Here is a 144179-nt window from a genome sequence, read left to right on the forward strand (position 1 = left end):
CTAAAGGAAGCTTTATGTCAAGCACCTGTTTTAGCAACACCATGTTATAGCAAACCTTTTACACTCTTTGTTACAGAACGCGAAGGTACTGCCTTGTCAGTACTCACTCAGGATCAAGCAGGATCACGCAAGCCATGTGCTTATTTTTCCAGTACATTAGATCCCGTAGCTCAGGCTTTGCCTGCATGCCTGAAATCAGTGGCAGCGACAGCTTTAGCAATCAGACAAAGCGATGCCATAGTATTAGGACACCCATTGACAGTACAAGTACCACATGCAGTAGAGGTTCTTGTGAACCGAACACAAACACAACACTTGACCATAGCAAGACTTACCGGTTATGAACTGACATTGTTTCAACCACACATAGAGATCCGACGGTGTAATACATTGAATCCTGCTACACTATTACCTGTAATTGGAACAGACCCACTAGCTCATGACTGTGTTGAAATCATTGAAATAAAGACGAAACCTAGACAAGACTTGACAGACGTTCCATTGTTAGATCCAGACCTGACGTTGTATGTAGACGGATCATGCATGAGAACAAGTAAAGGAGATTTAGTGGCCGCGTATGCAGTCACAACAGACACTGAAGTTATTGAGACACATTGTATAGATATTCTGTCAGCCCAAGCAGCAGAACTTATTGCTCTAACGCAAGCCTGTATTCAAGCCACAAATAAGAAAGTTAATATATACACTGACTCACGTTATGCATTCGGAGTTGTACACGACTTCGGCGTGCTGTGGCGAGAGAGAGGTTATCTAACGTCCCATGGTGCCCACATTCAGCACGGACCCCTCATTCATGCCTTGTTAGACGCAATACATCTACCCACTGCTATATCGATTATGAAATGTAAAGCACACACGAAGGTTACTGATACCATTTCTCAAGGCAATGATTTAGCTGACAGAACAGCTAAACAGACTGCTCAGAATCGCACATTAGACATGACAAAGCCAATAGTTCAGACACCAACACAGTGTATGACAATTAAGGATCCCACACTTGACGTAATTGACATACAGACACATGCCACAGCAGAAGAAATAAAGAAGTGGACTGAACTAGGAGGGATCCAGACAGATCAAGGATGGATGAGGAAGGAGAAATCTGTATGGTTTCTCCCTGATTCCATGGTTCAAGCCATTATAGCTACAGTTCACAGTCCAGCACATTTAGGAGAGAAGGCTATGCTAGACAGCATTCAGCACATTTGGTTCAACAAACATTTACGAGCAGCAGCTAAACAAAAAGTTCGTACCTGTATGATATGTTGTCAGTTTAATCCAGGAAAGAGTGTTCCCGTAGAGCAGGGTGGATTTCAGCCTCCTGACCATCCTTTTGAAGTCCTCCAGATGGATTATATTCAGATGGAACGTTGTCGAGGATTCAAATATGTCCTCGTAGTTGTCTGCGCTCTCTCCCGTTGGACAGAGGCGTATCCCGTATCAGATTACACTGCCCCGACTACTGCCAAGCAGCTAGTTCGAGAATTCTTCCCACGGTACGGTTTACCACGTGTTGTATATTCAGATAACGGTCAGCCTTTTTCATCCGAATTAATGAAACATGTCTCACTCTTGTTGGGATATCAGTGGAAATTCCACTGTGTCCGACACCCCGAGGCAGCAGGTCTCGTAGAAAGACATAACCAGACACTGAAAATCAGACTGTCCAAAATATGTAGAGAGAAAGGTGTCGACTGGATAGTAGCATTACCAGTTGCACTCTTTTACATGAGAATGGTAGCACACTCTAGAACAGGGCTATCCCCGTATGAGGTGATCTTTGGTAGACCACCGAATATGTGGGGGACGCCTATACCACGTAAAATAACTGATGTTGACTGTAATATGCTGACAGATTACCTGGCTTCCTTGATGTCTGCACTACAATCTTCTCGTTCACAGGTAGCTGCAGCTTTTCCCGACAACACTGAGGCGAAACCCCATGACGTTGTTCCGGGTAATCTTGTCTTTGTGAGAAATTTCGACAGGAAGAGTCAATTGGAGCCCAGGTGGAAAGCACCCAAGTTGGTCCTGTTGACCACAAGAACAGCCGTGAAGATCGAGGGACGAAAAGGGTGGATTCATTCCAGTCACGTAAAAAAATTTCATGGACTACCTTCAGATATAGACACTGTGCCCTGCACTCCCTCACAGACTGATTCAAAACTTCCTTTTGTTGAACAGAATGACTCTCAGTGCTATAAACAGAAACTCAGGTCCAGATCTAAACTGTCGGACGATTTGATTGTTTAAGTCCTCTCCAAGGTGAAGCGGTTGAATCTGTCCCGACATGTATCCCTTAGGTCTGAATCATGTAGAGTCCAGAATCATAATGAAACGACATGCTTATTGTAAATTACTGCGTAACCACTGTATTGTGACTTTATTAATTTTGTTTTCCTTGAGTTTTTTAATAGTTACTGCAAGTATATTGTTGCATATGTATTATCCTGTTTCTAAACGTGTTTTCAATATAACTGATGAACATTCTTTTAGTGACCTACCGCCACATGAATTATCCTATAGACTTGCGCTGCGCAATAACACATTCATTAGTATGTTACATCATTCTCATCAGACTAGTAATGCGACCAATTGTTGGGTGTGTGGCCGACTCCCTCCCTATCAGAATAACAAAGGAGTTCTGCCTTTCTTTCCACATCCATTCACACACAATGGCTCCTGTGGAGCATGGTTTAGTTTATTAAATTCCATAGACCCAGACACAGCAGTTTATCAACAACATTGGATATGGGGAAATCTGAATCTAGTTTTATTCAAAGTCTGTCACCCTAATAAGGAGGGTCACCCCAGTAGAACAGGAACTGATTTAGAAAATGAAGTGTATAAATTAGGTAATTTTACGCCTAATCTTATGATTTTGAATGTCAAATCCGAAGTTGAACTAATTCTGCCCACTATGTCAGTATTTCCAGTTAAGGGTGAATTATGTGTAAGAAAAGTTGGTTCCATACATATGGGCCATAGCCAATGCGTTACTACAGTAGAATATAGTGATCAAGGTAAATCTTCATTTAGAGCTTCTCGCCATTCCTACTTTATATGTGGTCAGACGGCATATATGCGTCTACCTCTAGATTGGGATGGTACCTGTTACATCGCATTCCTTTTGCCACCTGTTTTCCTAGCTCCCCCTGATTATTATCGAAATGTTCATTTAGTACACAATAGAGAGCAAAGAGATCTCCCAGTTGTCGATTATACTGAGACATCATGGGACAAGTATGTAGATTTCAATAAAGGTATTTTTCCCTATATAGGTACAATATCAAATAGTAAGCTGATACGCAGACTCACCAAGACTCTTGAAGCTGTAGTAAACGAGACTATAGCCGCCCTAGGCAATCTGACAGAGGAACAATCAGTGATGAGAATTGTTGTTCTCCAGAATCGTCTTGTCCTTGACGTCATCCTGGCCGATAGGGGCGGAGCTTGCAGGGTCATCGGATCCAGCTGCTGCATATTCATACCAGAAAATTCGCCATCTGTATATAAAGCTATAACACGCCTTCATAAGATTGTAAGCCAGATACACGAGAATCCAGGCACTTGGACGTGGTCCGGGTGGTTTTGGAGTGTGATATCAGCCTGGGGATGGAGAGTTCTATCCTTCCTAGGTATTGGCCTTCTTATGCTCTTCAGTTGTTGTTTATGCCTACAATGTGGACCAGCGATTTGTGGTCTGTGTGCCACATCATGCATTCCACATCACAGTTCTCGTTCAAAATGCCGGAAGGAAGAAGAAATGATGCTCCATGAGCAAATCGATGGAATAATGAAGATTGATGTCTCGTGAAGGGCAAGAAGGGGACAAGGAGGGAATGTGGAAATGTGGATTTTCCTGATCAGTTATGTCCCCTATCTTGGACCCCAACGGTTCTATATGCATGTTACAAGTACATGTATGTTCCCTCCAGTTCCAGTTTCTAAGACGCAAACATATGTGTGTCTACCGTCAACATGTTCTCTGTCAGATCCGCCATCAATGGGCTGGATATTCGATTCCTAAGTATGAAAGGCCACCGACTTTATATGGCTAAGTTACTCCATTTTTACAGTTCAGGCGAGTAGGCCCGATTCTGTCCTCAAAGCCTTTCCCTGCTCTCTGTCTCTGACAGCTTCAGCTTGAGCTCGCATCTGTATCCATGAACTTTGTCCTACTCCCTGTGCAGCTAACGGTGCCTGCCTCGGCCAGTTTTCGCCTGTCTGCCAAGAAGTTGTATTTCACCTTCGAATTATCTATTCTGCTCTCCAGCCGATGCATTCCTGTCCAGTGATTTAGGTAAACATTTCCTTTAGCTCACAAGCAAAGGACTCAGCCTTTCCGTCCTCCTGCAAGTGATTCATAGCCCTGTTGCCATGGAAAGTTTTCTGCCCCTCGCATCTCATATAGACACTTAGACGCTTGTGCACGCACACAGTCAGTATAGAATAGATTCTGTCCGAGAGTCTCTTCCTTGAGGATAACATAGTTCTTTAAACATAGGATGTTAGATATGATTTGGGATTAGGTTGACTTGACCCCAGACTTCTCGTCTCCCCATGTAGAGCTAAATGTCAAGTCCCCTTCACCCCCTAGTTGCACGTCAATTACACGTCATGCTGCCGCGCGCGCATCTATGCCAAGTATTATCTTATAGATCCACCTATGTCTGATAATTCTAACCAATCATGTTTCTTTTATTCCTTATTACGCCTAGTTTCGATTATGTCACTGATTACGTCATTTTTCTTATCAAATGTTACGCCTTCTACATTCGTTTCATTGTAATGAACTTATTATAAAAATACATGTCTGTTAATAAATTATTGTACTTCACTTCCTGAACCTTCGTGGTGACGGAACCTGAGGGCCGCGACTCGAGTCGGCCATTTTGAATGGAATAAAGCCCATTAGAAACCTCTTATACCACGGATTCTGCCTCTTGTTATTTTGAGCTATTTACTTTAATTTAAGATTCCGCATGAAATTCAGTCCGGTAATATTTATTTTATTTACCACATTACTGCAAAAAATGTATCAAGAGCAGAACCATATGCAAGAAAATCCCATGGAATAAATTCCAGAACTTTGGTAAACAATTTCATAAGTATAAAAATCTAGAAAACAACAACAACAACAAAGTCTTGTCATTTATCATGAAAAACCAATTTCTTAAAAACCATATGGACAAGACACAATAACTGAAAAGAAACCAACAACAACAACAAAATTCAACCAATAACAATCAATTTTGTCATAAGGATGGATTAAGTAATTTGACACCATGATTTAAATCAATTTACCACTAGCTAAACGATCACCCAATCCCCAACACCCCATCTCTACCGAGAATAAAACTGGTAAAACCAAAGAGTAAAACCAGCTAAAAACGATAAAGAAAAAGGCATAAAAAGATCAGGATAAAAGTTCAAACCAGTAGAAAAAAGAGATCTAAAATCAAATAAATACTGGTATAAAAGAATGGCCGTAGGAATTTAAAAAGCGTTAGATTCATAAAAGTTGAAGACAACAACTGAGGAAAGAACAATGCAATACACATTATAAGAAATTATGAAGGTCTTCCCCAGTAGTTAATCCATTAGTAATCTTAGTGTCCAGAAGTAAAATATAATGACTTTCCAACTGTCTGAGTCTTCTCTCTCTGTCTCCTCCTTTCTTGGAAGATGGGACAGCGTCAATAACAAAATAGCTAAGATCTTTAAGGGTATTTTGATGGACTAATTTAAAATGACGCGCCACAGGATAACTCGAATCAGAGTTAACAATAGCTCTAAGGTGTTGCAGAATTCGATTAAAAACTTGAAGCTTAGTACTTCCAAAGTAACAGAGATGGCAAGTGCACTGAAGCACATAAACAGCATGATCTGTTTTGCATGTAAAAAAACCATCAATCTTATTTACATTTTGAGTAAAGGCATCACTATATTCACTTGTGTTAACACCGAATTTGCAGGCCCTACAAGAACTACATTTAAAAAAACCTTTACGGTTGGAAAGCCAATTAGTAGATTTGATTAATTCTGGACTAGCTTTAACTAGGGCATCCCTCATGGAAGGAGCCCTTCCAAAGGTTATGCCAGGAATTTCAGTGATTAAGGGAGCAAGAGTAATGTCAGTTTTCAAAATAGGCCAATTGGATTTAAGAATGTTTCTGACTTTCTTCTCATAACAACTATAAGTAGTGATTAATCTTATGGCCAAGTCTTCATTACAAGGTAATCTGTCATCAACTGAAATAACAGCACTGGTGTTTGGGACCTGAGAAAATTCTTTGGTAGTAATTCTCAATTTATTCATAGCACTTTGAAGAACTCCTCTTTTATAACCACGAGCTAGAAATCTCTGAAAAGATTCATCTAGACACTTTTTAAGATCAGATTTGTTTCTACAAATTCTGTAAATCATTAAAAACTCCCCATACGGGATGCTTTGATGAGATGTTGAGGGCGGGAACTAGAAGCATGAAGAGTTGAATTGCCTGCTGTACATTTTCTATGTAATCTGGTATGTATTTCATTATTGATGACATAGATTTCAACATCTAGGAATTCAACTCTCTCCTTACTTATGGTAGCAGTGAATTCCAAGTTCAGATCATAAGTATTAATGTCAGTAGCTAATTTTTCGGCAGTTTCTCTAGATCCATGCCATATTAAAAACACGTCATCTTTGAAACGCCACATGTGAACAATGCCATTACCTTGGATATCAGAATCTCTTACACATCTCAATTTTAGCTGAACAAATCACTTTTATCACACATTTTTGTGTGGGAAAGTGTGGCAACACCAAGCTCACACAAATTTCCTACCACCCAGCGTTCCACTAGGTCTCTCAATAAAAATGGTGCCTCACTTGTGTGGGATTTACAACAAACAAATGATGTACGGAATGCTGACAATGCATACATTCTCCCCCAGTCAAGAGATCTGGGTTAAATCCATCGTTCTTTTGCCCACTACACCACCCCAGTTTAGACATGGCCATATGCAAATCAGTCTTGACCCTGTGCCTCATGGGAACAGTCCAGCCCGAACTGCCAAGCCATGTCTTCCCTGGACCGGAATCAAGCATCCTAGGACCGGTTTCTGGCTATCAGCCGTCATCAGCCAGGATAGCTTGACTCCAGTGGCGTAGTGAGCACGGGTCCCACGTCTGGGAATACCCATCCCACTTAGGGCGAAAAGCGTTACAACAAACAAATGATGGACGGAATGCTGACAATGCATACATTCTCCCCCAGTCAAGAGATCTGGGTTAAATCCATCGTTCTTTTGCCCACTACACCACCCCAGTTTAGACATGGCCATATGCAAATCAGTCTTGACCCTGTGCCTCATGGGAACAGTCCAGCCCGAACTGCCAAGCCATGTCTTCCCTGGACCGGAATCAAGCATCCTAGGACCGGTTTCTGGCTATCAGCCGTCATCAGCCAGGATAGCTTGACTCCAGTGGCATAGTGAGCACGGGTCCCATGTCTGGGAATACCCATCCCACTTAGGGCGAAAAGCGTTACAACAAACAAATGATGGACGGAATGCTGACAATGCATACATTCTCCCCCAGTCAAGAGATCTGGGTTAAATCCATCGTTCTTTTGCCCATTACACCACCCCAGTTTAGACATGGCCATATGCAAATCAGTCTTGACCCTGTGCCTCATGGGAACAGTCCAGCCCGAACTGCCAAGCCATTTCTTCCCTGGACCGGAATCAAGCATCCTAGGTCCGGTTTCTGGCTATCAGCCATCATCAGCCAGGATAGCTTGACTCCAGTGACGTAGTGAGCACGGGTCCCACGTCTGGGAATACCCATCCCACTTAGGGCGAAAAGCGTTACAACAAACAAATGATGGACGGAATGCTGACAATGCATACATTCTCCCCCAGTCAAGAGATCTGGGTTAAATCCATCGTTCTTTTGCCCACTACACCACCCCAGTTTAGACATGGCCATATGCAAATCAGTCTTGACCCTGTGCCTCATGGGAACAGTCCAGCCCGAACTGCCAAGCCATGTCTTCCCTGGACCGGAATCAAGCATCCTAGGACCGGTTTCTGGCTATCAGCCGTCATCAGCCAGGATAGCTTGACTCCAGTGGCGTAGTGAGCACGGGTCCCACGTCTGGCAATACTCATCCCACTTAGGGCGAAAAGCGTTACAACAAACAAATGATGGACAGAATGCTGACAATGCATACATTCTCCGCCAGTCAAGAGATCTGGGTTAAATCCATCGTTCTTTTGCCCACTACACCACCCCAGTTTAAACATGGCCATATGCAAATCAGTCTTGACCCTGTGCCTCATGGGAACAGTCCAGCCCGAACTGCCAAGCCATGTCTTCCCTGGACCGGAATCAAGCATCCTAGAACCGGTTTCTGGGTATCAGCCGTCATCAGACAGGATAGCTTGACTCCAGTGGCGTAGTGAGCACGGGTCTCACGTCTGGGAATACCCATCCCACTTAGGGCGAAAAGCGTTACAACAAACAAATGATGGACGGAATGCTGACAATGCATACATTCTCCCCCAGTCAAGAGATCTGGGTTAAATCCATCGTTCTTTTGCCCACTACACCACCCCAGTTTAGACATGGCCATATGCAAATCAGTCTTGACCCTGTGCCTCATGGGAACAGTCCAGCCCGAACTTCCAAGCCATGTCTTCCCTGGACCGGAATCAAGCATCCTAGGACCGGTTTCTGGCTATCAGCCGTCATCAGCCAGGATAGCTTGACTCCAGTGGCGTAGTGAGCACGGGTCCCACGTCTGGGAATACCCATCCCACTTAGGGCGAAAAGCGTTACAACAAACAAAAGATGGACGGAATGCTGACAATGCATACATTCTACCCCAGTCAAGAGATCTGGGTTAAATCCATCGTTCTTTTGCCCACTACACCACCCCAGTTTAGACATGGCCATATGCAAATCAGTCTTGACCCTGTGCCTCATGGGAACAGTCCAGCCCGAACTGCTAAGCCATGTCTTCCCTGGACCGGAATCAAGCATCCTAGGACCGGTTTCTGGCTATCAGCCGTCATCAGCCAGGATAGCTTGACTCCAGTGGCGTAGTGAGCACGGGTCCCACGTCTGGGAATACCCATCCCACTTAGGGCGAAAAGCGTTACCACAAACAAATGATGGACGGAATGCTGACAATGCATACATTCTCCCCCAGTCAAGAGATCTGGGTTACATCCATCGTTCTTTTGCCCACTACACCACCCCAGTTTAGACATGGCAATATGCAAATCAGTCTTGACCCTGTGCCTCATGGGAACAGTCCAGCCCGAACTGCCAAGCCATGTCTTTCCTGGACCGGAATCACGCATCCTAGGACCATTTTCTGGCTATCAGCCGTCATCAGCCAGGATAGCTTGACTCCAGTGGCGTAGTGAGCACGGGTCCCACGTCTGGGAATACCCATCCCACTTAGGGCGAAAAGCGTTACAACAAACAAATGATGGACGGAATGCTGACAATGCATACATTCTCCCCCAGTCAAGAGATCTGGGTTAAATCCATTGTTCTTTTGCCCACTACACCACCCCAGTTTAGAAATGGCCATATGCAAATCAGTCTTGACCCTGTGCCTCATGGGAACAGTCCAGCCCGAACTGCCAAGCCATGTCTTCCCTGGACCGGAATCAAGCATCCTAGGACCGGTTTCTGGCTATCAGCCGTCATCAGCCAGGATAGCTTGACTCCAGTGGCGTAGTGAGCACGGGTCCCACGTCAGGGAATACCCATCCCACTTAGGGCGAAAAGCGTTACAACAAACAAATGATGGACGGAATGCTGACAATGCATACAATCTCCCCCAGTTAAGAGATCTGGGTTAAATCCATCGTTCTTTTGCCCACTACACCACCCCAGTTTAGACGTGGGACCCGTGCTCACTACGCCACTGGAGTCAAGCTATCCTGGCTGATGACGGCTGATAGACAGGAACCGGTCCTAGGATGCTTGATTCCGGTCCAGGGAAGACATGGCTTGGCAGTTCGGGCTGGACTGTTCCCATGAGGCACAGGGTCAAGACTGATTTGCATATGGCCATGTCTGAACTGGGGTGGTGTAGTGGGCAAAAGAACGATGGATTTAACCCAGATCTCTTGACTGGGGGAGAATGTATGCATTGTCAGCATTCCGTCCATCATTTGTTTGTTGTAACGCTTTTCGCTCTAAGTGGGATGGGTATTCCCAGACGTGGGACCCGTGCTCACTACGCCACTGGAGTCAAGCTATCCTGGCTGATGACGGCTGATAGCCAGAAAGCGGTCCTAAGATGCTTGATTCCGGTCCAGGGAAGACATGGCTTGGCAGTTCGGGCTGGACTGTTCCCATGAGGCACAGGGTCAAGACTGATTTGCATATGCCCATGTCTGAACTGGGGTGGTGTAGTGGGCAAAAGAACAATGGATTTAACCCAGATCTCTTGACTGGGGGAGAATGTATGCGTTGTCAGCATTCCGTCCATCATTTGTTTGTTGTAACGCTTTTCGCCCTAAGTGGGATGGGTATTCCCAGACGTGGGACCCGTGCTCACTACGCCACTGGAGTCAAGCTATCCTGGCTGATGACGGCTGATAGCCAGAAACCGGTCCTAGGATGCTTGATTCCGGTCCAGGGAAGACATGGCTTGGCAGTTCGGGCTGGACTGTTCCCATGAGGCACAGGGTCAAGACTGATTTGCATATGGCCATGTCTGAACTGGGGTGGTGTAGTGGGCAAAAGAACGATGGATTTAACCCAGATCTCTTGACTGGGGGAGAATGTATGCATTGTCAGCATTCCGTCCATCATTTGTTTGTTGTAACGCTTTTCGCCCTAAGTGGGATGGGTATTCCCAGACGTGGGACCCGTGCTCACTACGCCACTGGAGTCAAGCTATCCTGGCTAATGACGGCTGATAGCCAGAAACCGGTCCTAGGATGCTTGATTCCGGTCCAGGGAAGACATGGCTTGGCAGTTCGGGCTGGACTGTTCCCATGAGGCACAGGGTCAAGACTGATTTGCATATGGCCATGTCTGAACTGGGGTGGTGTAGTGGGCAAAAGAACGATGGATTTAACCCAGATCTCTTGACTGGGGGAGAATGTATGCATTGTCAGCATTCCGTCCATCATTTGTTTGTTGTAACGCTTTTCGCGCTAAGTGGGATGGGTATTCCCAGACGTGGGACCCGTGCTCACTACGCCACTGGAGTCAAGCTATCCTGGCTGATGACGGCTGATAGCCAGAAACCGGTCCTAGGATGCTTGATTCCGGTCCAGGGAAGACATGGCTTGGCAGTTCGGGCTGGACTGTTCCCATGAGGCACAGGGTCAAGACTGATTTGCATATGGCCATGTCTGAACTGGGGTGGTGTAGTGGGCAAAAGAACGATGGATTTAACCCAGATCTCTTGACTGGGGGAGAATGTATGCATTGTCAGCATTCCGTCCATCATTTGTTTGTTGTAACGCTTTTCGCGCTAAGTGGGATGGGTATTCCCAGACGTGGGACCCGTGCTCACTACGCCACTGGAGTCAAGCTATCCTGGCTGATGACGGCTGATAGCCAGAAACCGGTCCTAGGATGCTTGATTCCGGTCCAGGGAAGACATGGCTTGGCAGTTCGGGCTGGACTGTTCCCATGTGGCACAGGGTCAAGACTGATTTGCAAATAGCCATGTCTGAACTGGGGTGGTGTAGCGGGCAAAAGAACGATGGATTTAACCCAGATCTCTTGACTGGGGGAGAATGTATGCATTGTCAGCATTCCGTCCATCATTTGTTTGTTGTAACGCTTTTCGCCCTAAGTGGGATGGGTATTCCCAGACGTGGGACCCGTGCTCACTACGCCACTGGAGTCAAGCTATCCTGGCTGATGGCGGCTGATAGCCAGAAACCGGTCCTAGGATGCTTGATTCCGGTCCAGGGAAGACATGGCTTGGCAGTTCGGGCTGGACTGTTCCCATGAGGCCCAGGGTCAAGACTGATTTGCATATGGCCATGTCTGAACTGGGGTGGTGTAGTGGGCAAAAGAACGATGGATTTAACCCAGATCTCTTGACTGGGGGAGAATGTATGCATTGTCAGCATTCCGTCCATCATTTGTTTGTTGTAACGCTTTTCGCGCTAAGTGGGATGGGTATTCCCAGACGTGGGACCCGTGCTCACTACGCCACTGGAGTCAAGCTATCCTGGCTGATGACGGCTGATAGCCAGAAACCGGTCCTAGGATGCTTGATTCCGGTCCAGGGAAGACATGGCTTGGCAGTTCGGGCTGGACTGTTCCCATGAGGCACAGGGTCAAGACTGATTTGCAAATGGCCATGTCTGAACTGGGGTGGTGTAGTGGGCAAAAGAACGATGGATTTAACCCAGATCTCTTGACTGGGGGAGAATGTATGCATTGTCAGCATTCCGTCCATCATTTGTTTGTTGTAATGCTTTTCGCCCTAAGTGGGATGGGTATTCCCAGACGTGGGACCCGTGCTCACTACGCCACTGGAGTCAAGCTATCCTGGCTGATGGCGGCTGATAGCCAGAAACCGGTCCTAGGATGCTTGATTCCGGTCCAGGGAAGACATGGCTTGGCAGTTCGGGCTGGACTGTTCCCGTGAGGCCCAGGGTCAAGACTGATTTGCATATGGCCATGTCTGAACTGGGGTGGTGTAGTGGGCAAAAGAACGATGGATTTAACCCAGATCTCTTGACTGGGGGAGAATGTATGCATTGTCAGCATTCCGTCCATCATTTGTTTGTTGTAACGCTTTTCGCCCTAAGTGGGATGGGTATTCCCAGACGTGGGACCTGTGCTCACAACGCCACTGGAGTCAAGCTATCCTGGCTGATGATGGCTGATAGCCAGAAACCGGTCCTAGGATGCTTGATTCCGGTCCAGGGAAGACATGGCTTGGCAGTTCGGGCTGGACTGTTCCCATGAGGCACAGGGTCAAGACTGATTTGCAAATGGCCATGTCTGAACTGGGGTGGTGTAGTGGGCAAAAGAACGATGGATTTAACCCAGATCTCTTGACTGGGGGAGAATGTATGCATTGTCAGCATTCCGTCCATCATTTGTTTGTTGTAACGCTTTTCGCCCTAAGTGGGATGGGTATTCCCAGACGTGGGACCCGTGCTCACTACGCCACTGGAGTCAAGCTATCCTGGCTGATGACGGCTGATAGCCAGAAACCGGTCCTAGGATGCTTGATTCCGGTCCAGGGAAGACATGGCTTGGCAGTTCGGGCTGGACTGTTCCCATGAGGCACAGGGTCAAGACTGATTTGCATATGGCCATGTCTGAACTGGGGTGGTGTAGTGGGCAAAAGAACGATGGATTTAACCCAGATCTCTTGACTGGGGGAGAATGTATGCATTGTCAGCATTCCGTCCATCATTTGTTTGTTGTAACGCTTTTCGCCCTAAGTGGGATGGGTATTCTCAGACGTGGGACCCGTGCTCACTACCCCACTGGAGTCAAGCTATCCTGGCTGATGACGGCTGATAGCCAGAAACCGGTCCTAGGATGCTTGATTCCGGTCCAGGGAAGACATGGCTTGGCAGTTCGGGCTGGACTGTTCCCATGAGGCACAGGGTCAAGACTGATTTGCATATGGCCATGTCTGAACTGGGGTGGTGTAGTGGGCAAAAGAACGATGGATTTAACCCAGATCTCTTGACTGGGGGAGAATGTATGCATTGTCAGCATTCCGTCCATCATTTGTTTGTTGTAACGCTTTTCGCCCTAAGTGGGATGGGTATTCCCAGACGTGGGACCCGTGCTCACTACGCCACTGGAGTCAAGCTATCCTGGCTGATGACGGCTGATAGCCAGAAACCGGTCCTAGGATGCTTGATTCCGGTCCAGGGAAGACATGGCTTGGCAGTTCGGGCTGGACTGTTCCCATGAGGCACAGGGTCAAGACTGATTTGCATATGGCCATGTCTGAACTGGGGTAGTGTAGTGGGCAAAAGAACGATGGATTTAACCCAGATCTCTTGACTGGGGGAGAATGTATGCATTGTCAGCATTCCGTCCATCATTTGTTTGTTGTAATGCTTTTCGCCCTAAGTGGGATGGGTATTCCCAGACGTGGGACCCGTGCTCACTACGCCACTGGAATCAAGCTATCCTGGCTGATGACGGCTGATAGCCAGAAACCGGTCCTAGGATGCTTGATTCCGGTCCAGGGAAGACATGGCTTGGCAGTTCGGGCTGGACTGTTCCCATGAGGCACAGGGTCAAGACTGATTTGCATATGGCCATGTCTGAACTGGGGTGGTGTAGTGGGCAAAAGAACGATGGATTTAACCCAGATCTCTTGACTGGGGGAGAATGTATGCATTGTCAGCATTCCGTCCATCATTTGTTTGTTGTAACGCTTTTCGCCCTAAGTGGGATGGGTATTCTCAGACGTGGGACCCGTGCTCACTACCCCACTGGAGTCAAGCTATCCTGGCTGATGACGGCTGATAGCCAGAAACCGGTCCTAGGATGCTTGATTCCGGTCCAGGGAAGACATGGCTTGGCAGTTCGGGCTGGACTGTTCCCATGAGGCACAGGGTCAAGACTGATTTGCATATGGCCATGTCTGAACTGGGGTGGTGTAGTGGGCAAAAGAACGATGGATTTAACCCAGATCTCTTGACTGGGGGAGAATGTATGCATTGTCAGCATTCCGTCCATCATTTGTTTGTTGTAACGCTTTTCGCCCTAAGTGGGATGGGTATTCCCAGACGTGGGACCCGTGCTCACTACGCCACTGGAGTCAAGCTATCCTGGCTGATGACGGCTGATAGCCAGAAACCGGTCCTAGGATGCTTGATTCCGGTCCAGGGAAGACATGGCTTGGCAGTTCGGGCTGGACTGTTCCCATGAGGCACAGGGTCAAGACTGATTTGCATATGGCCATGTCTGAACTGGGGTAGTGTAGTGGGCAAAAGAACGATGGATTTAACCCAGATCTCTTGACTGGGGGAGAATGTATGCATTGTCAGCATTCCGTCCATCATTTGTTTGTTGTAATGCTTTTCGCCCTAAGTGGGATGGGTATTCCCAGACGTGGGACCCGTGCTCACTACGCCACTGGAATCAAGCTATTCTGGCTGATGACGGCTGATAGCCAGAAACCGGTCCTAGGATGCTTGATTCCGGTCCAGGGAAGACATGGCTTGGCAGTTCGGGCTGGACTGTTCCCATGAGGCACAGGGTCAAGACTGATTTGCATATGGCCATGTCTGAACTGGGGTGGTGTAGTGGGCAAAAGAACGATGGATTTAACCCATATCTCTTGACTGGGGGAGAATGTATGCATTGTCAGCATTCCGTCCATCATTTGTTTGTTGTAACGCTTTTCGCTCTAAGTGGGATGGGTATTCCCAGACGTGGGACCCGTGCTCACTACGCCACTGGAGTCAAGCTATCCTGGCTGATGACGGCTGATAGCCATAAACCGGTCCTAGGATGCTTGATTCCGGTCCAGGGAAGACATGGCTTGGCAGTTCGGGCTGGACTGTTCCCATGAGGCACAGGGTCAAGACTGATTTGCATATGCCCATGTCTGAACTGGGGTGGTGTAGTGGGCAAAAGAACGATGGATTTAACCCAGATCTCTTGACTGGGGGAGAATGTATGCATTGTCAGCATTCCGTCCATCATTTGTTTGTTGTAACGCTTTTCGCCCTAAGTGGGATGGGTATTCCCAGATGTGGGACCCGTGCTCACTACGCCACTGGAGTCAAGCTATCCTGGCTGATGACAGCTGATAGCCAGAAACCGGTCCTAGGATGCTTGATTCCGGTCCAGGGAAGACATGGCTTGGCAGTTCGGGCTGGACTGTTCCCATGAGGCACAGGGTCAAGACTGATTTGCATATGGCCATGTCTGAACTGGGGTGGTGTAGTGGGCAAAGGAAAGATGGATTTAACCCAGATCTCTTGACTGGGGGAGAATGTATGCATTGTCAGCATTCCGTCCATCATTTGTTTGTTGTAACGCTTTTCGCCCTAAGTGGGATGGGTATTCCCAGACGTGGGACCCGTGCTCACTACGCCACTGGAGTCAAGCTATCCTGGCTGATGACGGCTGATAGCCAGAAACCTGTCCTAGGATGCTTGATTCCAGTCCAGGGAAGACATGGCTTGGCAGTTCGGGCTGGACTGTTCCCATGAGGCACAGGGTCAAGACTGATTTGCATATGGCCATGTCTGAACTGGGGTGGTGTAGTGGGCAAAAGAACGATGGATTTAACCCAGATCTCTTGACTGGGGGAGAATGTATGCATTGTCAGCATTCCGTCCATCATTTGTTTGTTGTATCACTTGTGTGGGAGGTCCAAGTACCCGTGACAGGCAAGGACACAAAACGTTTTGAGGCAACATCAACATTGCCTATCAAAAAATGTTTTGGGCCCTTGCCTGTCGCGGGTACTTGGGCCCATCCATGAAGTTACATCAGTGATGTCATTTGAGATGTCATCAGTGATGTCATCAGTGATGTCACTGACCATTTCATGAGTGATGTAATATGTGACGTCATCAGCAGTGTATTGTGGGGGGAGTTATAGTTAGCTGAACTAACTAACTGTATAGGTGACTAAATGGCAGTGTGATTAATTATTTGCATGACTGACTAGGTGTGTGAGTACCTCTATGGATGAGTGGTGGTGTGTGAGTGTCTATATAGGTGTATGAGTGCATATGATAGTCCTGTACTGAGTGACCATAAGTATGAGTGACTGTACGGGTGAGTGAGTGGATGTGTGTGTAGACCTAAGAATCAGTGAGTGGGTATGTAGTTATTGGTGTTGGAGTGTCTATGGTTTGAGAATGGCAGTCTGTAATTTAGAGTGGGTGTATCTAAAGTTATGTTAGGGTGTGAGAAGATGCATGAAATTATCACATGGATGATGTCATCAGGGATGTCATTTGAGATGTCATCAGTGATGTCACTGACCATGTCATGAGTGATGTAATATGTGACGTCAGCAGCAGTGAATTGCGGGGGCGCAAGTTATAGTTAGCTGAACTAACTATAACGGGGGAATTTCTCTGGTTTTGTACGAGTGAAATGTCTAACTAACTATAACTTTCCCTAAAACCTATGATTTACTAAAACCTATGGTTTTTTCAGTGAATATATATATTACCTACTGGCAGTCGCCAGTAGGTAGTTATAGTTAGGACCACGTTTCCATAGGAAATCCGCAACATTCTATTTTGAATAACTTTGGCGCCGGTCGACGAATCCTCGCAAATGTTTCAAAATAGGTGGGGCGCTACGCTCCGCTCCTACCCTGAAAGTCTCGGGGGGATTCGTCAAGCGGGGGCTGAGATAAAAGGGGGGTCCCAAAACGCGTTTTTCCCATGCATTTTTCCATAGGACCTTTAGACAGGGCTACAGCCCGAACGGCTGAACAGAATTACTAGAAATTTGGCAGAGAGGTAGTCCTCAGGTCAAGGAAGTGCCTTTTGTAGGTTTGGTGTAAATCTGTTCAGTAGATTCTGAGAAAATAGCCTTTAAATCAATATATATATCTGAGCCAGCTTACGGTGCGCTTACAGTACGCTTACCGTACGCGTACGGTGGCGTGCGCGAGCGCGATTCTGATTGGCTCTTAGATCTTAGTAAACATTCGAATCGGCCGAAACCAGGAAGCGGCGGCCGCCATTTTCTCTCTCGCACTGAGAGTGATTTCTAAAATATAAAGCCCAAAAACATGTAAAGAGGCTGTTTAGACAGCTTCCACACACATAGCCATGTTGAGGGAGTCCCCAAAGATCCCCCAAGGCCAAAAACTGAATTTTTATTTTTTCGGTAATTTCGCCGATTACGCTTGCGTACGGTAAAAAATTAAAAAAAAAAAAAATTATCCACACTCTCTCCATCCCGTGTGCAATTGGTGCCCGCAGGGCACCATTTGTGCATGGCTTATAAAATATACGAAAAATTTAAATATTACCTTTCAAAACGAAGTGCATCATATGTCCTCCATGTGCGCACGGTGCGCGAAGCTCATCGTGCGTACATGGCCCATCTAGCTTAACGTGGGCACGCGGTGCGCGTAGCGCACCGCGTGCCCACCGTGCGTGCACGGCACTAACTGCGTAAAGTGGGCGCGCGGTGCGCGAAGCGCACCACGTGCTCACTGTGAGCGCACGGTGCGCGAAGCGCACCGTGCGTGTACGGAACGAACTGCGTTAAGTGGGCGCGCACGCCACGAATGGCGTAAAGTAACTTAGCATTTAAAAAACCGTACAAATTCACTGAAAAAACCATAGGTTTCACACACGTTATAGTTAGGAATTAGCATTTAAAAAACCTTGCAAATTCACTGAAAAAACCATAGGTTTCACACATGTTATAGTTAGCGGAAATTTTACTGATAAAAAACCAATGAAATTCCCCCGTTATAGTTAGTGCAGGCAACTATAACTCACGCGACCGCAATCTTCTGCTGATGACATATGTGTCTTTATGAAAAAAAAATATTTGTAATATATGTATAGCTAAAAATGTATGGAAGAAGACATGGGCAAATAAGTGTCTAAATACAGTATTAGCATCAGCAGAAGATTGCGGTCGCGTGAGTTATAGTTGCCTGCACTAACTATATCGGGGGAATTTCATTGGTTTTTTATCAGTAAAATTTCCGCTAACTATAACATGTGTGAAACCTATGGTTTTTTCAGTGAATATATATATATATATATATATATATATATGTATAATATATATATATATATATATATATCTTATCTACTGGCGGTCGCCAGTAGATAGTTATAGTTAGGACCGAGTTCCCATAGGAAATCTGAAAATTCTATTTTGAATAACTTTGGCGCCGGTTGACTTATCTTTGTGAAATTTTCAAAACTAATGGGGCACTCCGCTCAGCTCCTACCCTGAAAGTCTCGGGGTGATTCGTCAAGCTGGAGCTGAGAAAAAAGGGGGGTCCCAAAATGCATTCCCCATGCATTTTCCCATAGGACCTTTAGTCGAAGGTACAGCCCGAACGGCTGAACAGAATTACTTGAAATTTGGTAAAGAGGTAGTCCTCAGGTCAGGCATGTGCCTTTTGCATGGTGTCAATCTGTTCAGTAGTTCCTGAGAAAATTGCAGTTAAAAGTACATAAATATCTATATGCACGCACGGTGCGTGCACGGTGCACGCACCAAATGTCCGCGAGCGTAATTCTGATTGGTGGTTAGATGTCAGTCAACATTCCAATCGGTCGAAATCAGGAAGTGTCGGACGCCATTTTGTGTGTGACAGTGAAAAAGAAAGGTGGAGAACGTGAAAAGGGGGCAGGGTAGAGAGTTCCTGACCCCTAGCCTTTGTCAGGGGGTCCCTGAAGGACCCCGAAGGGTGAAAAAAACATTTTATTTTTTTTCAAAAAATTGCGGGGTGCGCGCACGGTGTGCGCACCCCCAGCCGCCATTTTGAGTTTTAGAGGCAGAAGAGAGCTAAAAACAAAAGTGGAGAACGTGAAAAGGGGGCAGGGTAGAGAGTCCCTGACCCCCTAGACCTTCTCAGGGGGTCCCTAAAGGACCTCGTAAATCAAAAAAACCCATTTTGTTTAATAAAAAAAATTGTCAGTGCGCACACGGTGCGAGCACGGTGCGCACACCGTTAAAAACCCTTAAAAAAAAAAAATACATTTTAACCTGTTTATAAGTTTATAGAAGATATTAACTATGCTGCTCAACTTTATCCAAATAAAAAAAAAAGAGCTGAGCCATTCCATATTACAGGATACAGTCAATCTATAACTATATACATAGGTAGTTTATTGTAAAATAAATATATAAAAAATATAATAATACATACATAAATTAGCATTTAAAAAACCTTACAAATTCACTAAAAAAACATAGGTTTCACACACGTTATAGTTAGGAATTAGCATTTAAAAAACCTTGCAAATTCACTGAAAAAACCATAGGTTTCACACATGTTATAGTTAGCTGGACATTTCACTCGTAAAAAACCATTGAAATTCCCCCGTTATAGTTAGTTCAGCTAACTATAACTCGCACGACTGCAATCCACTGCTGATGACGTCACATATTACATCACTCATGACATGGTCAGTGACATCACTCATGACATCACTAATGACATCTCAAATGACTCACTTATAGAGTCAGTTACGCACCTAGAAAATCATCCATTCACACACTTGTACAGCCACTCATTCTTCCACAGGACTTTCCCTATATATATTATACATATTTAAACTTTATAGAAACACACACTCACTGGATGACGTCATCAGTGATGTAATATGTGACGTCATCAGCAGTGGATTGCGGTCGCGCGAGTTATAGTTAGCTGAACTAACTATAACGGGGGAATTTCAATGGTTTTTTACGAGTGAAATGTCCAGCTAACTATAACATGTGTGAAACCTATGGTATTTCAGTGAATATATATATATATATATATATATATATATATATATATATATATATATATATATATATATATATATATATATATATATATATATATATATATATATATATATATATATATATATATATATATATATATCCGGTAGCCAGGCATTTTCAAAGCATTCACAATAGCAATCCTAAACAATTAACCTACTATGCTATTGAAGCCATTCCGATCTCCAAATGAGGGGGTGATAGGGAAGCTAAATTAAGAAGCCTGGAAACAAGCTATATACTTGAAATTGATTCTAAATATCCAAGAGATCTTAATACTACTGAGGACCTGCACACGTTTCTATAAATTATACTTTTTACAGATAATGTTTTTTAGGAAATATTTATGCTTAATAGTATACTGTGGATCTGCACACACATTTTTACAAATATATACTTTTTACAGACAATGATTTTTAGGAAATATTTATGTTTAATAGTATATATTTTTAGGAAGTCTACTTTTTCTATCTGATTTAGGATAGTCATATTACATCTGCTTCCAATAAGAGATATTTCAAAGATGGTCACATCTTGTAGAGTGACACCCTGCTCTGGTATACTTTTATATGGTGTTTGATTAGTATAGTATACATAGGCCTTTGATATTAAGTCTTCAGGTATTCTATATTTATATTAATATTTATATCTCTTACCAAGAATTCAGCTATATATATATGTTTATATATATATGTTAATGTATGGATACTATGTTCTTTTTTATGATACACCATATTTAGCTGCTATGTTACTACATCTGACTTGCACCTTAGTCTTGCATTTTTGCACATCTGAAGCAACTTTGCACATTTCTGTTAATGTAATTTAATATCACAATACAGGCTAACCCCAGATATGTACTGTTCAGTTTTCAAAAAACTAGCTCTGTGCTATTGAATATTTTCTGGCGTTACATAAGAAGGTACTGTAGCACTTTGTCACTTTATATATTGAAAATATAAGGGATAAACATGTCTATTGGCCAAGTATGCATTGACCAATCGTTCAAGATAGGAGGATAGTAATATGGTTAGCATTTACTTCTCAATACCCCTATCAGAGTGATTGTTTGAAAATCCCTATATAAAAATATTGAGAGCAACAACTGCTACTAGTACATTTAAACATCTTATTTTCCAAATTTTCGTTTTTTTTCATTTCCTCTCCCTTATAGGGGAAGGCACTATTTCAATGTCACTTTTGGGTTTATTTTTTAACCGTGGGTCAAATAGAGTTTATCCTATTTTAGCATTTATGCAGTGATTTATAATGAATTTTATTTGACATTGCTGCCAAAAGACAATTATGTTGATGATACTATGTTTCTTTGAAATATACCAATGTGTTTCACAGTTATAATATGTCATGTCAAAAGGTCTATTATGACAATTTTTATTTTGCATATATGCTAAAAAATCGTTCTTCTATTTCCACGGTCAATTTGCAGCACTAGCACTTTAAAAACAGATGTCAATTTCTGAGCTATGTCATGTGACCAAGGCCGCTCGGTCAGCTGAAACGCGTTATGGCAGACTTTGGCAAATAAAAATGTATTTGCACCTACTTGGTTCCAAGCTCGTTTGTCCTGTATGGAGGTCCTATCCTGTACTGTGGTTGGAGCTACAGCGCGCAGCGCGGTGTTTGGATATATATATATATATATATATATATATGAAACAACCAACACGTGAAAACGTGTAAATCGAAGAGCACTCTAGCAAAATCCAGGGACGATGTTCTTCAAAGCATGAATGCTTTATTTGGCAAGTTCCCCCCCGTTATACCCCCGAAACGCTGACAAAAATAAAAATAAAAATAAAAAAAAAAAATATATATATATATATATATATATATATATATCAATTCCGCTTTTCCCTAGTGCATCATCGCACCGAAGATAGGAACACGAACACTTTGCTCTGCTGTTGCCAGGATTTTCTTTATTTCATGTATACAAAAAGGTGCTGCCTCAGACGCGTTTCGGACACTGGGCTGTGTCCTTGTTCACTTAAAAAACGGGGAGGCTTAAACTAAATTTAAAGGCACAGTGTGGGCACAAATGCGTGACGTGCATCGTCATAGTCACAAACATAGAAACAGTACTGACAAAGCATTATATTCTTTCTACATTTTCCACATTTCCTCGTCAGAAACGCGGAGGTGCATTTATCCATCACGATTATGTATCATTAAACTGTATCAATTCATATTATTAAAAGTGCCGATACACGCTCGTTTCACAGTGTTTCTCAGCCAAAGAGCACAAATACTAATGCGTCCAAATTTTTTGTTTTTTACAATGCATCAATGTTGTGCAGGACATGAAGCTTTACAAATGTGATGTAATAACAATTCCTACTATATATATATTTATACCGAGGTGTATTGAAGAATGAGTGGGTGTATACGTGTCTGAATGGATGATTTAGTAGGTGCGTGACTGACTGTATAAGTGAGTGATTAAATGTGTCTTACTAAATGCATGGGTTAGTGACTAAACTGTGTGAATGTCTGTATCAGTCTGTCAGTTGGTGTGTAAGCAGCTGCATGGGTTGGTGAGTAGCTACATGAGTGTCTATATGGGTTATTGATTGGTTGTCTGAGTATCTGTATGGGTGCCTGAGTGTCTGTGTGAGTGGGTGGGGGGTATGTGACTCTGTGCATAGATGTGTGAGTGGGTGATTCACTGGGTGTATGGGTTCAAGAGTGAATCTCTGAAGGGCAGTATGGCTGGGTGAGCTTGTGTATGTGTGTGTTGGTGAGTGATGGGATGTCTCAGTGGTACATGTGCGAGTAACTACATATGTGAAAGGCAGTATATGTGAGTGTTGAAGTATATAAATGACTGTATGTGAGAGTGAGTGATTGTGAGAGTGCCTGTATGGATGAGTGTGTGCTTGTATCAGTGATTGTATAAGAGAGTATGTGTTAATATCTGTATGAATAAGTGAGGTAGTGTGTTTTTTAAATGCTAATTTTTAACTACACTGTCCCAAAAATACTTTTCTTAGTTTTCTAATTGTTATAAAAATATTGTAATGTTTTCTTTTTTCTAAAATATAAGTATACATTTATGTTTTTTAAAGTGGATTCGTGTACCGATCGTGTACCTGTCTCGGTGGGTGCGCGAATCCAAGAATTTTGCCCCCATATTGGAAAAGTCGTGAAGGATGCGCATTCGGTATACGAAGGGACCGCGGATCTCGGCTCCTTATAACGTCATGTACATATTTCTGGGGGTCGTGTTTGGTTCCCAAATCCACTGTAACATTTTTATGTTCTATAAGTATATGTATATAAGTTTAATATGTATATTATAGCAAGAGATTTTCACGTCAGGTGCGTGCTGGGTGCGCGCCGGGTGCGCAAATCCCATGTGACTTTGAAAGAATCAATTTCATTGGTTAAGAACCTTTTCATTCTAGAACTTGAAGGATCCCACCTGTTTTTTTCATTACTTGAAGAGCATCACAGCAGACACACCTATTGTCTTCTGCTCCTCTTTTTTGCCTTTTTTTGGTGGTTGTATTAAGTCATCTAAAAATGGCTGCTAGCAATCAACCTCAGCAAGTTCTACCTGAAGAGGAAGAAGACCTGGAGGAACCCGTGATGAAAAGATACGAAATGTCATGCTGGCATTTTTCTCCATTCCAACTGGGGAGAAAAAGGTGAATGCCCGAAAAGTGACCTGGTCTATTTGTGAGAATGTGCTCTCACGAGGTTCAGAAAATAAATATTTGTGCAGGACGTCATTGATGTTGAAATATCTTCAGACAATGCATCCTCAACGTCTTGCTAGGAAACAGCTTCAAAGGGAAAAACAGAGGCAGGCAACTGACAACAACGTTGCTGGCCTTAGCACGTCATCTGCTTCAACATCATCTGGCACAACCAACATCATCCCTGACTTCACTAGAGTGGAGCAGCATTGTGTCAAATTTAAGAAATGTCTTTGTTATGGTGAGCAATCACTGGATGCCATCCTGGTTGCTATTAGGAACCACCTGTGTTAATTATTTTTTCTATTTTTTTCTATGCATTCATAATTTTTTTGAACATGTTCACTGTTGGGTCTGTTTTTTCTTAAAAAAAAAAAAAAGAAAACATCCCAAAAATTCAAAAAAGAGTTATAAAATACAAAAAAAAAAAGAAGAAGAAAAAAATGTGTACTTTTTAGAACCGCCTAATTGGTTAAACATAGACAAACTTATATGTGTTCTATGAATGACTGCAAGGGTAATGTCTGAGTCACTGTATGAGTGAATACGTACTGTCTAAGTGAATGAATGAGTGCGGCAGTATTGCCTGACTTATTGGATGAGTGCATGCATAGTGTTTGAGGGAGTGCATGAGTGTAGCAGAAGTCCCTGAGTGATTGAAGGAGTGCATGGATAATGCCTGGGTGCATGGAAGAATGCATTGGTAGTGCCTGGGTGCATGTAGAACTGCTTGGGTAATTCCTAGGTGATTGGAGGAGTACATGATTAGTGCTTGAGTGATTGCATTAGTGCTGTAGAAGTGCCTCAGTGCATGTATGACTGTATGGGTAGTGTGTGAGTGATTGTATGAGTGATGGGTAGTGCCTGGCTGATAGCATGAATGCAGGGGTAATGTCTGGATGAATGGAGGAGTGAATGTGTAGTGCCTGAGTGATTAGACAAGTGCATAGGTGGTGCCTAGATGATTTTATAAGAGCATGGGTAGTGCATGGGTGATTGGAGGAGTGCATGGATCTTGCCTGGATGACTGAGTACAAGGGTAGTGCTGGTTTATTCCATGAGTGCATTGGTAGTGCCAGGGTGATTGCATGACTGCAGGGGTAGTGCCTGAGTGATTGAAGGAGTGCATGGGTAATGCCTGTGTGATTGCATGAATGCAGGAGTAATGTTTGGACGATTGAAGGAGTGCATGGGTACTGCCTGAATGATTGAAGGAGTGGATGGGTACTGCCTGAGTGATTGAATGAGTGCATGTGTAATGCCTGCGTGCTTGCACAAGTGCAGGTGTAATGTCTGGGTGATTGGAGGAGTTCTTGGATACTGCATGAATGATTAAAGGAGTGGATAGGTAATGCCTGGGTGATTGCATGAGAGCATGCATAGTGCCTGGGTGATTTGAAGAGTGCAGGAGTAATGTCTGGGTGATTGGAGTAGTGCATGGGTACTATCTGAGTGATTGAAAGAGTGCTTAGGTAATAACTGGGTGATTGCATAAGTGCATGGGTAGTGCCTGGGTGATTGAAGGAGTGCATGGGAGCTGCCTGAGTGATTGAAGAAGTGCATGTGTAATACCTGGGTGATTGCATGAGTGCAAGTGAAATGTCTGGATGATTGGAGGAGTGCATGGGTACTGACTGAATGATTGAAAGAGTGGATAGATAATGACTGGGTGATTGCATGGGTGGTGCCTGGGTGGTTAGAGGAGTGCATGGGCACTGCCTGAGTTATTGAAAAAGTGCATGGGTAATTGCATAAAAGCAGGACTAATGTCTTGGTGATTGGAGGAGTGCATGGGTACTGCCTCAGTGATTGAAGGAGTGCACTGGTAATGCCTGATTGATTGAAGAACTGCATGGGTAATGCCTGGGTGATTGCAACACTGCATGGGTAGTGCCTGGGTAATTGGAGGAGTGTATGGGTACTACCCGGGTGATTGCATGAGTGCAGGAGTAGTGCCTGGATGATTGGAAGACTACATGGGTAGTGCTTGGGTGATTGCATGAGTGCTACAGAAGTGCCTAAGTGCATGTATGACTGCATGGTACTGCCTGGGTGATTGCATGAATGCAGGGATAATGTCTGGAGGAATGGAGGAGTGCATGGGTAGTGCCTGAATTATTAAACAAGTGCATAGATAGTGTCTCGGTGATTCTATAAGTGCATGGGTAGTGGCTGGGTGATTGGAGGAGGGCAAGGGTAGTGTCTGGATGACTGAAAGAGTGCAAAGGCAGTCCTGGGTTATTCCATGAATGCATAGGTAATGCCTGGGTGATTGCATGACTGCAGGTGTAGTGCCTGAGTGATCGAAGGAGTGCATGGGTAATGCCTGTGTGATTGCATGAGTGCAGGGGTAATGTCTGGGTGATTAAAGGAGTGCATGGGTAATGCCTGGGTACATGCAAGAGTGCATGGGTAGTGCATGGGTGCATGTAGAACTACATGGGTAGTTCCTGGGTGATTGGAGGAGTGCATGAGTATTACCTGTGTGATTGCATGAGTGCAGGAGTTGTGCCTGTTTGATTGGAAGACTGTATGGGTAGTGCTTGGATGATTGCATGAGTGCTTAAGAAGTGCCTGAGTGCATGTATGACTACATGGGTAGTGCTTGAGTGATTGTATAAGTGCATGGGTAGTACCTTGCATGATTGCATGAATGCAGTGGTAATGTCTGGGTGAATGGAAGAATGCATCGGTAGTGCCTGAGTGATTAGAGGAGTGCATAGGTAGTGTCTGGGTGATTTTATAAGAGCATGGGTAGTGGCTTGGTGATTGGAGGAGCACATGGGTAGTGCCTGGGTTATTTCATGAGTACATGGGTACTTTCTGAAGACATGCATGAGTAATGACTGAGTGATTGCATGAGTGCAAGTGAAATCTCTGGATGATTGGAGGAGTACATGAGTACTGCCTGAATGACTGAAGGAGTGAATGGGTAATGCATGGGTGATTGCATGAGTGCTTGGGTAGTGCCTGGGTGATAGGAGGAGTGCATGGATACTGCCCGAGTGATTGAAAAAGTGCATGAGTAATGCCTGGGTAATTGCAAAAGTGCAGGGTAATTGTCTGGGTGATTGTGTGGTAAATATTTAAATTACCTGTACTATTTTTTATGCGGTAAAGTCTAGTAAGAATAACTCAGTCAAAATAAGAGGCAGAATCCGTGGTATTAGAGGTTCTGAAAAGGACTTTATTCCTTACAAAGGAATTATGGTTCGAACCAGGCAATCATATTCCATCACCACGAAGGTGCAGGAAGGGATAGGCAATACATTATTGACAAGTAACAATATATATATGAAAAGTATTGCATTAAGACAGATGCAGGAGGCGTAACAGCTGATAATAAAGATAAGAATACACATACGTAATGAAAATAGGCGTATAAATAGGCGTATACTAGAAACGTCATTTAAAATGATGTCACAAGTGGGTGGATCCATAAGAGAATCCTGCAGTGCCAGCAGAAATATTTGGCAGAGATGCGCGCGCAGCCGCATGACGTGTGATTGACGTGCAACTAGAGGGTGAAGGGAACTTGACATTTAGCCCTACATGTGGAGACAGAAGTCGGGGTGTCAGGACAACCTAGTCCTAAATCATATCTAATATCTTGTGTTTAAGGAACTATATTATCTGGAAGAAAAGGTCTTCGCGGACAAATCCTATTCTATACTGACTGTTAGTGCGTGTACAAGCGTCTAGGTGTCTACATGAGATGCGAGGGGGCAGGAATCTTCCATGGTAACAGGGGCTATGAATTACTTGCACGGAGACAGTAAGGCCGGGCCCTTTGCTCTGCAGCTAGAGGGATGTTTACCTAAGCTATTTAGACAGGAATGCATTGGATGAGGAACGGAGCAGATAACTTGAAGGCTGAATACAGTTTTTTGGCAGGCAACAGGCCGCGTCAGGCACCGTTAGTCACGCAGGGAGTAAGACAAAGTTCATGGATACAGATGCAGGTCCAGGCTGGAGCATTTCAGAGGCAGAAGCAGGAAAAGGCTTGATGGCAGAATTCAGGGCCTACTCGCCTGAACTGTAAAACGTGAAAAAGTGTACCATATAAAGTCGGTGGCCAATCATACTTAGGAATGGAATATCCGGCCCATTCATGGCAGATACGAAAGAGGACATGTTAACGTTGGACGCACATGTATTTGCGTCTTCATAGCTGGAACTGGAGGGAACATACATGTACTTGTAGCATGTACATGGAGCCGTTGGGGTCTAAGATAGGGGACACAATTGACCATAAAAATTCATATTTCCTCATTCCCTCCTTGTCCCCTACGGACCCTCAGGAAATATCGATCTTCAGGAATCCATCAATCTGTTCATGTAACATCATTTGTTCTTCTTTCTTCTTCCGGGATCTTGAATGAAAACTTGAACGTGGAATACACGATGTGGCACACAGGCCACAAATCGCTGGTCCACATTGTAAACATAGGCAGCAACTGAATACTATGAGAAGGCCAATACCTAGGAAGGATAGGACTTTCCATCCCCAGGCTGACAACACGCTCCGGAACCAACCGGACCATGTCCAGGTGCCTGCATTCTGATGTATCTGGTTTGCAATCTTGTGAAGACGAGTTATGGCTTTATATACGGATGGCGCGTTTTCTGGGATGAAAACACAGCAACTTGATCCGATGACCCTACAAGCTCCGCCCCTATCTGCTAGGATGACGTCAAGGACAAGACGATTTTGGAGAACAACAATCCGCATCGCAGACTGCTCCTCTGTTAAGTTGCCTAGGGCAGAGGTAGTTTCATTCACTACTGCTTCAAGGGTTCTAGTTAATCTGCGTATCAGTTTACTATTTGAGACAACACCTATGTAAGGAAAGAGACCTTTATTGAAGTCTGTATATTGTTCCCATGCTGTTTCGGTGTAGTCAACAATCGGGATATCTCTCTGGGGTCTATGGTGTACTAGATTGGTATTTCTATGATAATCAGGAGGTGCTAGGAAAACAGGTGGCAGAAGGAATGCAATGTAACAGGTGCCATCCCAATCTAGGGGTAGGCGTATGTATGCGGTGTGACCACAGATGAAGTAGGAGTGACGAGAAGCTCTAAATGTAGACTTGCCTTTATCACTGAATTCTATTACAGTGGTACATTTACTATGGCCCATGTGTATTGAACCATTCTTTCTTACACATAATTCGCCTCTAACTGGAAATACTGACATAGCGGGCAAGATTGGTGTAGCTTCGGATTCAACATTCAGGATCATGAGGTTAAGTGTAAAGTTACCTAATCCATATACTTCATTTTCTAGATCAGTCCCTGTTCTTTTGGGAAGTTCCTCCTTGTTAGGGTAGCAGACTTTAAGTAAAACTAGGTTCAGGTTTCCCCATACCCAGTTGTCTTGATAAACTACTGAATTTGAATCTAGGGAATTAATCAAACTAAACCATGCTCCACAGGAGCCATTGTGTGTGAATGGATACGGAAAGAGGGGCAGAACTCCCCTGTATTTCTGATAGGGAGGGAGTCGGCCACATATCCAACAATTCGTAGCATTGCTGGTCTGATGAGAATGATGTAACATACTAATGAATGTGTTGTTGCGCAGCGCAAATCTATAGGACAACTCATGCGGAGGTAATTCGCTAAAAGAATGTTCGGCAGTAGCGTTGTAAGCACGCTTGAAAATAGGATAGTACATATGTAACAGCATACTTACAGTAATAATAATAAGACTTAGAAAAAACATAATGAACAATGTCACTATACAGTGACTATGAAGTGATTTACAGTATGCATGTTTCTTGAGCTGTTTCTGTCTATTTTTCTCTCTCATTTGGTCTAGAGGATGCATGTCAAAGACTTAATTCAACCGATTCACCTTGGAGAGGACTTAAACAATCGAATTGTCTGACTTGCTAGACCTTAGTTTCAGTTTATAGTTCTCTTTTTCTGTCTCTTCAACCAAGGGAAGTTTTGAGTCAGTCGGTGAGGGAATGCAGGGCTGGACGTTTAAATCCGATGGTAGTCCATGAAATTTCTTGATATGACTCGAGTGCAACCACCCTTTGCGGCCCTCTATCTTCACGGCTGTCCTCGTGGTCAGTAAAACGAGTTTCGGTTGTTGCCAGCGAGGCTCCAACGGACTCCTCCTGTCGAAGTTCCTCACCAGTACCAGGTCACCTGGAACCACTTCATGAGGCTTCACCTCAGTGTTATCGGGAAAAGCTGCAGCTACCTGTGAACGACAAGATTGTAGTGCAGACATCAAGGAAGCCAGGTAATCTGTCAGCATATTACAATCAACATCAGTGATCTTACGAGGTATAGGCGTCCCCCACATATTTGGTGGCCTACCGAAGATCACCTCATACGGGGATAGCCCTGTTCGAGAATGTGCTACCATTCTCATGTAAAAGAGTGCAACTGGTAAGGCTACTATCCAGTCGACACCTTTTTCTCTACAGATTTTTGCAAGTCGTATTTTCAGGGTCTGATTATGACGTTCCACGAGACCTGCTGCCTCGGGATGTCGGACACAGTGGAATTTCCATTGATAGCCTAACAAGAGTGAAATGTGCTTCATTAACTCGGATGAGAACGGCTGGCCATTATCTGAGTACACGATACGGGGCAAACCATACCGTGGGAAGAATTCTCGAACTAACTGTTTAGCAGTAGTCGGGTCAGTGTAATCTGAGACGGGATACGCCTCTGTCCACCGGGAAAGAGCGCATACAACTACGAGGACATATTTGAATCCTCGACATCGTTCCATCTGGATATAATCCATCTGGAGGACTTCAAAAGGGTGATCGGGGGGTTGAAATCCACCCTGTTCTACAGGTACGCCTTTTCCTGGATTGAACTGACAACAAATCATGCAGGTACGTACTTTCTGTTTAGCTGCTGCTCGCAAGTGTTTATTGAACCAAATGTGTTGAATACTGTCTAGCATAGCTTTCTCTCCTAGATGCGCTGGACTATGTATTGTGTTAATGATGACTTGAACCATTGAGTCGGGGAGAAACCATATAGATTTTCCCTTCGTCATCCATCCTTGATCCGTTTGGATCCCTCCTAATTCAGTCCATCTCTTTATTTCTTCTGATGTAGCATGTGTCTGTATGTCAATTACATCAAGGGCGGGATCCTTAACTGTCATGCAGTGTGTTGGTGTCGGAACTATTGTCTTTGTCGTGTCAGTTATATGAGTCTGATTCTGAGCAGTCTGTTTAGCTGTTCTGTCAGCTAGGTCGTTACCCTGAGAAATAATGTCAGTCACTTTTGTATGGGCTTTACACTTCATAATCGATATTGCAGTCGGCAGATGTATTGCATCTAACAGAGCTTGAATAAGGGGACCGTGCTGGATGTGGGCACCGTGAGAAGTTAAGTAACCTCTCTCTCGCCAAAGCACACCGAAGTCATGGACGACTCCGAATGCATAACGTGAATCTGTGTATATGTTGACTTTCTTATTTTTGGCTTGAATACAGGCTTGTGTCAGAGCGATGAGCTCTGCTGCTTGAGCTGACAAGGTATCGATACAATTTGTTTCAATAACTTCAGTGTCTGTTGTGACTGCATAAGCGGCCACTAACTCTCCTGTATTTGTTCTCATGCATGAACCATCTACATATAATGTCAGGTCTGGATCTGATAGTGGAATATCTGTCAAGTCTTGTCTGGGTTTCGTTGTAATAGTAATAACTTCAATACAATCATGTGCCAATGGGTCTGTTCCACTTAATGGCAAAAGTGTGGCAGGGTTTAATGTACTACAACGTCTGATTTCTATGTGTGGCTGGAACAATGTCAATTCATAACCCGTCAGTCTTGCTATAGTCAAGTGTTGTGTTTGGGTCCGGTTCAAGAGAACCTCTACTGCGTGTGGTACTTGTACTGTCAATTGATGTCCTAACACTATGGCATCGCTTTGTCTGATTGCTAAAGCTGTTGCTGCGACTGATTTCAGGCACGCAGGAAGAGCCTGAGCTACGGGATCTAATGTACTAGAAAAATAAGCGCATGGCTTGTGTGATCCTGCTTGTTCCTGCGTGAGTACTGACAAAGCAGTACCTTCACGTTCTGTAACAAAGAGTGTAAAAGGCTTACTGTAACATGGTGTCGCTAAAACAGGTGCTTGACATAAAGCTTTCTTTAAGTCTTCAAAAGCTTGTGTATGTTCTGGAGTCCAAGGGAGGACAGTCGATGTCGCTGCCTCCTGTGTTGTCAACTGAATGAGTGGTTTAGCTAAAAATGCATATTGGGGGATCCACTGCCTGCAATACGAAGTGAGGCCTATGAAGGCCCGTACCTCCTTTTGTGTCTTGGGTGGTGGCATGTTTACAATTAACTGGATGCGGTCAGGTGTGAGCTGTCTCCCCCATTTGGACAGCAAGTGCCCTAGGTACACAACTTGCTGGGCACAAAATTGCAGCTTTGAAGGGGACACCTTGTGCCCCTTGTCGGCTAAGAAATGTAAAACCGTCAGTGATGCTTTTTCACATTCGGGTTCGCTTCGGGCGGTGATCAGCAGATCATCGACATACTGAAGCAGTGCAGTGTTAGCAGGCATGTGGATACTGTCGAGTTGTCTTTTCAGTGCTTGGCTGTAGATGCTAGGACTTTCTGTAAATCCTTGAGGTGCGCGTGCGAATTTAAAACTTCGTCCATTTAAACTGAATCCGAACAAATATTGGCTTTCCGGATCGATTGGGACGCTAAAGAAGGCGTTCTTGAGGTCAATTACAGTAAAGAACGTTGCTTCTGAATTTATGGCTGTTAATAATGAAGAGATATCTGGGACCACGGGGTATTGTGGTACAATGCATTTATTTAATTCGCGTAGATCAATAACTAATCGATATACTGGCGGTGCTTTTGGATCAGTTCGTTTAAGAATCGGAATTATCGGGGAATTACATACATTGGAGTCGGTTTCCACTACCACTCCTTGTGCAATGAGCTCGTCAATGATTTGCAGCAAAGCCACTACAGCATCGGGTGGTAATTTGTATTGTCGCATTCGTGGTAGTACTACTCCTGTTTTGAGTGTGACTCGATATGGTGTAATGTGCATACAACCTACATCAGTGGGGCCTTGCGCCCATAAATGTGCAGGTAGATTCTGTAACCGGTGATCCATGTCTCTAGACACGTAGTGACCTTTAAAGTCACGCAAAAATAGTCGTACTCCGTCCGGAGAACAGCATATTATAGCTCCTAGAGCTTTCAATGTTTTTATACCTAACAAGTTTTCTGGACATGATTTCGTAAGCAATAGATCTGTAGTCCGTGTCAATGGACCAACTGTGAATGTAAGTGGTTGCGATACTTCGTTAATAGTGGGCTTTCCTGAAAAACCAAGGGAAATATTTTGTGAGCCTGAGAGGGGTGCCCCTGGGACTTCGCTGTGACTGATAGTGGTTCTGCTTGCCCCTGTATCGAGTAGAAACTTTCGGTCTTTCCCTAATACTTGACTCTGTACATAAGGACCCTCTTGATCTACGGGAACCTCGATAAGGGGTAGGCCAACTTCCCTCTCTAGGCTATTTCATGTGTAGCGCTGATACTCTGGGTAGTCATTTTGTGCATACTGGTACATCTGTTGTGTCGTGTTTTGTGTTGCAGCAATAGGCTGTGGCTGTTGTTGTGGTTGTTGTTGTTGTTGTGGTGCGGTCTGTTGTACAGCTGGCATAGGCTGTATATTCTGAGGTACTTGTTGCTGGATCTGATCCTGTCTAGGCGGACGTGGTCTCTCCTTCGTTATACCCGTAGAGATATTATGTTTTAGAACTGCGCAATCGTGTATATAATGACCTGGCTGTTTACAATAGTTGCATGTCCCTCTAACAGGACCCGCTGAATCATTGGACTGTGTCATACCCTTTTTATGACCGTCAGCTGGAACTGACTGGGCAACCAGAATTTTCATTTTCGTGTCTTTCATACGTCTTTGTTCATGTTCTTGTTCTTCCCTAATTCTGTTGTGATGATATTGTAACATTTGTAACATCTGAGACGGGGTGTTACCTTGCCAAGTACTCTCGAATTTCAGTACTCTACTCTTAACTTGGGGCAAGGAATTTTCAACTAATTTTGTCACAAACAGATGTGGATACGACTCACTACTTGCTTTTATGCCACTATTAATACCAAAACATTTTTCAAATCGGGAATAGAAATCACTAGTGTCTTCATCTTGTTTTTGCTTACAGGCTGAAATTGCACCCCAGTCTTCCTTTTTCGTAGTCAATAAACGTGGTAGTACCTGCACTAATAATCCTGGTAATGCTGTAGTCTTTTCCCCAAGCCCTGAACCTGCAGCTCGGGCCTTTTCTTCGTTTTCTAATGCTGTCCAATCTATCTTTTGGTCTCCCACCTCCCATTCCTTTTCTTTGAGTTTCTCGTAAATACCGGCAGGTAATAAGACTTTTAATATTTTCATAATGTCAGGGTATGTATACTCTCCCATGAGTAACATGTCTTTTATCTCACGGTGGAAACCTGCTGGGTCCTTGTCATGGCTAGGTACTACTTTCTTCATTTCTAATAGTTCAATTTTAGTTATGGGCGTGTATACAAACACGCGTTTAAAAGTATTGTCATCACCTCTGACTGGGTGCACTTCGCGTAAGGGATTCTGTCTGTCTATGTGATACGTTTTTCTTTCCTTGGGGGGAACTGAAACATGTTCTGGGCATACGAAGACAATGTACTGGTGTCGATACTCTAGAATTTCTTTAATTAAATCAGTACCTGAACCTCTCCATTTGTTCGTGAGTAATTCTATCAGTATATCAGGTAGGGCACCAGGATCGGAGTGTTGGCTTCTATATAATATAAGGAGGTGTTGTATCATGTATATACCAGCTAAACGCTGTTCGTCTGGGGTAAGATTCAAAAACGTGTGTGCTAGCGCATCATCACTGTATTTTTCAGAACTGTCAGCCCATTGTACTGCTGACCTGGCTAATTCTTGTTCATCCATAGAATCGAGCATGTGATACCCCCTTCGGTCTCGGAGTAATTTATCAGCAGCCTGGAATAAGTGTTCAGGGGACTTCGTATTTAGCATAGGGGCTTGAAAATGTCTGTTACATTCTGGACGTATCGGACGTATCGGATCAGTAAAGTATCTGGTATTGTTACAAGGTCTTCCCCTACCTACATAAGCTATCGTTTCTAATTGTCCTGTGGGCATTTCTGATTCTTCCTCCTCCTCTCCCTCTGATTCAGTTTTGTCTGCCTCCATTCTGGCTTTATGTATTCGTTCTATTTCTTTGCGGATCTTTCGGCACATAGCTACTATACATGTCTGTTTATCATGTTTTCCCTCTGATATATTCTGACCCCATCTGGTAAGTACTTGCATTTCATCCTGATCTACCCCAGGCCTGTCTTTGTCTCTGATCAAGCAGTTTATAAAGAAGCGTAACAGTAATCTCTGTATATCCACTTTTTGGTAATCCATGGCTTCGTCAATACTTTCAGGGCCTTGCCCTGTTTGGACAAAGCGATATATATTGTCTAGATGATTAATCATTCCTGGTAGTGTCGTTAAATATAGTGAAGCTCGTCGTATACGTAGTGATGATAGCAGCATTCTGTCATTTTTACCGGGCACTGGATCATATCTACAATCCACAAGATGTTCCTTAAACATGTCGGACGTTGCTATTTGGGGTGTACGTTGGTTTGCTAAATCTCTAAGAGACGATTTACTTTGTGACGGTGGCGTGGCAAAAATTGCTGTCGCACCTCCTGTCGCACCTTCTGAGGTGCTAGGCACGAAAGGATTTGTGGGATGTAAGGTAGAAACTGTGGATGCAGGAAACGCGGTGGAAACAGATGGACCTGTTGGATTGTGCGGAGGAGTTTGTTGTTGCGGAGGTGGGGGCGGATGATCTCGGAGTTGAGCACCATCGACAGGTGGCGTGTGTGGTGGATCATTAACATATTCGGGAGCTACATCGTCTAAATAGGAGGAAAGGAAAATATCTTTTGCGGTCTTGGGATGTGCTTTAATCGGAAGTAATGGGGGTGTCAAATCTTTTGGTATTTCCGGGGTGGCCTTAGGTAAACCTTCGGCCAAAAGAGGATACATACCATTCATAAGAGTGTTCCGTTGTCTGTCTACTTGTTCTGTTTTTACTCGGATACCTTCCTCAACTAATACGTTTTCTCGGGCTTTATTAGAGTTCTCCCTACTTTTCTCTTCCTGTCTGAGCGCTTTCTCTGTGCGCCTATGCGATTCTTTACGCCATAGTTCAATGGCATCTTTCTGTGACTGTCTGGCTTTCTTTTTCCATAATTCTTCTTCTACTCTCATGATGCAATCTGCATCCCATGTCCCAGCTGCGGGCCACCTCTGACTTTCTGCTAGATCCTTGGTGTAGTCCACCCATAAGTCAAGATATAATACGGCATCTAGGCCATGTTTATGATACATAAAGTACCCTGGAGTGTCCCTAGGTGGAATGGGAACAGCTTCTTCGAGTACTCCTTTTCTAGTTTTGATCTGTCTTAATTTTGAAAAGAACGGCATCTTTAAACCTTGCTACTTGATTCTTACTCAAACTGGACTTGAACACACTTAATACAATAAACACAATAATGAACACTCATTCATACCACAATTTTTAAACACGGTAAAACATTTAACATTTAACATTTAATATTTAACGAACAATGATAATTAGAAGAAAACTAGTCACCGACATAATACTACTACTAGATAATACTGAATTATATACATGAACATACTAGATATACTGCTAAACAGTACAGATACACTGCTAAAACAGTGCAGACCGGATTTGTGTACCCAAACCCGTCATGACCGGCACAAATTAATGTGCACGTCTAAACGCCTCCCCAGCAACGGTACTCACCGGGTAGCACGGAACGGAAGGCCTCGGAACTGAACTGAACTGAACCGGACTGGACTCGACTGGACTCGGAACTTCGGAACCTGGTGGGCCTCTGTATACCTCGGATCTTGCTCTCTCAGCTAGGCTCTGGTCGGGATACTTCGCACTTCTCACCGCCTCGTCTGGGTGTTGATCGCAGCCTCAGTCACCCCCGCTTGGCTGGAGGGAGATACAGGAAATCCTGCGGGTACGCGTTTTTGTCCGTTCAGCTGTGGCAGGGGACCGGGCCTGCAACGCACCTCCGGCGCGTGAGATGAGAAAGTGTCCCTATTCGGGCGCCAATTTATGTGGTAAATATTTAAATTACCTGTACTATTTTTTATGCGGTAAAGTCTAGTAGGAATAACTCAGTCAAAATAAGAGGCAGAATCCGTGGTATTAGAGGTTCTGAAAAGGACTTTATTCCTTACAAAGGAATTATGGTTCGAACCATGCAATCATATTCCATCACCACGAAGGTTCAGGAAGGGATAGCAATACATTATTGACAAGTAACAATATATATATGAAAAGTATTGCATTAAGACAGATGCAGGAGGCGTAACAGCTGATAATAAAGATAAGAATACACATACGTAATGAAAATAGGCGTATAAATAGGCGTATACTAGAAACGTCATTTAAAATGATGTCACAAGTGGGTGGATCCATAAGAGAATCCTGCAGTGCCAGCAGAAATATTTGGCAGAGATGCGCGCGCAGCCGCATGACGTGTGATTGACGTGCAACTAGAGGGTGAAGGGAACTTGACATTTAGCCCTACATGTGGAGACAGAAGTCTGGGGTGTCAGGACAACCTAGTCCTAAATCATATCTAATATCTTGTGTTTAAGGAACTATATTATCTGGAAGAAAAGGTCTTCGCGGACAAATCCTATTCTATACTGACTGTTAGTGCGTGTACAAGCGTCTAGGTGTCTACATGAGATGCGAGGGGGCAGGAATCTTCCATGGTAACAGGGGCTATGAATTACTTGCACGGAGACAGTAAGGCCGGGCCCTTTGCTCTGCAGCTAGAGGGATGTTTACCTAAGCTATTTAGACAGGAATGCATTGGATGAGGAACGGAGCAGATAACTTGAAGGCTGAATACAGTTTTTTGGCAGGCAACAGGCCGCGTCAGGCACCGTTAGCCACGCAGGGAGTAAGACAAAGTTCATGGATACAGATGCAGGTCCAGGCTGGAGCATTTCAGAGGCAGAAGCAGGAAAAGGCTTGATGGCAGAATTCAGGGCCTACTCGCCTGAACTGTAAAACGTGAAAAAGTGTACCATATAAAGTCGGTGGCCAATCATACTTAGGAATGGAATATCCGGCCCATTCATGGCAGATACGAAAGAGGACATGTTAACGTTGGACGCACATGTATTTGCGTCTTCATAGCTGGAACTGGAGGGAACATACATGTACTTGTAGCATGTACATGGAGCCGTTGGGGTCTAAGATAGGGGACACAATTGACCATAAAAATTCATATTTCCTCAATTGGAGGAGTGCATGGATACTGCCTCAGTGATTGAAGGAGTGCATGGGTAATGCCTGAGTGATTGAAGAAGTACATGGGTAATGCCTGGGTGATTGCAACACTGCATGGGCAGTGCCTGGGTAATTGGAGGAGTGTATGTGTACTGCTTGAGTGATTGAAGAAGTGTATTGGTAGTACCTGTGTGACTTCATGAGTGCAGGGGTAATGTCTGGGTGATTGAAGGAGTGCATGGGTACTGTCTAAGTGATTGTAGGAGTACTTGGATAATGCCTGGGATGATTCCATAAGTGCATGGGTAGTGCTTGGGTAATTGGAATAGTGCATGGGTACTGCCTGGGTGAATGCATTAGATGAGTGCATACGTAGTGTCTGGGTGACTCCATGAGTGCAGGAGTAATGTCTGCTTGATTGTAAGAGTGCATGGGTACTGCCTCAGTGATTGAAAGAATACAAGTGTTATGTCTGAGGATTAGAGGAATGCATAGGTAATGCCTGGGTAATTGTATGAGTGTAGGGGTAATGTGTACAGGATTGGAGAAGTATATAAGTAATACCTGGGTGATTGGAAGATTCTATCAGTACTGTCTAGCTGATTGCATGAGTGTACAGATAGTGCCTTGATGATTAAAAGAGTACATTTTTTGACAGGTTGGAGACACATTTGTGAGGAGGAAATGTACCTGTGAGAAGGAGGAGAGCACTCCGAGCTTGCCCCCGGTTTGCAGTCCAAGCGAGTGGAGTGGAGTGAAGCCGGAGTGAAGCTGTGACTGAAGCCGGTGATTAGAGCTGTGATCAGCTATGATCAGAGCCGGAGCTGAGGTTTAGCTGGGGTTGAGTTGAGTTGAGCGAGCTGGTGTGGCGGCCCAATTTCCCGCTCCCTGCTACCCCGCTCCCCCGGCTCTCACTTTTTCTCACCCACTCTTCCTCGAGTGAGTGGAGCCGGTAACTAGAGAGCTGGGGTTGAGCCGAGTCAAGCTGAACCGAGCGGCGGCTCACTCTCCCGCTCTCACACTTCCCGGATCTCACAACACACATTTCTTCACATCGAGCCGAGGCTGACACTTCCTACACCAACACCTCTAGTGACTTCACACTTATTCATATGAAGTAAGATAAACGAAAATTAATACGTTTACCTAAGCAGTAATTGCTGCCTTTTATTTATTTTTTAATTAATATCTTTGATCACAAAAAGAACACATAATGAACTACACAAAATACCACATTAGTACTTACACAATGAAAATGAACAACGGGGAAAATGTGTTTTGACATACAATTACAAATAAACTCATAATAATCAAACATTGAAGCAACCAACTGAAATGTCACAAAGAACAATCATTATATACACAATCCGAAATACAAAGTTGTCATACAAATTGAATAATTAGACAACTAACACCTTTATATTTGGAATAAATCAAATCCTCTGAAATATCAGGGACACAAGGGGGTATATTTGCAATATTTAACCAAGGAGTTGAGGTCCTTTATCTGCCGACGCATTTCGAGTGCCGGTTAAATCAATTGCTGCACTCTCATCAGGGCTGGATAAGTCTTTCTCACGAACAGACTGATTGTGACAAAAAGGGGGGGGGGAGGTTGGGGAAAAACAGAGTTGAAGTTTTTATTAAAAAAGGCGCTTCCCAAAGCCCTAATTCTTTCTCTATCTGCACAAGTTGGTGGTCACATACCTGCATTATGCCGATTAAATGTAACCATCAGCAGTATGTAACAAGCAGTGGTTGCCAATCTGCAATAAAATACATTATGAATAATTTAGCTCATGGGGTGTAATTCTTTTGTCTGATAGCTATGTCTGGGGACAAGGAGGGAAAAAAAAGGTTACCAGGTTTTCAATATTGCGTGGCCAAGACGATTTATAAGCAGTAGACAGCAATTGCTGATCTTTAGTTCTGCAAGAGAAATAATACATGCAGTTTCGCGGTGTCTGTTTAAATGAGTTTAAAACGTGACAACTGAGCACAAATTATTTACTCGCTCAGGGAGAGGGGCCCAAAGGCGTGGCCCCACAGAGGAAGTGTTGTAACAAATGACGGTCCTTCACTCTCTTTAAACATAGTTCGTGGCTGCAGGGGCAAAAAAATGTAAGGGTTTGTAAAAATCGTTTTTGGCTGAAAGCACTTGGATTCAAGTGCAAACTATGTTTTGCTCACCAAATAAAGCTTCAAGCTTGAGGTTTCAAGTGGGGATTTGTCTCCATTATTGCTAGCAGCTCGCCGAGCTGATTGACACATCATGTGATGGTGCATTAGTGTCACATGATGCGTTTCTGACCAATCACAGGAGGGGATGATCTAATTGCATTTGCAATGACTTCTGGGAGATGTAGTTTATTGAAGTCATGTGTCTCAATTCATTGCCCAAAGTAAAACTTTTCAATATCACTGGTCGGTTGTGTCAATCAGCTCGGAGAGCTGCTAGCAATAATGGAGACAAATCCCCACTTGAAACCTCGAGCCTGAAGCTTTATTAGGTGAGCAAAACATAGTTTGCACTTGAATCCAAGTGCTTTCAGCCAAAAACGATTTTTACAAACCCTTACATTTTTTTGCCCCTGCAGCCACGAACTATTTTTAAAGAGAGTGAAGGACCGTCATTTGTTACAACACTTCCTCTGTGGGGCCACGCCTTTGGGCCCCTCTCCCTGAGTGAGTAAATAATTTGTGCTCAGTTGTCATGTTTTAAACTCATTTAAACAGACACCGCGAAACTGCATGTATTATTTCTCTTGCAAAAGTAAAGATCTGCAATTGCTGTCTACTGTTTATAAATCGTCTTGGCCACGCAATATTGAAAACCAGGTAACCTTTTTTTTCCCTCCTTGTCCCCAGACATAGCTATCAGACAAAAGAATTACACCCCATGAGCTAAATTATTCATTATGTATTTTATTGCAGATTGGCAACCACTGCTTGTTACATATTGCTGATGGTTACATTTAATCGGCATAATGCAGGTATGTGACCACCAACTTGTGCAGATAGAGAAAGAATTAGGGCTTTGGGAAGCGCCTTTTTTAATAAAAACTTCAACTCCGTTTTTTTCCCCAACCCCCCCCCCCTTTTTGTCACAATCAGTCTGTTCGTGAGAAAGACTAATCCAGCCCTGATGAGAGTGCAGCAATTGATTTAACCGGCACTCGAAACGCGTCAGCAGACGAAGGAACTCAACTCCTTGGTTAAATATTGCAAATATACCCCCTTGTGTCCCTGATATTTCAGAGGATTTGATTTATTCCAAATATAAGGGTGTTAGTTGTCTAGTTCATCAATTTGTATGACAACTTTGTATTTCGGATTGTGTATATAATGATTGTTCTTTGTGACATTTCATTTGGTTGCTTCAATGTTTGATTATTATGAGTTTATTTGTAATTGTATGTCAAAACACATTTTTCACGTTGTTCATTTTCATTGTGTAAGTACTAATGTGGTATTTTGTGTAGTTCATTATGTGTTCTTTTTGTGATCAAAGATATTAATTAAAAAATAAATAAAAGGCAGAAATTACTGCTTAGGTAAACGTATTAATTTTCGTTTATCTTACTTCATATGAATAAGTGTTGAAGTCACTAGAGGTATAGGTAATTTTTTTCTTATGTAGTATAACTGGCCCTACCTACCCTCTAATCCTTTGGGCCAAACCCCTCCTTTTTTGATAAACTTCCTACACCAAGGCAGACACTGTTCTGACCAGAAGTAGTGGAGTGGAGTAGCGAGAGGTGCCAGGGCCAGGTCACCGGGATGTGCAGGTAAAGATAGCGAGTCTTAGCGAGACACTCCCCGATTCTCCTGCCCCCCCGCACTCCTCGCACCCATCTAGGTGGAATTGTGCCACTGTAGCGCGGCAAAAATGATTGTTAGCCACAATAGCAAAAGTGGCTGTTTGCTACAATAGCAAAACATCTGAGACCATCGGTACAGTACAACTGCCCTCCGCATCAAACCTACCAAGGCAAAACAGGGCAGAGGTAGCTTGATAGACGGGGCGCTGCCGTGTGAGTTATTCATTAAGAACTCGCTCACAAAAATTAGTTGTTTCATGAGGAAACATGAACAGAAATTCGCCAAAATCACACAGAGGCAAATCTACGCGACATACTAAGCATCTAAGGAAAAGGAAAAAGTGGGTAGTTAAAACACGCCAAGTGTCCCTTCAACCCTATCCCTGCAGAGTTTTTGCAAAGAGCCCAGACACAAAGAAGGTCCAGTGAGTGGCTAATCAGAGGGTTAAGCCATGTAGCAAGGAGTATGAGATCAGGAAAAATCCATCAGGCACCTCCGAGCAAATCCAGGAAGTGAGCATTCACAAAAGACTTAACTCTTATTTCAAACAAAAAGAAAAAGAAAGAGAAATACACTTTGCAAAAAGAGAGGCTGGTCTTAGCTCCAACACCAGAACCAGCCCTTTTCAAATTCGGGGGGAGAAACAGAAAACAGAAATTTTACTTTCTAAAGGATCCAATGGACACAATTTACGCCTCCCCAGACGAGGCTTCCGGCTTGCAAAGTTCCATAATCCCCCAAAAAGCCATAATCCCCAAAAAATCAGGAGAAGCAAGCCCCCTATCCTCAAAATCGCAAGTAGAACCACCCCAATTAAGTGAAAACACCCCTCAAAACAGAGAACCCGGCCAGGAAATAAACGTAGAGGTAGCTGATCATGAAGAAGAATCTATTAAATGGGGGTTGATAAAAACAACAGCACAGGTTCACCTGCCCATGACCTCGTCAGATTTAAATAAGGAAGGGTGAAGCGGAAAGAATCAATACAAAAAAGGAGGCACAAGTAAAACTGATATCCAAGATATAATACAAATAGATGAATGGATCAGTTCTTTCTCCATATCAAATGACACTGACCTTATCTAAGCCTTGGAACTAAACACACAAACCGAAGAGGATATTCACACTAACAAGCAAGGAAAAATCTCAGTAGTCAGCTCGCCTCCGAAATGGAAAGTCGGGAAGGAAGGGGGGGGGGGGTCGCAGGAATAAATACAAAACTAGACACAATTACAGCTCAAATTACAAAAGGAAATAAAAAAGACGTTGATGCCAAAAGTCAATTGGTAAATCTAAATTGTGGATTTGGTCAGAAAATAGACAAACTGGCATCTCTGCCTGAAATACTGACAGAAATCTTATGTGTCGTCCAACCACCTGCAAACATGGACCGCATGACCGTAACAGAACAAAAGGACGACAAACAAGGTACAGTAGAACCAGCAAGGAAGGCATGCAACCCCTTGCATGATGGTAGCATAAAAAATAAGGAAGTCGATGAAATAGATGTGACAGGAAACAAGCAAAACGTCCACAAATCAATGTCTATACACTTTACCAATGTTCAAACAAAAAGACAACGCAAACGAGCTCGGAAAGCCAGGCACAATGCTAGCAAACAAGCAGCCCAGGATAAAAGACAAATCTACCCAATATTTATTCAATATTTATTCAACAGTCAAAACACAACACTAAAAACCACAGCAAGAACACATCAAAAGCAAACTCGTGCAACCCAGGGTCAAATTTGCAAGACCAGCCCCAATAAAACCCCTCAAAGTAAATCTATGTTATCCGAACAAGAAAACAGGAATACACTGAGTCACCCAAGTGAGGGAATAAAACCAACAAACGAGGTTAGGACCCAAAACTGTAACCACAAAACAAGTGGGAGAAAATAGAAATGTAATGGATTCACAACTCTTATTTCCAATACTAGAAACAAACAACATAGAGCAAGTAGCCACAAGTTTGCATATAAGAACACAAGATGTTCAGACAACAAACCAGGAAATCAGGGTATCAACACCAATAGCAAAAATGCCGGGAAATCAAACAAAAACAGACAAAAGCCACAACAACCAAATAAAAATAATCCTTGAAAAACAGGGTCGGTCTGTAAACTACCAATTGAAACGCATACCACGCAAGAAGTTGCACGGATAGGTACAAGCCAAAAAACAGTAAAAACAGAAAGTCAAATAATTAGCGAGGGAAAATCAAATACATTCTCACAGGAAAGGGCCTTTGAAGACAACATAGGCCAAAATGGAAATATGGTCTGTGAATCCTTAACGGAAAAAATGATTCCAAACCAAAACCAAAAGCGACAAAGTGACCCAGCAGAGCCTTGCCAAAAACTCATCTTTGTGGCAGAATACCCAACTAAGGGCATACTGGATATCCTAAATAGGGGAAACTTAATGAGGCTGTTCAAAGAGATCCCAAAATTAAGGAATATCACATAAGCAGATCTCCTGGCCATAGAATTTCTGCAAATGGAAAAAAGAACAGACACAGAGGCAACCCATACAACTTGGTCTTCAAACGAAATAGCGGCCCTGATATATTCAACAAGAGCGGTCTTTGAAGCAAGGGGCATATCATTAACATATTTGAAACGCCCCAAATATCCGTACCCATTATTACATAAAAAGAGGCGCATCAAACAACAGGAAATAACACAAGACCAATATCTTTTTTGAGGGGGGCTAGAAGTACCACTCCAAAAGCACAACTAAAGCAGGTAAAAAGTTTGAACAAACTCAGCCCAAGCCCCCACCGACCAAAACAACAGACAGAAGAAAATCAAGACTGGTCATGGGTTCCCCAATTCTTGAGCCAACAACGACCCTGATGAAAGCAAAAGTTTTCGAAGGGAACAGTTCATAGAGGTACAATCAATCTTACAAAAGGAAGATGCAATAAGAATCTGTTCATGGAATACCCATGGTTTCAGAGAAATGGGTCAAGACCAGATTGGCTACGAAGAACATCACTTCTCGGCAGAAAAAACGTCAAACTATGGGCATCCAAGGTGGGGGCTGTCAATATATGTTACAGTAAAACTGGACTGGAAATCAGAAGAACTGGACACGGGAGAAAATTGGTTGCACGCCTTGAAATTGGAGTGCAAAAGACCCACACATATAAAGCACTGGCAGTTATTGATTTTAAATATATATATCCATCCCGATAAAAAGAAGAAAAAGGAAAGATTATAATGCCTGATAAACCTGATAAAGGCACTGCAAGCCACACATCAAAACTACCATATGATAATCTCAGGTGATTTCAATAGCAACTTAATAAGGGATAATCCAAATAAGAGAAAGCGCCAAACTGAGATCAAAGCTAACAACCTAAAACGAGAACTGGAAACTCTAGGCTTAACCATTCTGAACGGAAATACAAAGGGGGATCAACCAGCTGGCATCCCATTTTTGAGTGGAAAGAAACAATCCACCATAGATTATACTATTGTCAGTAAGGAACTTTTGCACTTAGATGACTCCTTTTATATAAATACACGTCCGGAGAGCGACCACCTCCCGCAAGATTTGGCATTACATGTAAACCTGTGACAGAAAAGTAACACAACAGCCATAGCCAAAATGCCAGAAATACACAATCAAAGGAGATTAAAGTGGCGAGGAAAAAAAATCAAACAAATTAAGGACACCGCGCACAAACATATAGATAACACTGGGCCACTGAGTGCCCCCTTACTAGAACAAGATTGGGAGAATCTAGGAATGACCTTGCTAAATAGATTTCCAGCAATTCCAGCATGGCAAATGACCCCTATTGCAAGAAACGAACCATGGTACAATATACAGCTGCGTGACCTGAAAAGGAAAATTGCAAAGGAGGTGAGAACCAAGGCCGTAGCAGCAAGAACGGGAATAGCTAAGGATAACAATAAGATCACAGAAATGAGAAAGGAATACAAGGATAAGTGTAGGGAGGCAAAAAAGGTGCATATTAAAAATCTCTGGCTGCAATTACTCTGGGCAAGTAAATTGCCAAATAGCAGTGAATTTGGGGGAATAATAAACAATCTAACAAAAGGAATAGGAATGCACCAAAACGAAGGAATAAGCGAGGCAGCATGGACACAACATATCCACAAATTGTACAATAACACACAAAATGACAAACATACGTGGGCAGAAATTGGCTTGAAAATACTGGAGGAGGAAAAGCAAATTGGAATTTCCATCAGCCCCCTCAAACAGAAAAACGCACAATTGGAAGGATACCTACTGAAATTCAATACCCACGACTCAAATACCCTAATTAAAACTAAACAACTAAAAAAAGTACTAAAACAATTGAAATCTGAAGGTGCAGCAGGACCAAACAGTCTCCCAAATGCACTTTTTAAGCAAGAACCTGAATTTTGGGCCATATAACTTACACCGCTTTTTAACCATCTATATCGCGAAAATAAGACCCCAAACTCTTGGAGAGGGAACCTATTTCATCCAATCTATAAAAACAGAACTCGTACTGAGCGTGGAAATTACAGGCTCATTACCCTGATTGACTTTGAGGCAAACCTTTTCACATCATGCATTTTACAACAACTATAGGGATGGATGGAGGAAAAGAGTATAATCCCGAAATATCAACAGGTTTTAGGCATGGAATGGGCACTATCACAAACCTGGCAGCTCTGACCAACCTAACAAAAAAAGCCATAAACAAAAAATCCGGACTATTTGTAGGTTACATCGACCTAAAATCAGCCTTTGACAGAGTGCCACGAGATCGCCTCTGGGTAAAATTGAAAGCATGGGGATTACCCAAAAAACTAATTGACACCATATTAGCACTATATAGTGTAACCTGGGCTAGGGTGAAGCCCGGAGACGACAGCAGAGCATCATCTAAGATAAACACAAATAACGGACTGAAACAGGGCTGCGTCTTGTCACCGAGCCTATTTAATCTGTATCTCGCCGATCTAAATATCCACCTGTCAAAAACAATTGGCCACCCACCCTGTTAGAAAACCCCGGGCAACCGGGTTAGCAGTCACCCGGTTTTTCCCAGCACAAGGGGTAGCTTGGCTCGAGCGGTCGGGGGTCAGGCACCGTGTTAAGCGTACGTCACACCCTCACAATAACCATGTGTGCATCCGTTCCAAAAACGACACTACACCGTAAAAATTTATGAAAATATATCTGTGTTTATCTTGTTTTCTCTTAGTTGCAGGTTAAATAAATAATAACACACTTACAGTACACAAAGCTTCTTCTGTAAAAAGGGTAGGTCAAATAAATAAGCTCAGATCATAAATAATCAATGAATAAATAGATGTGCATAAAATACATAGGCAAATAAATACTGCGAGGGAATAAATACTGTGAGACAATAAATAGGATAAATACAAAGAATACAATACTCTCAATAAATATAAGCCATCAGACCACTTTCAAATCAGGTCACATTTGTGAGGTACTAAGGGTTGATTTGGCCCAATCACAGCTTGTGGTTATGTGGATGGCCTGAGGGTGTCTCACCTAGCTTGGATAAGGCTGAGGCTAAAACTGAGGTAGATCAAGGGCAATCTAGGAATCTGGCTCTCCCAAACTACACAACCCCTCACACAGGTCACTGTATCAGTCTCAGTCCACCCCTGGCACTCCCAGGCTGGTCCTAACACCTCTCTAGCCCCTAGGATGGTCTCTTAGGGCTCCACAGGGCCTTAAGCGCCCTCTATTCCACTTACTGCCCTCTTTATGAACTTCTGACTCTGCCGGAGTCGTGTCGACGCCGTGAGGCGGTTCCGGTTCGATGTCGCTAGCCGGCCTCGGCTCGATGTCAGTTCTTGTCGACGCCGTGAGGCGGTTCCGGATCGATGTCGGCGGACGGCCTCGGCTCGATGTCAGTTCCTGTCGACGCCGTGAGGTGGTTCCGGATCGATGTCGGCGGGCGGCCTCGGCTCGATGTTGCTGGGCAGCCTCGATTCGATGTCGGTCTCCGACGTCACAGGGACACGATCTCCCTACTTCCGGGTGTCTCCGGAGTGCGACCTCCACTCCCGACCTCCGGTGCTCTTCCCTTCAGGTTCCGGCGACTCCGGAGTGCGATCTCCACTCCCGACCTCCGGTGCTCCTTTCCTCAGGTTCCGGCGACCCCGGAGTGCGATCTCCACTCCCGACCTCCGGCACGATTCACCTCGGTCTCCGGCGACTCCGGAGGGCGGACTTCACTCCCCCGTCGACGCCGCACACTCGACCTCAGGTGACTTCCTCCTCGACCTCTGGTGTCTCCACGACCTCCGTCGGCGCCCTCTCTCAACCTCTGGCGGCTCCGGGTACGACGTCTGCTTTCCAGTCAGCGCCGCTTCTTCACCTCCGGCCCCAGGTCTCTAGGCTTCTCGGCGTCGGACTCCAGGAAGATACCAATAGACAGGTCAGGAACTTGCTGTTCTTTACTTTCAAGGCCTGTTCCGGCTGTTCAGGTCCTTGAGTTGGTTCTTCTTGACTTTATCCCACACAGGGCTCTAGGCTGGGCTCAGTCAGTAGGGACTAGTATCAAGGGTGGGTTTCTGGACCCCACTCCAGGCACAAGTTTCCACCCCTGCTGCCTCACTCCTTCCTCCTTCAGTGTTGTGCTGCTCTCCCTTCACCAGTCAGGTGCCAACTGCCAACTCCAACTGCCAACTCTGAGCTGGCTTCCCAACATTCTAAACCTGCCTCACACTGTCACAGGGTTCTAGAATGTTCTGGAAGGTACTAGTAGGTTCCAGTGATGTCACAGGTGACAATGGGTGGCCACCATTTTGTGTTTCGGGCCCTCAGACAGAAGTTCCAGGGGTAGGGAAAATGGCTCCCTGACCCTGCATCAACACTAAAAAGTCTGGTGGTTCCTAAAAAGGAAAAATACTAACAGGGTTTGAGGCAAAAGTGGGACAAAATAAATAATGATGAGGAAGGACCACCCAAAGGGCTGACAGGTCTAACACGCGTCCCCCCCAGCTGAAAGTGGGGAGAGCTACCCAACCCCTTGGGAGTTCTCATCACTAAGGCGGAAATACCTTGAGAGACCGTCTGCAGTGGCGTGGTCCACTCCAGGCCGATGTTCCACCTGAAAGTCCATTCCCTGTAGGGAGATAGACCACCTTAGCAACTTGGGATTCTCCCCCTTCATCTGCATCAGCCAACGAAGGGGTCTGTGGTCGGTCTGAACTAGGAAGTGCGTGCCAAACAGGTATGGCCGCAGCTTCTTCAGAGCCCATACCACTGCAAAGGCTTCACGCTCTATTGCACTCCACTTCTGTTCCCTGGGAAGTAGTCTCCGGGATAGGAAGACCACGGGTTGATCCAGACCCTCTTCATTGAGTTGCGATAACACTGCCCCAATGCCATGTTCCGATGCATCCCTCTGGACAATGAACTCCTTGGAAAAGTCTGGGGCCCGTAGGACCGGGGCCTCGCACATGGCTTGCTTCAGTTTTACAAAGGCCTGCTGACAAGCCTCCGTCCAGACTACCCGTCGAGGTTGTTTCTTGGACGTAAGCTCCGTGAGGGGGGCCACAATGGTACCGTATCCCTTCACGAAGCGGCGGTAATATCCAGTGAGGCCCAGAAAAGCTCGGACCTCAGTCTGAGTCTTGGGGGGTTCCCAGGCCATGATGGCCTCGATCTTCGCATGGAGGGGTTGCACCGCTCCGCTACCCACCAAGTGTCCAAGGTACACTACCGACCCTTGCCCGATCTGGCACTTGTGGCCTTGATCGTTAAACCAGCTTGTCTCAGGGCCTGGAGAACAGCTTGCAGGTGACGCAAGTGATCCTCCCAGCTGTTACTGAAGACGGCTATGTCATCCAGATAAGCAGCAGAGAAACTCTCCATTCCAGTGAGGATCTGGTTCACCAGACGCTGAAACGTGGCAGGTGCGTTCTTGAGCCCAAAGGGCATTACACAGAACTGGTAGTGGCCTTTGGGAGAAGGCTGACCTTTCCCTAGCTCCGTCAGTCAGAGAGATCTGCCAGTACCCAGAAGTAAGGTCAAAGGTACTTAGATATTGGGCAGCTCCCAGCCGGTCAATCAATTCATCCGCCCTTGGGATCGGATGAGCATCAGTCTTGGTTACTGAGTTCAGTCCCCGGTAGTCCACACAGAACCTCAGTTCTGGTTGGGCACCCGGTGGTGCGGCTTTTGGTACTAGCACCACCGGACTGGACCAGGGGCTGCTGGAAGGTTCGATCACTCCTAGCTCCAGCATCTTAATGACTTCACTGTGAATGCTGGCCTTCACCTTGTCTGACATCCGGTAGATCTTGGACTTCACAGGTGGGCTGTCTCCTGTGTCCACATCATGGACGCACAGGTGAGTCCTACCCGGAACAAGGAAGAACAACGAAGAGTACTGTCCCAGGACCTGGCGGCAGTCCTCCTGCTGTTCAGGAGTTAGAGATGGGGAGAGAATCACTCCCTCCACCGACCCATCCTTCTCTTGAGACGCAAACAAATCGGGGAGAGGCTCGCTTTCCACGTCCTCTGCTCCGTCAGTCACCATCATCAAAATGACTTCGGGCCTCTCGTGGTGGGGTTTGAGGCGGTTGGCATGCAGCACCCGTAGGGGCTGACGAGGGGTCTTAAGATCCACCAAGTAGGTAGCCTTACCCTTCTTCTCCAATACCTCAAAGGGTCCTGACCAGCGATCCTGGAGGGCGCTAAGCTCTCCTGGTTCGATCACCCACACCTTCTGGCCAGGCTCCAATTCCACCGGGTGAGCGTTGTGGTCATACCACGCCTTCATTACTGCTTGGCTGGCCTCCAAGTTGTCAGAAGCTTGCTTCCACAACTTAGCCATTTGGCTTCGGAAGGCCAGCATGTAGCTCACCACGTCCTGGGGAAGCTTTCTGGGAGTTCTTTCCCATCCGTCTCTCACCAGGCTGAGAGGTCCACGCACAGGGTGCCCATACAAAAGCTCGAAGGGGCTGAAGCCCACTCCCTTCTGTGGCACTTCCCTGTAGGAAAACAATAGACAGGGTAGGAGGACGTCCCATTTCCTCCGCAGGCTTTCAGGCAGACTTCTGACCATGCCCTTCAAGGTTTTGTTAAACCTCTCCACCAGAACATTGGTCTGGGGGTGGTAAGGAGTTGTGAACCGGTAGGTCACTCCACACTCCTTCCACATGGCCCGCATGTATGCTGACATGAAGTTGGTCCCCCTGTCGGACACAACTTCCTTGGGAAAACCCACTCGGGTAAAGATTCCCATCAGGGCCCTAGCCACAACAGGTGCTGTAATGGTCCTTAGAGGTATAGCCTCTGGGTACCGTGTGGCTTGATCCACCAGAACCAGGATAAACCTGTGACCAGCTGTAGTAGGCGGATCTAATGGACCCACAATGTCGATGCCCACCCTTTCAAAGGGGGTGCTAACGACAGGAAGTGGTTCCAGGGGAGCTTTCAGCTTCACCCCTGTTTTCCCACTGGCTTGGCAAGACACACATGTCCGGCAGTAGGTGTCGGACGACACTTTCATTTGAGGCCAATAAAAGTGTGGGACAAGACGGGCGAAAGTCTTGTCTTGCCCCAGGTGTCCTGCCAAGGGGATCTCGTGAGCCAATTCCAGTAGGAAGGCTCGGTAACGTTGAGGGACTACTAAGGCTCGTGACGATCCATGTAGGGGTGCCTTGGGTTCACTGTAGAGGAGGCCATCCTCCCAGTAAAGGTAGTACTCAACGTTCCCTGCTGCCTGGGCTTCGGCCTGTCGCCTCAGTCCCTCAAGGGTAGGGCACTCCCTCTGGCCCTTGCAGAATTCCTCTCTGGTCGGCCCTCCCTCCACGTGCCACTCGGCCGGGATGGGTAGGTCCTCCAGTTTGGTAACATCCCCCACCGCGGACTCCTGGTCCACCACCTCCGGTGGCCTATCCGTCACACGGGGCGCGGATGCCGAGGCAGGCTCCTCCTGTCCTCGGTTCTTCCCTTGGTCGGCAGCCGGCTGTGCCTTTGTTCCAGGCTCCAGTCGAAACAAACTCCCTCTCCGGGTAGTCGCGGACCCTGTGCTAACACAGGCCCAGTCAGGTGTACCCAGCATCTCAGCATGAGTCCGGTATTCCACCTCCTTCCAAGCATTGTGCTCCATGTCATTCCCCAGTAGACAATCGACCGGCACGGCAGGGCTTACGGCAACTCGAAGTGAACCTGCAACCCCCTCCCATTCAAAGGGAACCTCGGCCACCGGATAGTGGCCGGTTCTGCCGTCAGCCATCGCGGCTGGGTGGAGTACATCGGGAATTACCTGCTCTGGAGACACCAGTTGGCTACGTACCATAGTCATACTGGCTCCTGTGTCTCTCAGAGCCTCCCCTCTTTGGCCGTTGATGGTGACCCACTGCCCATACTTTGTGGTATTTGCGGGCACCTGGATCTTAGGAACCATCTCCCGTTCTCCCAGGGACACTAAAGTGACACCCGCCCACTCCCTTCCCTTAGTTAAGGGCATCTCCTCCCCGAGCACTACACTAGCTACTCCGGGGGCCTTTCCTCCAATGGGAGGGGGTGGTCTTTTCGGGCACTTCGCATCTCCCTTATAGTGTCCGATGCCACCGCACTCGAAGCAATGGACAACCCTTGGCTGCTGACTCTGGCCAGGATTAGGGTTTCTGGGTGGGTTAGCCCTAGGGGTGAATCCTGTTCCCTTTCCTTGGAAGTTATTTTGGGGGCCTTTAGAGAACTCCTTTTTCTTTTCCCCTACCTCTTTCTTCTGGGGGGCGCCCTGTCCGGCCTTTTGAGTATCCCCTCCAGTCCCCCTTGTGGACACCCGGGTACTAGCCCAAATGTCCGCCTCCTCAGCAAGCTTCCGGGGATTGGTCAGCTTGCTATCCACCAGGTGTTGACGCAGTTCAGGGAAACATTTTTCGAGCAGGTGTTCCTTCAACATTAAATCAAACAACCCCTCGTAGTCCTTCACCTCACTGCCCTGAATCCAACCCTCTAATGCCTTCTTTGCATAGTCCAGGAAATCCACCCAATTCTGTGTGCCCAGTTTGTGGCTACCCCGGAACTTCTGTCTGTACTTCTCGGGTGTTAGTCCAAACTTTCTTACGAGCGCCACTTTCATGGTGGGGTAGTGGGTCTGCTCATCCTGCTCTAGGGCCAATAATGCATCCCTACCAGCTGGAGGCATGTATTTGTACAATCCCCCTCCACAGTACTTCTCTGGCACCCCATGGGCCCTTAAAGAGACCTCATAGGCCGCTAGCCACTTGGCAATATCATCCCCTGCACTATAGCTAGCTACTATGTCTTTTGGCAGATAGGGTTTGGGTTCCCTGGTGATTTCTTTGTCTTTGCTGCCACCATTAGGAACAGTTTGTGCCCGACTCGTAGGATCTGGAGATCCATCTCCTTGAGCCTCAACTCGTGAGCCATCCTCCGTTCCTCCTTCTCTTTCTCCAGCTCCGCCAACTTCCATGTGAGCTGTCTTTTCTCCCTCCGGTCAGTTAATTCTACTTCTGATAAGCCACCGCTAGAGACAGTGCTGCCCTTCCTGGAAAGTGTTCTGGGCCCCGCTAACAGGTTCCCCACCTCAGGTTGGTACAACCCAGCCCCCTCGCTATCAGGCTCTCCATCCCTGTCCTCCTGCTCAGCCTTACTTTCCCGTCGTGCCTCCCCCCAAGCCCTCAAGCTGGTCTGGAGTTCAGCCTTCTTGGCACCTGGGGGACAATACACCCCCTCTCGCTGACAAAACTCTCTGAGTTGGGCCACAGTGTAAGTTTCCACATCTTCCAACACAAACTCCATTTTGCCCACTCAGAATAGAAGACAGGTGTTTACAGAAGCTATGCAGGGGGGTACCTTTTGTAATACCTCCTCCCACCACCAGAGTAAATTTGGAAAAAACAAAACTCAGAATTAGGAAGTCCGCTTTGAGAAAACTCCCGGTGTAGGCCTATGGACTACCCACAGTTATTGTCGAGTGGACGCAAGCACAGCTCTATCCCACCGCTGAACACCAATTATGTTAGAAAACCCCGGGCAACCGGGTTAGCAGTCACCCGGTTTTTCCCAGCACAAGGGGTAGCTTGGCTCGAGCAGTCGGGGGTCAGGCACCGTGTTAAGCGTACGTCACACCCTCACAATAACCATGCGTGCATCCGTTCCAAAAACTACACTACACCGTAAAAATTTATGAAAATATATCTGTGTTTATCTTGTTTTCTCTTAGTTGCAGGTTAAATAAATAATAACACACTTACAGTACACAAAGCTTCTTCTGTAAAAAGGGTAGGTCAAATAAATAAGCTCAGATCATAAATAATCAATGAATAAATAGATGTGCATAAAATACATAGGCAAATAAATACTGCGAGGGAATAAATACTGTGAGACAATAAATAGGATAAATACAAAGAATACAATACTCTCAATAAATATAAGCCATCAGACCACTTTCAAATCAGGTCACATTTGTGAGGTACTAAGGGTTGATTTGGCCCAATCACAGCTTGTGGTTATGTGGATGGCCTGAGGGTGTCTCACCTAGCTTGGATAAGGCTGAGGCTAAAACTGAGGTAGATCAAGGGCAATCTAAGAATCTGGCTCTCCCAAACTACACAACCCCTCACACAGGTCACTGTATCAGTCTCAGTCCACCCCTGGCACTCCCAGGCTGGTCCTAACAAATCTCTAGCCCCTAGGATGGTCTCTTAGGGCTCCACAGGGCCTTAGGCGCCCTCTATTCCACTTACTGCCCTCTTTATGAACTTCCGACTCCGCCGGAGTCGTGTCGACGCCGTGAGGCGGTTCCGGTTCGATGTCGCTAGCCGGCCTCGGCTCGATGTCAGTTCTTGTCGACGCCGTGAGGCGGTTCCGGATCGATGTCGGCGGACGGCCTCGGCTCGATGTCAGTTCCTGTCGATGCCGTGAGGTGGTTCCGGATCGATGTCGGCGGGCGGCCTCGGCTCGATGTCGCTGGGCAGCCTCGATTCGATGTCGGTCTCCGGCGTCACAGGGACACGATCTCCCTACTTCCGGGTGTCTCCGGAGTGCGACCTCCACTCCCGACCTCCGGTGCTCTTCCCTTCAGGTTCCGGCGACTCCGGAGTGCGATCTCCACTCCTGACCTCCGGTGCTCCTTTCCTCAGGTTCCGGCGACTCCGGAGTGCGATCTCCACTCCCGACCTCCGGCACGATTCACCTCGGTCTCCGGCGACTCCGGAGGGCGGACTTCACTCCCCCGTCGACGCCGCACACTCGACCTCAGGTGACTTCCTCCTCGACCTCTGGTGTCTCCACGACCTCCGTCGGCGCCCCCTCTCTCGACCTCTGGCGGCTCCGGGTACGACGTCTGCTTTCCAGTCAGCGCCGCTTCTTCACCTCCGGCCCCAGGTCTCTAGGCTTCTCGGCGTCGGACTCCAGGAAGATACCAATAGACAGGTCAGGAACTTGCTGTTCTTTACTTTCAAGGCCTGTTCCGGCTGTTCAGGTCCTTGAGTTGGTTCTTCTTGACTTTATCCCACACAGGGCTCTAGGCTGGGCTCAGTCAGTAGGGACTAGTATCAAGGGTGGGTTTCTGGACCCCACTCCAGGCACAAGTTTCCACCCCTGCTGCCTCACGCCTTCCTCCTTCAGTGTTGTGCTGCTCTCCCTTCACCAGTCAGGTGCCAACTGCCAACTCCAACTGCCAACTCTGAGCTGGATTCCCAACATTCTAAACCTGCCTCACACTGTCACAGGGTTCTAGAATGTTCTGGAAGGTACTAGTAGGTTCCAGTGATGTCACAGGTGACAATGGGTGGCCACCATTTTGTGTTTCAGGCCCTCAGACAGAAGTTCCAGGGGTAGGGAAAATGGCTCCCTGACCCTGCATCAACACTAAAAAGTCTGGTGGTTCCCAAAAAGGAAAAATACTAACAGGGTTTGAGGCAAAAGTGGGACAAAATAAATAATGATGAGGAGGGATCACCCAAAGGGCTGACAGGTCTAACACACCCAAATTGGCAAACGAGTCAATACAGATCCTGCAATATGTGGTTGAGATAGTGGTCATGAGCCAAACTCCAATCGTGTTGCAAAAAGTTAGCAATAACCTGATAGATTACATTGACCGGCAAGGGCTGGAATTAAACAAGAAGAAAACAAAGGTGGTGCATCTAACATGCTCCAGGCCTGGTAAATATAAATGGTAAACAAAGTGCAAACAAATAGAGGAAACCAGCTCATATAAATACCTAGGCATCAAGCTGGGCCGATGTATGTCTTTCACGGATCAGAAAATAGAAATAAAAGCAAAAGCCCAATCACTAATTTTTGCTTACAAACAGTTGGAAAAGAAACTGCACTGCCCTTTCTATAGTCATCTCCTGAAAGTAATGGCAACGCAATTACTCCCAACACTGGCATATGGCCTAGAAATATGGCACGGTCAGGAAATTGATATTCTAAATGAGCTGCAGACAAAATTGTACAAAGCAGTTTTGAATCTTCCTAAAGCCGCGTCACCAGCACAGATATGCTTGGAATTCGGTCTTCAGAACAAGGAATACCCAAGACAATCTATCTTCGTGAAATTGTGTTGGAAATTTCGACCCTCGGAATCCAGATCCCTGAACAACTTCTGCTGGGCAGAAATAAAGGCACAGTTTGATCAGAAATCATCGAATACATGGGGCGAATACCTGAGAACAGCCCTGGCAGAACTAGAAATTCAAGAGGTTTGGGACGGCAAGGTAGAAAGAACAGCATTCAATAGAGTGTGTAATGCCACTGCAAGGAAACTGTTCTTTTTGGAAGATAAAAAAAGATTAGTTAAACGTCGACATGCCTGGTCGGTAATACATTCATATACAAAACTCAAACTGCAAGCCTATTTAGCAGCAAATTTTCGACTTAAACTAAAAAAGAGGTTTATGCTGTACCGACTAAGAGATCATGACACCAAGGACTTGCTACCAACCTGGAAAGGCAAACATCAAGACGAAAACTGTTGCCTATTTGGGTACCACAAAGAATCGATATGCCATCTGATGTGTGTCTGCCCCACAGTAAAAGACGAAAGAAGGAAGCTCTTAAAAGTGATCTTAAATGAATTAAACATCCGCACCTGCAGGCAGGTTGTAACTTGCTGGATGGGGGGGCTCATCAAACATTTTAATCTGCTGTGGGGTAAAGTTCTTCACATTGATCGGCAACGTTCTCCAAAAAGCGGACACGAAATAAGTGAACAAGGTCAAAAACATATAAATATTGTAAAAAAAGTTATAATGAATTACACTCTTGGAAATATTGTTTTTAATTTGATTGCTTTTAAATCATTTTATGGTGTGCTTTATGGTTGTGAAATACCAAATAAAGGCCTTTTTGACTGACTGACTGAAAGATTACATTGGTAGTGTCTGGGTACTGGCTATGTGATTGCAGAAGTGCATAGATAGTGCATGGGTGATTGGAGGAGTATGGGAACAGTGCCTAACTGTATAGATGACTGCATGGGTAGTGTTTGAAAAAATAGATGAGTGCAGTATAAGGCACTGTAAACATTAGTTCATATCATCATGCTTATTACATTATTTCATCTTACATTTTTGTTAAAAAAAGATACAAAATTCAGTCGAACTATTTTACAGTAGTGTTGTTGTAAACTGAATTTAAAGTCTTTACAAACTTTAGTATTATCTTCTGTAAAACAAAGAAGAAACAGAGTTATAATATTATAGTTTTAAGAACACAACATAATTTTAGAATTACATAACATATTCAGTTTCCCTTTTTTGCTGTTCTCAGATTCTACTGAATTTCACCATACAGAGGGATTTCAATGTAGATCATCTTACAACAGCGGGGGAAAAAATTCAATCAATGAGATTGTAAAAAAGACAAATCTGCATTGAAAATAATTACAACAAGTGCAACAATCTGTTTACCTATCTACAGTTTGTAAATTACATTATTCAACTACAGTAAATCTTTTACTTCTTTCAAGTACATTTTGTAAAATATATACTCTCGTTAACATTGTGTATAATATAAAGATCAAATAAATAAAATACTTCTGTCAAACACAGTTTTGCAAACACAATAAGAATTAGCACAAACAATAATCCAAACAGTAATATAGAGAAGCAGAGGTAGAGCCGGGAAGCAGGATACGCTGACGGCCCTTGCGCTTGGGGGATCTCTTGGAATCCTTATTTTGAATAAACCTGCATAATTTTAAACTAATTTCTTAAATTTGTTGTATGTTGTTCTATTGTGTTTTTAACGTCTGGGGCATAACAAATTGATTCTCTACTCACTTGCCGCATGCTGATCACCTCTCCCCAGTCCACCGCAGCTATAGAGTGCTGATTGAGTGGAGGGAGCACGGGTAGACGGTTATGGCCTCATTAGAATTACTCACTTCCGGAAGCACATTTCACACCGCCATTTTTAGACGCGCTCTAGTCTTTTCTACTGACTCGCCCACCGCAGCTTCAAACCCAGCTGATGGGGCCGACGCGCAGTATAGAGAAGCACAGGTAGCGCCGGGAAGCAGGATACACTGACGGCCCTTGCGCTTGGGGGATCTCTTGGAATCCTTATTCTGAATGAACTTGCATAATTTTAAACTCATTTCTTAAATTTGTTGTATGTTGTTCTATTGTGTTTTTAACGTCTGGGGCATAACAAATTGATTCTCTACTCATTTGCCGCATGCCGATCACCTCTCCCCGGTCCATTGCAGCTATAGAGTGCTGATTGAGTGGAGGGATCACGGGTAGACGGTTACGTCCTCATTAGAATTACTCACTTCTGGCAGCACATTTCACGCCGCCATTTTTAGACACGCTCTAGTTTTTTCTACTGACTCGCCCACCGCAGCTTCAAAACCAGCTGATGGGGCTGACGCGCAGCTGATGCGTGCAGCGGGCGTGCCGTCGGCACACTGAAGGCGCCCCTCCAAAAGCAAGCCCGTCTGCCCCGTATGCGCCCAGCCGGGACCAGGGGCCTGAACCCCTGTACCCCCGCTGATTTGTACTGCCGAAATGCTACGGACCCTTGCTATGAGTAAGCACACCTGAGAAGGTAATGTTCAGACGATGCTGCTGGCTGAAAACTTACTGAGGACTAATAGCGCTGAGGTCATGCCCAGGCCATCTCATTTGATGATTCAGGAAAATGTCTGTGCCCCTATAGCATGGGGTTAAAAGGTAGCTGTTTGAAATGCACGCTCTTTACAAAAGCACCAGCTTGAGGTTTTCTCTTCTTTACAAGATGGTGATATAGACATTTTGGCATTTACGGAAACTTGGTTAGGGGACATGTCAGCCCCAGACATCATTGCAGCACTCCCAACAGATTTTGATGCCTTCTGGCAAAACAGACCAGGGGACACTAGAGGGGGGGGCGGTGTTCCTTTTTAAAAAGAGCCTAATGGTCACTAAAATAACAGCAGAAAATTCTGATAATGCAGATATCTTGGGGATTAAAATCTCCTTCAAATCATCCTGCATCGTTCTTATGGTAGTTTATCGGCCTCCGAGGACCACCCCTAGCTTGAATTAGCTTTTTCTGAAACTCATTCCTGAATAATGTTCCAGATATAAACATCTTCTAGTAGTGGGGGATTTTAACTACCATTGGGACAAGACACAGAGAGAGTCAGCAGCGGGACTTTTTGAAACCGCCATGTTCTCATTGGACCTTCAGCAATTGGTCAACAGTCCTACACATGTAAAGGACCACGCTGTTGACCTAATCTGGACCTCACAGCCTTGGGCAGAGATAACAGATATTAACCCCTGTGCTTGGTCTGATCACTCGCTGCTTAGATGCTGGGTCCCGAGTGATAGCCAATTATCACAGCCCCCACTTTTATGGAGAAAGGTAAGAATTTGGAAAAATATTGAGGCAGATCACTTAATAGCTACCCTGCACTCCATTCCGCCCCCTAGGACGAAAATAGCCAACTTGGACCAGGAAAGCGAAGCCTTACTGATCCATCTACAGCAAGCTATAGATATAGTGGCACCAGAATGGAAAGAAAAAGTCAGAGATAAAGGAAAGGGGGCCCCATGGTTCAATGAACCACTGAGGGGATAAAACAACATCTCTGCCAAGCTGAAAGGCAGTGGCGAAAAAGCTATGAGCCAGCAGAGCTAAATGCCTAGAAAGTCCTTCTTTCCGTCTACAAATCAGCCATCTTAGCAAGGAAAGCGGAGTATTATGAGGGAAGGATTGTTCTGGCAGAGAAAAACCAGAAAGAGACATTCGCTATTCTGAAAGAATTGAGTCAAAAAGCCGAGAACAAATCCACAATCGCTTCTTTAGACTGTGATGCCTTCCAGGATTTCTTCCTTCAGAAAGTTAAGGACATCATCTCGGAAATTGCTAGAACCCCCACCGATCCCAGCTCCCTCCATCAGAACTACCACTTTCCCTGTCTCAGCAGTGAGCTTTCTAATATCCCTAAAATTGACTCAGTCACCTTAGCATCATTAACAAATCACACCAAATCAGGCTATCGGGTAGACCCTTGCCCTCCAAGGATCTTTCAAATGGCCCTGCCAGAGCTGGAGAAGCAGATACTGGAACTACTAAATAATTATTTGGATATGGGCTATCTACCGACAAATTTCAAAGAAGCCAGGGTCACCCCCCTGTTGAAAAAACCTGGTGCAGATACCCAGACTCTAAAGAACTATAAACCCATCTCTCAGCTCCCCTTTCTAGCCAAGATGTTGGAACAGCACGTATTAAAGATACTTTCGAAGTATCTGGAGGACCACCAGCTACTCCAAGTTAGACAGGCGGGTTTCAGAGCTCATAATAGTTCAGAGCTAGTGATGTTGGCTGTTCTGGACGAGCTCAGAGTTATGGCCGATGACAAACAGTCGTGTGCCCTGATTTTACTAGATTTGTCAGCGGCATTCGATACGGTCAGCCATACCATACTGCTGAACCGTCTCACCAATCTGGGTATCAGTGGGCAAGCATACCAGTAGCTAAAGTCATTTCTGTCTGATCGTACTCAGAGAGTTCAGCTGGGTGAGCAGATATCGGATCTGGGCTCCCTGGCCTGTGGGGTACCCCAGGGCTCTGCACTATCTCCACTTCTTTTTAATATCATCTGCAACCTCTTGTGGAGACTCTGACTCACATGGACTGTCAGGTCTTTAATTACGCCGATGATACTCAACTTCTTATCCGGCTTAACAACTCCCGCCAGGCCCAGGAGTTGGCCAAGAAGTTGCTCAGGTTCACTGTGAACTGGATGACGGCCAATTCATTGAAAATAAATCCGGATAAGACCGAATTGCTCGTCATTCCAACAAGTAATAGCCCCTGGTGTGATCTTTTCTGGCCTCCGGAACTAGGTGTAGTCCCAATACCAGTCCCAGTTGTAAAAAGCCTGGGGCTGAAAATTGACTCTGAAATATGTATGTCTTGCCAGGTCACCACAGTAGTGGGAACCTGTACTGGCTTACTCAGCCAGCTACGGAAACTTGCTCCTCTCTTGTCAACATCTTTACTGCAGTCAATTGTCTCTGCCACTGTCATTACCAGGCTGAATTATGGGAATGCCCTTTACATTGGCCGCCGCCAGAAGCTTATTGGGAGATTGCAGGTGGTGCAGAACGATGTGGCCAGGCTTATTTTTAGACTTCCTAGAAAGACACGCGCTACCCCTCTGTTACACAAACTACATTGGCTCCCTATCAAACAGAGAGCACAGTTCAAGGGTCTATGTATTGCCCACAAGGCACTCTACGGTCAGGCACCCAAGTATATAAAAGATCGCTTGGAGAAATATGTTCCAGGCCGAACTCTGCGATATTCTGAGGCCTGCAGGTTAGCTCCCCCCAGGTACATCTCTAAATCCAAAGTGGGTAGAGCGTTCTCTGTTTTTCTCCCGCAGATCTGGAATGATCTGCTAGAGTACCTACGCAAGGAACCGGCTCTGCTCATCTTTAGGAAGCGTTTAAAAACTTTCCTATTTAGAGAGGCGTTAACAACCGCATAATCTTCTGCCATGCTGCTGCTATTCTATTTCTGCCCCAGTGACTTGCTCACTCTTCTCTAGAAGGGCTTAGAGACCTAAAGGTGATTTGCGCTACATAAAAGCCATATAACATAACATAATTGTTCACGTCTTCCCAATTGGCGGATCAATGTTTCCAAAACCATTTGCATTGAAAATTTCCAAAATAAACTCGTTAATTCGTGATCACATCTTCCCAATAGGCCGAAAGATGTTTTCAAAACTTTGGCATCACAAATATCAGATATGAATTTGATAATTCGTAAGGTAACCAACATTTGAATTCCAAATGGGCATCATTACAATGAGCCCATACTTTATTGCACTTTAAATACACAGTATAGTGTCCAGATGTTGTAGTAGGTTCATCATGAAAAATAATAGCCACTGCTTTAAAAGTTCTTCCTGAAATTGATACTTGACATGCCACAACATTTTTAATTTTGGATTCCAATTTTCTTCCATCTGCTCTACAACATTGTAGCATTAAAATGACATATTGTCCAAATCTGTCTATAAATAATGTTGACATTTCTGATTTGCAATGAGAACATTTCATATCTTGATTAGCTGTTTTTACTAATTCGTTAAAATACACTGTTTTGCAATCTGGTATCCTCAAATATATGAATCGTTCAGTGTCTATTTCAGTGGTAAAAGAAAATGAACACTCTTCACATTTATGATCCCATCTGTAACTTAGTCCAAACAAATTTTCAATTTCTATTCCTTCATCTTCCAATACTGTAAGCATAAACATAAGAACTTCTTGTGTATCTTCTTGTACATTACGTGTAAATTGCAATGAACCAGTAAATATATCCAAACGATGCCGTATGCCAGAAGCAGTATTGATTTTAGTTCTATCAGTTACCAACTTTTGAAAAATATATTGTAATAAAGAACAGAATCTTTTTTCTCGATTTTCCATAATTTCATGATAAAGATCTTTTAGATAAAACACAACATTCACAATTACATTAGCAGAGCAGTTGATACCTGAACTATTTTCTAACTGGTATCCTAAAATATCATCAACAGTGTCCATTTTCATTTTCTTTGCAGATTCATCATTCTCTTGAATTGTTTTCATTTTTTTAACCTCACTAGAATGTTTGTCATATTTTTGTTTGGACACACTACACATTTTTGATATATGAGATATTCACCTAAGTTAGGAGCATACAGTCTTCTTAACCGATTATACTCTCTTACACAATTTGCATCAGCACTAACCTTTTTCTCATCAAAATCAATCAAATACAAACCAGATAATGTTTTTACTCGAGACAATGCAACATATGCCATGCCCTCTTTAAACACTGTAATTGAATATTTACCAAAGCACTGTCTACACTTAAACCTTGAGATTTATGAATGGTTACAGCATATGCTAAAGAAAGAAGAAACTGTTTTCTATGAACATAGAAGTCTTTTACAAGCAAAAAACAAACCGCACAACAGCCAATCTGTTTTACCTCTTCAATCTGATCAAATTTAATCTTCAAAAATTCAATTCCATCTCTGTTCTGACCAGTGAGGTGGGCCCAACTATTGAGATAGCCATACCTGAGGATCAGTGGATTAATCACTTTTCCCAGGTATACAAAGGTGAGTGCAGTTCCCTCATGGATGATAATCTTTCCCGGGACACTTCTGGCATGAACTGCTCCTTATAGAATAAGGATCTAGAGTTTCCCCTAGAGGAGGTGGAGCGGGCCCTTCAAGCTAGCCAAGGTGGCAAAGCTCCTGGCCTAGACGGGGTTCCCTTTGATATTTAAAAAAAAAAACACCCCATTGTGGGGGCCCCTCCTGGTACAGGTGCTTAACGCTAGTTAGTTGTAGCACTAGCTTTTTGCTTACATGGGTAGTCTCTACTATCGTGCCTATCTTTAAAAAGGGTGATAGGCACGATCCGGGATGCTACAGACCCATCTCCTTATTGGATGCAATAACGAAGGTGGTAGGCAGAGTTCTTCTTGAGCGTCTTCAGGACTGGGCTGAGGAGAACTCTGTTCTGTCAGACCTGCAGTATGGCTTCCGGGCCGGGGTAGGGACTACTGAGCAGGGTATAAACCTTTCTCTATTGGTGGGGAAATACACAAGGGCTAAGAAAGGTAATCTGTTTTTAGCTTTTGTGGACCTCACAGCCGCTTTTGACTGTGTGGTCCATAACAAATTGTGGTCAATTTTAGAAGTCATGGGGTTTGAATCAAATATTATTTATTTAATTAAACATTTTTATTGTGAGGCCAAGGCCCGCGTCCGCTATGATGTGAGGGCAGAATGCTCAGAGGCCTTCCCGATCAAGAACGGGGTCAGACAGTGTTGTGTCTTGGCCCGTTCCTTTTTAATTTGTATGTAAATGGATTAGGGGCGGCTCTTCTCAAGTATAACCAGGATTTTCCGATGGTAGCGGGGCGTTCAATTCCAGCCCTCCTGTACGCAGATGACGCGGTACTGATGTCTCGTACCCAAATAGGCCTTCAGCGTGTTCTGGATAGTTTCTCCCTCTTTATGAAAAACCTAGGTTTAAGACTAGAGTAAACTCGTCCAAAACGTTTATTATGCGCTGTGGTACTGGCGTCAAGAAGAGTAAGGATATGTTTGTGGCAGGGCAGAAAATTGGGGTTGCAAATAAGTTCTCCTATTTCGGCATTCTCTTTACCCATAACGACACCTGGACCGAAGCAGTTTTAGCAAAAAGGTTGGTTTTATTATGCACTACATCTGCTTTAATTACTTTTGCTAGAAAATTAGGAAAAAGACCCACAGTAGAACTTTTAAAACTCTATAAAGCGAAGTGCGTTGCAGCGGCACTCTATGGTAGCGGGGTGTGGGGTTTTGCTGATTTACTCTCAATCCAGAGAGTGGAATACTTAGATAAATCTTATGCTTACCGAAAGGTTCCTCTGCTAGCGTTTTCACGCAGAGTTAGGGCTTCCATTTATTTCCGATCTGATTAGAGTTGAACCTGTGCTTCTATGGCACAGGCTGTGGTCAAAAGATGAGGCCAAATTAAATAGAGAAATTCTTGGGGATACGCTGAACCTGGAAGGAGCATTGAGGATTCCTTGGCTAAGATATGTGTATAATTTTTTTAAGGATCTTGGCCATCCCGAATTTTTCACCGATTCCCGCTCCCTTAAGCATATAACAAGTAGGAAGCTAAGAAAAGATGGTATGCTGCTGCTAGACTCTAACAGAATGTCGACTGATAATTTAAAACCCACCGTTCTGCACAATCAGATGGCTTTAATCACTTTTAACATTCAACCTTACCTGACTTATGTACAAGGTGCCTATGATAGGTTTTTATTGACCTGTTTTAGGCTGGGAATTTTTTATCGACTAGTCACTTTCCCCACACCAAATGACTGGTCTCAAAAACTCCAAACCTGCCCCTGTGATAATCTGCCCCCACAGTCCATGATCCATGTCACCATTTTCTGTAAATTTTACACTGCTGCAAGGTCCCTGTACTTGTTGCCTATTCTTAAACAATTTGGGTTGCGCAAATGCCGACCAGCCTTTTTGGCTCTACAACTTTTAAATAATGAGCACACGGTGTTTAGGATATTGATCTTTTTGAAAAAAGTCTTGTCCTGTAGGAAGCAACTGTCCATGATCTGATACATTTTGTCAAGAGTTTGTTTCAGTTTAATACCGTTTTTAACTTTTTAAAATGTAGTATAAATTAATTAATATCTGGGTTTTTTTTCTGTCTGACTAATTGTACTGTATTTTCTATGTGCTTTTATCATTGTCTGTGCAAACAATCGAATAAAGCTTTCTTGACCTTGACCACTCTACAGAGAAAAAGGAGAGAGCGGGAGTAAGGAAAATTAACGAGCGCAAAACACTGGGTTTCTAATGCAATTGTCCACTGAAACCAACAGTATTACTTACTCCATTAAGCCTGTACGCCGGGCTCTCGCACCTGCAGTGTGCCCACAGCAGAATCCCGACAACGTATGTGTCTGGGTTCCAAGTGTATTTAAGTCAAAGGTTGCTGCCACACTGTTGCGCTTCCGCATCAGTCATGTGAGGTGTGATGACATCATGTGTGACCCGTACGAGGGTTTCAGAGCGTTAACCCCTCCTGTACTTAGCGGATGACAACGTAACTTTATTAACATGTTGAAAGTGATAGAATAACAATGTGGGTAAATTAGGTGTTAGATCAGGATGATGCAATGAACTGTTTCTTTTAAAGCCAGAATTACGCAGGGAATGTATCACAATGTGGATAAATCAGGTGTTCAATAATGCAATAATATATTATAATATAAACAATTTTCTTTTCATTTAAACTACACTTTCAATCTGTTCTTTCTTCTTGTAAAATGCGGATCTTCTTTTATATTTTTTGCAATCTTTAAATACATTTTGTAGTACTTTTATACATTCTCTTCCTAATGTCTTTATATTCTTTCATCCTTTTCTCAACATGGATTGTATTCCTATAACCTGATTTTGCATAAATTTCTCATTATTTCTTTTCCTTCTGATTGCTTGTAGTACTTTTCTTTCTCTTTTCCCCATTTTGAAAATCGATTACATTTTTAAAAGACTTTTAACAAATTCTTTTGTTCTCTTCCCAGAATACTTTTTCTCCAACGTCACATGTTGTACTTCATCTAGTTTCTGCTTTTCTCTATCCTTTAAATAGTTCTGTTTTCTTTGTTGTCTTTTCTGTTGAACGTTTCTTGTCATACTGAATATTTCTTAATAATTATGGAGAATTTAAAAAAAAAAGTTTATTATCTTTCTAAAAATGTTTTTAATATTATTACAATAATTATATACAAATATTGCCATCTATAAACAAACAAATACATTGAGTAGTGCCTAGGTGAATAGATAAGTGCAAAAGTAGAACCTGGATGATTCTTCAACTACAAGGGTAGCACATAACGAGTGTCTGGGTGATTGCATGACTGAAGGGGTAATATCTGGAGGATTACTGGAGTGCATAGCAAATCAGTGGGTGATTTTTATAACTACATGGGCGATTGCAGAAGTACTGAGGGAATGCCTGAGTGATTGGAGGAGTGCAAAGGTAGTGCCTGTGTGATTTTATAAGTGCATGAGTACTGGCTGAGGGTAGTACCTGCATGATTGATGGAGTGCAAGCATAGTACCAGAGGGACTATTTAAGGTCATGCGTAGTGGCCGGGTGATTGAAAGAGTGCATGGGTAATACCTGTGTGATTGCATGAGTTCATGGGTAGTGCCTGGGTGATTTCATCAGTGCAGCGGTAATGCCTGGGTAATTGCAGTAGTGCATATGTAGTGCCTGGATCATTGGAAGACTGCATGGGTAGTACATGGTAGTACATGGGTAGTGTTTTATAACTGCATGAGTGTTGGGCCTACCCAAATATATAGCAGCACACTTTCACATGACTCAACCATAAATCTCTCCATATTGTTAAAAACATGCATACATACGTCTCTACCTTTTCAAATCATCATCATATCTAAAAGAAATATGTATACAATATTTCTGCAATATAGTGAAACCTAGAAACTGAGACATGTAATAGATCTGCCTGAGTACATAACTCCGTGTGTAGTGCTTCGATGATTGTATGATTTTAAAGGTAGTTACTAGGTAATTGCAGGAGAAGATGGATAGTGACTGGCTAATTCATCAGTGCACACATACAGTTTGAGTGCATGGATAAGTGTATTAATAGCACCTGAAGGCATAGATGAGTCATGGAGCAGTGCCAAGGTGACTAGATGAGTGCAACAGTAGCACCTGGGTGATTCTATGACTGCAAGGGTAGTGTGTGGGTTATTACATGACTGAATAGGTAGACACTGTATGATTCTATGACTTCAAAGGTGCTACATAAGTAGTGCCTGGATGATTCCATGACTGCAGGGATAATGGGCCCGATTCACAGAACTAACTTAAGACAAAATCCTAAACTTACTACTATTGGTATTCACAGAAGTTAGGATTTTGTCTTAAGTTTTTTTGAGACAAACTTAAGACAGACTTGAGACAGTCTTAAGACAGACTTAAGACAGTCTTAAGACAGACTTAAGACAAACTTAAGACAGACTTAAGACAGACTTAAGACAGACTTAAGAGAGACTTAAGTTAGGATTTTGTCTTAAGTTTTTCTTAAGTCTGTCTTAAGTCTGTCTTAAGTCTGTCTTAAGTCTGGCTTAAGTTTGTCTTAAGTCTGTCTTAAGACTGTCTTAAGTCTGTCTTAAGACTGTCTTAAGTCTGTCTTAAGTTTGTCTTAAGACAAACTTAAGACAAAATCCTAACTTTTGTGAATACCAAAAGTAGTAAGTTTAGGATTTTGTCTTAAGTTAGTTCTGTGAATCGGCCCCAATATCTGGGGTATTACTGGAGTACATAGCAAGTGAGTGAGTGATTTTGTAAGTGCATAAGTACTGCTTCAGTGATTGCAGGAGTAATGAGGCAGTGCCTGAGTGAATAAAGGAGTGCAACGGTAGTGCCTGTGTAATTTCATAACAGCATGACTACTGGCTAAGTGATTACATAAGTACAAGGGTAGTGTCTGCGTGATTGAAGGAGTGCAACACTAATGCCTGACTGATTATATAAGTGCATGAGTAGTGGCTACATGATTCAAAGAGTGCATGGGTAATACCTTGGTGATTGCATGAGTGTATAGGTAGTGCCTGAATGTTTACTTTGCATGAGTGCAGGACTAATGCCTGAGTGATTACAGCAGTGTATTTGTAGTGACTGGATCATTGGAAAACTGCATGGGTAGTACTTGGGTGTTTTTATAACTACATGAGTGTTGGGCCTCGCCAAATATTAAACAGCAGAATAATACACGACTCAACTATAATTCTCTCCATATTGTTAAAAGCTTGCATACATATCTCCCTACACTTTCAAATCATCATCGTATCTAAAAGAAATAAGTATACAATATTTCTGGAATATAGTGAAAATTACAACTGAAACATGTAATAGATCTACCTCAGTGATTGCATAACTTCATGGGTAGTGCTAGGGTGATTCTATGCATGCAAGGTTAGTCACTGGGTAATTGTAGGAGAGGATGGATAATAACTGGCATGGGTGCTCACATAAACATTGAGTGCATGGATAAGTGTATGAATAGCACCTAAAGGTACAGGTTACTCATTGAGTAGTGCCTAGGTGAATAGATGGGTGAAACAGCAGGGCCTGGATGTTTCTAAAACTGCAAGGGTAGTGCCTGGGTTATTACATGAGTGCCTAGGTACAGCCTGCATGATTCTATGACTGCAGGGGTAGTACATAACTAGTGCCTGGGTGATACCATGACTACAGGGGTAATAACTTGGGGATTACAAGAGTACATAGCAAGTGAGTGGGTAATTTTATAACTGCATGAGTACTGCTTTGGTGATTGCAGGAGTACTGAGTGAATGCCTGAGTTATTAGAGGAGTTCAAAGATAGTGCCTGGGTGATTTTATAAGTGCATGGGCACAGGCTAAGTGATTGAAGGAGTGTGTTGATCCTGACAGGGTGGTTGGAGGAGTGCACCGGTATTGCCTGGGTAATTGAACCAGGGTATAGGTAATGCATTATTGATTGCATGACTGCAGAGGTAATGTCTGGGGGATTAGAGGAGTACATAGGTAATATCTGGGTGATTGCATGATTTAAGGGATAATATCTGGGGGATTATAAGAGTACATAGGAAGTGCCTGGGTGATTTTATAACTGCATCGATACTCCCTATCTGATTAGAGCACTATTGTGGTAGTGCCTCAGTGATTGGAGGAGTGTAAAGGTAGTGCCTGGGTGATTTTATAAGTGCATGAGTACTGGCTAAGTGAGTGGGGGAGTGCATACATCCTGAAAAGGTAATTGGAGGAGTGCAAGGGTATTGCCTGGGTGAATGAACCAGTGGATAGCTAATGCATTGGTGATTGCATGAGTTCAGAGATAATATCTGAGGGACAGCAGGAGGACATAGAAAGAGCCTGGGTGATTTTATAAGTGCATCGGTACTGCCTTGGTGATTAGAGTAATACTGTGGTAGTGCCTCAGTGAATGCAAAAGAGTGAAGGTAGTGCCTGGGTGATTTTATAAGTGCATAGGTACTGGCTAAGTGATCGGAGGAGTGCATAGATCCTGACAGGGTGTTTGGAGGAGTGCAAGGAAAGTGCATGCATTATTAAACCAGTGTAGAGCTAACGCTGATTACATGATTGCAGGAGTTATGTCTGGGGGGTTAGAGGAATACATAGGTAATGCCTAGTGCTTCCATGGTTGCAGGAGTAATATCTGGGAGATTACAGGAGTACATAGCAAGTACCTGGGTGATTTTATAAGTGCATGTGTACTGCCTGGGTGATTGGAGTAGTACTGCAGTGTACCTGAGTGATTGGAGGAGTGCAACATCCTGAGTAGTAGCAGAATACTGAAACTGCAGCATATAAAGTCAGGTCTATGACATGGTGTACACTGTTGTACTGCAGCTTCAAAATTCTGTAACTACTCAGGGTGTTGAGCGTACTCAAAATAAAGCATAGAAGCTAAACATGAGTCTGTTATAAATCTAACCATATTCCTGAAACTATACATGCATATATGTATAACTTTTGAAATCATCATCATATATAACAAAAATAAACAAGTAGTCTGAACTTTACATTTCAAAGACACACCTACATTTCTGCAGTGTATTTCAAGTGTAAGGGTAATCCCAAACACGTTTCTTCCCACTAGAGTGGGAAGAACCGTGTTTGGGATTACCCTGGGACTACGATCTTCATGAACAGACTAAAAATATTCGCTCTGCCTTATTGTGAAGCAACTTTGAAAAACAAAACGTTAAGCTAATATGTTGTGCTGCAACCTTGAATAATAAGCCTTGAAAAAGCCCTGGCCCAACTTTGAGCCATTGGGCGAAACACGTGTCGGCTGTTCACTTTGCTCTAAATGTGAACAAAGAAACAATAAATTATTAAAACAATACAGGATATAACCTGCATGTTTGGAACATTTGAAACAGAACTCTTCATGTTTCAACAAATAAAAAAATAAACTGTACCTATCAAAGTACTCTGACCATTCTTATTCTAAACTAATCAAGGAGGAGCCTTTGACTCATAACCTTACGCATTTACTTTCCCTGAGACCATAGAGGTCCAGTGTCTCGAGTCAATCTCCGTAAGAAACAAGTTACATATAAACTGGGCAATTCTCTCTGGAACTGGGATCCCTGGACCTTAGCACCTCTGCAAGTGTATTTCAAGAGTACCTTTCCCCAGACTTAGAGAAAGTAGCCTAATCAGTAATCCCTTCTGCCAACATGTCTTAAAACTCACTTTTATTCTACAGCTTCACCATTCTACGAATATTGGGCCAAGTCAAACATAAAGCAGCAACCTATCATATGTCTCTACCATAACTCTAACAATATTTCTAAAAGCATGCATGCTTCTATCTATACCTATTGCCAAAAGCATTACACCTATTAGAATATATGTGCAAGTAGAAACATAACCACACTCACTAGACCATAAAGGCATTCAAACTTGACAGACTACACTCAACATTTCAAACACACCTAGATTTGTGGAGCAAATTTCAAGTCAACTTTTACACAGACTCCTATGAAGTACCATTATCAATAATTCCTCTCCCAGCTTATTTTAAACATTATTTTTCTACTACCACAGCTTCACTATTCTAGTACTAATCAGGTATTGAGCATAGCTAGCAGCAAAGCAATCCTTCACTTATCTTTAATGAAAGTCTCCCCATATTTCTAAAAGCATGTATGCATATGTCTGTACCTTTTGCTAGCAGAATCATATATAAAAGTAATACACAGATAAATGTATACCCATGTTCGATACATCTATCATCTTCAGATGCATAACACATACCATAATATATGTGCAAGTAGACACTTATCTCAGTCACAACACCATCCACAGCTTAAAACTCCATAGACTACACTTCAATTTTCAAACAGACACTGAAAATTATGCGGTAGATGTGAAAAATAACTTTTCAAAGATCATACAAATTACTCTAATATATACCATCTCTGCAAGCATCTCAAAGCTCACTTTCGGGCTGCTACTTTACCATTCTTCAACTACTTATAAACTAATGTTACACCTCCCCAAATACAAAGCAGGAACCCTTCACATGTCTTTACTGAAAGTCTCAGCATATTCCTAAAAGCATACATGAATATGTCTGTACCATACCACTATCCAAACCTTAAACGTTCACAGAACAAGCTTCCAATTTCAAGCAAACACCAAACATTATGTGGCATATTTCAACTGTACCTCTCTAGAAACTTAAAAAAAGAAGCCTAATCAATAATACCTTATGTCAACATCTTTTAAACCACACCATTATGCTGCATCTTCACAATTCCACTAATACTCACAGTCTTAAGCCTACTGCATAAATAGCAACAACACCTCTTTGCTATACATCATGCTCCTTCAAATGTATAAGGCATATGAAAATAGATATACAATTATAGATACACTTGAGATTGAAGTCCATGCACACCTTAAAAAACTTAAGAGACTCCACCTCCAATTTTAAAGCAACACCTAAAATTATGAGGTATACTACAAATGTACATATCCACACACTAAAACAAACTACCATAATCACTAATCCATTGTCCAATATACATATATTACTATACATAATCAATCAATTCTCTACTTTTTAAAGAACAGCATCTTGTCCATTATTTTAAATACCTCTCATTCTACCAACTGACTACCTCAGCTACAGACATCTTTTCATTACTTCCAGACATCCCTTCAAGATGCTTACAGTATGGATTGTTGGACACAGCTACGTTTTCTAGTGCAAAAGGTATGCTGAACCCAGAGGTATTGACAAAGACCTAGCTTTGCAAAATGTGGATAATAAATGGATTGCACTGAGAGGATTAAAGTGGCACCAATTGATGCCTTTGGTTAAAACCTTTTTGCATCTCCAACACCCTGACCTCATGATTGTGCACTGTGGTGGCAATGACCGAGGCACATTGACTGGGGTAGGTCAGGAAATGCTAATGAAGGACACCTTTGCACAATTGATATTGCGTTTACCTCAAACTGTCTTTGTATACTCTAATATATGCCAAAGTCAGAAATGGAAGTGGTCAAATCAATTCTGTCAAAGCATTGAGAAAGCTAGAAAAAATGTCAATAAAGCTGTTTCTGCTTACCTCAGAGAACATAGGATGGGCTCCATCTATAACAACAATCTACGTTTTGATATGGATAACATCTACAGAAGTGATGGAGTACACTTCACAGGATCAAGTCTTTCTCAACAACCTAAAGCTGTGCATCCGCACTTACATGTAGCAACAACAAACTCAGAATGAAACAAGGGCTCTTTTTAGAGCCACCGTATAACATAATAATGAATATAAATGTTATTTTATACATACATATTTTTTTTAATGTTTTGTGGATTTGCGCACCCGACGCGAATCTGCAAAAGCATTAATTCAATGTCCTACAACACAATGCACTTTTCAAGTTTAACTATTAATTTAGAATTTTACATATTTTTAACAACTCTTATTTATTTATTTGAGTTTTATATAGCGCTGGCTAGACCCGGAGCTATCAGAGCGCTTTACATGAGGATTGTTACATTACAAGTCACCACTTACATACGTTACAAGAGCATAATAAAAGCAGAGGAAAAAGAACAATGCTAAAGTAGTTCATAGGAGGTGGAAGGAGACAAAGTGGGGAGACGAGAACTATGCCTAATGTCCTGCTGGGTAGGTGATGGCCGAGGGGGAAGACCAGGGCCAATCTCCTCTATATCTGTCTAGCAGCTCCACCAGACATCAGCAATGTTGCTCACGTATCCACAGTCGGGAATAACAAGAATAACAGATTTGCATGGTTACGTTAGTTGCTGTTGCATAATCAAACATAGGAGGTCAAGACCTCAGTAGAGGGAGGAGAGGAAAAAGGGAGGGGAGAAAACACAGGGGGCAGAGGTGCAGATAAGTTCAGGTATACCGGCAATGGAAGGAACGTGTCTCAAAGGGGCCCAAAAGTTAGAGCAAGCTGGACCAAAACCCAAGTGGGGCCACGTAGAAACTCAGTCCATTGCCAATAGTAAACACCATGCAGGGTCATCTCTGCATCAAATTTGAAATAGCTTGAGAGTGGGTTCCAGGGGGGAGATCCTTAAGATGTAGAGGCCAGGTGACATACTTTAGGGTGAAGGGGTTAGAGGACTGCATCTTAAGAGTCTTGCGGCAGCTTCAGCTCAGATCATGGGTGATCCCATCACTCATTACAAACTCTGAGATAGAAAACACAGGTGCCATCCTAAGGTCAGCATCAGCACCCAAGAGAAACGCGGTTTCAGGAGAAAACGGTCCAGCAGTAATTTAATCCCTAACAAACAGGCACCACTGCTGAAACGGTCGCCCAGGACCATAGGATTCCGACGTGCAGACCAACAGGGGAAGGAGAAAGCGATCCCCGTACATTTTAATCTTGTCATTAACTTCAATCACATTAACTCTTTAAAACAACTTCACAAATACAACACTACCTTCTAAATTATATACTACTTAATTATTTATTTAAGGTGAATTCACGAATCCGAAGTGACTTTACATGGGGGAGCTGAGCTGAGAGCCGATTTGGGGTCGCGACTCCAAACTCGAAAGAAAAAAAAATGCCCCACTACCATTATTCGCTCTTCGCCCCGGGGGAGCCTGTGACCATTTATTTTTAAAAAACATTTAGGAGGCGGGCCACGCGGTCCCCCTCCTCAGGCCAATAATGGCCCTGGAGACCCCATCCCCCAGGGCCTGTCACCATTTTTAAAATAAACAATAATAAGGAGGGGGACCGTATAGGCCCTCTCCACAGGCCAATAATGACCCATCCCCTGGGGCTACCACCATTAAAAAAAAAATAATTAGGAGGTGGACCGTGTGGCCCCCCATTTCAGGCCAATAATGGCCCAGAGGACCCCATTCCCCGGGGCCTGGCCTCAGCGCTGGGGACCACGGGGGGAGCCCCAATGCCCCCATGGTCCCTGCTGGCATCCGCCTCCTGCGGGAGCCGGCATTGCTTTTGGGCAAGGGGGTTGCTAACATACAGCTCCCCTTGCCCAAAAGCAATTCTGCTTTGCTTCGTTGAAGCGAGAGCAGGGTTCCTGCAGGACATTGCAGTAGGTGACCCTGGGGAGTGGGTCCCCAGGGCCATTGAGGGCTCCCTTTGTGAAAATAGCCCCGGGGAGGTGGTGGTCCCCGGGGCTGGGGGTCCGTAACGGACCCCACATTTACATGTTCAATGCCCCGGGATGTAGTGGTCCTCGGGGCAGTGTGCGGGGGGCTCAAGAACCCCACATTAATTATTTGTCAAAGCTCCGGGGGGACCCCAGGGCTTGGGGGGCCCATGAGGCCCACAAGGCCCACCCTCCCTATTTTAATAAAGCCCTGGGAAGGTGGCTGTCCCCGGGGCTTGGGGGGGCCCGTGAGGCACCTCTGACCTTATATAAATAAAGTCCCAGGGAGGTGGCGGTCCCTGGGGCTGTGGGGGGAGGATGCGTGCCCCCAGCACATTATGCATAAAGCCCCGGGGAGGTGGCGTTCTCTGGGGCTGCGGGGGCCCCCGCTATATAATATCATATAGACCCTGCTGACCCCTCCCCTCGTGGGCTTAAGGGAACTTTTCTCATTGGGATTCGTGCACCCAGAGCGACTTCTGCCAAAAAAACAAAAAAAATGTTTTTTGGGCCCTGGGGGTCCCTGTGGGACTACCTGACTAGCACGAGGGGGTCAGGGTGTTTCTACCCTAATCCCTTTTCTACATGTACAACCTTTTTCTACCTTTTTGATGTGACTCGGTTCTACTGAGTCACAAAATGGCTGCCAACACACTCTGGTTTGGAGTTTTTGCAGCCAATAAGAATGAAGCTCGTGCTTGGGTGGATTCCGGGCTCCTCCTCGGTGCTCAGATATCAATATTTTTATTTTTTTAATTTCTCAGGAACTACTGAACGGATTTACACCATTTAAAAAAAGCTCACTTTCTGAACCAAGAGCTACCTTTTCTCCAAATTTTGTATAATTCCGCTCAGCGGTTTGGGCTGTAGCCTATTCCAAAACTTCCTATGGAAATTCACATGGGGAAAACACGTTGTGGGACCCCCCTTTTTTCTCGGCCCTCGCTTGACGAATCATCCTGAAACTTTCAAGACAGGAGTTGACCTGAGTAAACCATTAGTTTTGAAAATGTCGGAAAAAAATTATATATATATATATATGTATATATATATATATATAATATATATATATTCACTGAAAAAACAAAAGGTTACATGGACGTCATACTGCCTCCTTTTTTTTCAATGTTTTTCATGTGACTCAGTTTAACCTGGTTTGAAGTGTTGGCAGCCAATCAGATCTCATCACGAGATCTCTGCAGGGGATGTGGATCCTCCACTTTCCCTTTTGTATATATTAAATACCTTTCAATTTCTCCACAACTGCTGAATGGATTTACATCATTTAACAAGAACATTGCTTTTTCTGCAAACAACTACTGTTCTGCCAAATTTGGCGTAATTCTCTTCAGCAGTTGGGGTTGCAGTCATGTCTAAAGTTTCCTTTGTAAATTAACTTGGGGAAAAAGTGTTTGGAGTCCCCTTTTTTTTCTCGGGCCCCTGCTTGAGAGGTCACCACAAAACTTTGAAGGCAGCAGCTAAAGTGAGCTTCAAACTATTTTTGAAAATGTCATGAGGATTCGTCAAAGTAATTGGCAAATCAATAAATGCTCTTCCTATGGAAACTAGGTCCAAACTATAACTGCCTACTAAAAAAAACAAAGGTTAAAGTAACAACATAGTTAGATGAACATGTCAGTGACAACATTACTGTTTTGAACTGTTTTGAACTAAAAAAAAACAGACATTCTTGAGTAATATTTAGTGAAGCTAACTATAACTTGCACCCTCCCAATGCACTTCTTATGACCTCACATATTACATCATTCATGACATGTACTAGAACATCATTTATAACATCACTGATGATATCACTGACAACATGATCCAATAAGTGTGTTGGTTTGTTATAGAATTTACATAGTGGCAAGTAGCAACCATAATATTTTTCGACCTACATTAACAGCCTGTGTCCAGCTAATGGGTGGAAGAGTTTACAAGATGCATGTGCTTCTATTGCATCAGAGGTGTGTAAAGGTATTGAACACGTTACAAGCCTCTGTAGAGAAGAGTAACTCTGTGTGCAGATGAAAGTTCATGACTTGTGTTTCGCATGCTCCACACAAGTCTTTTTTGTTCTGCAGAAAAAGTTTCCAACTGGTCAAAGATTGTAGTAGACGCTAAGAATTGCAAGCATCCTTGAGAGTTATTATGCAGAATTGTCTCAGCATGACAATTTCTACATAACTTATAATTCTGTGTGCACCAAGTACTAACATATGTACATGTGCTTCTTTTGCTTCAGAAGATAGGTTAGCCCTAAAGTTTTCACCACAGTATGAAGGCTGATGATAGTATCATCTCTAGCACATTCAGACCTTGTTATTTTAAGTGAATAGTGTCTTTTTTGACAATTTTGTTTACGGTAATCACTTGTCTATTCAAATCAACTTAATTTTTCAATATAGGCTAGGGGCCTGGGAGGGATTTGATGCAGATAAAAGCTGTCCGTAGTAGGACATTAATTTTGGAGCAGCAATTGAATATGCATTCTCTGTACAGTTGTATACATATTGACACTGTGTGCAAACATGGTTTCCCATATATCTCTGGTTGATTGTTAATGTTAACTAGGGTACCCACGAAGGGTTTGGTATATGGTCAATGTTGCACATAGCACATGCTTGCTACACCTAAGGGATTTGTATCTACTGTGGGCCCGATTCACAGAACTAACTTAAGACAAAATCCTAAACTTACTACCATTTTGGTATTCACAGAAGGCACTTACTCATTTTGGTATTCACAGAAGGCACTTACTCATTTCGGTATTCACAGAAGTTAGGAGTCCTAACTTTAGGACTCCTAAATGCCTTCTGTGAATACCGAAAGTCTTAAAATTAGGATTTTTCGCAGTTTAGTAGTAGTATAGTTAGGACTCCTAACTTTAGGACTCCTAAATGCCTTCTGTGAATACCGAAAGTCTCAAAATTCGGATTTTTCTCAATTTAGTAGTCCTAAGTTTAGGACTCCTAAGTTTAGAACTCCTAAACGCCTTCTGTGAATACCGAAAGTCTTAAAATTAGGATTTTTCTCAGTTTAGTAGTAGTATAGTTAGGACTCCTAACTTTAGGACTCCTAAATGCCTTCTGTGAATACCGAAAGTCTTAAAATTAGGATTTTTCTCAATTTAGTAGTCCTAAATTTAGACTTAGGACTACTAAATTGAGAAAAATCCTAATTTTAAGACTTTCGGTATTCACAGAAGGCATTTAGGAGTCCTAAAGTTAGGAGTCCTAACTATACTACTACTAAACTGAGAAAAATCCTAATTTTAAGACTTTCGGTATTCACAGAAGGCATTTAGGAGTCCTAAAGTTAGGACTCCTAACTTCTGTGAATACCGAAATGAGTAAGTGCCTTCTGTGAATACCAAAATGAGTAAGTGCCTTCTGTGAATACCAAAATGGTAGTAAGTTTAGGATTTTGTCTTAAGTTAGTTCTGTGAATCGCGCCCTATGACATTAATGATGCTTCCTATTATTCTGAGCTATTTTGTACTTACTTTCAGGCCTCAAATTCCATACCAGTTTATAGAATAATGTCTACAAACGAAGCTTGCACGATTACATCCGTGATGTCATCAGTGATGTCTTCAATGATGTCATTTGAGATGTCATCAGTGATGTAATAAATAATGTTATAGAACAAGTCATGAGTAATGTTTTATGTAAGGTAATAAGAAGTGCATATCGAGGGCGGAACTTATAATTAGCTTTGCTGACTATGGTGAATTTCAGTGATATTTTTGTTCAAAACATCAATGTTGTCACTGACATATTCACCTAACTATAATGTTACTTTGAGTGTGCTTTTTTCAGTGAATTTCTAAGTTTTTTTTTTAAACAAAAACATATCTTTTTAACACACCTAACTATAAGGTTACTTTAAAGCTTGGTCTTTCAGTGAATTTTTGTTTCTTTAACATAAAGTTATATTTTATTGCGATACGTAAAGCCAGGTCCTGGTGCAAACCCCTCACAAGTAGCCAACCCCACACTGCACATGGCCTTTTGCCATGCATAGCAGGGGGTAGGCAACACAACCCTTCTGAAGCTAGCACTGTTGCTTGCTTATAACGTGGAAGGGGGAGGCCAAGTGGGTGGAGCTTGACGGTGATTTGATGCCTTTACATCCTCAGCAGCAATTAAAAGGGAGATACATGGACTCTCCCTTCAGAGAAGGAGACAACAAGAAAGAACCCAATAGTGTTAGACAGTCACTACAGAAAAGATTGCGCTCGAATAAATCAATGATGCATTCACCTCCATCGAGGATTTCTGATCGTTTTTCAATGTGCAATTGTAGAGAAAACACACTGCCCATCAGCTTGCAAAATGTCAGAATGCTGTTAACTACTACTAACGTGAAAGGGGCAGGCCAAACAGTCAGAGATTGCAGGTGATTTGGCATCTTTTCATACTCAGCAGCAATTAAAAGGGAGAACCATGGACTCTGCCGTCAGGCCAGGAGATGGGAAGAAGGAACCTATTTGTCTTGTAAATTCACCGCAGAAGAGATTGCACTCCAATAAATCAACACCACATTCACCTCCATCAAGGATTTCAGATTGCAATTATTGAGAAAACAATCTGTCCATTAGCCAGGAAAATAGCAGTAACACTGTTGCATACTACTAATGTGAAAGGGGTGGGGCCAAATGGGCGGAGCTTGTAGGTGACTTGGTGCCTTTTTTTTAAAAGGGATGCTCCCCTCACAAAGTCTTTAAGAGGGAGCACCAGCACCTCCACGGCTCCAGACAGCTCCCGTATTCTGCAGAACCCAGCATTGCTCCCACCCAGAGGGAGCAGCCATTTCTATATCTTGATCTTGATCTGTTTCCCTTCCCGCATCAGTACAGGTAGGGAAACTGATCGAAAGTCTGCTCCCAGCAGGCAGGAGCATTTTTAAAGCTCATGGCCACTCTGAACAGATTTAGTGTTTGCTCCAGTTTGGTGGCAGTTTTCAAAAGGCTCCCACCAGGCAGGATCAAAAATAAGTTTCCCTGCCTGCCCCGATGTAGACAGAGAATTTGCTGTGTATGCCAGGGTGGGCACCCCAGGACACAGCAAGTGAGCCAGCAACAGGGGATGGGGTCCCCAGGGCCATTAAAGGTTAAAGGACGAGGGCTGTGTGGCCACCTCCCAGTCTTTAAAAGTAGTGGTCCTAGGGGATGTGGTCCCCAGGGCCTTTTAAACGAACGGAAGGGGTCCACGAGGCCCCTCTCCCCTTTTTTGGAAGTTTTGGCCTGTGACATGGGCTCCCCGGGCCCTGTAATGGCTTGGGGAGGGAGGCTGCATTCACCCTCCCTTTATGAAATGGGGATCTGTGGGTAGTCTATCCAGGGCCTATAATGGCTTAGAGAGAGGATCTGTGCACCCTTCCCCTTAATTTACCAATGCGGCCCTAGTCGCCTTTGTTTTTTGTTTTTTTGCAATCCTGTGGAACTTCTGTGAGATTGTTGTCAAAAATTGCTGGTTTTATTCTATTTTGGCCTGCTGTGTGTCCCAGAGGGTCCCCCCTATAGGTCCTAGGGGGGCAGGGTATCTCTACTCCACCCCCTTATATCTTTATTTTTATCAAACTTCAGAACAGAGGAGTAAGTCCCCATGTCCTGTAATCGCTGCTGCCAGCTAATCAGATCGATGGATACAGAGCAAATTTGCCCAAGGGAAATAAATCTCCCTGGGCCAAATACAATGCTATATTTTTTAATTGGTGCTCTTGAGCCTCTTGTGGTCCCAACAGTCCAAATATACAATTATTTGTAACCCGTCATTTGTAAAAAAAAACTACTCAATGTACTTACACAAATTACAAAAAGCACACTCCGGAAACTACGTTCTAGTTTCCTCTTCCTACCAAATTTGGTGTGCATTCTGCCTTGCAGTATTTGCTGTAGCCCTTCTTAAAGAAGTTTTTGGAAAATGCTTGTGGATTTTGCATGATGTTCAGTCCATCTGTATACAACAAACTTAAACAGTACATCCAGAGGTTTTCTCTAGAATCCAGTAGTTCTTCCTTTAAAACATGCTCCACATGGAACATCTTCAAATCTGAAGGTTAAAATGATTGGCTACAGGCTGTGTAATTTTCTCATTAGTTCTTGTTGATTTGTGGTTCCTGAATCGTGTACGGTGGTCATTCACTGTTTGGCCTACATATTGTTTTTTACAGCTCTGCTTTATGCACTGAATCACATAAATAATGCATGTTGAGCGACATGTAGCAAGCTGTCATATTTCATGGGTCCTTCTTGTAAAATGACTAGTTACTGATAATGTTTGTAAAAGGTATTAACCTGTGATGCACCTTTTAGAATCACAGCAATGAACTCCTGCTACAGGCCATATCAGGGCACTGCTCGCTCTAGTTGTTTCCAGCCGCATGAATAAAATGGAGCAAGCTGCGCAGATGCACCAGCACTAGGTGTGAATTGCTTCACTTGCACATAGCTCTCTTCATTTTAAAATTTAATTTGAACCATTTTTACAAATGTTGTTGAATCTGAATTGTGGGCTGCACTTTTGTGCTTTAGGCAGTCACTGGGAGGAGGGAGCAGCTAAAAATACGCTTTGCCTAAAAATCAGCCTTTATTGTATATGCGGACATCTAGAAGTCCATATTACGGCAGTATGTGCTCTAGTTGTTTCTGGCCACATGATTAAAAGGGGACATGCTGATCAGATACGCCAGCACAAGGTTTGAATTGCCTCATTTGCACATAACTCTGTTCATTTCAAAATTTAATTTTAACCTTTTTTACCACTGATATTGAAACTGGATTGTGGGCTGCACGCTTGTACTTTAGACAGTCGCTGGGAGGTGGAAAGACCTAAAAATATACTTTGCCTAACAATGGGCCTTTTTTTTACATATGTGAACATCTAGAGGTGCCAAATTAGGGCTGTGTGTTCTTTTGCTGTTGACGGCCACATGAATAAGATGGGGCACGCTGTGCAAACGTGCCTGAACTAGGTTTCAATTGCTTCATTTGCACATAGCTCTGTTTGTTTTAAAATTGATTTTAACCTTTTTTACCACTGTTGTTGAATCTGAATTGTGTACTGCACTCTTGTATTTAGACAGTCACTGGAAGCAACAAAAAATACGCTGTGCCTAACAATCAGGCTTTTTTGTATCTGGGGTCAAATAGAGGCACCATATAAGGGCATATAAGGGCAATGCACACACTAGTTGTTTCCAGCCACATGAATAAAATTAGGCATGCTGCGCAGAACCGCAGTGGCCGCTTGCAGTGGCACACCAAAGGCAAGCCCGTCTGTGCCTGTCAGCGTCCCGTAAGCCACCAGCACCAGGCATGCTGCTGTGTCTGTTAGAAGGTAATCCACTTAAATGTTGTAGCAAAGACCTTCTCTGGAGTCTCACCCCTGCGAATAAATGTGCTGCTCAATTGCCTTTATTCTCGCAGCACAGTAATCATTCCTGCCCCTTCAGTGACTTTCAGTTTACCGCCTCATCGTAGGGTAGGGACCTTTCCCCTATGAAGGCAAATAGGAAAGGCAAGGCTCAGTTAGTTCTCTGCAGCCCTGATTAACTTGAGCTCATTGCAGAAGCAAGCAGGTAACATCTTTGGCCTTTTGAGTGAGAATACTCTTGACCTACTATTTCTGACAGAGACGAAACCTCTAATCCCTCCATTGCTATGTAGCTTCTAATTTAACCACAGAGTTAACTGTTTTTATATACATTACATTTTAATTTTCTCCCATGTCAAAGTGTCTGTACAAACAGCAGGCGTATTACTCCCAGTGGCTTGTATACATTATACACGGTGCCATATTTATAACAAGAAAATACAGTCATTTGTTTAAATGTGAGGAATTTAAAGTGAAGAAACATGCTTAATAAAACATTAGGTCTTAATTGGCTTAACTTAAAGTAGAGAAAAACATTAAGACAATGTTTTATAGAAACTCTTTTCTTCACTTTAAATTTCTCCCATTTAAAAGCCGCCACCACCGCTGCTAACCGCTCTGCCCCACTGTCCTCCTGGATGCAGCTGGATCAACAATGAGGTGAAGATCCGGGTGCACTCACACAGCCCCTACATGCCCCTGGACTTGGACCCTACATCGGGATATGGTGAGTCGCTCCCCTCCTTCCCAGGGCAGCCACTGTAACAGCAACTGGAATACAGTGGGAAACACTGGAAAACAGTGACTGGTGCCCAGAAACTCTAGGTTGCAGGTTATCTCCGTGCTCTGAGGAAGCGGCTGGTGTTAGGCCGGTGCAGCTTGCATACAGTGAGTTGCCTGGCATCACCCCACAGGCCCTCTCCCCGTATACCACACAATTACAGAAGCCGCTTGTGGCCACTTAGCCCAGCATTCATCTACCCATTATCCTGAACACAAACAGTCCTCTTTTGGTAACATATCCCACAGCAAGTAGCAAGCTGCGGTTAGGAGCCTGCGGATTTGAATGCTCTATTAAATACTCCGACTTGTATCATCTACCTTTACTTCTATTCAACAAAGACATTCTGTCCCATTCCCAAACACATTACAGTGGCTTTATCTGACACTCCAGACATGACTACTCTCTTGGATTTCTTCAAAAAATCAGCCATGTTTGGCTGCATTGACAACCCAAAGGAAGAAGAGGTGAGCCCACTCCCGAACCAGCCCTGTGCAGATAGAAACTGGGCCCTTGCAATTTTAAATCCAAGCTTTAGTTCATTCAGCCCCACTAAAATGGCCTATTCTAGTATGTAGCGGAGATTCCAGGGTCAAGCATGCTGAGGAGGTCGAAGCCCAGCTAGCAGAGCCCAAGGATTTTGGTCTTCCGTCAGCCTCTCTGGCTTTAAATCAGACGTCTGGCCGCCAGTCTCCTTCTTGGGTCGTTGTACTCGTCCATAAAACACACACCTCCCTCCAAATTAATTGACCTCCTATTAGAATCTGTCCGTTCCCCCAGTGAAGTGGTTCACGATATTTCAACTTCGACTCCAGTTACCTATTTACCCCATGGGGACATGCAAGATCCCCAAATTGGACCTCATCCTCATCTAGAGTCCCATTCTGTGACCGAACCAACCCTGGAGGCAAGAGTAGCATGCACGGTTAGTCCTCCACTGGCTCAATGGACCTGGGCATCTGCCGGGAATATATTACTTCCACCTACCAAACCAGTTAACCTGGATGGCTCTGCGAAACTAGACCTCTGACTCATGGAATGGAATTAAATGATCACTCCTTCCTGGATCTGTCACTCTTCTCTACAGAGCCTCCTTTTCATTCTAGTACATCAGGCAAAGGTGCCTTAGACACAACCCCAGCCCTATCTAGCACAATTTGACCACTACTTTCTCAGACACTTCAATCCACTGTGTCTGCTCCCAATTACCATTCTGACAATCTAGACCTTCAAGTTGACCTTCTGAACTCCCTAGATGTCTTTACGGCAGGAATCGACAGCAAGCTTGACAAATTAAGCAAGTTAATCATAAGAGCCAAACCACCACTAACCTTATTCAGTCTGTCTGCTGTTGCTCCCACATTATAGACAGCTTGTCCTCACTTCCAACATTTCTTAGCACCTTCTTGTTTGAAATCAAGGGGTTTACAGTCAGCCAGGGACCACATCAGCGACAACCAAGAGCACCCATAGTGTAATCCTCTGAAGTCCATAATACTCAAACTCCAGATGCACATTCGGTGCCTACCATTTCTAGCCCCGAACCTGTAGGCTACCAGTAGATGACTGACACCTTTGTACCAATGAAAGTAATCAATATCTGGACTGGTGAAGGCCCTGATTGTACATCAACAAACGCACACGTTCAGTGAATTAGCTCAAGTCCTGAGCATGAAGGTGCGTCACTCTTGTGTTCTTTGGTAGATGACTTTGCAGCAGTGGCCCAGAAAGTCCTCAGAGACACTGTGCCAGACATATCCCAGCTGCCACGTTCTCTCAGCAGGAGGGAAAGGAAGCGGCTGCAGAAGCAGAGAAATAAGTCCATCAGTAACCCTCTTCCTGTGACACTCATGCTGTTTCCACTGTTTGCAAATCAAAGAACCAGGCCCGCCTCCTTTAACAATGAAGAAAATGATTCTCATCAGACAATGCATGCCTCATTTTTTACCCAGACAGAGGGCTCTATACCTGCTCAGGGTAATACACTGCCTGGTCCTTCAAAAGATTGGCTATGTTAACCAGTAAGATACCTCGGCTCATGTTCAGGGGATGTACACCTAGGACCATCCATGTGGGTGGTCCCAGGCTGTTGACTAACTTAGGGGAGGTTGCAGAGCAGCTCAGGCCACTTGCATCATTCAATAGTAATCTGTCAATGTCACGAATGAAACTCTCCCTGTGCGAGTGGCGAACACAAGAACCTGACAATCCCCGAGCCACCAGACAAAACTGTTTCACACCTTCGTGCCCCCTTTATCCAGTCTGCAGGAGGCGCAACCTCACGCTCAGCTGGCTCAGAACCCACCTAGGAGATGCAGCCCACTAAAACAAGACTGTTGTTTATCCCAGAATACCTCTCACTGGGCCACCATGACACACTAAACAGGGGAAACATCCTAAGGGTATTGAAGGCCTTCCTTGAGTTGAGCTGCCTGTAGTCCATTGACATTGTGTTAACTGAATATCTGTCCCAAGGGGCTCTCAAACCTCTGAAGCCACTCTGGCAAACTTTACCTCCCCTGCTTTCACACAGCTAATACCATCTAAATCTGAAGTATTCAATGCATGGGTCAATAAGATCAGATTCCCCAAAGAAGCCGGCTACCTAGTGGTGTTGGCAAAATCCCAGGCATCTTCAGAGCTTCCCAGGAAGGAACCATACTCAATTCTAAGAAAAAATGCCCGAGGATGCACTATTACAACTATCAGTGAACAAAGACCAGCAGATAATGCTCCCCAAAGAAGCGAGTGGAACTGGCTGCCACTGGATCTGTTCCGTAGACGTTCCGACTGAATCAAGCCCACCATGTCACTGTGCCTTGAGTCACTATCGCTATTTTTTGCTCCTCGAATATCAGTGGCCTCTTGTAGAAATTACAGCCCCCAAATTTGTCAGCTTTCCTGAACGGCTTCGACATCATCGCCCTGCAGGAACCTTGTGCCGAGTTGAGCTGTCCGATAATGGGCTTCATCGAGCACAGGAAGCTGGCTTCCAGGAGCATAATCATGGCAGATGAAAAGGTGGCCTATCTTTATACACCTCAGTGAAACTACAAGGGAACATTGCCCCAATAACGTTCCAGAAGAACTGGCTGCAAGGAATCAGAATCGCTAATTAGAGAGCGCAGCACATGCTCCTATGATAGCCCAAGTTCAAAGGAGAAGAGATTAAAACGTATCCACCTAACTACGGTCCTGAGCGATCTACTCTGAGATTTGCTCCTAGCTGACTGTATGACAACAGGGAATTTCAGCACAAACCTCTGTCAAGACTATCACAAGGATTTCGACAAGACACTCCCTGGGGGCCCTAAGAACATCCTTGAAAAAATCACATTGAGGGGCTTCCCTCGAAGTTTGCTAAGGGAACTTTTGTGTCTTGAATCTTAATAACATGGGCCTTAGAATACTAAATGGCTTGTTTCCTCAGGATATTCCACCTAACTTCTCAAGAACTGGTTAAAAAATTGTTCCTACCTCGACTATTCCATTTGTAATGCAGAAATGGTATCCTCAGTAGAGAGCTAAAACATCATTCCTCGTACTGAGAGAGACCATCTCCCTCAAAAAAGTAGGATAAAGTTCAACCTTTCTTACCTCACTCAATGCTGTATTACTTGTAACGGTGTGCAAACTGATAACCTCAAGGACCTTAAATGGACTGATTCTGTCAGTGGTAACATCAAGACTGAATTTATAAGGTCTATGGAAGAGGCGGACCAAGATGACGAATCACCGATCATCGAGTGGACAAAACTCGTCACCTGACTCCTTGCTAAATTCTCATGACCAGTCTCAAGCTCGACCCAGTCGCAGAGTCCTCACAAGCCACTTATTGCGACAACAACATTTCAGCATCTAAAGAAAGCCTGTGACATTGCACTGTGGGGGTGTTGGTAAGCACCTTGGGAAGAAAGAGCTAATCATCACTTTTAAGCTGGTGCAGAAAAACTAAAGCCAAAAAGTTAAGATGCCTGCACCAATTCTGCTAGATCCTCCTATGTCAAAGCAAGAAACCTAATTCAAGAAACTTCTGGGCCCTGGTGAAAAGGCAATAAAACAGAATGGAAACAGTCCAGCCCGAACTGCCAAGCCAGGTCTTCCCTAGACCGGAAACAAGCATCCTGACCAGTTTCGGGGTAACAACCCTCATCAACCAGGCTAGCTTGAATCCAGTGGCAAAATGAGCAAGGGACCCAAGTCTGGGCAGACCCTGCCAACCCAGGGCGAACAAAGCAAACACAAGGAGATGATGGACGGAGCACTGTATCTTTTTAGACACTCACCTCCAGTCATAACACTAATGTACACCTAAAAGTATGTCCCACAGAAACCCATACACTGGTACACTACATCTTTCCTGAACCAATGCCCTCATTACCACTGCTGTGAGCAAAGACTGAGGGTCCACCTAATCTCCTAAACTGCATTGTGATGGAGTATGTTGCAATGCAGTGTCACACTGAAAATGTATATCTTGAGATGTACTCCGTGGGGGGTCTTGAAGGTGCATTGGAGAAGCAAGCACTGACAAATGTATATCATTCTATGAAGAGTAATTTGACTTGATAGTGCCTAGCATTACCATGATGGCAATTGTATGCACAGAAAGCTACCATCCAAACTCCATTGAGTGCAACAACATCTTGAAAAAACAGAAAGCAGACTTTGCAGCTGTTTCACCTACCAATGCCCCACAACTAATAGCTGAGTTTTATGTAACACAACAAGCTCATTTTCCTACTGTCTTCATTGACCTAACTACAAATCCCAAAGCATTGAAGTCACATTTGTGTCAACAAGGTCAATTGATAATAACAGCCTTTGCCAATGACAAACACTCAGGCAATTTAGGAACAATGTAAGGTGTGCATTCACTTATCTAGATCCTGTCATATGCCTGAAGTATTGGCATATCAAATGTGTAACAATATGTGAAAACCAGAATCATGTGGCTCAGCTGGCCACATAGACACAATGCACATCCCTATGAGTCCCCACCCCAATTTACTTCTTAAACAAATCTCCTCCAACTCATGTTGTGACAAAAAATATAAAGCAGTCACAATGCAAAGATCACTAGTCTGATACACTCTACCACAACCCAAAAACCCTAACGCTCATGGCTGTGCCATTGTTTGCACGTGACACATCATACCTGGACACTTACACACACTCAACCTCACTTGACAAAGAAACACTCCTTGACAACCCTGACCCACACTTAACAAACATGTCCCTTTGATATTACATACATCCCCCAATAGTCAGGTAACCATAGTCAAGTATGGTGCATTATATCTCTGGGTGGAAGTTCAAATGTGGCACCATGTGTGCATCAAGACAGAATATAAAGGCACATTACTGTCAGCATGATGTGGCCTATGTTCAGTTTACTAATAATGTATATACACAGACTCACAAACTCTAACTTTGCGTTAAGCCCCGAAGCTGATGTACATGAATCCGCAACGTAGGCCCCAACTCAACAATAGCACCATAATATAACTAGCTATCAACTCCTGTGACATCCAATTCTGTACCATAAGCCAGTACCTACTACAGCTAACACATACATCAGTAGAAAATTAATAAGTACTGTTGGACTTGGCCATATGGCCATTGGTAGTAGAAGCAGACCGCTGGGAAAGTGCCCAAGGTTCTGATGAGGTATGGGAGAGTACTTCCAACAGTAGTGGCTCAGGTATCTTCCCGTCCAGTATTGGGGAAGAGGCTCAGAGTAGCCCAGCTAGGTCCTAGAGTAGTGAGAGGGGTGTAGGGGCTCACGACCTAGCTCAGTGGAGTAAGAGTGAGTGGGTGACTTCGAGTCCCCAGGTGCCCGAAACCCAGTCTCAGAACCTGGATGGTTTCTTCAGGGAACACCAGGCTGGGGGCCTAGGCTGTCCTGTTAGTCCATTTGAGGAGGATCACCTAGTGTATGGAGAACCTGGAGCATCTGTAAGTAGAGCTCCAGTGGTTCTGGTGTCTGGCAGTGCCACTCCAGTAGGGAGGGTACAGAAGTCCAGCGAGAGTGGTGGCATGGGGCTGGGTTCCCCAGTGGAGGAGCCAGTGGGTCAGGGACCAGCCGGGAGGGCTGTGTCTCCTAGAGGTGACCATGGTGACCACACGTCTGTCCTGGGGGATCTTCACGCACTGTCAGGTGGACAGGGGACGGGAGATCTGCGCCAGGCAGACTGTCACGCAACATATGAGGCATATGTTACCCTCGGGGGGATGGTGTGTAAGTCCCCAGAAGTCCTGGAGTGCCAGGCAAGTACTCAGCCAAAGGGTTTAGACCCCTGGTTGGGAGTCCAGGTTCAGGATCAGCCTGACCTGGAGGGAAGGACGACTGTAAGCAGTGTTCTGACCGATATAGCTGCTAGGGGCACCACTCCAGTTGGGAGGGTGCCGGATTCTGGAAGAGGGTGCAGAGGGAGGGAGTCCTCGCCTCTGACCCCAGTGCAACCTGAGGGGTTAAACCCTAGGTTGGGAGACCAGTTCTCAGGGAGAGGTCCTGAGCTGGTGGGTGAATTGTGTTACGGGGTCACCTGTCAGAGGAAGAGAGGACGGAACCCTAGAAGAAGAGGTAGGGGGAGGAGAGCCTCGCCCGTGACTGTTGGTCAGCTTGAGGGTACAGACCCTAGGCTGGAGGATCAGTGGCAGTTTAGAACTGCCCTGACGAGGGGTAGAGTGGAAAATGGTTACTATGTGCCAGGGGTTACTACCCCCCACTCTGTGGTTAGGCAAGGACCAGTGGCACCTGGATGGCCTAGGGCCTGGTCCTGGCCGCGGACAGCTGAGGAGTACCAGTGGGGTAGCCCAGTTGGTCCGCCGAGTTTTTTCAGAGGGAACCACGTGGGTTCAGAGTGGCGTAAAACCGGAGAGTGTCCCTTCCGTTGCGGGCCTGCGTCCGTGTTTTACCGCCCCAAGCAGGGAAGACCATCACAGTGGTGATTGGTCTACCCTGCGTTTTTGCTGGAAGGGGGTTGTGTTGGACTTGGCCCTTCTGGCAGGTTCACCCCTAAACTTTTTGCTTTTTATTGTGGCCTGGTGTTAGTGATTTTTGGCTTCTGCGCACTTTACTACTGTGTCCCAGGGTAAAGTGCGTGCGTGTAGTGAGGGTGGCCTGCCCTCCCATAGGAATGCATGGGGGAATGTATGTGTCCCTGGTAGTTCCTGATGCGTGGGGAGTGCAGGTGCGAGTTTGGTATGTGCGGACTCGTGTGATGAAATGCTGCGCGATGATGTGTGCGGCGTCAATGTACCTAGTGTGGAAGTGCCACTTCTAGAAGTTGGCATTTCTGTGTGCAGTGTGAGATGAGTGCCTTGTCTGGTGATGGGCTGGCTAAGGTCATGTGATGGGCTAGGGAATCCCCAGAGTCAGGAGGAGTCACCCAGTGGTGAATGGGGAGATCAGCAGCCAGATGGGTGGAAGGAGTACACCTAGGACCTGAATAGGGCTGGGCTTTCCCCACACAATGCTGGCTCCGCCCCCTGTGGTGCGACTGATGACCCTGGCCTGTTCTGTGAATAGGGAGAGGGGCTGAGCAAAACAAAGTGCTCAGGAACCAGTTGCATCTGGTTCGCCCCTTCCCTGCACCTTGAGACAAAGGACACCTATGTATAAAAAGGGGCTGTGACCCCATGAATTTTGTGCTCTGCTGATCCTAACTGGGGGGGCCTGCTGCTGCTGCTGGGTGCCAGGAGAAACCGCCACTGGGGACTACCTCCCTGCCTGGAGGGCACTGTGAGCTGGCTCCTGGGCCCTGCACTTGCCCCCCTGCCTCCCCAAAGACTTTCCCTGGACTTTGCCTTGCAGAAGGAGAGCTTTTCCCCTGCCTCCTGGACGCCTTTATTCCTAGGAACCTTGCCTTGTCTGGAGGAGCGCTGTGGGGGGGACTGAGGATTGCCTTCATTGTGGCCAGCAGCGCGGAGCTGCGATAATTTACGAGGGAACCCCGACGTAGGGATTCCCCCGCTTTTTGCCGTAGTTGATAGCGGGTGCCCACCCCGCATTGTGGTGCTCGTTGGCGGGTGCCCACCCCGCTTATAACGTACTTTCCAAGGGTGCCTACCCCACTTTGTGTGCTCCGAGATGAGGAGCTACCATCACATTTTTATGTAACTGAAGGCGGGAGCCCACCCTGCGCTTCAGTAAAGGGAACGAGAGAAGTTCCTCGCCGCCGCCGGGAGAAGCCGGAGGGTTGCCTGGCAACCAGGACTCCTACCGCCACGTCATCAGGAAGCAGGGCGGAGCCAGGGAGTCCCGGCTCCAGGGAGATCGTGGCCGAGAGGCAGAAGTCGTCATCATCACCCGTAGCCCCCGAGAGCGAGGGAGAGCCCCGCGGTGTGAGGTGAGCAGCGGAGAAGTGCTGCAGTCATCGGTAGGGCTCCCGTGTGCAGAGGGAGCCCCACGTGTACCGGCACCCAGAACCGGACGTTCAGCGGGAGCCCACCCCGCATGCTGCCGGAAGCCGTCTGAGCCTTGCAGGCTCTCCAGCGAAGTCCCGGTCCCAGGAAGAGGGACCGGGTGAAGAAAGGAGTGGAAGGAGCCCCCCCAACTCCAGGTGAGACTGCTGGTGCCTTCTAGAGGGGTTTCCGGGCGGCACCGAGCAGGCAATTGGTTCACAAAGTACCAGTGGGGGCTCTTGCCTGCATGGTGAACGGGGCCATCATAGTTGTTTTAGAGCGCTAGTGCGCTCCAACGAAAGGGGCCACCATTAGTGTTCAAGAGTCCCCCGAGTGGGACTCCAACGTTGGGGGCAGTATTGATCTAGAGCGCCAGTGCGCTCCAACTTGTGACACATCTGATTGAAAAGGCACAGGGGTGCCCAAGCTTGTTTTCCCAGTTGCCCAACACTTAGTGGGCAGCTGCAACGTTTAGGTTGTGCCCTGTTGTTTCTGGCGTGCACCGACCAGCCCTGACTCTGCGGACAAAGGGCGTTTGAGCCTCTGAAAGGCCAAGTTGGCCTGGAGGACAGTTTCTTTTGTTGTGCCCTCTCCTAAGGTACATGAATATTTTTACATATGTACTGTTCTCCCTGCAATATGCATTGCCTCTCTACTATGTCTATTTCTAACTGTACCTATGCGTAGGAGAGGGTTTTTCCTAGTATAGGTTATGCTGATGTGTTCATGATTCCCTGCGTAATATTTTCCTAAGGTGGTTAGGGTTGCGTAGGTGGTACTTACCTGTTACCAGTGGTTACTGGTTTTTTGGCTACATTTTCTAATTGGTGTTACAGTGATTATATGTGCTATGTTCTAAAGTGTTATTCCTACAAAGTGCTAGTTCTAAAAGTGCTTATTCCTGACAGTGGTCCATGAGGCCCTGTCCCATGTAGATAATTCCCCTGTAAATTCTGCCCGTGCCAGTGGCACATTGTAAAGTGTGTATTTATTATCTAATGTGTTTGGTGTAATACAAAGGCTATTTTTATATATATCCTTCTGTGGAGTTCCTTTTGTGGTGCGCCTAGGGTGTTGTTGCTGTGTGCGCGCGCAAACGCTTTACACATTGCCTCCGGGATAAGCCTGACTGCTCGTGCCAATCTACCAAGGGGGTGAGCAGGGGTTATCTTTGGCGTGTAACTCCCCAGCCCTGACTAGAGTGGTGGTTTCTGCCTGGCTTTGGCGCAAGCCCTAGCAAACCAGAAATCCCATTTCTAACAAGTACAGAAAGACAGTTTAACTTACTAAGCAATGTCATGGACACACACACCATCCACATGAAATAGGCAACTAATGTGAATGGCATTACAACCATCCAAATTTCACTACACAGGAGGTCACAGTGCATAGGCACCCTGCATACAATGGAGCTCTAATTTAAGGGGAGTCCTGTAAGACAACGTGGCCAGCGCATAGTCTGACTTGTACATACCTCACAGTCTCCATGTGGACAGGACATTGAGAATCAGTCTCAACTGGGACTAATGGTTTTTGGCACAAAGTGGCATCCACATATGGCACTTGTGTCATTGAAAGTACTTACCAAGACCCTCTGAAGGAACAGCAATTGGCCTATATCTATTAAGTCACATGTTGCAGTTTATTCATTGCTTTGTGTACATGTGTGGCTCACTAAACAAACTCCCATGTATGTAGAGTCCCAATGCCTCCAAGTGTATTGAGAAGAAGATTCACTTTGTACACATCAAATACATATGCAGCATACATCTCATTGAGTTTTATCCGTTGACACACTTGCACAATAGACTCAGGAATCTAACTAAACCAAACACTTCTATACAAACCTCATGCGGACATTGACACCCAGCCAGTGTAGGTACACAAACTCACACAACATCCCAATAGACTCACCTATTCTAGGAACCATATGCTATCATTGTCAAACTAATAGAACTGTACTCACTCATATCAAACTACACATGAATAACAGATCACAGCAAGAGACATGTTTGGACACAGGAATACCAAAAACAAAATGAAAATTGCTTTATTCAGCTACCAGAATTCAAGTATGAAAATAAAGGTCAATGACCAGTCCAAATGTCCATGTTGTGGGCCAGCAAAGTGTGGTCCACCCAAACTTGCCTTCAGTAATGCTGCTGAGGGATACCTCTCCTTGAAGGGGCATCTAGGGGGCATGCCAGGCACCAAAATAAAATAACTAGGCGGGCCTGGGCTGGTCCTTGGCAGGGCTGGGCTCAGGTTTGGGAGGGTCGGCTGGCTAAGTGTAGGATATAGGGGGGGGAGGGGCAGGGATTCATAATTTTGGTATTTTCTAGCCCTGAAGGTTGGTGAGGGAAATTGGGAGGTTGGAGCTTTTTGACTTTAAATTTCTACCGCTTGGAGGTACTGGGGTAGGATGGGGAAGAATATCTTTTGGGTTTAAGAGGGGTGGGGGGATGGCAGGAAGGGGAGGTTTCGTTTTCCAGCTTCCTTGCTGTTGCTTTTGGGTCTCAGTAGGGGGCTGGCTAGATGTTTTGGAGGTGGATATTGAAGGGTATGGCAGGGGCACAAGGGTCTTAACTTTATGTTTGGGAGGGTGTTGATAAGTTTGGGAAGCAAAGAGGTCAAGAGCATTGAGCTGGAGTTTCTGGGCTGATTGGGTATGAGGAGAGTCATGGGTAGGGGTGTGGAGATAGAAGATAGTGATGTATGTGGCATGTCTTTGTGTTATGGTGTTGTGTCAGTGGATGTGGAAGTCAGGGTGTCTTGTATGTGAGTGTGTGTGTGTCTGTCCTTTACCTTATGTCTCTGTGTTTGTGTGCTGCATGTAGATGTTGCTGTGGATGCATGGTCAGGTTTGCATGTGCTTTGGTCAGGTATGGGAATAGGGACTGTGGATGGGGAAGAGGCAGGAGGGGGTGAAAAGCTGGATTTGGGATAATGCTGCTGTCAGAGTGGAGGCTACAGCCTGAATGGATCTCCGTAGGGAAGACATGTCAGAGTGAATGCCCTCCAGGAAAGATACCATCTGGGTCTGCTGATTGGTATGGACCTGGTGGACATTCAGCACTGCTGTCTGACCCACAGAGATCTGTCTCAGGAGGCCAATGGCCTCCACACTCAGGGCAGCAGGGGAGACAGAGGCAGAGGGTGAGGTGCCTGACGTGAAGGAGAATCCTCGCCTTTTAGGGGAGCAGCCACAGACATTGGGCTGGTGAGCAGCTGTGAGGGGGAAGCTAGTAGGGGGTTGGACTCAGATGTAGTGAACGCAGGTCTAGGGGGGTCTACCACCATCTGGGAGGGCTCACTGGAACTGGACTCGGGCACAGATGTTCCAGCCGTCACATCGGTGAGCTCCTCAATGGCTCTCCCATCACCCTCATTGCCACTGGTTCCCTTTTGCTCATTAGCAGCATGAGAACCACTGTGGCCATCTGCTTTCCCAACAGTTGTGGCACTGTCTCCCTCGCTGCCCTGGTCTGATGCTGAAAAACAGATTAGAAAAGTAATTAGTTGAGATGTTGAAATCTACATGGTACATAGACGTAATAACAACTCTACCCACATTGACTAACATCATCAGATCTACTTGGAGGACAACATTAGGTCATATAGAGTCAATAGAACCTTAGTGAAAGCTACAGGACCCATGCACACTCTCACATAATGGTGTCTGGAACATAGTTTGATGCAACGTCATGTTTATCCTTCTCAACATCTGAAACATATCTGTGTACTAGCTGATGAATTCTCTCTCACTCCTGATGCTCTCGGAGCATACCAGCTTTACCTCATGTGATCTAAGGGAGAATAGACCTTCCACTAAGAAATGGAAGAACACTGCAGCCTTAACATACGTCATAGAGTGAACACTCCCTAATCAAGAGCTTGTGGAACAACAGATGCCCTGCCTCAGTTAACATAGTGTGGAGTGGAATGGAATAAAATAGGCTATCTCACACGGACGACATTACTGTTGCACATCTGTCCATTAGCAGATGAAGCAGTTTTAAGTGAAACTTGTGTAACTCGTATAGAAGTTACACACAGAATATAGGCAAAGCAAGGAAACAACAAATCCCTACAAGTATTGTGTCATGTCAGCGCAGTGCACCTATCAAATGTACTGTAGGCAGATTGTAACACTTTTAACAGTTTGCCATGCAAACAATCTTAGTGCACAATATTTTACTTGATACCTTTTGACAACACTATTTCTTATCTTGTAGATCCTGCTGATTCCCACATCTCACAAGGACAAGTCAGCCTATCCCTCCCTGATAAATATCATCAGTCACATGTTGTCCAGCTTAGATGTCGTTTTGTTCTTCACCTGAATATATCTGCCCTTCTCAGATGTCGGTGAAGCCACATTTCCAGATATCTGAGTTACAGTGCTAAACCATATGTTTGTTTGCACACAAAGGTTAAGGCCCCTTGTATCAACCATCAATACCATTGTGAATGTGTAACTTCCACTTCCATGGACTTATTCCGATGGCAACCTAACACCTGCTTTGTCAGGCACTCACAGACATCTGTTGTCACCTACACATAGTCCAAATCATGGAATCATCTCAAATTTAGATAAGATGTATTCAGTCACTCACTTATGGTAAGGTCCAGTCTGACCTGTGACATCAGTATACATAGGTCTGAATATTTCCAACTGCTACATTGGACAACAGATAGCACCAGTGCTGTTTGTAAATTGTTTAACAAAGATCAATCTCCACCTACCAAGGCCTGCAATTACACAGTGCCTGCTACCTGGTTGTATTGCATAGCATGTCACAGTCAAGTTCACAAGCATCAAATAACACAAAAGTTTGTCTTGTCAATAGAGAGAGCATGGCAAATCATGGTATCAGTGATCAACTATGTTGAGCATCACAGAAAGATGTAAAGGTCTCTTTTTTGCACATTGTGTTGTAACGTGTCCAATGTATACGATAAAATTGCACTACTGGTAATACCCAGCCTCTTTTAGTCTTACATGGCCCTAATTTAAGGGACCTAATCATACAACAACTCTTGTTGTGTATGCTTCATGTGATACATTTCATGGGTCTCGATTGTTGCAAAACCTAAAAGTCATGACCCTGGCTGCAAAACGTGTACATGCATGGTATTGTACAAATGTCATCAAGACACACACTCACCCCCTCCTTGCTGCTACTGCTTCTCATTTGGAAAGACGGGTCCATCTTTCCAAATCAGAAGGCTCTTCTCTTTCAGGCCTGACTTGGCCCTGGGAGTTCCCATTTGCGTCCAGTGCAATACACTGGAGCGTCCACATTAGACCACCTCTACTTGATTATTTTGACATTTCGCCGTGCTATACTTAAGCCCTGATGAATTTCTCCAAGAGAGAACAAAACCCGTTGGCTAAGCTGAATGGTCTTTTATCATATGGGACATACTGATTTGAAATAAAGACTTTTTGCATACAACAAGAGTATCTTGGACTTCATTGCCTGGCGCACACCCACTTACAGGTGCATTTTCAGGATCTGGGACACAGAGGCATCATGTAACAGCTGGTGCCAGGGTTTGTTCCGCAGGAGTTTTTGAATTAAGGAAACTTGCGTGAATTGCAAAACCAATAGTCCGCCGTTGAAGCTCTGTTTTTCTGTATTACATCAAAAACAATGTGGTTGCATGGACAAACCGTGGTAGTTCCTATTCATATCACCTAGATAATCAAGGTTTGAAAAATTGGTGTAGCTGTAGATGTGTGTCCTCATTGTATGTCACAGTGCAAGTGCCACACCACAGACATATGCTTGCAACCTACCTAAAGATGCAGTCCAACTTGTTGTAATTGGACCGGTTTGTACTGGCCAGTGTGTTTTGCTTTAGTCGACTGATTGTGTATGTCATTTATGGTGTTTGTGATCTGCTATCCTGTGTTCACAGAAAATAAAATGTATGTTTCACATTGAAGTTTGCATTGGCTGATATAGCTCCTCCAAGTTTTTTGTCCAGTTGTTCAAATATGACAAACTAATTAGGTGGCATAGATTGTTGAGTGGGATGTCAACTTGTGGTGATTATTCTTACAAATGGCTATCTGTGAATATGTACTGCGGGATAAAGTTTGTATGATACACTGAATCCGTATGACTATCAACCCGACATCACACGTTATTGCAGGTGTTCCTGGAATATCGGTATCATCAAATGAATCCACTCTTCACATTATTTCTTGGAATATAGCGGGACTAGAGAAGAAGCTAGCTCTTCCTGAATGGAACGCTCAGGTTGGGAAATACGAAATTTGTTTATTTCAGGAAACCTGGAGCCTGAAACCTCTACATAAGTCAGGCTATTCTACCTATTTTTGCCCGGCCATTAGATCAAGTAAGGGACGCCCTTCTGGAGGTCTCGACATATGGGTTAGTACCTCCCTGAATTGGTCAATCTCCTCCCACAACTGCACTTCACATGACATCTTGCATTTAACAGTAGGTGGAGCACCCAATAGACCCACATTGGATCTTTTTAACATCTACGCTAGGGGTTCTAAGGATGCCCTGGGTTCCGCAACCATATCAACGCTGGAATGTATGCTCTCCGGCATCTCCCCGTCTTCCTAAATCATTATAGGGGGAGACTTAAATTATACTTTTGAAACGCTTGGCGAGGAGGACTTTCTTGGCACTGTCGAAGAAGATGCCAAACGGAACATTCCTGCCCTTGTCCTACCCCCCATTAAGAAGTGGTCTCAGAGGGTTATCCAATTAAATGCCCTTGTACAAGAGTTTAACCTTAGAGCAGTAAATGGAAGATCTATCTCAGATCCACATGGGGCGCCTACTTTTAATAGGATCTGTTCTCCATCCAGGATTGACTATATTCTCATGGATGTCAGGCTATGGCGCGACTTACTAGACATGGAAGTTAAACCTTCCACAGACAGTGACCACAATCCCCTATGTTTAGTATTAAATAATGTCTGGCAGGCTTCTGGTGTTGAGGCAATGAGCCGACCGATTCTGTTCACTAGAGAAGTAATTCCTACCAACTGCTGCAGACACCTCAAATGGCAGAAAGTTGCTATCCAGGAACACAAATTGGCAAGTATAAAAGGCATTCTAGAAGCTGAGATTAGCAAATTTACAAATTATGCTAACTCTGTCCCGGCTCAATTTAACTTTCATAAGATCTATCAAGATTTCATCTCTAATTTGAGTGCCTTTTTTATTGTTAGAGGTAATGCTAGCACCAGAGGCACACAGGCAAAGGCTGGGAACCCTTGGTACTCTACTAAATGCAAGGAAAAAAGGGTGGCTCTTATTTCAGAAGTCAGGAAAAAAGATTCCCTGGCAGTTTCTAGAGCTAGGAAGGAGTACTCCGAGGCCCAGAGGGAGGCCAAGAAAAGCTGGGACGAGATCCATTGGGATAAATTAAAACATGCATCCAACGAGAAAGACTCGAAAGGCTTTTGAGACCTTATTAATAAGAGGGCTAGGAGTACCTACCCTTTAATGTCCAACCATATAACTGCCACCCAATGGTCGCTTAATTTTTCTAAACTGTATTCTGATGATGCTAATCCCACCCTTTTTCTTGACACGGCTTGCCTACCTCTTACTAGTGCCCCTGGCTATCATCTGGATCCCTTTGCCTTGGGTGAGGTGATGATAGCAATTACAAGTATAGCCCCAGGTAAAGCGGCGGGTCCAGACGGACTTCCTGGTGATTTGCTTTTGCATTTTTCTGAGACATGGGCAGTTTTCATTCTTTTGACCCTGAATTTTATAGCAAGAGGATCACCTGTGCCAGACTCCTGGAAAGGTGCTGAGGTGGTCCCTATTTTTAAAAAGGGAAACAGGGAAGACCCTGCCAACTACCGACCGATTAGTTTAATCGACGTGATACAGAAAGTGGTTGGCAGGGTCCTACTAGTCAGGATGGGAACTTGGATGGAAGACAATAATATCCTGTCCCACTTCCAAGCTGGCTTTAGGACCAAGGTGGGAACAATCGATCAGGTCTTCAGATTCCTTATGATCTATTGGAAGACAGTACTGCTGGGAAGGGGCAGTTTGTATCTGGCTTTCATAGATCTGAAGACCGCTTTTGATCTAGTACCCCGGGGGAAACTTTGGCTTACCCTACACCAACTAGGTACTCCCCCTCTGGTCCTTGACATCATCCAGCGCCTTCACAATGGCAATTATGCCAAAGTAAGATGGGGGTCTCAAGGGCAACTTACTGAGAGAATCGCTGTGAACAGGGGTGTCCGCCAGGGATGTGTGCTGGCACCCACCCTTTTTTCTCTTTACATCAACGGGGTGGTTGACTTTCTACGCCAGGACCCGGCCGATGCTCCATCACTGGCCGGGGAGAAGATCCCGACCCTCCTGTTTTCAGACGATACTCTCTTGATTTCAAAATCCCCGGGGGGTCTTCAGAGGCTTTTGAACAGGTTTGGCACTTTTTGCAACTCGCATGGTCTGATAATTAACACCACCAAAACCAAGACCATGTGTATCAACCCGTCCAAACGCTTTAAAAATCACTTTACCCTGGATGCTGTCCCGCTGGACAATGTGGAGGGTTTTGATTACTTGGGAATTTGCCTTGCTAAAGATATGAAATGGGGTCCCCACCTTTCCAAGATGCTCTTAAATCATAAGAGGACATCTGGCGCCATCTTGAGAGAACAGCGTCTTGCTGGGTGTAGGCCTGTGGCCCCTGTGCTTGCGGTCTATGCCGGTAAAGCGCTTTCATCGGCCCTGTATAGTTCTGAGCTTTGGGGCTTTCAGAATGTGAGTGATCTTGCCACGTCGGAAAATAAGTTTATGAGAGATATGCTCTCCTTACCTTCTTCGACGCCTTTGAAGCCTCTATTTTTTGACCTAGGGAGACACTCATTCCAAGATATAGTACGTCTGCGCCCCCTTCTGTTTTGGGCTCGCATCAAAAGGACTGCCGAATTGTCCCATTATGCGGCAGCTCTTGATGAACTTGTTGTAGTGGACTCTGGGAGTAAGATAAAATGGCTAACAGACCTCCGGAAACTTTTATCTGCCATTGGACCTGAATGAGGCTTGGCGTAGCCAGACACCACCCACAAAACAGGTTATAAAAAAATATACTGGGAATGGGTACAGTTACAGGTCACTCAAAATCCAAGACTGTGGAAACTGGCGGAGGATTTCCTCCAACACAAACACACCTGCTCATTGGAACCCTATTTGGACTTTATCCAGATCCCTAGACACCGGGTATTATACATGAAGCTGAGATTTGGGACTCTTCCGACCAACAGCTTTGTTGCACGCTGGAAAGGGCCAACCATGACACCTTTACCCTGCCCGGGCTGTGCTTATCATAATGAGTCGACTGCACATCTCTAGTTTGCCTGCCCGGCGTACAGGCTCCCTAGAAAGAGGTGGCTAAAGCCGGTTTGCCAATTATTGGGCCCAATGAGCCATCGTAATGCTCTCCGCATCTTATGTACAGATACCTCCTCTCTTACCCTGATATGCGGGGTGGCTAAATTCTTGGGCTCTGCCTGGCTAATTAGAAGCAAGATATTGGCTAGGAAGCCTCCCTGTCTAATCAGTGCAGACATTAATTGTGATCAGCATTTACTTAGCTAAGGTTCATGGATTGGGTCCCTTTTTTCCATGTAGGGTTCCAGTCCACACATTCAGTTTTAGATTTTTTAAGGTCTTTTTAAAAAAAAAATAATAATAACTACGAACCATAATTTGTATTGGAAAATGTATTGTATAAGCTGTGTTAGATGACGATTTAATCACTTTTTAACAATTTTAACCTTGTAAATAATGTGTTTATTTTTATTCGGAAATGTACTGCTTTTATGATATTTTCATATCGAATAAAGCTTATACTACTACTAAGACTATATTGTGGTGCTGCGATTGATTGACTTTGTCGCACTTAAGTTACAATTTGCATGTACTTGTTGAGCTAGATTGATTACTCTTTCATCAGAGTGCTCACATGATACTCACAGCAATTTGAGATAGATGTCAAAGGCACAACATGAGCTGCTATTGATGTGCAATGTGTGTTTTATTAACAAAACATAGTGGATCGGTGAAGACACACATTATGGATCAGTGAAAATAAAAAAAATAAAAAATAGAGACGTTGACAGTGTTGTTCTTTGAAATCCAAAAAGTCATAGCCACAGTTATCCAAAAGTCCAAAGTCCAACACTATACTTCCATCTGATGTGGAACAGTTGGTATGAACAGTCAAAAAGTGAATGGGTAACGTACAAAGAAGGATATCAGGTACGCATTTTTTAGTGCCTGGGGCTTGTACATTGCCATTCGACCCTCCCATATCTTTCTTTTTATGATCTACCCCACGTTTGGGGGGAACAACAACTGTAGGCTCCTGGAATACTGAGAATTCACCACAAGACTCAGTGTCCCTCCCTGTGGCTTGTGCAGATGCTGATGGCACAGCTGGAGACGTCACACAGAGATGGGCACTTGTGTGCGCAAAGGCCTGGCGGAGGGTGGAACTGATCTCCCTCATCCCGCTATGACCTCTTCCATTTGATCATTGAACCGCCCGAGTCTTCGGTCTTGGCACGCCTATATTTATTCAATGTTCTGGATGTGTTCAGTAACCTGACCCATTGCTCCCTGGTATCCCTCATAGGCATGAAGTACTTGGGAGAGGTTGGCTTGGGCATCAGTGGCACCAGCTGTTTAGCGAGCTGGCACAGTTTATCCATGCACAGTCAAAGCAGATCCTCCTTCCTCATTGACTGAGTTTGTGTCTGTCAACTCCAGAGTGGACTGCGCAGCTGTGATGGCGTTAGTGCCCATGGTTGATGGTGCATCTGTTGTGGTAGAGGTCAGCTGGGAGTTGGTAGCTGAGTTGGGAGTTGTTGCCATGGATACCGCGGAACGTGCTGGTGCCGTCTGCACAGTCAAACCTGATGGACCAGGTTCCTCCTCCTTGTCCTCATTCAAGGGACCTCATTCAAGGTTGGAGTCTGAGCCTTGCTGTTTTCTTGGCTCTGCATCGAGGTATTCTCATATGACTGGATGCCTAAATAGTTTTAGATGGATGATTTGTCACCTATCCCCATGATATTAGCCTTCATTTGCCAAAGACAGTGCAACTTATTCATGATGTGGACCATGGTCTTTCTCCCGATCTATGCTGACATGCTCATGTTCTCAAATTGAATTGTAACATATCTACTGACATTTACTTGTAATTGATACTCCATAGATGACACTTGAGGATTAGTCAGCTCAACATCTACAAAACTTACATGACATACATACTCATCTACTATTAATGATTTGTGAGTGCTGTGCATGGTCTATGTCTCACCAGATACATTAAAGTAACAGCCTAACCCTGAATAGTTTGTGTATATTTCAACATAATGTAGTCATGCTGTGAGTGATGGTCTCATTCTTTTCTACTCAAGAGACTGTGGTACCTCAGCCTGAGTAGGCATCCGTGCATGTGCATAGCATTGTGTATACACAGATCAGTGAATTATACCTTACACTCCATGGTGAGATGTGAGGTAAATAGTTTTGGAGGTACATCACAGGTGACTGTTTCTGTGAACTTGTATAATAAGGCCTGTTGGGATGTGTGGTCTTTTCTAACACTCTTCCCTTTCCCCCCATTTGACCAATGACTTCCTGCCAGTGAGGGTGTGTGTAGTAGGAAGATGGCTGACAGAGGAGGATCTAGTTTGGAGTGGAAGGCCTGCTGGGATTTGTGGTTGTTTTTAACACTCCTCCCCCTCCCCCCACTTGACCAATGGCTTTCTGCCAGTGAGAGTGAGTATAGTAGCAAGATGACTGGCTGAGGTGGTTGGAGTTTGGAGTGGAAGCCCTCCTAGGATTTGTGGTCAGTGCAGTGAGTTTTCCTTCCAGCTATCCCAGCCCGCCCACCTGGGCCTATTGCTCACTACCAGTGAGGGGAATTTGCAAAGACAGATGGCATATGCAGGAGTCTGTTGTTCTTAGGTGGATTGTGAGTGGCTTATGGTAAGTGTAGTCCGTTCCTTTAGGGAGCTCTAGTTACATGAAGAAGTGGTTTGCATTACAAACCTGGCAACTACTTACTCTAGTTAAGGGCCATTTTTGGGAAATGTTGACAGATGATGTTGGTGCCATGATGGGTTACATGGATATACACTGGCAGCCTACATTTGGAAATATGATTGCTTCGGCCACTTTGGATAGTCAGTATACTGGCTGTCCGCATTAGTTAACGTCTACAATACATTGGCTACTGCTTCATTTCCAAAAAAACATACTTACAAAACGTGGACAATTGCAGTTCAGTGTGGTAAGGTGTCATGGCTGACTTGTGGCTGATGTTTGGGGGTCACTTACCAGACTCCAGTCCTTCTGGTATTCTGAAAAAGCACTCCAGCTGCCTGCATGATGGCAAACACCGTCTCCTCCTCAGTCAGTAATGGGCACAGGTGGCTGGGGAGGGCCACCACCAGTCCGCTGTGCGACCCAGTGGTTTCTGTTGATTATGATCTTGACCCTCCTTCTGACAGCATACCACCTCTTCTTGATACCCTCCATTGTGTCCGGGGTGCTGGCTACTGCATTCACCTTGTTGACTATTCTGTCCCACATCAGGTTTTTCTGGATGATGGAAGTCTGTTGGGCTTGAGTGCCAAATAACTGTGGCTCTACTCTGAGGATTACATCCACAAGCACTGTCAACTCCTCATATGAGAAACTTGTCAGCCTTTTTTTGCCCATTGTGAGTTAGTGAGTGTGAGTGTGAGATTAAAATGGTGTGCAAAACAAGAAGGAAACAATACAAAGTGAATTGTGAAGTGAGTGATGCAATTGGGGTGCTTGAAGGTGTGAAGGGATGACTACAGTGTATATAAGTAGGAGCAGCAATGTGCTCTTTCAGGCTCTGCTGGATTCTGATAACAAAGAATCATGGTCTGCTAATATTTTCGTTTATCGATGATTTGGTGGGTGGGCCTACTCCAAGATTTGTCATTAGCTGTATATTTTGTGAGGGCATACTATGGTTGGTGTTGTGTTAGTAAGAGTTAGTTTCTGTTATTTACACTTGCCATGTGGCAGACAGACCGCCATGGAACCACGCTGGATGCATCATAATCGGCTCGGCGGTACAACCAATGCATTTGCTGAGTCAGAATCCCTCTTCAACAGCCTTTATGACCAAGGCAGTCGAATCACACTCATTTTCCGATCGGCGTGGTCCTGTTGGACTCGCCACCGACCAACGCAGTTGAAAATTTGACTGATATACATCGTATTACAGCAGTCGGAAACCTCACAGTTGACTCAGTCGGAATCTCAGCTCCTCCATCTGTTATGAACTGCAGCCAGCAAGTAGTGACTACCTAAAGGCATTATTATGGACCGAAAATAACGCCTGGTGCCCAAAGTGATTGCACCATCAGCTCCTCGATGCCTGCCGGTGCCTTCTGGATGTGAGTAACTTTGGGTTACCAAATGGAGTCAGTCACCCTTTAAACTATGTATTATAAAATGTGTACGCCTCCGGTCATATCATTCAGACAGGGCCATCCTAGCCAAACGTAAGTACGCAGTGCCGATATTGACACCAACCTGCAGGCATTCCCCTCGTCCTACCTCACCTGCACCTTTTCCATCAGTTTGAATGTAAGATTCATGGCTCACAGGCTTGGGGAGTGGCCACTTTTTAATCATCTTGCCAGTTGACGTCGACCCACGGAAGAAACAATTTGCAGGGGGTGTGGGCAGTGTAAGGACACAATTGTACATGTTGTCTGCCTCTGACCAACTTTGATGGATGAGAGAAAAGCAGGCTCAAGCATGAGTGGAACAAGCTGGGAGTCAGAACGTGCCGGCAAACTGTAATTGCCTTCTATAATCCTGATAACACACTTTTAAATTCATTATTGACCAAATTTGTCATCTTTGAGACAAAAAGGTTTAGCCGACTCTATGAGCTTTCAGGGGGCCCTGCCCAGTCCCAGGGCACCCCCTTGGCTGGTTTTGGCACACCAGGGAGGACCCCTCATTAAGCACAGCCACCTGCACCCGCCCTTGTTAACTGATGTTGCAGTACACCAACATGTATCCTGACCCCAGCTTCTCTTTGGCAAGCCCTGATGAAAAGAGGCCACTCCCGGGCTCTCATTGAACTAACCCTGTGATTTTGGTGAGACTGCAATTTCTGGACCCGGCTAATTAATTAATATGAGGTACTCACTCTGACGGACCTCCTGCTTCTGATTGCTGTAAGATAGCTTTTCCCACCAGAAGACTAGTCTTCACTTTGTGATTCCTGTGTGCACCCAATTAACATGAGGCACTGGCCCCTTGTTACTGAATGCTACAAGATATTGTCTCTCCTTCGCAAAATGGTTCTTATTTAGTGAGCTCTGTGTGCCCTCTAATAGGGGTTAAGGATCCTCATGCTTTGTTAGGCAGCTCTTTTTCATCTAATGAATTGTTTTATTAATTGGTTTTTCACAAGCACTTTATTGGTGACCTAGGTATGTAATCTTTTAACCTGATGATTGTTTACCTGCTTAAAAGTATCTACATCATTATGGTAGCCCTTTCCCACCAAGATGCATTGTTACTTTAGTCAATTGGTTTGATGTTGACCCCAATTAACATAAGGCACAGGTCTCTATGTATCCAAATGCTGTGAGATTGTTTCTCCCATTCGAAGAATGTTTTTCATTCATTGATCTCTGTGTGCCCCCTAATAGGAGTTACTAATCCCCATGTTGTGTGTATTTGTTAGATAGCACTTTTTCATTTAATGCGTTTGTAATAGCGCTTTGTTGGTCACCAAGGTCTACCATCTTTTAACCTGATGATTGTTCTACTTGTTCAAAAGGTATTACAGTATTATGAACATCTCTCCTCATTTGGATGCATTGTTATTTCATTTAAGTCAATTAGTTTGATGTTGATACTGCTGCTTATTTGGCTCTGGCATAAGGATTTCGACTTATTATGCCACTTTGAATTTCTGAGGGTGACATTGTTGTCTACTGTAACTCCTGGTTCCTATTGTCGGGGGTCTACAAGCTCCCAGCTTGCAGAAGCTACAACACACAGCGGACTGACATCCATTGGGAGGTATCCAACTCGAGACTAAGAAGGGGTCCTTCATTCTCTCCTATCAGGTAATGGGGTTGGCTCTTTCCTAGGTGATTTTTGGCTTTACACCCACGTACATGCTAGGTACATTTTGGTACACTTAGGTAGGGTTTGCATCATAGGAGTACACTTGATTACCATCAAGTATCTAGATGCCTGCATGCATTCACTGTTTGAGCACCATGGTAGAATTCTACATGCTAATTGCTTTGTTGGTGCTTGTAATCTTATACATCTGTTTCTGTCTAATGGCTGTTGCATCAAACATGTTTTATACTAGAATGACACTGGTTCAATAAATGCTTATTGAATACGTCCCCATCATTCATTTTGTGTATCTCTCTGAAACTAAGTGAGTACGATTGACTGGGCGAAAAGAATTGTATTTTCACCATGATTCCTGAAGGATCAAGAGTTGTCATGTTTGATAGTTGCCAGAAACTATTCGCTCCATGGTAAGGTTAGAGGGTTCATTGTGGCACTGTGAGCTAGCTGGTCTAAAAGCTAATATATCCTTTGGGAGTGTCTGGAATCAGTCTGGCCACCAATCCCTTAGTTTATGTTGTCTAAATGCACAGATCCTATGTATTTTTAGGAACTACATGACAAATGCACTCTGTGGCAGTCAAGTCTACTCCACGCTGCAAGAGTTTCCAAGACTCTACAACATGCCAGTCCACTCCATTGTATGACACTTTACTTCACTGTATCTTGCTCCAGTCCACTTTGCTCAACTCCATGTGACTGTACTCTACAACAGAACACTCCACATTATGACACTTTACCCCACTCTATGATACCCCACTCCATTCAACTCTACTTCACTGCATGATACTTTACCTTACTCTAAGCCACTGTGTCGACACTCCATTCTAGACCGCTCCAATATATGAGACTCCACTCCATTCTATTCAACTCCACTCTACAGGAGTTTACTACACTCTAAGCTACTCTATGACACTCTAACCCCCTATACTCCAATATTCAATACTCTACTACACTCTATTTCCCTACACTCCACTGTACAACAGTCTAATCCACTCTACGAGACTTTCGAACAACACTCTACGACATACCACTCTATTCTACTGAATGGCAAGTCACTTAAATATATGACACCTTACTCAACTCTATGCTGCGCCACTCCACTCTAATGCACTTCACGCCACTCTACTCTATGACATCCAATTGTATTCTATAACACTTCAATTAATGACGCAGGACTGTACCATTTGAAACACATTTTTATTTAAAAAAACTATGAAATTCAGTGAAAAACAACCAAAGGTTAAACCTTAGTTATAGTTAGGAACACTTTACTTGTTCTTTTTATATAAACCAGACAAACTACACAAACATTAGAAATTATAGTTATTCCTTACAATTATAATTTATGTACCGCCTTTAGATGAATATAACTTTATTTAGTCTTTCTATACAAACCAAACCTAAACTGCACAATTATACATTCTAAAGTTATCTTTATACCTTGAATGTATAATTTACAGCCACCTACGAATTATTAAAACTAGCTCGTCTCCATATACACTATTGTGAACTCGCTAGCCACACAACATGAATTATAACTCGCACCATTACAATCCACTGCTTATACCCTTTCACATTACATCACTAATACCATGAAAAATAAAAGCATTCATTAACAACATTTATGCGATCTCAAATCACATCATTAGTGAGAACCCATTGCATGGTACACTGGCGAGTTATAGTCAATGTTGAGTTGCAGGCAAATTCACAACAATGAATATTTTTAGCTTTGAGAGAAGGCGACAGAGTTGTCTAGGTAGTTGAGAAAGCAGCACTCAAGTTAAAGATGTGAGAATTAAAATGTAATGAAATTGATACTTTCACAATAATTTGTCGGCATTCATGAGAGTGGAGTGTGACGGTTTATATGATCAAATGTATTTTTCTAGCCACTCATTGACAGACGTTTCTCCATAATGCGCAATAGCTCCTCTGGAATTTACACTCTATTGCTAAATGTACTTAATTTTGGTATGACGGAGGGCAGCAACAAAAACTGCTGTGCTGAGTTGAGTCAAATGGAGAGAGAAAAACAGCACTATATGTACTAAGATATGGTAATGTTTTTCTTTCCCCCAGCGTTGGCGCACTTTAGGCTGCTAAGCAGCAACGTACATATCTTTGAACAGTTGTGCAAAAATGTGTACATTCTGTCAACCCTTTCAATAAAAAAAAATGCTTTAATATAGTTTAATATTTTTTCCACTTTGTGTGTGTGCAGTTCAGAGAAACACACATGCAAAGTTGGAAAAGTTTGTAGACATTTGAAACTTGCTTCAATGTTATGCCTGCCTCAAGGAGCTGGACTGTTCCCATGAGGCACAGGGTCAGACTGATTTGCATATGGCCATGTCTGAACTGGGGTGGCAGAGTGGGCTAAAGAACGGTGATGGATCAAACCCAGATCTGTTGACTGGGTGTGAGTGTTTGATTGGTTCTGATGCTCCGTCCATCACCACCCCCTTTTGTACCGCTTTTGCCTCAAGGAGCTGTCATCTTTTGACACAAAACCGTATCCACAAATGTTATTAGATAGGCATCTGCATTGAAATCTGTGGGTGGTTGCATGGCAATGCAATGTACCACCCATGGGACACCCCCTTGATGCAAATTAGGGCGTAGCACTACTTTGTATTACCCTAGGCAACTTTCCAATGCAAAGCATGATTTGCATTAGAAAGCAAATCCCAACACAATACTCTGTGTCAGGCTTGTGTCACATGGCAGAATTTTTTTAGGAAAAAAGATAAATATACAGAGCATTCGTGGAAGTGTTTGTAGTCAGACAAAGAACTAGTTTCTATCAATAATTGCTTCCAGATATACAATGTAATAATTATGCAGGTGTCGCTATCAATACTGCTACATTTGCTCAAAGTTCTGTATTAGTGAGGTACCACTTACATTTAAAATGCATTGTAGTCTTATTACCATGAATGTGTGTGCGTGTGGGTGTTTTTGTATATGAACCGATAAGGTCTCAGCTAGAATGTATGCAAGGCATTATGTGGCAATACATGGAAAGGCTCATTTCATAGCTGCAAGCTTAAAAAGATTTGAACAGAAAATGTTATTTTCATAATTTTTCCGACTGTGGAGACAATTATACAGAACAATTCTTACAACAACATTGCACCTTTTAAGCCGCAAAGGGATTTTTTCCAGCTGTTAACACAAGGTAGCATTAAGAAATACGGGAAGGGACATTCCATGGCTACCGAGAATAACACAAAATGATTCCTTGTAATAAGGCTTTCGCTTTCTTTTGTAGTATTACACTGTAGGGTAGTTTTAATGTTTTATCTCAGTTAGTGCCTTTTAGAAGAATTACCTTATCGCCAACGACAGCTGTAATTTACCTAAGCCTGTTTCCCTTTTCTTTCACAGTCTGTGCTTCCTCATTGTATCGTTGGTCCTATTATCCTCCCCCGTGGGGAGGCAAGTGCAAAAAAACTGAAAAATAAACAAATAGCTTAAATCTCTTTAATATATATTTTTATTGTAAATACTATATTTCAAATGCAATGATAATGCATATTTATTTCCTGCTTTTTACTAGCTAAGCTAAAACACGATTCAGTCTAAATGTAGGAATTAATTCGGACTCCAATATGCATTCAAATTTGTAAATGGAGAGATATATTGTATTTGTGCCAGTAATCTGTATGATGTCAGCTGACCTGCTAAATGCAAGCATCCCGGGTGAATTAGTAATGACTGTAATGTAGCCCATTTCGTTGAAAGAAGGAAGAACATACTAACCTATTTTGTCTTTTGTGTTGGGGGTCAGTACCGTTTTTGGAGTGTTATGAGTCCAATGGCACAATACTTGCAACCTGCCTAAAAATACTTTGGGGTAGTCTGCTAGACCTGCACCAATAGACTAGAGATGTGTATAAAATAACCATGGGCTATATGCAAGACTATCTGGTCACACAATTCTGGTAGCAAAGTGTGACCCGCATTTCTCCAAACACTAAGGATTTTTTTAAAACTGTATAGTGATAGGTAGGTTGTCAACAATCTGAATTATTGTAGATTGCAATCCGACTCACCTCATAATAATGATGTAGGTTGTAAATTTTACTCGCTGCAAAACCCTGATTTGTTTTAAAAATAGTGCAATATTGTAATCTGTAATGTCATCAGTTATGTCATTGAACATGTCATGAGTGATGCAATATGTGATGCAGTGCACGGCAGGAGCGCAAGGAATAATTAGCGTCCCGAACTATAAATGGCGTATTTCAGTGGTTTCTCAGGTTTAAAATGCGATGCTGTGGCTGACATTGTCACTTACCTATAAAGTCCCTTTAACATTTATTTTTTTTCAGTGAATTTTTGTTTTTTAAAATGTGAAATGAGATCTTTTTGCAAGTAATACGTCCACAATTATCTCCTTATTGAGAACCAAATACCCCATTTTAGCACTTGAAAATGCCCAGGGAATGCAGAGCAGGGCAGCCCAAGACCTATCTCGGATAGATGGTGTGAACTAGCTTTTCAAATTCGCTGGCATACAACAATAACACTCAACAAATTATTGTCCACTCACTGCTCTATCTGCGGAAAAGAAAAGGAGCATTTATCATACACACACAGGCTACTAAATACTACACATTAAATAGATGAAAATCTCTTTTGTTACAACCTTAAATCACCTTTGACTCCATAGTGGGTAATGACTTCCATAATAGCAATAAAGCACACCTATAGCAGAAACAACATCACGTTTTAAGGGGGTGTCATTTTTAATAAGGCAATCCTACTTGTTTTTTAATGTATCCGGACATTAATATAGCAAAGACAATCCAATTAGCTTTGTCCAGGGGTCATCACATCAACATATATGCAGCAGACCTATTGGCTTTGTCAAAGGGCTGCCACATTATTAAATTAGCCACCTTTCATAATTTACCACTGAAACCAATAAGATCAATAACCATAATCAAATTCATTCACTTTTATTACACACATTTGGTGGATTATTAATAGGTGAAGGTATGTACCTTCAGCCAACAATAATACCACACTCACTAAAAATGTACAGTCAAGTCTGAATAAATTAATCAATGCTCAACCCTTGTTAGCTTGGCAATGAGCAGTCAGGATTTACTTAGGAGACAGGTATGTGTAAAGCATTCATAGCTCAAAACAGTAAATTAGTAAAAGACGCAACACAATGAAAATCCAACACTACTTTATAAAGATAGAGAACATTTTTATCTTTAAAATTACACCAAAACATAAAAATACAATGCTGGGAACTGTAGATATAACTTTTTTAATTTTAAGTTAATAAGATGGGCATTCTAGTGCCAAAAAGCATGCAACGCCAATCGTAGCTTGCTGGTCATGCTGGGTTGGGACAAAGTCAAAGTTTTAGGCTGACGGTGATATAGCATGGGTTGGATAGGCTGAGTACAAGGTCCAGGTCAAACATTTACCTTCAAACTTTTTGGGGGACCTTTCTCTCAATGCCAAGACCTCAGGCTCCTCAAATCCAGAGTTCTCTTCAATGACGGTGGCCTGCTGCAGTGCAATACCTCAGTGAGCACCTGGAAGTCTTTGTCCTCAGCATCAACTGTGAGGTGCTCTGAAGTTTTCAGAGGGACACACCAGTGTGGTCAGGCAGAATCATGGATTGACGATAGGGGCTTGCTCTGACGACGAGCCGGTCTCCTCCTTGAGATTTTTAGTAAAACTCTGCCAAATGTTTCCAAACTTTCAGAACTCCTTCTGTGTTGTTTCCATAGGGGAGAAAAGTGTCCAGTAGCAGCCCAAGTTTTAGAAGCTCTTTATTTGCCTCTGGGGTTCTAGGTCTCAATCTCCCCCAATGCACCTGGGCAATCCAGGAAAATCGAGATGTAGCTGATCGGCTGGAGTTGTTCTCTCTTTGGCTCCTGCAGGTGACGTCTTCCAGCACGTTTCTACCTGTTGCTGCTCAGTGGGTCCACTCCATTTCTTGGAATAAGATGCAGTCCTTCCTTTGTGGAACAGGTGCAGTCCTTATGAGGGCAATCCTTCTGCGGTGCAGTCCAAGGGTCCAGCAGGGCAGCCCTTCTTCTTCTGATGTTCCAGGCAGTGATCTGACGAGCTCCTGTAGCTATGCCATATTTGTCCTCCATTCTGGTCTAGCAAGAGGGGGGACACTCCAACCAATAGGGGTAAAGCTGCCCCCTCTGCTATGGCTACTTCCTGTAAAGTGTGGCACATTTTTGACCATGTCATGAATAATGTAATATGTGACGTCATCAGCAGTGCATTGCAGGGGCGCGAATTATAGTTAGCTGAACTAACTATAACGGCTGAATTTCTCTGGTTTTGTATGAATGAAATGTTCAACTAACTATAACGTGCCTGAAACCTATGGTTTTTTTTCTGTGAATTTCAAAGGTTTTTAAAATGCAAATTTCTAACTATAACGTCTCTAACACCTTGTTTTTTTCAGTGAATTTCAAAGATTTTTTAAATCAGTCAGTCAGTCATATTAGCTTTATTTCGATAAAAACATATCTTAAAAGCTGTGAAACACAAGTTAAAAAACTACATTATACAAGGTACAAAACATTTTATCAAGTAATAAATATACCCTAAGTGACTAAATAACATAATTCATCAAAAGATCATTATAATGGAGTAATTGGCAATAACATTAAAAATAGTATTTACAGGATAAAAATATATAAAAATGCAATTCACAAGGTGCAAGTAGCTCATAGCAGCAACAATACTTAGAGATTAGCTTTCAGGGTTCTCAATCTAATCTTCCATGCCCAACTCAGGAATTTGGCCAAACCACACGCGTGATTTTTTAAATTATGTTTTGTAACTGGTATATGTTAAAATTATTTTTACATTCTTTTTTATTTGTTGTAAAAAGAATATGTTTTTATTTTCTAAAATATATATTTATTTATTTTTGCAAAAAAGTGGAGTCGCGTTTCGATCGTTTACCTACCTCGGTGTGTGCACGGATTCAAGCCACCATATTGGTAAAGTTGTGGAGGATGCGCTTTTGATATGCGACGGGTGTGTGGTGTCCGGCCCCACGTAACATCACGTACGTATGACGTCGCGCCGGATGCGCAATTCCCATAAAAAGTTTTTATTTTAAAAGTATATGTATATAACTTTAATATGTGTTTTAACCAAGAGATTATATAAACTAATTTGAAGAAGCATATATTAGTAATTTTATTAAAGGTATATTAGTGTTAAGTATATTTTCTGAACTTCGCGATGGATGCATGTGTGGTGAGTTCAAGCGTAATGCCTGCATGACTGGAGGAGTGCATGGGGGTGACATGGGTACTACCTGGGTAATTGAAGGAGCGAATGAGTAGTATCTAGGTGGTTAGAGGACTGCATGGGTAGTGCACAGGTGATTGTAGCACTGCATGTGTTAGTGCCTGGTTCATTGCATGAGTACATGGGTAGTGACTGGATGATTAGAGTACTGCAAGGAGAGTGCATGGCGAATTTATAAGTGCTTGGGTATTGGCAGAGTGATTGGATAAGCACATGGTGCTGAATGGGTGATTGGAGGAGTGCATGGGAAGTGACAGGGTGATTTTTGGACTGCATGGGTACTACCTGGGTAATTGAAGCAGCGAATGAGTAGTGTCTAGGTGGTTAGAGGACTGCATGGGTAGTGCTCAGGGGATTGTAGCAGTGCATGTGTTAGTGACTGCGTCATGGCATGAGTACATGGGTACTGACTGGATGATTAGAGTACTGCAAGGAGAGTGCATGATGAATTTATTAGTGCTTGGGTATTGGCGGAGTGATTGGATAAGTACATGGTGCTGGATGGGTGATTGGAGGAGTGCATTGGGAGTGACAGGGTGAATGCTGGACTGCATGGGTACTACCTGGGTAATTGAAGGTGTGTCTAGGTGGTTAGAGGACTGTATGGGTAGGTTACAGGTAAATGCAGTACTGCATGGGTAGTGCTTGGGTCACTTAATCTTACCATTTGTATAGTAGATATAAAAGTAATTGAAACAATTTTTCAGTTCTATTTTTATATTCTAAATTTAAAAAAAGTTACAAACTTTAGAATTTGGGTCTGTAAAAGAGAAGACAAAATACAGTTATAACATATAATATTATAATTTTAAGAATACAACATAATTTTACAATTACATAACATATTCAGTTTGCCTTTTTTGCTGTTTTCAGATTCTATTGAATTTCACCATACACAGTGATTTCAATGGTGATCATCATGTAACAGCGGGCAAAAAAAAATGCAATCAATAAGATTGTTAAAAAAATAATAAAAATCTGTGTTCAAAATATTTACAACAGACTCAACTATCTGTTTACTTTTCCTAAAATAAACACCCTCAATAACATTGCATATAATACAAATATCAAATATATGAAATGTTTCTTTCACAAACAATTTTCTAAATACAATATCAAAGAAAAGAAAAGATAATTGAATCAGCAATTCTTGATATCTTCCTTATAGGCCAAATGATGTTTTTGAAATCATTTGCATTGAGAATATCCAAAATGAACTTCTTAATTCATATTTACATCTTCCCAATAGGCCGAATAATGTTTCTGAAATCGTTTGTATTGAAAATATCCCAAATAATCGCATTAATTCCTCTTGACATCTTCCCAATAGACCAAATGATGTTATGTTCTCAGAACTTTGGCATCTAAAATATTAGGCATGAATTTGGTAATTCATTAGGCAATCGATATTTGAATAGCAAATGGGCATCATTACAATGTGTCCACCCTTTATTGCATTTTAAATACACAGTATAGTGTCCAGATGTTGTAGAAGGTCCATTATGTAAAATAATTGCCACTGCTTTGAGAGTTCATCCTGAAATTGACAGTTGACTTGCCACAAAATGTTTAATTTTAGTTTCCAATTCTCTTGCATCTGCTCTACAACGTTGTATCATTAAAATGACATATTGTCCAAATCTTTCTACAAATAATGTTAATAACATTTCAGATTTGCAGTGACTACATTCCATATTTTGATTAGCTAATGTGTTAAAAGACACTGTTTTACCATCTGGTATTGTCAAATATATGAATCTTTCAGTGTCTATTTTAGTGGTAGAAATAAATGTACAATCTTCACATTCATGATCCCATCTGTAACGAAGCCCAAACAGATTTTCAATTTGTATTCCTTCATCTTCCAATACTGCAAGCATAAACATAAGTACATTTTTAGCATCTTGTTGTACATTAAGGTGCCGATTCCGATGCTGTAAAACCCGGGTACGAACCGTCGTACGGAGCGTTTTCTCCGTCTGACTCGTACCCGGGAAAACCACCTTACAAACCCGCAAGTACGATTCGTACAGAAATACAATTTCCGTACGATTCGTACAAAACACCGACCGGCTAAAATATACCCACAATTCCGATCCGGGACACCGCGTACGTGACGTCCGGACGGAGTTAGGCAGCGTTTTACGAACCAGCAAGTACGATTCGTGCCTACGTCACTCCGCACGTAGCATTTTTTACGGGAGCCAGAAACTGCCCGGAAATTGAGGGTGACGTGAGGAAGCAGCACCTGTATGTGACGGACAGCCATAGACTCCATCCTACGTGTCATCCCGGCCCTCATAGCCTACGACCTGGTGCACAGGAGACGACGCAGACGCCGCAGAAGGTCAGAACAACACCCAGGAGCAAAGGTGGGGGGCAGGGGCAGGAAACATAAACCCCACCCAAGGCAAAATGTATACATGCCCTGTGCATACCGTACCTCCAGGGACTGGTCTCTCCAGGGGGGGGGCTTGTCCACCAAGGCCTGCGTCCCGCCACAACGGAAGTGGACGTGGACGCGTCCCGTCACCACAACAATTGTGATACGCACCGTACCCACGCCTTAAGAGCGTGGGTACGGGTCGTACCACGCCTACCCCTACGTCACCCCAACATTGGGGGTACGGGCTGTACCCAGGCCTGAAGAGCGTGGGTATGGGTCGTACCACACCTACCCCTACGTCACCCCAACAATGGTGGTATGGCCCGTACCCACATTCCGTAGGCCTGGGTACGGGCCGTACCCCTACGGCACCCCAACAATGGTGGTACGGCCCGTATCCATGCTCTTCAGGCCTGGGTACGGGCCGTACTACCATTCTTGGGGTGACGTAGGGGTATGCGTGGTGCGACCTGTACCCACGCTCTTCAGGCCTGGGTACAGGCCGTACCACCATTATTGGGGTGACGTAGGGGTACGCGTGGTGCGACCCGTACCCGCGCTCTTGAGGCCTGGGTACGGGCCGTACCATCAATCTTGGGGTGACATAGGGGTATGCGTGGTGTGACCCGTACCCTTGCTCTGAAGGCCTGGGTACGGGTCGTACCCCCAATGTTGGGGTGACGTAGGGGTACGTGTGGTACGACCCGTACCCACGCTCTGAAGGCCTGGGTATGGGCCGTACCCCCAATGTTGGGGTGACATAGGGGTACGCGTGGTATGACCCGTACCCATGCTCTGAAGGCCTGGGTACAGGCCGTACCCCTACGGCACCCCAACATTTGGGGTACGGCCAGTACCCAGGCCTGAAGAGCGTGTTTGTCGTGCTACGATCCACATCAGTGGACAGAGACATAGGGGTGGGTGCCTATCACTCCCAGCAGTGCCCAGACATATGAGGAGTGGGTGCCTATCACTCCCAGCAGTGCCCAGACATATGAGGGGTGGGTGCATAGGACTCCCAGCAGAGCCCAGACATATGAGGGGTGTGTGCCTATCACTCCCAGCAGTGCCCAGACATATGAGGGGTGGGTGCCTATCACTCCCAGCAGTGCCCAGACATATGAGGGGTGGGTGCAGAGGACTCCCAGCAGTGCCCAGACATATGAGGGGTGTGTGCCTATCACTCCCAGCAGTGCCCAGACATATGAGGGGTGGGTGCCTATCACTCCCAGCAGTGCCCAGACACATGAGGGGTGGGTGCAGAGGACCCCCAGCAGTGCCCAGACATATGAGGGGTGGGTGCAGAGGACTCCCAGCAGTGCCCAGACATATGAGGGGTGGGTGCCTATCACTGCCAGCAGTGCCCAGACATATGAGGGGTGGGTGCAGAGGACTCCCAGCAGTGCCCAGACATATGAGGGGTGGGTGCCTATCACTCCCAGCAGTGCCCAGACATATGAGGGGTGGGTGCAGAGGACTCCCATCAGTGCCGAGACATATGAGGGGTGGGTGCCTATCACTCCCAGCAGTGCCCAGACATATGAGGGGTGGGTGCATGTCACCCCCAGCAGTGCCCAGACATATGAGGGGTGTGTGCCTATCACTCCCAGCAGTGCCCAGACATATGAGAGGTGGGTGCCTATCACTCCCAGCAGTGCCCAGACACATGAGGGGTGGGTGCAGAGGACCCCCAGCAGTGCCCAGACATATGAGGGGTGGGTGCCTATCACTCCCAGCAGTGCCCAGACATATGAGGGGTGTGTGCATATCACTCCCAGCAGTGCCCAGACATATGAGGGGTGGGTGCAGAGGACTCCCAGCAGTGCCCAGATATATGAGGGGTGTGTGCCTATCACTCCCAGCAGTGCCCAGACATATGAGGGGTGGGTGCAGAGGACTCCCAGCAGTGCCCAGCCATATGAGGGGTGGGTGCAGAGGACTCCCAGCAGTGCCCAGACATATGAGGGGTGTGTGCCTATCACTCCCAGCAGTGCCCAGACAGATGAGGGGTGGGTGCCTATCACTCCCAGCAGTGCCCAGACACATGAGGGGTGGGTGCAGAGGACCCACAGCAGTGCCCAGACATATGAGGGGTGGGTGCAGAGGACTCCCAGCAGTGCCCAGACATATGAGGGGTGGGTGCAGAGGCCTCCCAGCAGTGGACAGAGACATGGGGGTGTGTACATCATCCTCCCATTAGCAAAACTCCATGGGTGCATGAAGGCATCCACAATGTGCGACTATGTTGATAGTGCCAAGACAACACATCACTGACAGTAGTGTCCCACTCCCATGAGGATGGATGTCCTTCCCCCACTGCATGACACACCACATGTGGGTGTGATGACAAATTACACATGCATACCCACCCCTGGCGGTGGCAGCACAATACACACACTGAGATCATGCAACAAGACTGTATCCTCATGTGAAACCCCACTAAACTAAGAGTGCCTAAGGGAACACACACTGTCACCCGCATTCCAGGACTGATAGGAATGTACAGGTGCTGGGGCAGCCAACAAGTTGTTGCCTCCCATGGAAGGAAAAGGGTGGAGTACCCACAGATACAATGCCCACAATTGTCAGTCAGGTGCCCAAATACCCTGCTGAACAAGTAACACATGTGTGCTAGGCTGGGAGTACACACATGCATAGTGCGGAAAAGGGACCATGTCCACATTAAGCCATGGCAACATACTCCATACACAAGTACAGTGACTACCAAGGATGGCACAGACGATGCAGGCGGAGACATTGCTGAGCAGGCATGGGCAAAGTTGAAGGGATCCCTCACACAGCAAGTAAATGTAGACACAGGTCAGCACAACAATTGGGAAACACCCTGCAGGGAAGAAGTCAGGTGCTACAGAGGAAGGAACACTCCTTGGGACAATGTCACCATACAGTAAGAGCTTACATGACCAAAGATTATTTGCAGAGACCTTGTGATGGCACGCAGATACCAGGGTCCTCCCCATGAGCAGCACACTACAACATTTCCCAGACACCTAACACATTATCACCACCCCAACTCAGGGAGCAGCAGCACCAACAGCAATACCAGAAAAGCATTTGTGTGCAAATGAAAAACAACATGCTTTATTCAGCATAAAAAAAGATTGTTTTTGAAATGTACACTATATACAAGGCCCATAGGCCAGTCCATATGCGAATTTCAAGGGGGGACACATTGGGACGCGTCTCCCCTAGCTTGCCTGCACAGTTCAGAGTTCCTTTCCATCCACAGGGGGGGGCATCATGTGGGGAGGAAGGACCAGGCACCGCAGGGACAGGAGGGGTAAGGGTAGGTGTTGTGGGTGCAGGGACGACGCCTCCACCACAGGGGGTGGGGCAGCGCCAAAGGTGGTGGTTAGGATGGCGCTGCACACGGTTGCAAGGTCTGCCAGCGTCTCCCCTGCACCCGAAGGAACCACAGGCCCCAAGGAGGGGGGGGTCGGAGGGATGGGTTGCAGCGCTACTGGGGAAGGGTGTGGACAGGGGGGAACTCAACTCCCCTGCCCGGGGACTTCCTCGACCGCTTGCGGGGTGGTGTCACACTGGGGCTGAGGGACAGACTGGCCATGAAGGACTCTTTGTCCGACTGTTGGGCAGGGGAGCTAAGGGGAGTGGTTTTGGAGGAAGTGGGTCATGAGGACTGCGGACTCCCACTGTGGCTGCGTGGCTGCCGTTTGCCCCCGACCCAGTGGGTGTGCCTACTTCCTCCTGTGTGTGCGTGACTGGAGGTGTGCGCTTGGCCTTCCCTGTTGGTGTGCTGCCTGTGTCTGGTGGGGTGCGTGCATGGGGATGTCTGGGTGTGCTGGGGACACCTGTATACATATGACACATGAGTCCAAACTACATAGGTCACAGTGCATAGCATGAAAAGCATCATGAGTAACATCTACAATACTACGCACATATGTAGGCCCTGCACTACACAGTTGGTTGACCCACCATGCCACTTTGAAACAATGCAGAGCATGACACAACAGCAAATAACTTGATATCGAATTATACAGAGAAGCTAGTGTCTGTGGACAGTCGAGCACAGCATCTGGACCACACACCGTTGCCAAAAATGGATGAGCAGGAACCATGTCTTTTAACTTTTGACACATGCTGCAAAGCACAAACATTAAACCCTGCACAACATGACTGGGTCAATACTTGTTGAGTGTCTTTTCCGACTATCATCACACACAGGACAGACCTGGCAAGGAGACATAAGCTTTGGACATGTAGGTCTTGCCCGCACAAACACCCCCCTACCTGAGACAATGTGATTGAGACAGAGGAAGGACTTACACCTCTTAATCATGGATCACAAAAATGGCCTCCATTAAATCCTAATTGCACTCTAACTACCCCTCGTGGGGCTGACCACACATATTATTGACAAACAACCATCACCAGATAGTTGTACACAGACACACAGGCACTGGCCAGTGTGAGGATGCACAAGCCACATTGGGTCACCCTGTACAGTGTACACATGTAGCACACTTTACGTAAATACAAATTAGGCCAGGGTACAATGCCACAGAGGCCAACCTATGCTGAAGACACTGAGAATGTTCACAGTGTTGGATGACACACATGATTCCTAGGAAAAGGTGTCTCAGGGGACTGTAGTGGCCACACTGCTCCATGGTCCTGGATAGATCTGATTGCAACAGGAGCAACCGTCCCCGCACTATGCATATCTCCCCCTCCCTGAGGCCACAACATCGGTCATGCATGCTGCAAGGCAGTTCATTTTAAGCCTCACACTCCTATGTTGAGACTCTGCATCAGTGCCAACAATCATGGACCCCCAAATGACTGAACTGGACAGGGCACAGGCAAGGTCCCAACACATGTCACAGACCACCCCCACACATGATGCTGCAAGCATTGGGCACTTGGATTAACTGCCAGCCTAGATTACCTTGTGCAAGAGTGACTACACACAGACCAGGGAACACATGTCAAGGAGGGGAAGGGAGGAAGAACAGGACCGGTTGACTTTGGGGAACAGGATATGCACTGCACATATAAACCCTGGCAGTGTATCCAGGCGACTGAGCACTTCCAAAAGCTGGTGACACACAACAAACACACATGTACCTACCCCCTTCCTGCTGCTGCTTCTCCTGTAACTGCCTATCCATGTCAGGGAAGACCACCGCCAGGACACACTTCATTTGGTGGGTCAGGCGCCGGCGCCCGCGGTACTTGCCCACTGGTGAGTCCCCCAGCAGGACCCGGGTGATCCTCCTGGTCCAGCACCGGATATCCTGCCAGCGTTTCCTCACCTGGGCCAGGCGCCGACTGCGACCCTCCACCGACCTCACGGCCCTGATGGCCCGCTTCCAAATCTCTCCCTTGGTGTAGGTGGCTACCTGTGAGGATGACAAAGTGAGACAACATCAATACACCTGCTCCATGTCACAGAGACACACATTAGAACAATTGGGCTTGTTCTAATATGTGGCTTACTCACACACATCTGTGGGTACAGTCACCTGTCACACTGGGGGGACCACAGAATCACATCAGGACTATGGAAACAACATTCCCAAGAGGATTAGCCAGGCTGAATGTGGCATGCACCATGCAGTGATTGTCACAGTAAGCATAATGCAAGTGAGGAGTGCAGATATGAACCACATCAGGCTCTGCATGGGAGACATAAGGCATTCCCCCCCTGGGACCCACCATGAACAACATTGCATGTCTGTCACACCTGGACACAATGCCAGAAGTGACAGACACAAAAAAGGGGCACAGTCACAGCTAGTGGAGTCAGCACTCACCTGCTCCCCTGGTCTCCCATACAGGCAGGGGTACTGTGGGAGGATGACGTCCAGCAACGCCTCATTCTCCTCTTGGGTGAAAGGCTGGGCCCTCTCCACAGACCTGGACATGGTGCCAGAGGAATCACGGGCAGCGGCAGTGGTGTGGAATGAAAGGTTGTGCAGGCAAGTGCTCTCTCATGGGTCCTGGCTGCCTTATATCTCCATTGCTGGGCAGTTTCATTTACAGGAGTACAGAGTGATTGGTCAATCTCATTTGCATCCTACGTTTCCTCCAATCCCTTTAAACCTACCCCAGTGAGGGCCTTTGCATGGTTCAAAATTTGAGCATGATGTCAAGTCAACAACCACTTTTGCTGGCCACGTGATGAAAAATTTTGAACTGGAAACTCGGTCTCCATGACAACCAGCATGCATTTAGGCCCTTATACTTGTCCCTCATGTGTCCCCTATGTAATTTCACTATCCACACACAGGTACGGTGCGTTCCACACGTACCCCTAGGGCACCACTACTTCAGTGATACGGTCCGTACACGCGTGTGTAGGGCCCGTATCACTTTGGTAGTGTTGCCGTAGGCATATGCCATTGTGATACGGGCCGTACACGCGTGTGTAGGGCCCGTATCTCTATGGCGTACACCTACGCCAACAATACCCTAGTGCTACGGGCCGTACCCACGTGTGTAGGGCCCATAGCACTATGGTAGTGTTGCCGTAGGCTTACGCCATAGGGCTACGGGCCGTACATACGTGGGTATGAGCTGTATCTCTATGGCGTACTCCTACGCCAACACTACCCTAGTGCTACGGGCCGTACCCGCGTGTGTAGGGCCCGTAGCACTATGGTAGTGTTGCCGTAGGCTTACGCCATAGTGCTACGGGCGGTACATACGCAGGTACGAGCCATATCTCTATGGCGTACGCCTACACCAAGACTACCCTAGTGCTTCGGGCCGTACCCGCGTGTGTAGGGCCCGTAGCACTATGGTAGTGTTGCCGTAGGCTTACGCCATAGTGCTACGGGCCGTACATACGCGGGTACGAGCCGTATCTCTATGGCGTACGCCTACGCCAACACTACCCTAGTGCTACGGGCCGTACCCGCGTGTGTAGGGCCCATAGCACTATGGTAGTGTTGCCGTAGGCTTACGCCATAGTGCTACGGGCCGTACATATGCGGGTACGAGCCGTATCTCTATGGCGTACGCCTACGCCAACACTACCCTAGTGCTACGGGCCATATCCGCATGTGTAGGGCCCATAGCACTATGGTAGTGTTGCCGTAGGCTTACGCCATAGTGCTACGGGCCGTACACACGCAGGTACGAGCCGTATCTCTATGGCGTACGCCTACACCAAGACTACCCTAGTGCTTCGGGCCGTACCCGCGTGTGTAGGGCCCGTAGCACTATGGTAGTGTTGCCGTAGGCTTACGCCATAGTGCTACGGGCCGTACATACGCGGGTACGAGCCGTATCTCTATGGCGTACGCCTACGCCAACACTACCCTAGTGCTACGGGCCGTACCCGCGTGTGTAGGGCCCATAGCACTATGGTAGTGTTGCCGTAGGCTTACGCCATAGTGCTACGGGCCGTACATACGCGGGTACGAGCCGTATCTCTATGGCGTACGCCTACGCCAACACTACCCTAGTGCTACGGGCCATACCCGCGTGTGTAGGGCCCATAGCACTATGGTAGTGTTGCCGTAGGCTTACGCCATAGTGCTACGGGCCGTACATACGCAGGTACGAGCCGTATCTCTATGGCGTACGCCTACGCCAACACTACCATGGGGATAGGACCAGTGTGTACACGTACGTGTGTACGGTCCTTGCACACACTCGTACTCCTACCCAAACCCCATATTGTGATACGACCGTACACACGCCCTCAGAGCGTGTGTACGGTGAGTTTCACAGCATACACTGGTGATAGGAGGCGCACAGGAAAGGAATGGAGGTGTATGACTCGCACAAGGATGGACATCAAGTCATTGTCAGTGCAGTGCATCATGTGTAGGGCCTAGGTGTGCCAGCAGTGAGCTGGCACATGTCTCCTCATGTTTTAACCCAATAGTTGTGTGATGACCTGTGTACACATGTCATGTGTGATGGGGCACCGTGTGGCACACTTCCCCTTCACACCTTTTATATGTGTGCATGTATTTCAAACTTGTAAAGCACGGCATCACTGGCATGGCACAGTCCCCAACACCCGCAAATGTCCCCTGATGCCAGGTACACGGATGATGACACCTGACATCTCACTACCAGCGTGCCACAATGTGACTATGTCATGTGTGTGTCATGTGTTCCCATGATCTTGCTGTTGGTGTTCCGTCAACGGCATCTGCTGTAGCTGCATCCAACATGTGTCTGTGTGTAGATGCCCATGTCACACTATTACGCACACCAGGACACATGTGGAATAACACGTGACGTGTGTCTGTATGCATCCAACAGGGACTTGCGAGCTTAGGACATATCTGCGTAGTCTCAATGTCAGTGTGATCATATTTGACATGAACCCCTTCATGGCAAGGTGTGTGGTCTGTCCTTTTTCCATGACATGTGGCCTGTGCGTCTAGCTTGCCGGCAGCTGTCTGTATGAGATGACATCCTTTAAATGCACATATGTGGATGTATGTCACTCCTGTAATGTGTCTGGCTGTTCACTCACACTGGCCCACAGCTACTTTCATGGCATGTCATGTAGACCTTGGCAATCCATGTTTGTAGCTGGCTCTTGGTAGGAGTATCACCTGGCTGGCATACGTGTGCAGGATGTATTGCACAGACCAGACTCTGTATGTGGCATATGTGTATTAGCTGTTGAACATGTGCTCAGTTCATTGACTTTGGTGTAGTAATGTACTCAATCTTTGTTATTCCTTCCAATTTTCTGCAGGGCACCGCCTCTCCCCCGACCAATGCCAAACTTGGCTGCCATGAGGGAACGTGACTGCATACGCCGCTACCGATTCCCCAAATGGTTAATTGTGGACCTCACAAACAGGCTGGCACCACACCTCCAACCGCGACTCAGTTATCCGACTGCGCTGACCCCCAAGATGAAGGTGATGGCAGCCCTACATTTCTTTGCCACCGGTACGTTTCAATTGACCATAGCTGATGTGGGTGGCATGTCTCAGACCATGTTCAGCCGTGTCCTGCATGATGTTTTAGAAGCCATGTTGGAGCACCTGGATGAATTCATCCATTTTCCAACTCGTGAGCAGTTGACAGGTATCAAGGGTGAGTTCTATGCCCTGGGAGGGATGCCCCATGTAATTGGGTCCATGGGTCCATTGATGGGACACATGTGGCTTTGGTACCACCACAGGCGGTAGCCTTCCGTAACCATAAATATTACCACTCCATTAATGCCCTTGTGGTGTGTCTTGCTAACATGGTGATTTCCCATGTCTGTGCACGTTTTCCAGGGTCAGCACACGATGCCTACATCATGAGGCGTAGCAGGGTGCCAGAAATGATGCTGCAGCTGCACAACGAACGAGCATGTCTTGTTGGTGAGTAGACTCTGTTTGTCCAGTATTCTGCTGTATCTTAGTATGTGACGGCATCTCCTGACCCACTTCTTTACATGATGTTTCCATGTAGGGGACTCTGGCTATCCCAACATGCCATGGCTGGTGACACCTCTCTGCAACCCCAGAAGAGCTGCAGATCACCATTACAACAACGCCCATGGGCAGACCAGGCGAGTGATTGAGAGGACGTTTGGCCTCCTGAAGAGCCGATTCCGGTGCCCCCACAAGACCGGCGGGTCCCTCCCATATGCACCTGTGAAGGTCTGCAAAATCTTCCTTGTGTGCTGCATGCTGCACAACATGGCAGTGGAGAAAGCTGTGCCACTCATCCTGGATCCCGATGAGCAGGAACATCCACCCGTGGAGGATGACGGCCTTGGTCATGAGGCAAGTGAGGAGGAGGAGGACATCCGGAGTCAGCTCATACGCAACTTCTTCTCATAATGGTGAGTCCCTGGGTCTGAGTGTGCACGCTTTGAGCCTTGTGTGGCATGTGTTGCAATGTGTGTGTCCAGCTGACTGTATGCTAAGTGACTTTGAGATGTGTGCTGATGTGTCACTCGAGTGCTGATGTCATTCCACACATTTTAGCTGACACACTCAATTGACAACTGGCATGTGGTCAACCTTATTCATGTAGAGTACATGACCATGCATGCGGATGACTATGTTTTTCCTGACTTCTTGTGTGTCTCTCATCCCCAGGTAGTTGCGCATGCTGTCTGCTCGTGGCATCGTTGTGCTCCTGCTATTTCTCATGAGTAATGTAACGTGTGCTGAATCAGCATTACATGCATGGACATGGTGGAAATTCTCCTTTGGGAAAGGATTGCAGCAGGGCTTTTTGGGTGTGGTAGTTGTTTGTAATGTGGGGGCACTGCTCCTGTGCAGGTTATGTTACTATGCATACATGTCGACTCACTATGGGGCACATGACATGTGGCATGACTCCCATGAATTGATAGTCACACTTCGTGACAGTCATCTGTTATGGGATTGTGGTTTGTGATGAAGGCATCAATGTGTGTAAAACTTCCCTCTGAAACTTACGGGAGGCTACAGGTAGACATATTGCAGGACATCCCCATATGATGCTCAATGGGAAATTGCAGCCTCTCCGTGTGCAGCAGGGGATGTTTGGCTCAACCCCTTCACTTATGTGCCAGTACAATGGATTTACAGCATCTGTGGTGCAAAGGGGGTGTCCGGTTTAGGTCCCACATGTTAATCCAATAGACCTGTGAGTCTGTTAATGTTGATGCTTTTGCATAGGTGTGAGCCTGAGTAATAAAGGTGTTCCTCAGCCTCCAAGGTGCCTCATCTCTGTCAATGCAGGTCTCTTGCCACTGTGCATGCGGCATCTCTGGCATGGTTGTCAAGTTTTGTGCATATGAGTCTATGTGTAGATTAGCATCCTGCATGCTGTTCTTCATGTATTTGATTCTCTATTGTGCATTATGTCCATGGCTGTGTATGTGTTTTGGCATGTTATTCCCCCCCACGGGCCATCAACACCTTCTGGGGTGTGTTTCCTGTGCGCAGCTCGGCCTTCAGTTTCATGATCCGGTGTCAGTCATCTTTGGTGATTGTGCATACTTTGTCTCTGGGTGTGCCATTGCAAACCGGTAACTCCTTCCTTGACATACACCTGTTGCAGTAGTCCTTTCTGACATCCTAGTCTTTGTGTGGATATTGTGGCATAATTCCCAGGATATGCCGCCTTCTGTTGCAGCCACTGCAGCAAGGGCACACGTAGTTTCCAGATTTGACAACACACACATTTCAAAGGTGCTCCTCCCTTCCTCCCTCAACACATTCATTTGGCTGTCTTCGGCTTGTCTGTGCCACAGTTGCGGCCACGCGGTACCAAAGGCTGGACCGTCTGAACGACCCTCAGGTCCTTGCATGACCCACATCACACTACCCTCCAAGCAAGGTCCATCCACACATCTCCCGCCTGCTCTCAGGCATGCACTGAGAGCACACACAACACCTTTGCATGATGAGTGTGCAACTCCGACTGCCTACACAGCGCTGCCACGCCTTCCAGGACCTGTCACACCCACCAGGTCATGTCCCTCCTACTCCCCACCGGATCTGTACCACTGCAAGGCCATGGGAGTGGGACTCAAGGCTTCTGCATGTAGTATGCTTTTGTCGTGAGGCACATGGCACAGGTATCATCTTTCAGCGTGTCAATCTACAATGTGTCCAGGACCCCCCTATCCACCATCACATGCGCACACGACCTCATCATCAACTCGTATGCCATTGACAGCCAGGCGCTCACCCTAACCAAGGACGCAGACATTTCCAGTTCCAATATTCAAGATTGCATGGGATCCGTAGATGAATGGCAGAACAGCAGCCACCTGAGGCTGGACTTTTACAGGACTGAGGTCAACATCTGAGGATTGTCCCCTTACAGCTGGGTCAACTGCTTGTGTCCCACCCACAGAAGCCCCACACAGGCACCCAGTGTCCACGCACACAAGATGTTGTGCATCATGGATTGCTTGCTCTAATTTGCCATGGTAATCACCAGCATCTGTACCTCACACTGCAACACCCTCAGCATTATGCACATGATCCCCAGATAGATCCACTCCAAGGTAAGACAGACCATCCCCCAGGTCCACGACAACATCCGTGTCAAATACTGCCCTGCCCTCTACGGAGCAGCCACATCCAAAATCCAGGGACACTTGTCCACATCCAGACTGCATCTGCACACCTCAGCGTCTACATCCCGCGCCCCAGCCACATCACCGTCCAGCAGAGATAGCTGCAATAGATCACTGTGTGCTGCAGGTTGACCTTCAGACTCCTCACCCACACTCAGGAGGCAGGCCACAACCCTGACCCAAAACCAACCTTGTACCACTGTCATCCGAGACCCCGTAGTGCAATCTCCGTGCATCCAACCTTGACCTGGCCACCATTCTTCTGATCCACCGTACTCCTGCGTGCAGGACATAGTTCTCCCACCTGGGAACACATACCTGGGACTCCCTCCCCGGGCACCTCCAAATGAGGCATGACCTCTACGCCTTAATGTTACTCTTCCAAATAGGTGTGTCCTCACAGTTTCCCTGGCACCCCCTCAGCAGCTTAAGGCCATCACAGGTGAGAATTGTGCTCCATGTCTGCATTGAATGATACATTGTGGCCCATGTGTGTCCTGTACCAGACTCCGATCCCAGGGTATGGATGTGTGGAGTTAGTTCAACACTCAGGCATAGTTTGACATTTACACACACATATGTTGGTGAATAATGCCAAATGACAGCAACATCTCATGACAAAATTAAGTATTTATTTTTGGTGGGGTAAGTCTTTTGGTGAATGAAGTAAGGTGCTCTACCGGGTGCATTGAATCCAAAGTTCACAGGGGGAGATGGCATCCTTGTCAGTTGGATTCATCAGAGTTCAGACCACAGTGTTGGTCATCACTGGTCAGACTGTGACCAGCAAGTCCATGTGGCAGAGAATGTCATTGGGTGAGGTGGTGCTGTTGCGCCAGAGGGCCAGGTGCCAGGCCAGGTGACCTGGGAGATGTGGATGGTCCGCTGACTCTCACGGTCTTTTCCGTGGATGACCCACCTTCCTCCGGGGACCCTCAGATGCAGGCCTTGACGATGTCTGTGATGCTCCATCGGAGGAATCCTCCTCCTCCTCCTCCCTCCTTGTGGCTGGTGCTGGTCTTCACCTGGTGTCACAGGGAGGGTTGCCCATGTTGTCGGCAATCCGACGGAGTGAACGGCTCATGTCCGTTTGCACCGCCAGGATCTCAGCCAGTCTTGCCTCCATCCGTCCTTGGTGTTGTTGTTGACTGGCATGTTGCTCGGCCTGCAGGTTCTTCATCTTGTCGAGGGTCCCCTTGATGTCTGTGAGGCTCGACACAACCTGGCTGATGCCCCTGGTGTCACGCCGATATGTGTGCAGGATGTGGCGCATGTGTGCCATACCGGTTCCCTCAGCTGGCTGGTCAGGTTCTATCGCCTCCGCCTGCCTCCACTCCCACCACCCCTGCCCACACAAGCCTGGCCCGCCGTTGTGGGCACATCGGGTCTACGGGACCCCTGAGGGATGGCATTAGCGTGGTCGTCTGCCTCCTCCTGGGTGCCTGGAGAACTTTGTCCCTCCTGGTCAGACTGGCTGTGTTGTTCGGTGCGAGCAGGGCTCCTGGGTGTCTCCTGGGATGTGGCAGGAATGGGGGTGGGCGTTGGCACAGATGTACCTGACGCAGGTGTTGCAGGGGCTTGGGCACCAGAGGGGCCAGGTTGGTCGGGGTCATCCACGGAGTGGTGAGAGTCGTCGCTGCCGGTGGGATCATCTTCACGCTGAGCCTGGGACTGTGATTGTTCCCCCCATTGTTGGGGGGAGGTCGATGACGTTGCCCTGTGTGTGAGAGAGAGACAATGTTAATGCTGTTTCATGCCACATCCATGTTTCATACATATTCAAGTAGTCACAGTTCCTCCAGGTGGTTGGATGTGCCTAGCATTCCTCTCAATGTACACTTGGGGATGGGTATGTTGCGGGGGACAGATTGGTATGTGCTCCTGAGTGTTTGGCAGTAGATTTTTGGCTGGGATGCTTATTTGGCTATGGATTGGTCTTGTTGTGTCACATGTCCATTGTGAGAGTGGGTAAATCCGTTGCCTGACCCGGGGGTGTGTGCTTGTGTGAGGGGGGGGTGTGTGACCAGGCCTGCTGTTGTGTGTAGTGTGATTTGTGATTGGGTCTCCCAGGTGATGTGTCTGTCCCCTCATGGTTCATGCTGGCATGACAGTGTATGTGAGTTCCTGTGCTGGGTATGTGAGCTAGTGGAGTTGTTGTTTGAGTGCACAGTGGTCACAGGAGGGCCTTGTGCTGCCTACAGCAGGGCCAAGTGTCAGCTACCTTGTCATTACTTTGCCAGTCCCTGTGCATTGGGCATGGTGCATGGGTATGTACCTAGGCCATATGGGCTGTGGGTATTGGTGTCTGATTCTGAGTTGCACAATGTGTTGTGTGAGCCCCACCCTCCCAGCATCCCGGACATCCAGTCTGGGGTTTGTGGTTGGTGTGGCCTGGGACATGGCATTGCCTTTATTTGTGAATGGGGCATGGAGACGTTAGTGGCTTGAGCGTGGTTTTTAGGGTGTGGTTGTGTGCGGTGAGGGCTTGGGGGTAGGTGAGTGTATTTGTTGTAGTTGGGGTGTGGATGCCATTCCCCCCATGTTACGTGAGTTGTTTGTGTACTCACCAGGCTTTGCGACTCCTTCGACTCCGTGTACTCCCACCGGCGGAAGAGTGGCCATCACCTTCTCCTCCCAGGGATGGTAATGTACGGGTCTGCGGGGCAGCCCGCCTCCAGTGATGATACTCTGGGTGTATTCCTCGTTCAATTTCCTCTTGACTGCCCTGCGCAGATCGTACCACCTGGCTTGGCATTCATGCCTGGTCCTTCGGATGGGCGCAACAGCATTCACCTTATCGACGATCCTCTGCCACAGGCTGGTTTTTTTGGGCTATGTTGGTCTGTCTGACCAATGTTCCAAACAGCTGTGGCTCGACTCTGATGACTTCGTTGACAAGGAGCTCCAGCTCCGCCGTTGTGAACTTTGGATTCTTGTCAGTGGGCATGGTGTGGGTGTGGATGGTTGTGGGTGTATGGGTGTGAATGTGACGGTGTGTGTGAAGGTGAAGAGGGGGTGTTTGTGAAGGAGGTTGTGTGAAGGTGTGTAAGTGAAGGTGTAGTTAAGGTGTGAGTAAGGTGCAGTTGTTTGTCTGTGGTTTCTGTGGGTCTGTTGCAATGGCTCATGGGTTGTGTGTGTGGGCCCTTTTTATTGTTCCATTTGTGGGTGTGGCTGTGTTTGAATTTGTGATGGGTGTGTTATAAGAGGTGGTTGTGATTTGGTCCTCTGTTTGCCTGTTTGGATGTGGCAGGTCAGTCATAGAGATGTATTTAGTCATGTTGACATGTTTTTTGGTGTTGTGCGAGTCGAACTGACCCTCCTTGGGCTGTTTTACAGTGTCCTGGTTCTGTACGAGCCTTTTTCGCGTATGTACGGTCTGTACATATGCGATGCTGGGTGAGGGTGCTGGGGTACGGTGTTGGGGTACGGTGCGTACAGGTGCGGGGCTGTGCTGCGGTGTTGGGGTGCGGCGCATACAGGTGCGGGCTATGCTGCGGTGTTGGGGTGCGGCGCATACAGGTGCGGGCTGTGCTACGGTGTTGGGGTACGGTGCGTACAGGTACGGGGCTGTGCTACAGTGTTGGGGTGCAGCGCGTACAGGTGCGGGGCTGTGCTACGGTGTTGGGGTGCGGTGCGTACAGGTGCGGGCTGTGCTACGGTGTTGGGGTACGGTGCGTACAGGTACGGGGCTGTGCTATGGTGTTTGGGTGCGGCGCATACAGGTGCGGGCTGTGCTACGGTGTTGGGGTGCAGCACGTACAGGTGCGGGCTGTGCTACAGTGTTGGGGTAGGGTGCGTACAGGTACGGGGCTGGGCTATGGTGTTGGGGTACGGTGCGTACAGGTGCGGGGCTGTGCTACGGTGTTGGGGTACAGTGCGTACAGGTACGGGGCTGGGCTACGGTTTTGGGGTACGGTGCGTACAGGTACGGGCTGTGCTATGGTGTTGGGGTATGGTGCGTACAGGTGCGGGGCTGAGCTACGGTGTTGGGGTACGGTGCGGAGGGGGGGTACGGTGCTGACATACGGGGGTACGGTGCTGACATGTGCGGGGTGAGGGGGGCTGTACGACTCGTATTCGGGCACAAGTTTACCCGTGTACATGTAGGCTACAGCGTTCGCTCCGTATGGGGCCTTTTACATGCGGTTGTGTATTCGGCCGGGCGGTACGGATCGTACTTGTGCGCTCGGACCTCAACATTCTCTTGATTTTTTTCCTATTTCCAACCTCACTACAGAGTTTCTCATATGCTCGTTTTCGACATACTACACGCTTTTAATATACAGGATATTCACCTAAGTTGGGAGCATACAGTCTTCTTAACTCTCATCAAAATCAATCAAATACAATCCAGACAAAGTTCTGACTTGGGACAATGGAACATATGCTATGCCCTCCTTAAACACGGTACTTCCAATGTTCACCAAAGCACTGCCTACACTTAAACCTTGAGATTTTTGAATGGTCACCGCATATGCTAAAGAAAGAGGAAAATGTTTCCTACGAACATACAAGTCTTTAAAAAGCAAAAAACGAACAGAACAACGTACAATCTGTTTCACCTCTTCAATCTGATCAAATTCAATTCATCTCTATTTTGATAGTTAACAAAATCAACAACTTTTCCCATTTCTCCATTTACTAAACCTTTTTCCACATCCAAATTACACCGTAAAATTACCCGACAGTTTTCACATACATATAAATTCTTTTCTAAACCAGCAGTCTTAGATATAGATTTTTCCAAAGAATCTAATTTTGTTTTTAATTTTTCTGTCAAAATATTAGTAATTCCTTCGTGCTCTGATTTTTCATGTGTGAGTAGGATGACTGCATAAACGACTAAGATGACTGCTGATGTGTCAATGTCTATATATGTGTATAAGTGCATTTGATAGTGTTCTATTAATTAGTGACTGCATGTATAAATGATTCTGTTGTTGAGTGGTTAGTTGTTTGTGTAGACTTAGGAATCAGTGAGTGGGTATGTAGTAACTAGTATTGGTGTGTCAATGGTTTCAAATATGGTACTCTGAATTTTAGTGAGTGATGAAAGGTTATGCTAGTGTACGATGAGGTGTATCAGATTGTCACATCGATGATGTCATCAGTGATGTCATTTGAGAAGTCATCAGTGATGTCATCAGTGATGTCACTGACCATGTCATGAATGATGCAATATGTGACATCATCAGCAGTGCATTGCGGGCGCGCGAGTTATAGTTAGCAGAACTAACTATAACGGAGGAATTTCTATGGTTTTGTGCAAATGAAATGGCCAGCTAACTATAACACCCCTGAAACCTATGGTTATTTCTGTGAATTTCTAAGGCTTTTTAAATGCTAATTTCTAACTATAACGTCTCTGAAACCTATGGTTTTTTTCAGTGAATTTCAAAGGTTATTTAAATGCTAATTTTTAAGTGTGATAGTAGTTATACCTATTTTTTTGTACTGATTTTCTACAGTTTTTTAACTGTTTATTCATAAATAATTTATTCATTAAATAACATTATATATTTTTCTGAAAATTGCACACAAAAAATAAAAAAAATTAAAACTGAAATATTGATTAATTTTCTTGTTTTCATTTTTTATTTGAATATATTTATATTATTTACTTTTTTTTAAAAAATCCAATTATTTTCGGAGTCGCGCTCTCAAAGCGTACACATCACGGTGGGTGCGCGCATTCTCGCCGCCATTTTAGAAAAGCCATGAAGGATCCGCGTATGGTGTGCGATGGCTGCGTTTTTTTAGTTACATCATATACATTTAATATCACGTGATGTGCGCTATTGGTATGCGACCAGTCCGTGACTCCTGCTCCCGCACATTTGTGACACATGCGCATTACGATACGAGATGTTTGCGCGGTTGCAGGTCCCCCGTGACATCATATACGTACTGGGGTGCGCTGGGTGCGCGACTCCCACAAAAAAATGTTATGTTCCAAAATAATATGTATGTGTCTTTAATATACATATTAGGGCAAGAGATTATGTAAGATATTCATAAAAAAAATATATTTGTACTTATAATAACTTATATTATTTTTAAATATATTTTCGCAAAGTCGGGTGCGTGCATCGTGAATGAAGAAAACCAGGTCAGCAGAGCTGCTGTAGAGCCAGAGAACCAGGGCAGCAGAGCTGCTCTAGAGCCTAAGAACTAGGTCAGCAGAGCTGTTCTAGAGCCAGAGAACCAGGTCAGCAGAGCTGCTGTAGAGCCAGAGAAACCAGGTCAGCAGAGCTGCTTTAGAGGGAGAGAACCAGGACAGCAGACCTGCTTCAGAGCCAGAGAACCAGGCCAGTAGAGATGCTTTAGAGCCAGGGAACCAGGTCAGCAGAGCTGCTTTAGAGCCAGAGAACCAGGTCAGCTGAGCTGCTCTAGAGCCATAGAACCAAGTCAGCAGAGCTGCTTTAGAGCCATAGAACCAGGTCAGCAGAGCTGCTCTTGAGCCAGAGAACCAGGTCAGCAGAGCTGCTCTGAAGCCTAAGAACCAGGTCAGCAGAGCTGCTCTAGAGCCAGAGAAACCAGGTCAGTAGAGCTGCTTTAGAGGGAGAAAACCAGGTCAGCAGAGCTGCTCTAGAGGGAGAGAACCAGGTCAGCAGAGCTGCTCTAGAGAAAGAGAACCATGTCAGCAGAACTGCTTTAGAGCCATAGAACCGGGTCAGCAGAGCTGCTTTAGAGCCAGAGAACCAGGTCAGCAGGGCTGTTGTAGAGCCAGAGAACCAGATCAGCCGCGCTGCTCTGTAGCCTAAGAACTAGGTCAGCAGAGCTGCTCTAGAGCCAGAGAACCAGGTCAGCAGACCTGCTGTAGAGCCAGAGAAACCAGGTCAGCAGAGCTGTTTTAGAGAGAGAGAACCAGGTCAACAGAGCTGCTTTAGAGCCAGAGAACCAGGTCAGCAGAGCTGCTCTAGCTGACACTGAATGACTGACACTGACTGGCTGACACTGACTGATTGATACTGACTGACACTGATTGACTGACACTGATACTGACTGACACTGGTTGACTGAAACTGACTGAGTGACACTGATTGACTGAGACTGACTGACTGACACTGACTGACTGACACTGACTGACTGAAACTGACTGGCACTGATTGACTGACACTGACTGACACTGATTGACTGACATTGACTGACTGACTGACACTGACTGACTGACACTGACTGACACTGACTGACTACTCTCTACTACTCTACTACTCACTCTCTACTAAACTCTACTACTTCTCTCTTTACTACTCACTCTCTACTACTCACTCTCTACTACGCTCTACTACTCACTCTCTACTACTCTACTACTCTCTACTACTCACTCTCTACTACTCACTCTCTACTACTCTCTACTACTCACTCTCTACTACTCTCTATTACTCACTCGCTACTACTCTCTACTATTCACTCTCTACTACTCACACTCTACTACTCACGCTTTACTACTCTTTACTACTCACTCTCTACTACTACTCTCTCTATTGCTCACTCTCTACTCCTCTCTACTATTCACTTTCTACTACTCACTCTCTACTACTCTCTACTACATACTCTACTACTTTCTACTACTCTCTACCACTCACTCTCTACTACTCTACTACTCACTCTCTACTACTCTCTCACTACTACTCACTCTCTACTACTCACTCTCTACTACTCTCTACTACTCACTCTCTACTACTCACTCGCTACTACTCTCTACTACTCACTCTCTACTACTCACTCTCTACTTCTCTTTCTCTACTACTCTCTACTAATACTCACTACTATTCACTCTCTACTACTCACTCTCTACTACTCTCTACTACTCACTCTACTACTCTCTACTACTCTCTAAAACTCATTCTCTGCTACTCTACTACTCACTCTCTATTACTCTCTACTTCTCTCTCTCTACTACTCACTCTCTTCTACTCACTCTACTACTCTCTACTACTCACTCTCTACTACTCTCTCTCTACTACTCACTCTCTACTATTCACTCTCTACTGCTAACTCTCTACTACTCACTCTCCACTACTCACTCTCTACTACTCTCTACTACCCACTCTCTACTCCTCACTCTCTACTACTCCCTACTACTCTCTCTACTACTCACTCTCTACTACTCACTCTCTACTGCTCTACTACTCCCTACTACTCTCTCTACTACTCACTCTCTACTATTCTCTACCACTCACTCTCTACTATTCTACTCCTCTTTTTTTTTTTTAAACATATTTTATTGATTTTATGTCACATATATTCAGCACAAATCTGAGTAACATATACGGCACATAAGAAACATCCAATCAAATCAGAGAATCAGAGCAAAGCATTCCTAAATACCACAAATTGAAATTGTGGGCACAGGAAAACAATACATATAACAAAGAAAAAAAAAAAATCCAGAGAGACAAGCCGGATACCCCAGCTACGGGAGAACCCCCTCTCCTTCCTCTCCAATTAATCCCATTGTAAACTAGACCAGATCCTTCCAAATTTGACCTTGAAGCGAGTACCCCGAGCTTTAGCCACTGCGGATTCCATTTCATACACCCCTCTTAATAATACCCCAAAATCAGTAATCTTGGGGCAAAGTGGGTCAATCCAAGCGCGGGCAATACAGAGCCGAGCAGTAATAATACAAATTGAGATCAATGGGGCCGGCAGAGGGCCTGAATCCGAAACCATGCCCAAAACAATTTCCTTCTCCGTTAATTGTATATCCTTACTAGCTAGCTTATTAATAGCATTTCCAATATCATGCCAGAATAACGTAAGAGCAGGGCATTTTATAAGCATATGTCTAAGATCCGCCGCATATTCCTTACATTTAGGACAAAATGATTTTACTGAGGCCTGTTCTGTAGTCCATTTAGAAATAACATTCGGAGTATAATATAACATAAAGATAGTGCGATGATGTTGCAATTTCAAATTAATTGAGATAACAGCCGAGTTGATTGTGGCCATGGAATCACTAATTTCATCAGTGTTAATATCTGCATGAAACAACGAAGAAAGTTTGGTCGCTATCAGCGAGCCATCGCTTTCACTAACAGATCGGAAACTCTTATAGATTTTCCCAATCTGGCCCTGGCCAGAAATCCTATAAACAGCACGCACTAGCTCTGTAATTTCAGGTAGAGTAAACAGGCCCTTCCTATGTAAAAAATAATCCCTAATTTGTAAATATTTAAAAAACATTTTATGGGATAATCCAAATTCCTCTTGTATAGAAGCAAATGATCTAAACCCATAATCATCATATAACTGCCCCAACCCTATTAAACCCGACTGAGACCACAGCCGGAATGTTGAGTCTGAAAATATATCCGGGAAACAAGGATTTCCCCATAAAACAATAAGTTCATGTACCTCTGGTATGACAAAATTTTTAACAATATCACGCCAGATATAGTAAATATGTTTAACTATCTTAAAACGCACTCTCTTAAAGTAATTAGGATCCGACATACTATGTAAAAGAAACCCTGTATTAAAGCCAACAGCAAGCTGATATGCTAACCATGTTTTGGTTGCGTATGGTCCCAAAAGTAAGCTCTGAATCCGATTAAGGAAAGCTGACCAAAAGTAAGTTTTAAAATCAGGAAGAAGGAAACCACCTTGCTCGTATGCCATTTTTATGTATTTAAGTGCTCTTCTGGATTTGCGAAAATCCCAAATAAAACTACCAATGGCTGAATCAAGCCATTTGAAGAATGACATTGGGACTCTTAACGGAATGGATCGAAAAAGATATAAAAATTTCGGCAGGATATTCATTTTTACGACATTGCATCTTCCATAAATAGTTAGAGGCAATTTATGCCATCTCCGTAAATCCGCTAAAGTTTTATTAAGTAACGGTTCATAATTTAGGAGCATAAAATCCTTTATACGGCCGCTAATACAGACCCCCAAATACGTAGCCGAGTTAGTTAACCCCAGAAAAGGTATTGGAGATAAAGTCTCGTAGTTAAGAATCAATTGTGTTTTATTAATATTGAGCTTATACCCCGAAAAAGAGCCGAAATATTCAGCTGCTTGCATAATAGCATTAATTGCTGTTTCAGGATTAGTGGTAAACACGGCAATATCATCTGCATATGCCGTAACTTTTAAAGTTATTCCATTAAGTATTACCGGTGCAATAGAGATATTTTGTAATAGATGTCTAATAAAAGGTTCAATGTATAGGGCAAACAATAATGGGGAGAGCGGACAACCCTAACGCGTACCCCTCTGCATCAAAACCAAACTAGATGTACACCCATTGATTTTGATAACAGCTGATGGACTAAGGTATAATTGCTGGACCGCCGAGACAAACCCTCGACCGAGGCCTAAAGAAAGCATAGTGCTCCAAAGAAATCCCCAGGCTATTTGATCGAAAGCCTTCTCGGCGTCCAGCATTAGCATACCTATCTGGTGACCCTCTTGACTAGCAATATCAAAAGCCGCATAGGCAGTATTAATATGGGTTACTGTTTCCCTTCCTGGAACAAAGCCATGTTGTTCATCTGACACCAACCGATGTATATACAAAGAGAGACGTGAAGCAAGAAGTTTCGCATAAATTTTCGCGTCCGTGTTAATAAGAGAAATCGGCCGGTATGAGCCCAGTTCATTTGCCGGTTTGCCCTTTTTGAGAAAGACCATAATATTAGTACGATTCCATGAGGGGGGAGCCTCCCCACCCTGAAGTATATCATTGATCAACTCGAGAAAAATTGGCATCAGGGTATCCCTAAAAATTTTATAGAACTCAAGAGGAATTATGTCCTCACCCGCTGCCTTACCGTTAGACAGAGAGCTAATTGCTAAATTCAGCTCCTCCAAATCTGCACTTTTCTCCAATTTCAAGGTTTGAGATGGCTCCAGAGATATTAAACCACTTTCTCCTAGGTACTCCCTAACTATCGACTTATTAGGACTGCCAGATTGTTTATATAAGGTATCATAAAAAATCCTAAACTGTTCTACAATATCCTCAGTTTTCGTATATGTAGTGCCGTCTAGCCCTTTGATACTCTTAATATGTAATTTAGCCTTACGATCAGCTAATTGATAAGCCAATACTTTCCCGACCCTCTCGCCATATTCATATTGCAAAGATCTAAACTTAATAAAACTATTAGCAACCTTATCCTTCATCCCTCTAATCAATTTAGCTCTCACTGCGATAATCTGAGCATAGATTAAAGATTCACTACTATCTTTTATCGCAATTGCACGAGCATGTTGCAACTCCAATTCAGAAATTTGCCGACGTTCATTATTTATTTGAATATTATTAAATCTGTTTTGCCTAGCAATAAACTGAGTAGTGGCACCTCTAACCACAGCTTTTAAACAGTCCCATACCACCGCGGGAGAAGAAGTATTACGATTATTAGAAATATATTATCTTAATGTGGAGTGTATATGGTCAATAAAATCTGGGTTACTAAGCAAATGCCGGGGGAATGATATTTCTCTACATTGAATTTGTCTAGATAAGCCAAAATGTATAGTCAATAGTATAGGATTATGATCCGAGGTTATTTTAGGACATACGGACATATGGGCATTAGTCAGGAGCCGACCTGTAACAAAAATCATATCTATCCTAGAATATTGTTTGTGAGGATGAGAGTAAAAAGTAAATCCAGGCTTTGTAGGAAACAATATTCTCCAGGCATCCTCCAGTTGGTGAATATGCATTAAATCCTTAAGCGCATCCCTAACCTGAACCATCCTCGATCGGGCAAATGCATTTGTAGTATCAATTTTTTTACCTAAAATGCAGTTAAAATCACCCATCACAACCAAATCACCCTCCCATTCCAAAAGTTCAGTATTCAAGTAAGAAATAACCTCCGGAGAGTCAACATTAGGACCGTAAACCATAGAGACAGTAACCTTCCTGCCAAAAATGAGAAGTTGCGCAATTGCCCACCTCCCCGACTATCGGCAAGAGTTCGCAGTACAGAAGCTTGAAGAAATCTATCCTTTAATAGCGCCACTCCACGTATAGAAGCTGTCTGTGAGGTACATACCACCAAGTCATACCCTAAATATTTAAACAGATTTCTATCTTGGTAAGACAAATGTGTTTCTGCTAACCCAATAATTTGAGGCTTAAATCCTTTAAGCTCTTCAGCCACTAATCGTCTCTTACTGGGAAGATTCAGCCCACAAACATTCCAACTCATAAATTTCAAATTAGTCATTCACAGACATTTCATTTTCTAAAAAAGCTAACTGATTCCCCCTCTTCATATTTCTCTGATTTGTTTTCATTTTCATCATCTTCTTGTGCCGTTTTAACACCCCTGTGACTATTTCTCCCCAGCAACCCTGCCTCCCCCTACAACAAACCCCCCCCCTCCCTCCAGTTTCTAAAGAAAGGAATCAACCCCCCTTAAAGCTGTCCTAATAGACAGCGGAAATAGGACCTTGCTACCACCATCCCCTCACCCATCAGCCTGCCAGCACATCAAAACCCCACATTCCAATTCCATTGATTATACATTATATTTCTAATGTTAATCATACTTCTCATACCACCACAGAAGAATCCTCCCAAACAGCAAAATCAAACAAAAAGAAAAGATTAGGCATCCTCCCCAATCTAATTTCTCTGTATTGAAAAAAATCAAGACTTAGAAGTAGAATGCTAATTTGCAAGTGCAGTTTTAGCTTCCTGCTCATTTGAAAAAAAATATGACCGACCATCCTTTACCACTTTAAGCCTTGCAGGCTCTTGCAAAAAAACTTGAGAACACAGTGGCTTAAAAGAATCAATAAGTTGCCGGAGCTGCCATCTTTTCTCCATAGAGACCTTACACAGGTCTGACCTAACAAATATCATCATAGAGTCCACCTTTACAGGAGCCATAGGTCTTGCTTTTAAAAAAATAGCCTGCCGTAATAAGAAATTACCAAAGAAGACCAGAATAGGCCTTGAAAAATTCGATTTAGTTTGCACATTTGATTTTAAAGCTATGGGAAGACGATGTGCCCTTTGAACCTGTGTGTCCAAGTCCCAGTCCCCCAGCTCCGGAAAGGCTTTCTGTAGTAGGCCAACAATAAATGCGCGAGGATCAGATCCCTCCTTCCCTTCAGGTATCCCAAAAAACCTTAGATTGTGACGGCGCTGCCGATTTTCAATATCCTCAATCTTAGCTTGCATATAGACGAGCTGTGACTCATGAGTAGTAACAGTTTTAATGATTTGAGTATTAACTTCCTCAACATCCGCGACACGCTGTTGCACCTCAGTCATGTCCATTGTTAAGTGATGTATCTTTGTATTCATTTCAAATAATGCCTTTTTAATTTCCGCAGAATACTCACTTACTTGTTTGTAATGAGCTTGCGCCTCTACTCTCTGTATGTTTAAGGCCTTCATTATGAGAGAAAGAGTAGGTTCATCATCAGCGCCCCCTCCATCTTGTTCCTGATTCTAATTCTGCAAAAATGTATGAATTGTAGTATCCTTAGTAGGACCCTGCATACTGGTTTCTATATGCTGACCAATAACTGAGGCTTGTACCTGACCCAGATCAGATACATCGATATCAGGAAAGGAAGAACCAATAATCGTTTGAGAGGATGGGGGAGAGGGGCTAATCAGAGCTTCGACCACATCAGGCGTCATATCCAAATTTTTTTGCACTGGATGAATGTTCGTGCCACCCAGGCCTGAATTAGAGAGTAAAGAGACCATATTTCTTACTCCGGTCTTAGAAGATACCCACTTGCGTAATGGGCTCACCTCACCGGGGCCCGTCTTACATGAACTCGTACCCTTCAGCCGGCCGAAAGCATCAGTAATTTGAGCCACATTACCTGTGCTCCCTCGACCACGGCCTCTGCCTCCTTTACCCAGGCGATTTATTTTAACCCCCTTAGTTCTTTGTGTATCGTCCGATAATCCATAAGCAACACCACTATTCCTCAAATCAGCGCCAATGCGTGCGTCAGCATCAGCCTTTCGTGAGGACGCGACTCATTATCATTGTTTGCAAGCAAATTCTTCTGCGTAACACTTCCCCCAGTGAGATCATTACTGCCTGATGAAATATCCGTATTTAAACTTGGCTCCTGACTGGCGGCTTCAGCACAACCCTCAGCCATTTTACGAGAGTCTGCATTTTCAGTACCTAATTGGGTTGACAAATCCACCTCCATTATGTCGCCACTTAAAGACTCAATGGGAGAAGGCATGCCATCAGTTGCCCCTGGTATACCATCATTAACAGACCTTGTCCACAAAGTATCCGAGGATGCCTCAGTGCTCCCCCGTCCCTCAACAACTGCAGCGTTAAGAGCTTCTGCCATTTGAGATTGATATTGTGATTGTGGGATTACGGACTCAGTATCACAAGATTACAAGAGTGCCTTAGCTTTCCCTGAGCGGAGAAACTTTAAAATAGGCTTTCCCACCTGCGACTCTGCTGGGCTAGGTAGAGCAGAATTACCAGGTATAGCACTCCGAGTAGAATTAACCTTATCCGCCTCATCCGACGCTAGAGTTATTGAGGAAGGGGTCTCACCTGCCATGCACTCCTGCTCTGTAAACTGAGCGCTCTTTTCCGCTTGTGCGTCAGCTCGTCCTCGGCGGGTTGAACGAGAGGGGGCCATTAAATCAAATCGGTTTTCCAGCCAGCTCAGAGAACTCCACCTAATATGGCCAGACCCCTCACGCCGGTTTCCTCCGATCCAGAGAACCCCCACCAACCCGTCAGTGCATGAAGACCAGGTCTCGGACATAGACGAGACGGTAACTTCCAACGAGCTGCCAGCTGACACCCATCCCGCTACACGAGCGGATCGAAGCACAGGACCGACGCCCACCAGCCGGCACATCCAGCGACCGCAGCTCCGTGCTCAAAGAATATCACTATCTGGTGCAAACAGCACTCGCCCACAAGTCAGCCACACCGGGAACAAACAGGTCACCGTGGCCGCAGCAGTAGCCAATGGAGGCACCAGGTGAGTCAGAATGCAGAGACGGCATCTTTCAACCGACACAGCTGC

The sequence above is a fragment of the Triturus cristatus genome, chromosome 8 (genome assembly GCF_964204655.1).
Source record: "Triturus cristatus chromosome 8, aTriCri1.1, whole genome shotgun sequence".
NCBI lineage: Eukaryota > Metazoa > Chordata > Amphibia > Caudata > Salamandridae > Triturus > Triturus cristatus.